The following is a 144,179-nucleotide window of genomic DNA, read 5'->3' as shown; positions in this document are numbered from 1 at the left end:
AACCAAGCCAAACTCAAAAACGAGCAGAAATTAACATGAGTAGGGCTCAAAACTCCTATGCCATCCCAAGGCCAGAACATAATTTGCACTTTACTGAAAAACATACAAATGAACATGCATTGTCAGACTAATATACATATACTGATATTTAGTAATCAAAATGTTAATATTATTTGATTTATTAAAGTTATAAATGTAAAATCATTTATGTTTTTTCAGTAAAGTGCAAATTATGTTCTGGCCTTGGGATGGCATAGGGGTTTGAGCCCTACTCATGTTAATTTCTGCTCGTTTTGAGTAGACTCGGTTATTTATTGTAATTAATTAAAAAAAAACTTCCCGAAAAATAAGTTTTTCAAAGAAAAGTAAAGGCCATTTTAAACTTTAGCTCAGGAGATACAAATACCTGTTAAAATTCAAACTCAAAACGACCAGTAATTACTATTAAAGAATAAATGAAACCCAAAACGAACAGAAATTAAATAAACAATCATAGCAAAAACGTACAACAAGTAATGATGCTATTTCCATTGATTACAACCCAAAATTCCAAGAAATAGAAAAATCACTCAAAGGACTATTTGCAATGGTTAAAAGCTTGGAAAGTAGGATTTTTTCATTGGAATCGAAAGTGGATGATTTTGAATAAGAAAAGATGTTGGATTGCTTAGTGATGAATGGAGTAAGGCAGAGGCCTGGAAATGATCTAAAGAAAGAAGTATCGGTTATCATTAAAGACAAGATGCTGGTCCCTGGTTTTGAAGTCACTAATATTGTAAATGTTTTTTGATTTAGTTTGAATGACTCTAACGATCAATCTAAAGTGTCTCCAGTGCTAATACGCTTCAAAAATGTGGAATTAGCTCGAGCTGTTTTAAAAGCAAAGACTAAACTAGCAAAGAGTGGAATATTTTTATCAGAATCGCTAACAAAAAAGCGTCGTGAAACTTTAAATGCGGCAAGAGATTGCTTTGGTAAATTTAATGTATGGACTGACCGCGGGCAAATTTTGGCCAAACCATCTGGTCAATCAATGATAAAAGATTCGATCATTCGCGGATTGTGCTTATATATATATATATATATATATATATATATATATATATATATATATATATATATATATATATATATATATATATATATATATATATATATATATATATATATATTTTTTTTTTTTTTTTTTTTTTTTTTTTTTTTTTTTTTTGTATGTGTGTGTGCATGTATATTTTATGATTTAATTCCATATCTAAAATCTGTTGTCTTTTTTTACTGGAAAATAAGAAACGCCCCCAGTTGTAGGACGACTTTTTGATCTTGAAAATAACCCGTTAGATGTTTTAAGCATTATCAATAATTCTATCGGACATGTCAACAGTGATTTGACCACAGTGAACCACGCAGTAATAAGTAAATATGTTTCTAGTCTGAGGAAGGCTGTCAAGCGGGATGGATATTTTTCAGTGCTCCAGTTGAATATTCAGGGTCTTTGATCTTCAATAGACCAACTAAAACAGATTGTTTCTGATGGGCTACCTGACGTTGTTGGTTTATGCGAGACTTTTTTAGATTCTAAAAATGATATGCTTTTGGATTTGCAAGGTTATAAAATGGAACGACTGAATCGACAAAAGATGGCCAAGGGTGGTCTTGCTTTGTATATTTCTAATAATCTCCCATATTCTCTTAGAATGGATTTATCCAGAAATATCGAACATGTCTTTGAGTCACTTTTCGTAGATATTAAATGTGGAGGTAAGGACTTAATTGTTGGTATTATTTATCGATCTCCTAGTGGCTCTATTCCATTGTTTCTACACACCCTTAATGATCTACTGGATACCATCCTAAAACAGTCGACTGAATTGATTATTATAGGAGATTTTAATATAAACTTGATGGATATAAAGTCTTCTGTATCTTTGGATTTTCTGTCGTCCATGCTTGCCGCAGGTACTTTACCTTCTGTATGTATCCCATCTCGAATAACAGAGAGTACGTCATCTCTGATAGACAATATTTTCTGTACGGCTACCTTGATCCAAAATTGTGTTTTAGTGAGCGACATTTCCGATCATTTCCCTGTTTACTCTAGATACTGTTTTGATAAACTGCCTATTGAGAGGACTTTTGAGTCTGGTAAGAGGCCTTTTAGGTTTGGTGAAGTGGAATTGATGCTTCTTAGGTCAAGATTGGCAGAAATTTCTTGGGTTGTTCTTGAGAGTGATTCTGACTTTTGTAATTTATTTGATACTTTTTATGACTCTATTAAAGATGCTGTTCTTGATATTTGTTCTGTTTCTCCTTCTAATCGTAAGTCTAAGAATACTTTTCCTCCAAATCCTTGGATGACCCCTGGTCTCCTTAGGAGTTGTAGGAGAAAAAATAATCTCTGGAGGGCCTTTAAGTCTGCTAGCCCTTCAATGAAAGCTATCTGCTTTCAGAGATTTAAAATTTATAGGAATATTTGTAATTCTGTTTGTCGAAAGGCCAAGTCCCAGTATTATTTTAATTGATTTTTCAGATTTTGGTAAAGATATACGAAAAACTTGGCAGGTTATAAATTCTGTGCTTAGGCCCTCTTTTCAGTCTCCATCAGCCCCTTCTTTTTTGGATCTTGATGGCAAAATCATCGAAGGTGAACTGAATATTCAAGATGCATTTACTTCATATTTTGCGAATATTGGTAAAAGGACCGCTTCGGCTGTTGGTTCTTCTCCGTCAGGATTCAACTTCAGGTCTTATCTTGGGCCACCTTGTATGAAGTCAATGTTTTTGGAACCAGCGACGGAGAAAGAAATTGCTAAAATTGTTATAGATTGAAAAATTGTTCGTTGTCTGGCCCTGATAATATTCCTACTAAATTAATTAATTTCATCCTTACTTCCATTATTTCTCACTTAACAAAACTTATTAAACTCTCTTTTCCGCCTGGTATTTTCCAGAGTATTCTCAAGCGTGCTCGAGTCATCATATTATATAAGGGGGGGGGGGCACGAAATGATCCAGCCAACTATCGGCCAATTTCTTTGTTGTCTGTACTTAGCAAAATATTTGAGAAGGCGATGCTTTCCCGTCTTAATAATTTTCTTACTTCTAAAGATTTTTTTTCACGATTTTCAATTTGGTTTTCGAGCAAATCATTTGACTGAGCATGTTTGGGCAGTTTTACTGAATTATCTTCACTCTGCCATAGACTCCCATTTGATTCCTGCTGCTTTGTTTCTGGATGTTCGTAAAGCCATTGATTCTTTAACCCACAGTGTTCTTCTATTTAAACTTTCTCATTTTGGCGTAAGAGGTAGTGCGTTCTATTGGTTCAAGTCTTTCTTGTCTGGTAGAATAATTTCTGTTGATCCATTTTTTCGCTCACCATCAAGTGTTGACCAGGGGGTTCCTCAAGGGTCAATTTTAGGGCCGGTACTGTTTTTTAATTTACATAAATGACCTAATTTTTGCAGTTAGAAATAAAAATCCTCTTTATTGCTGTCGTCAATGTCATCCAACAGTCTCCCTTACCCATAATTATAGTTTGCATACCTCGGATTCTCTTGTTACTTTTGCCGATGATACCACCCTTATTACTTCTGGGAGAACAGAGGATGAAGTTCTTACAAAGTTAGTGGACCTCTTTGAGAGAGTTATATCCCAGGCTAGTTATATCTCGTATATCCCAGGCTTGCCCTCAATTATCTGAAATTCATATATCCAAAGGCTTTATTAGTAGACCAAAGGATGGCCATGTCCGTTTCCTAGGTATCCTCCTAGATGAAAATTTATCTTTCAAACACCATATTGATTTGATTAAAATGAAGGTATGCAGAAACCTTGGTATTCTAAGAAAACTAAAGCATATCTTTCCAGGACCAATTCTAAGAATCCTATTTCATAGCTTAATTCATTCTTATGTTTCCTATTATTCAGTCATATGGATGTCTACTTTCCCTTCTTTTCTTAAACCGCTTTCGAATATTTGTGATAAAGCTATAAATCTTATCCAGGATGTAAATCGTTCGGCAACTAAACCGTTGCTTGATATTAAAAAACTTTATATTCTTTCCTGTGCGTCTTTCACTTTTCTTCAGTTCCATGGTGATATTCCTAGGTCCCTTAGATTTACGTCTTCTTTTGTATCTGATCGGTCAAATTATCAGCTCCGTAGTTCTCTAAATATCCAAATTCCGCATACACCAACAATAAGATCCGATTTTAATCCGTTTTGTTGCGTGTCATTTGACATAGAACAACCCTCCCGATTCAGCTCGAGAATGCCACTCGTTTGGCACCTTCAAAAGACTAGTAAAAAAATATTTGTTTTCATGTGATTAATTTTCTTTACTTTTACCTGCTGCCAATAGTTTTTTTTTTTTTTTTTTTAGATGTTGTTATTAACCGTATTTTTATAAAGTTTATTTATTTAAACGTCCTTGTTTTTTTTTTTTTTTTTTTTTTTTTATTAAGCAAAAGCTTCACATTTTTAAAGTTCAAATGCTTTTGTTTATTTGTTTAAATATTAATTTTTTGTTTATATTTTTTAAATATTAAGCGTTGAAATGTTTAATGTTTATTTGATATTTTCATAATCCCCCTCCTACAGGCCATGGAGTCTTTGTGGGGATTTGTAGATTGTTATGTAATTATTTTACTGATATATGGAAAATAAACCTATCTATCTAATAATATAAATGAATAAATAGATCTTAAAGCGAGTAATGCTTAGATTGAATATGAAAATCAAGCTTAAACGAAAACAAATATTTTGCTATTAAAGTATAAATGAAACTTAAAACGAACAAAAATCAAATAAACAATGAATGCGAACAAACATACAATATATATTAATGTAAATGAATAAGTTAATCTTAAAACGAGTGAAACTTAAATTGAATATGCAAATCAAGTTTGAATCGAATAAAAATAACTACAAACTAGAGTTTGGGTGAAAACAATTTTGAAAAGCTGAAAACAATTCTTTGAAATATATTCACTTTTGTAACTTTAAGAAATCAAAAATTAATTAAGATTTTACGGAATAAATATCAGCATATGTATATTAAATTGACAATGCACATTTTTTTTCCAGTAAACTCATTTGAATTTTTTTTCAGTAAAGTACAAATTATATTCTGGCTTTTAGAAAGCAAAGGGGTTTGAACCCTACTCATATAAATTTGTGCTGGTTTTGAGTTTGACTCTAATATTTATTTTAATTTTTGTTCGTTTTGGGTTTCATTTATTTATTGATACTGATTTGGGGTAGTTGAGTCTGGATGCTAGGTGTTGAAAATGTGAACCATACCACGACGGAATGGGGCTGCTACAAGAATTAGCCTACCCTCCACCCCCTAAATTGACCATGCGGATTCAAAAATACCAATGTCACTTGCTTTTGAGTGGTGTGACACTCCGAAGCTTGATATTTTATTATATTTTGAAGTTTCTTGCAAGAAAAAGCATATTCCACTAAGTTTGACGTTTCAGTCTTCGACTCAAATAGAAGTGCCTAGAAGCCATAGAATTTTTTAATAACAAGGTAACACGATTAGTTAGAAATTATGTCGGAGTTAAAAAAAAGGCAAAACTATATGAATCTTGAACAGTCTTGGAAAGTATAAACAAAATCAAATTGAATATTAGATATATAATGATATTAATTGTTGAAAGATCCATCAGTTCAAGATTTTTTTTTCACTGTAATTTTTATTTTCATTTTCAATGCTGTAAGAACTGGAATATAATAAATTTGTAATATACGAGTAATTCGTTTTAGTGAAGCACCAATGACGCAGAAGGCTTTAGGTTCTTACAGTTAAAGAAGGGGGCAGTATCCAAATTTTGCTTGTCGTGAAACTATATTTGTCTTGACCAATCTTGAAAAGAACTAAGAAATTAAACTGAATATTCGATGCATAATGATATTAATTGCTAAAAGCTCATCAGTTCAAAATTTTACTCTAATTATTTTTATTTATTTTCGATATTAAGTACAAAAGAAAACATTTGTAATATAATTCGTTTTCAGTAAAGCGCCAATGATAGATAGATAGATAGATTTATTTTCCATATACCAGTAAAATAATTACATAACAATCTACAAATCCCCACAAAGGCTCCATGTCCTGTAGGAGGGGTATTATGAAAATATCAAATAAACATTAAACATTTAAACGCTTAAGATTTAAACAATATAAACATAACATTAATATTTAAACATATAAACATAAGCATTTGAACTTTTAACATGTAAAGCATTTGCTTAATAATAAAAAAAAAGAAAAAAAAAGGAGAGTTCACTAAATAAGCTTTATCAAACTACAGTGAATCACAACATCTATAAAAAAAAGGAGAGTTCACTAAATAAGCTTTATCAAACTACAGTGAATCACAACATCTATATAAAAAAAATAGAAAAAAAAGAAATAAAAAAAAAGAATTAAATGAAAAAAACTATTGGCAGCAGGCAAAAGTAAAGAAAAATTAATCACATGAAAGCAAATATTTTTTTACTAGTCTTTTGAAGGTGCCAAACGAGTGGCATTCTCGAGCCGAATCGGGGAGGTTGTTCCATGTCAAATGACACGCAACAAGAGGATTAAAATCAGATCTTATTGTTGGTGTATGCGGAATTTGGATATTTAGAGAACTACAGAGTTGATAATTTGACCGATCAGATACAAAAGAAGACGTAAATCTAAGGGACCTAAGAATATCACCATTGAGCTGAAGAACAGCAAAAGACGAACAGTAAAAAATATAAAGTTTTTCAATATCAAGTAACAGTTTAGTTGCCGAACGATTTACATCCTGGATAAGATTTATAGCTTCATCTTAAGTATTCGAAAGTGGTTTGAGAAAAGAAGGGAAAGTAGACATCCATATGACTGGACAATAAGAAACATAAGAATGAATTTAGCTATGAAATAGACTTACTTGACTTAAGGCTCCTGCCGAGGGTTCGGCGTAGAGAGCGATGAGACTAGGCGCCTCCAGGTTGACCTATCGCTTGCCAGGATCGCAGCTTCTTCCACCGGGATTTGGGCTTTGGTGAGGAATTCATCGGCTTTGTCTTTCCACCTAGTGTGTGGGCGTGCTCTGGGTCGCTTCCATCTGTGTAAGAGGGGGTCGAAGTCTAATGCGACCCGTGCTGGGGCGTCGCGTGGCATGCGAAAGAGGTGGCCGTACCACCGAACAGTACGCTGGGCAAGCTGCGTTGAGAAAGGAGTTTGATCCGTACGTGATAGGAGAGTCTGGTTGCTAACGAGGTCAGTCCAGTGAAGTCTTTCGATTCTTCGGAGATGTTTCGTCTGAGCGACATCGACGGCGCTGAGGATAGATTTGGCAGCTGGTCACGTCTCCGCTCTATACAGCAGGACGGTGCTGACTGACGCATTGTAGATGCGCATTTTGGTAAATCGGCTTATGTTTGGCTTTCGCCAGATGCTGCTAAGCCTCCCAACAAGTGCTGAAGCCTTGGCAATTCGAGATGTTCTATTAGAAAGGGCACTATCCCTCGGAATTTCCAATCGAATGAGCCTTTTTTGAAGTTTCTACGACACCGCCTTCTATAAAAACCTTATATGCCCCCAGGGCATAGCTTAAAACCCTTGCCCTAAGGGTTGTGGGGGATTTTCCTCCTCAAAACCATATTTTCTATCTGGAAATCAACTATGCTGAGCATAATGGCTATCTCAAAATTTTGATTGGATGTGTTTGGGGGAATGATGGATGTGGGGGGGGGGGGGGCTAGTTGCCCTCCAATCACTTTTGACTATAAAAAAGGGCACTAGCCCTTTGAATTTCCAATTGAGTATGCCTTTTTTGAAGTTTTTACGACAAAGCCTTCTATAAAAACCTTATATGCCCCCAGGGCATAATTTAAAACTCTTGCCCTGAGGGTTGTGGGGAGTGTCCTCCTCAAAAAAATATTTTCTATCTGGAAAACAACTACACTGAACAAAATGGCTATCTCAAAAGTTTGATTGGATGTGTTTGGGGAAATGATGGGCGTTGGGGGGGGGGCTAGTTGCCCTCCCATCACTTTCGACTATTAAAAAGGGCACTAGCCCTTTAATTTCCAATCGAATGAGCCTGTTTTGAAGTTTTTACGACAACGCCTTCTATAAAAACCTTATATGCCCCCAGGGCATAACTTAAAACCCTTGCCCTGAGGGTTGTGGGGGAGTGTCCTCCTCAAAAATATATTTTCAATCTGAAAATCAACTAAGCTGAACAAAAATGGCTATCTCAAAATTTTTATTGGATGTGTTTGGGGGAATGATGGGCGTTGGGGGGGGGAGGGCTAGTAGCCGTCCAATCACTTTTGACTATTAAAAAGGGAACTATCCATTTGAATTTCCAGTCGACTGAGCCTTTTTTTACGTTTCTATGACGACGCCTTCTATAAAAACCTTAGATGCCCCCAGGGCATAACTTAAAACCCGTGCCCGGAGGATTGTGGGGGATTATCCTCCTCAAAAACATATTTTCTATCTGAAAATCAACTACACTGAACAAAAGGGCTATCTAAAAATTTTGATTGGATATGTTTTGGGGAATGATGGGCGTGGGGGGCTAGTTGCCCTCCAATTACTTTCGACTATTAAAAAGAGTACTATCCCCTTGAATTTCTAATCGAATGAGCTATTTTTGAAGTTTCTACGACAACGCCTTCTATAAAAACCTTCTATGCCCCCAGGGCATATTTTAAAACCCTTGCCCTGAAGGTTCTGGGGGAGTGTCCTCCTCAAAACATATTTTCTGTCTGGAAATCAACTATGCTGAACAAAATGGCTACCTGAAAATTTTGATTGGATGTGTTTGGGGAAATGATGGCCTTGGGGGGGGGGGGCCAAGTTGCACTCCAATCACTTTGGACTATTTAAAAGGGCACTATCCCTTTAATTTCCAATCGAATGAGCCTGTTTTGAAGTTTCTACAACAATGCCTTCTATAAAAACCTTATATGCCCCCAGGGCATAACTTAAAACCCTTGCCCTGAGGGTTGTGGGGGAGTGTCCTCCTCAAAAATATATTTTCTATCTTGAAATCAATTATGCTGAACAAAATGGCTATCTGAAAATTTTGATTGGATGTATTTGGGGAAATGATGGGCGTGCGGGGGGGGGGGGGGAGGGGGCTAGTTAAACTCCAAAAACTTTCGACTATTAAAAAGGGCACAAACCATTTAATTTCCAATCGAATGAGCATGTATTGAAGTTTTTCGGACAACGCCTTCTATAAAAACCTTATATGCCCCTAGGGTATAAATTAAAACCCTTGCCCTGAGGCTTGTGGGGGAGTATCCTCCTCAAAAATATATTTTCTATCTGGAAATCAACTATGCTGAACAAAATGGCTATCTCAAAATTTTGGTTGGATGTGTTCGGGGGAATGATGGGCATGGGGGGGGGCTGGTTGCCCTCCAATCACTTTCGACTATTAAAAAGGGCACTATCCCTTTAATTTCCAATCGAATGAGCCTGTTTTGAAGTTTCTACGACAACACCTTCTATAAAAACCTTATATGCCCCCAAGGCATAACTTAAAACCCTTGCCCTGAGGGTTGTGGGGGAGTGACCTCCTCAAAAATATTTATTCTATCGGGAAATCAACTATGCTGAACAAAATGGCTATCTGAAAATTTTGATTAGATGTGTTTGGGGAAATGATGGGGGTGGGGGGAGGGGGGCTAGTTACACTCCATGCACTTTCGACTATCAAAAAGGGCACTAGCTCTTTAATATCCAATCGAATGAGCCTGTTTTGAAGTTTCTACGACAACGCCTTCTATAAAAACCTTATATGCCCACTTGGCATAACTTAAAACCCTTGCCCTGAGGGTTGTGAGGGAGTGTCCTCCTCAAAAATATATTTTCTATCTGGAAATCACCTATCCTGACACAAAATTGCTATCTCAAAATTTTGATTGGATGTGTTTTGGGGAATGGTGGGCGTGGGGGGTGCTAGTTGCCCTCCAATCATTTTCGACTAATAAAAAGGGCACTAGAACTCTCGATTTCCAATCGAATGATCCCCCTTTGAAGTTTCTAAGACAACCCCTTCCTTATGAAGTGCCTCTGGGGAAAATAAATAAATAAATAGTAAAACATTGGAGCCTTATGGCCTTTTCTATAGGCAACGCTATAGCGTTGTCTCTGATTTCTGTTCGTTTTGGGTTTCATTTATTTATCGATGCTGATTTGTGGTAGTTTCACGCTTGGTAGATTATTTTATTTTCCTCATTTTTGGTTTAATTGAGTTCCTTACTATCCTACTACATTCTGTTTCTACATTAACCTACTACATATGCTAATTGTGTTATATCCTATATATAGAATGCATAAGTATATCCGATGCATTCTATTTTCTTGGCTTTGTGTTAGGTTCAAAGTTTTAGATCTGGTGCTACAATCAACATCAATGTTATCCTTATACAGACTATCATGTTCCATTTTTGTTTTAAATATTCTGCAGACCTTCTAACATCATTATTTAATAGATTTTTTCCAGTATTTGAAAAATTCACAGTTGAACAGACAATAACTTCATCAGAAATTTTTAGTACCAACAATAAGGTAGAATTTCCCCTGTAGAATTTCATGTGATAAGGCAGCGAACCTTCGTCAACGGCAGCAGTGATCACGTGGTTCTCGTGGCTCTTTCAGGTTTTAAGTAAAATGATGACTGAAAGATAATTACCAATAGCTCTTTATATTAGCTTGTTTTTACTGTTTATGTTTTCGAAACATTTTAGTATAGTATCTTAAATTCATAATTCAAAAGTTATTTAGAAAATAAGTAACAAGTTAGTTGTTACTAAGTGACTGTTTAAAGCATAAATTTTATATCAAAGGAAACTGCAATGTAGCCTATATTGATCCCACTATTATTACGGGTCCAAATATGCACCAATGAACGAGCAAATTATTCAAGTATTTTAATATTTTTATTTCTTTAACTAAATTCTATTAAAGTTTTCTTTATGAGTTTTGCTTTTTTAGCTTTGTCATTTTAAGAACTTAAAACTTTCTTTTTATAAATAAGCAAACTTATGTTCTTTCAATATGGATATTATAGCTGCCAATATATGAAGGTTTTAATGAAAGAGCCAAGTTGTGAAGCTATCAATGTCAGAAATCTCGCATTACTCGTTTTCTTTTCTTTTTTCATGCATTCTTTAATTTCAGATAGAGAAGCCTCATCTAGCTCAGATATTGAACCAGTTTTGACTGCAAATTCTACCTCACCATCCTCCCACAAACCTGTTCTTGTATCGATCCCTCCTGTTCAGTTTGAAGCTGTGAAAACGGAAACCTATAATCCTTGTGTATCTACCAATGGTTTACACGAAGAAAATTATAGAGACAAAGCTTCTACCATATTTGATTGTGACATATGTAAAGAACCTCACAATTCTTCAGTTGTGCTTGAGCTCCATAAAAAAACATTTTGCGGGAAACATTTGCCACTTTACTGTGACAAGTGTTACTACAGTTTTAAGGACTTTATTGATTATGTTCTCCATTATTTGGAGCATGAAGGAGGCAAGGAAAACACATGCCTGATTTGTCTGTGCAAGAACATTATTAATATAAAGGAGCATGTTATTTCGACTGGTCATCTTTCATTTTACTCCTCTGCTGATTTGAAGGAAAACGAAAAGCGTAACTCTATCCCTGGAAAATATCAACTGAGATCAAAGTCTCTCCAGGTTTGCGGCTCAGGCTCTTCTAAACGGAATTTGAAAGCAGAAGTCAAGAAAGGTATATTTATTGTTTTTTTTTTAATTCTGAATAAGAGAGGTGTACTTTTTAGTTTTTTATTCTTTTTTTGTAGTTACTTTATAATCAAATTTCCAATTTCCCTCTCTGGATAATTCAAAAGAACACTAACAAATTGCATTTCTATTTTATGATTTACTTGCAGGGTTCTTGCAGTAAATCAATATAAATAACCAGACTTTTGTTTCCCCATGTGCATATTGTGCATATTTCTCATTCATGCATTGTGCATATTTCTCCCTAAACTACAGAAATCAGTTGCAACTGATGTAAAAGATTAAATGGTGGAATATTATCAATTGTCACATCAAAGCTAGTAGTAAAATCCATATGCACCAATTCAATATGCACCATATTTGTGCATATTGTGCATATTTCTCCCTAAACTACAGAAATCAGTTGTAACTGATGTAAAAGATTGAATGGTGGAAAATTATCAATTGTCAAATCAAAGCCAGTAGCAAAATCAAACCTGAAATTTATATTTTTTTTTGTGTGATGTTCTATTGAAAATGGTTTGAATCAGAACCAATTTGAACCTGTTATAATAACAAATTCCATATATGCCAGGAACTAACCTTAATGTTGACAGTTTCCTGGTTATAAGATTTGAAAAGAATCTATTTCACATTTTTTTTATTCGAATAATATGTAGGTATTATCTAAAATAATTTTAGGTCATACAAGAGTTTATTCATCATATGAAAAAGAAAACTGACAGAAAAGCCATATGTTTTCTGTATATATATATATATATATATTTACAAACAAAGCCTAAATATATTAAAATAACAATAATAGATAGACGAGTCTTTCCTTGTTCTGTTGACCTTCATCCCCTAGACTATTGGGTCTGGGGTTTTATTAGACTATTGGGCTCGTGTTCGTCATCACAACTAACCTGGCCATCTGTTTTCTGTGTGTTGTTTGACTAACATGGAGTGTCTTAATTACCACAAGAAGATTTTGCTGAGAGGGTTGGAAATAAGAGGAGAAATCTAAATTGTATATAAAGGAAAACAGAGGAATCTCTCAACTAGTATTGTGATATGATCATAAATCTCATTTGCTAGTACTTCATAAATACATGATTGTTCGATTTTTCATTCTCTGACTAGACCTTTATTTAGGAAAATCTAACTTTAGAGTGGATATGCTGTTGAAATTTTGTCTTTAAAAATTGAACTATGAACATAAAAGTAATTGCAAGTATATATATATATTGAACAAAGGACTAAATGATAAAAAGATCTCTTGAACTCAAGGAAGAAAGGGGGCTCCCTTGTAACTGAGGGCTCCAGAGGACTTCCACCGATAAATATTGAGCTAAAGTGCATTTTCTGCATCCTGACCCATCATGCCCAGCTCCCATCTCAGTTGGGGCTGTGTGCACCAATGCTGATATTAGTAATTAACATGATTTGTTAAGTCTTGGAATTTGTCTGATTTTGATGCTCCCCTGCTTTTTCTATCTTAATATCTAGCTTTCTCTATTGTAATTTTGTTATTGTGGTATTTGCCAAGTCTGTCTTTATCTACATATTGCTGCTGTTTTATGCGTATTTACACCTTTTTTATGCACAAATTTTCCTACAAAGTTTGCAGTTTGGCTGTTTTTCGCGCACCACATGAAAATTAAAAAAAAAACTTTTATGATGGAGTTTTAAACTAAATGCTATGTGTCAAACACAAAGGGGAAAACTCAAGGAGGGAGGGGTATTATTAAGGGGAGGGTGGCAAAGCCAGTCCCAAAATATAAAAATTGAGCATATCTTCTACAGAGTTGCAAGTAGGGATACTATAGAAACTAAAAAAGATATGTTTTTTTAGACCAAATTCTATTTGATCCCCAAGTAGAATTCAAGCAATGGACTCCTAAACCCCTTTATAAAAATTAGACTTTGAGCCATTGTAAAGTAGATTTCGACCCATTCCTATTTCCATTGCTAAGTCTTCATTTTATTTTAATTTTCCCTTAACTTTCTGTACAGCCTGCCAAGCAATTTTTTCCTTTTCCTTCGGGCTTTGTTACAACAAAACTTGTGGGATATTTTTGTACATTGATGCGAAAAATTGGTAGTGAAATTGAATTTTGAGAAGAAAGTATGTGTTTTAAACTTTGATGTTTGATTATTTCTAGAGGGTTGAGCAAACTTACTTTAAATTCTTCTTTAACTCATCCCGCTAAATGGAATTAGGGAATAACATTTATTAAAAAATGCACATGTTACCAGTATGCTACAAGTGGTTGTAGCTTTTGGGGTATCAGTAGAATGTTTGCTGATGTCATCTGCTTTGATATACTGACAAATTAGATAGCTACGTTGCTCATATGGAAGTTATAAGTTTTGAAAAGTTCCATTGCATAAGCTCGACATAGTACTTTTTCATTTTTAGCTGACTGTCCTATGACGCCAACAAATTTGTCCACAAAGTTAATAAACAGGTTTCCTCATATGACTTGTCTACTTTTTCAAAAACAAAAGTAGTTGAACTATATTTAACTTTTCCATGACAGTCAGTTCAGTTTAACCATTAATCCAGAATGTTTTTATCAGTAACCATAATTAATTTACATAAAACCAAGAATAATGTTTTGAGTTTCAGATAGATTTATAAAAAAAAGAAAAAAAATAGAAGATGATACTCTGTATTAAAGTAAATTATTCAAGTTAGCTTATTTGTAACTCTACGTTGTTCAAATCATTTGCGTCAAAAATTGGCCATAGAGTTGTAATCTGTGAAACTCTTTTGCAAGCACGGCCGTCCCCAAGGAGGGGGGGGGTCAGGGGGTTTGAACCCCCCGAAATGTTTGTTTGACTCGTAACAACGTAACAAAAATGGATATAAACATTTTTTTTGTGTGTTTTTTTAGTTTTTTTTGTGTAACCCCCGAAAAAAACCTGGGTACGGCCTCGTTTGCAAGTGGGACACATTCTGCAGTATGCACTTTGTGAAACACTTTTATTGACTCTGGGGAAGCCCTGCGGTGGTCAAACAGTGTTTGTTTAAAACAAAACTATGCCTTTAGCCGCCGAGAGTAAGAATATCACTTTACATAAAAAATATCAGCGAAATAAAATGGTTTTAACTATAGAGACATTCTGAAAAAGCGCTTGTACTGTATGCTTTCATGATTAAGTTTTGAATGTGTTTGTTCTGGTGCTTTGATTTGGCTTAGAATCATGAAGAGATGTTTTATGTTCTCCATTTTATTTTATAGACATTTAAACTATTATTCTAAATATCAGAGAGTGAACATTTTTTGCATTAATAAATATAAAATCAGAATGGTTCTCCGATATGTTAATAAAATCAGTGCCACTTTATGAACTAAGTTCTAACTTCAATTAAAGGAATTATAATTCAGACTCCGTTGATAATTTAGGACTTCAGTTGTTGTTGTTGATGTTAGTGCTTCTATGCTATCTTGTTTTTGCACACGTGACGGAACTCAGGCTAAAATCTCACGATCCACTTATGCCTTAGTGGGGATTCAAAGGAAGAAAACTTTTCTAGCTTATTTATACTTCAGTCTCGGAGTATCAATTTTTTACCTCATATATCTGGCACAGTAATTTTTTTCCTCTTCTAGGTCCTGCTCGCAAAGTTCGTTCTCGAAGCAAAATTAATGAATATATTAGGTATAAGTGTGCCAATTTACCAGGTAGATCAGAAACTGTCTGGCTTAGTTGTCCATTGAACAAAACCAAACAACCTCAAAAAATTTCTTTAAGACACAAACTTACAGTTAAAAAACTAACGAAACAGATTATTGAAGAAACTTGTGTTGGCAAGTGGCGATGTGAAGTTTGTGGAAAGATTGAAAATTCTCATTATTTGTTGGAGCTGCATAGATCTACAGACTGTGAGACAGTTTTGTCGTTTAACTGCCAAAAATGTCATATACAAATTAAGAACTACCATGAATATGTTGCCCATTATATAGAACATGAAGCTGGTAAAGAAAAGAAATGCCCTATTTGTCTACAAAAAAATATTCGCAATATGAATAAGCATCTAATTGTAAAGGGTCACTTAGTGAAAAACATGACTGAAGCTGAACATCATGGTAACTTATCGAAGACGGAGGATGGACCCTCTACTTCCGAGATTTTCCAAAAAATTTCCAGCAGTGAACATTGCCAAGGTATTTATTCATTAGTTTAAAATATAGTATGCTATGGCTCCTAGTGCTTCAGATTGTATATTGATATCGATTTTTTTTTAAATGGTCTTTTAAGTGAAAAGAGCTGATGAAAGTAATAAGTAAAATAAAAGTTCACATTCTTGCACACCCCAAAGGGGTTGCATACCCCAAAGGGGTTGCGAAGGACTATGGAAAGAAGTAAAATTGGGGATTCTTTACACCTGGCATTGCTTGTCACTTTGTTAGTCGGGTCCTTTAGGGTAATGAAAAGACAAAAAATGCAGTTTTTTTGTAAAAAGTAATTCCATACTAAATTTTTTGGTTTTTTAATTAAAAAAGGCACTATAAATTTTAATTCCGTTCAAATGAGCCCTCTCACGGAATTCTAGAACCAATGGCTTGATACGATCACCCCTGGGAAAAAAAAGGCAAACAAACAAATAAACACGCATCTGTGATATTTCTTCTGGCAAAAAATACAAAATTCCACATTTTTGCAGATAGGTGTTTGAAACCTCTACTGTATGGTTCTCTGATACGCTGCATCTGATGGTGTGATTTTTATAAAGGTTCTATGACTTTTAGGGGGTGTTTCCCCCTTTTTTTTGAAAATAAGGCAAATTTTCTAAGGCTCGTAACTTTTGATGGGTAAGGTTAAACTTGGTGAAACTTATATATTTAAAATCAGCATAAAAATCTGATTCTTTTGATATATCTAATTTTGTTTATCAGAGTTTCGGTTACTATTGAGCCGGGTCGCTCTTACTATACAGTTCGTTACCACGAACTGTTTGACAAGTTTATCGCGTTGTGTATCCCAGCTGTGTCCTTGTATCCGCAAGCCCTGCTTGAACCACCAAATTGGACTGGAAAAAAGTAATAAACTCAGTTTTTTGTGGCTCGTGCACAAAATTCTGACTTCTCTTCTCTGAGGGGATCTTCCCCCAAAATTTGGGGAACTTCTCTGAGGGGGGCCTGAATTGAAAATAAGGTATTACGCATCTTTAGGCAACTGCTTTACGGGGAATGAGGTGATTTAGACTATTTTCGAGAAAAGGCACTTCCTTTTCTACGTGCAGGCATGTGTTTTTTTTTATAGCTATTTTATTATTTGAAGTATTAACAATGACACATATTCTCATATTTGTAGAGAGCAATATTGGAAGGCTCTTCCTAAGCGTTGATCAGAAGCCCCCTCCTTCTTATCAGGAATTCGCATATAAGCTCCTTCTCAGTAATATTCAAAAGATCAACTGCTGTGACTAAATCTTAGGAGGTACGAGTAGTGCGGCTTCATAGGAGAGAGGCTGCGTTACGTTAAATTTTGCAGACCAACCAGATAACAAATCTTTTATGAAAAACTGCATTTTCCATTTTGTAAAGTAAGAAGAGGAACTTGTAAGCGTATAAAAAGCCGAACGGGATAGAAAAAAAAGACTGAATCAGTCAATACAGCTTGCTCTTTTTGAGTGGGTTGCATACTGATCTAACTTTCAAACCGAGTTTTGAACCTATATAAGACTTATTTTTACCTCTCTTCTCCTTTGCTTTCTAAACGTAATTTGTTTGTAAAGTGACCTGGAAAATCCAATTCATATAAGTAGATAAATTTGTGTTTTAACTTAGGGATTAAGTATGTTGAGATCTCAGAGGTATAGAGTGCTTGGAGGTATGCTACATACTTGAAGGTATGGTGCTGAATTGGCTATCCATTCCTCGTGAATGAACTGGAAGCAGAAGACCAAAGAATTTTCAAGGTAGACTGGTCATATTAAAAAATACACTTGCGCCTTGCAGAAATGCCATGACCAACAAAGTTTTAAAAACTTCAATTTTAAAATTGGTTTTTACTTTTATTTTAGTTTGGGCGAATGCAAGACAGTCAGCCGTAATGTTTAATAGGCTCAGCCGCTGTTTTTAAGAGACGGGGCATTTGGCTGTGTCTGAAGTTAGGTTTATTAAGCTAGAGCTGAGATAGTCCACAATTTGTGCCTTTTATGCGTTTTTTTTTATTTTATCTTTTGTTCCCAGGGGTGATCGCATCGAATCATTTGTCCCATGAGATTGGGTCGGGAGAAGGGGAACGGAAATCAAAAGTTCTAGTGCCCTTTTAAGTGACCAAAAAGATTGTAGGACAACTAGCCCCCCTCTTGCGCCCCTTGTCCCCAAAGAGATCAGATCAAAAATTTAGATAACCATTCGATTCAGCATAGTCGAAAATTCCAATAAATATGCTTTTGGGGATGACAAGACCACATAGCCCCTGCGAAACTGGCTGTAAGTTACAAAAATTGGCCTTTTTTTCACATAAAGTATTTGTTTTTTGGAATGTGTTACATAAAATTTGAGGGGAATTTTCTTCGGGGGATGGGGGATTTTCCATGTGGATAAAATTTTTGGAAGAAATTTTACGGTAGAGGGATTTTCTGGTGTGATTTTAAAACGGTCAGAAATTAAATAAAAATAGCAAGTTTTTTCAACTGAAATTATGGAGTACCATTAAAACTTTGAACTAACAGATATTGTTACGTATATGATGGGGACTACTCTTTTCTTAACTCTCGGTCTTTACGCTAAAGCTTGAATTTTTGTCACAATTCTCGAAGAAAGACTGCTCAAACTCAAGGATCGTTGATTTTGAATGAGAATTGTTTTTAAAGAGCTTTGAGACTTTAGCATAAAGAGCGAGGGGTGAGGAAGGGGTACTCGTTCTCATATACGGAATAATTTGTGTTTGTTTTAAGTTTTAATCTTGCTCCTTCTTTTCAGTCGAAAAAACATGTTTTTGTTTTATTTAATTGGAAGTTGGACCTTCTTATGTCAAAAATTTTAATAGTATCTTGGATGCCCACAAGATCTTCATTTTTACTAACACATGCTCCAAAGGAACCTAAAGTACATTTTTCGGTTTTTCATTCTGGTGTAAAATTTTTGTTTATTTTTGTTGTGCAATATAACATTTTTGAACAGTCAAACTGTCCTAAGTATAAGGTGGCTTTCGTCCAGCTTAACACACTGCTTCTGACACTACAGTTTAATCTGTGCTTTAAAGGTAACAATTTACACGTTTAAACATGTTTTGTTTGTTATGATGCTTCAACAATGAATATTCTTGTTCAATGAATTTTCTTTAGAATGTAAATTTTTATGTAAAACTAAAGATTTCAAAATATTCAGTTCAAGTTTTAGAAAGACTGCATTCTAATAAGCTTTCAGCGGATGCAAAGTCAAACGTTAGGACAAACAGTTGGGTTACGTAGGCGGGGGGGTTCTTTCCTACTTAAGACTACTTAATTCCTGTTCGCTCTTGGTTCCCTTCTGAAAAGAAATAGTTTTAATGACTTCTCTTTGCTTTATACAAACATCCTGAAAAAGTTTATTTGTCAACAAGTTTTCGGTGGAAGGGGAGGGTGGGGGTTTTGACTGCCAAAAAAGCATTTTCAGATGACATTTTTATTTGATTAAGGGGATGAGAATTCTGGGAATGTGAACCTATTCTTTTATGTTAAGTCAAAATCGTTTTTCTCACTATAAAAGAAGATATGGCACCTCTTCAGCGTCTACATTGAACGATTAATTCCAAAGTATTCATTCAAGCGAGAGGAGGGTATGGTGTGAATCCCCCTTATATTTATTTGAAGGAATTAAAGTATAAACATCCTCCAGAACCATTGCTGGAGCAAACGGCGTCGAATTGACGTTTCCGTTGCTGGGTGTATTTTACAGGGACAGGTGGCAAGCTTGTCGCCCAACCTTGCTTCTGTGGGGGATCAAGCCTTGGGTCGATCTCCGTACTGTCAAGCAGAGCATCAATCCACTGTGCCACATCAATGCTGAAGGAATTACGTTCATATTAACATGGAGGTCTATAAATGCACCTTCTGAACTTTCCGCCATTCATTAGCCTCTAGAATAATTTATGGACCCCAACCTCCTATGCTTGTTAAGAAACACGCTATAATGTATGTGAATGAACTTTCAAATGTACGAACCACTGAGTCGAATAAGGCTTGCGAACAGGGGCTATCTTTCTTTAACCGCAAATGTCTAAAGTTGTATTCGCCACCGCACGGCAATTATGTCATCGGAAATTTGAGAATTTTAGGCGTACGTTTTTAGCACCTAGAAACTAGTCACATTTTAAAACTACTGTTTGATACTTTTTTCCTTTTTTGGCCAAAATTATCGTCCGTATAGAATGGTCGTGAACGACAATTTCTTATGACACAATGTTTATTTTCTCTATAGATTGAGTGAAGAGTTTTAAATATATAAATTATATATTTAGAATTAAACATTTCTGCTCAAAGAAGCCTGCCCCGTATAATCTATGACCAATACTTTGATATGATGACCCCTGAGCAAAAAAGACACTTCCTTGACTATCCTACCCTGAAAAAAAAAAATCATTTTTGTCACTAGGGGGAAGAAACCCGCCCTTATTGGTTTTGAGTTTTCCTTAATTTTACAGTGTAATTTTATCAATATAAAGCTAATAACATTAATTTAAGCTTAATATTTTTCACACTTTGGGCACCAAAATAAAAAGTTGATTCTTTTGATTCATAATTATTTTCAATTCTCCACTTTTCGAGTTTCTGAAGGGTCACCTCTTTTTAGTTACTGTTCGTTACCACGAAGGATGTGAATAAATAATAGTGGTGTTTTTTTTGCGTGGTTGGTTCCGTGGTTTAATCGTGTTTTGCCATTTTTGCGTTTTCGACAAAACACGTAACAGCATGTTTCAACAAAACTTCGTTTTTTTGCGAAACACGAAACATCATGTTGCCTGTTCGACTGTCTGTTTCCTCAAACTTGGAACTTGGTCTTTGTGCGTGTTGCGTGTTCGATTGGTCCCTATCCAGATAGAAAAAAGTTATCTGTAGATGACAAAAGAAAGGATAAGATGGAAGGGAAGAAAATGGACATAGATCCTGCTGAATATGTGTTTTTGAATAGAGGCCAAGATGAAACATAATTGTACAAGAAAACAGGCAAGTAAAAAGCTCAGAATTTTTCCACATGTTTCCGCAGTTTTGAATATTTTGCCACTTTTCCTAAAATGCGTTTTTAGACGTTCAACCAGGAACATGGACAGAGAACACGAAAGCGACAAAAACTGCGTTTTTGGGCTAGAACATGAAACTTGGAACATGAACCATGAAACACGGAACTTCGAAAAAAAACGCAGCTAATATCAGCATCTACTTTGCCTCTATCTTCTTCTAAACATTATGTTTTTTCTTATAACGTTTCTTTTTATTTTAGTTCTTGAAATATCCAATATTTCGTTTTTATTCTAGAAAGGGAAAGAAAGCTGCCAATTCAAACTACGAATTTAGAAGATATTGGGGCTTTAACTAATCCATTACCTATTTGTCAGTTACTCGAAAAATCGGATATCGAATTTGACTTTCCAATGTCACCAACTTGCAGCGAAAGTATGTTTCTTTTTTTTTCCTTTCTTGTTTATAATTTTCCACTCTGGGCTTAAATGTTAAGTAGATACGTGTTTCTTTGCCTTTGCCACTTGTCTAAGGTTAATTTTGAGTATTAAGTTAAGCTGTCTGGTAAAAGCGTTATAAAAATATCGAATAGAGAAGAATTTAAATCAAAATACCGAATAGAATAATCTATTAGCAGGTTTCCAATAATTCTTAAAATAGAATAAATAAAAAAATATTCTTATTTATTGTTCTCCTTTTGTAGCTTACAATAGCCCAAAAGGAAAATAAAGGCCATTTTCATGCTTCTCACATTACTTTAATAATCTCCTTTTCTTTAATTAAAACAAACTAAGGAAAAAAGTGTGTTTGAAACATTGTTAAAATTTTTATAAAGTTGTCATAATTTATATTCATTTTTGGATTTTGCACAGTTCATTTAGAATTCAATAAACTGGTTTTATTGTTCACAGGTTTTATTGTTTTTTATAATATTTGTAAATAAATGATGTTCACAATAATTCAAACAGTTCATTTTTAATCTTTGATGTTTTATATACACTAGTCTTACCAGTCGCTGAAATCTTTCAGTTTCAGAAAAGACAAAACTTAACTCCAAAACTGACAATGACCAGTGATTGGCTTAGATATGACAATAAAATTCTTTTCTAAATATTTTCTATATTATTCTGTAATTTCTATAATCTTTTTAACTATAATGACCGACAAAAAAGTGAATAACCTCTATAATAATTTCTTTAGATTCAACGTTGGTTAATTCCCTACAACTTATAGATTCTTGACTAAGACTTAACGTTAATTAGTCATATTTAAACATTAATAAATACAAAATTTCTGTTTTCGTCTAATCTAGAATTATTGATCTTAGATTATAGGGATGCTATCGGAGAATGTTAAACTATCGATAGTTACACATGCTTTTTGGTAAGTTACATGAGAGTTACACGTGATATTTGGGTGTAATAGTGTATTACAGTATGTTTCAAGGGGCACTTTGTCAGTGTGAAAAATTATCTAGATACTTTGGAAAAAAAAATTGAAAATTTTATTCTCTTCAAGGGTTTTACGGACCTTATATTATACACCTGTTCACCCTTTATTGTTGCAGTCTTTGAATTGTTGCGTTCCCTACGATAACGCAACCAATAGAAATATATAAGGGTGATACAGTTCGTCTTCATTACTAATAAGTAAAAAAAAACTCCAAAACACCAGAGTATGTTCGAGATGACTGTTAAAATATATTAATTAACCTCTACTGGGCCAAAGGATTGTATCCTTTTCGTGTACCAGTATATTTATGGTTAGAATTTCGTCTGTTTTTTGTTGTTGTTTTTTTTTTCAATTGGTTTATTACAAGGTTTTATTCCCATCCTATTGACCCACAGGATAATTTTAGTTTTTGTGTACCTGTAGCGGGGTTGAATTATTATGGCTTTTATATTGTGTATAGAGGAAGTATCGAATGCATTTGATAATAATCATAAGATACTACCTATCAGAACCCTCCCCCCCTCTCCTCCCTCCCTATAATTTTTACCTGGTTTTGCGTTTTTTCAAATTTTAGATATATGTTTTAATCAACTAGAGGACTCTTGATAGAAAACTATGACATGTATGCCTTCATTTTCAGTACAATCAAACGTACCGTAGCAATATACTTTAATTACACCCTGTACTTATTGTATATTATTTTAGAGATGGAATTCGAAGATCTAATAGAGAAACTAGACACTGAATCTGAACATATTGAAGATCTGGGATTGTCACACGAAACTCGCAGTGCCGCGATTCATCCTAAATTAGATTTAAAAATTGAGTCTGATGTCAAGTTTGAAAAACCTATGGTGGATACCGAACAATCTATGAAAACCGGACCTAAAGGTGTTGGTAAATTCTTTTTTCTAAGTTCCCTTTGCTGATATATTGTTGCTAAGTGTTCAAATTGGTTCAGAATGTCAAAACAGATTTTCCTGAATGTCAACCTGATTTAGTTAAACTTTTGCCACTTTTTTTTTACTCTAATGTCAATCCTATAGTCAATTGATTATAATATTAACTATAATACTCGTAGATAGACTTCAATGTTAATGTCCTTGAATGTTTTCTGACTTTGCTGTTACTGATGATATTGTCTAAAAAATTAAATAAGAAAAACAAATTTTGACTATAGAAAATTTACAATTTTTAATTTTAAGCATTCAATTTGACCTTATTTATAAATGTCATAAAACTAATAAAAAATAAATTTATGCTGAACCGAAATAATTATCTAGTTAATTTATTTAAACATGTTGACCGCTTATAGACATAAACAAACTCAAATTCTCTACAATACTCTACAATGCTCGACCAAATGATCAATGCATTGTAGATTAGCTCCAGCAGTGCATCCTTTTTCTATGTTCACCATATTTTTGTTTATTTCTAATAATTTTTGCATGTATTTGTATTTGAGTTATATACATCGTTAATTATTCAGAAAAACTTGACAAACGAACAATTTCAATACTAGTATATTATTATGATTGTAATAATAATTAGAGTTTCAGATATTATTATTTTTAGTCTTGAATTCGTTTATTCTGCTTACCGATGTTCAATTATTACTAATTACATTACTAATGCCAGTAATGCCACTTTTAGTCACTGATTAAAGTAATCGTACTTTCGTTTTAATTATTTTTATGAATTGTTTTCATGTTTTTGGTATCGACTTTTTTTGGTCTGGAGTCTGATTAGCCCCAGTATATGGTATATTTTTATAATGACTGTTATGACTAACGTAACTTTTTATTTGAGCAATGGCAGTAAATAGGTAATAATAGATCATTTTCTGCTTCTATATTCGTTTGAATACGCCTGGTAGCAACTGAAATTAGCCTTATTTAATTATAATTAGGCTAATTTAATTACAGTTAGACTAATTTAATTAGCCTAATTAAAGATATATAAAGTGGAGGGAATTAATTTATACTTTGTGGCAAGAAAAAAGGTGCGTTACGTTATATTTTTGAATGGAATGGCAATATAAATTAAAATGATGATGATAATTGACTTCAGAGATATACCCGTTGTAGCGGGTTGAGTCCTGATTTTTTAATGGTAATTATGCTACCGATCTCAAATCTAAGATATTGTCCAGCAGAAAATCAAAACATTTTATTAACATTTTGATTTGAAGTATTGTTTGAAAATGGTCGACTCGATAGTATCATTCATCGATAAAAAAGTTTGGTACAAGGTTTGTGAAGCCTTTAGTACCAATGTTTTGAGCATTCTATGACATACCCTTAAGGCTTAATAGGGGATGCTATCCAGGCATGTATGCAGGTGAAAATTGCCCCCCCCCCTAAAAAAAAAATCAGGATTGTTGTTGATTGTTCAATGATTTATAATATTTTCTAATTTGTTTATCTTTTTTGCTTTATGACGAAATAATACCCCCCTAAAATGAGTTACTGGGTTCGCGTCTATTTACCCGAAGAAAAATAGAAAAAACACGGGTCTGAATTGGCCTATTTTACAGGATCGAATTGCTTGGTGTTATCCATAATCCTGTGCATGCACAGAAATTTAATTTAAGGAAAGGCCAATCTGTAAAAAAAAAAACACACACAAAAAAACCCCTGCAAACTACAAGATAGTCAAAATATGGCTTTAAAAATTTTCGAAAGAACATGTTTTTTTTGTAGTTTTGGATTAGAAAAGTTTAGAAAAATTGTAGGTTTTATCTGAGTATCTTGGCTGTTCTTCGATGTATATTGCACAAATTTATGTAAGGTAGTTTTTATCCTTAAGATTTGTGTTTACTTAGAAATTTGTGTTCCAATGCTGGCTGGTCTCCTCAAACTCCTTAGAAGTTAGCCCCACTTGATGAATCTTTCTCACTTATTTATTTATTTATTTATTTATTTTTCAAGTGCGATATTGGATTTTATTTTGGGCATGACGGTGCATGGTGCTCAAGTCAAGACTTTTGTGTTTCTGTGAGAGAAATTAAAATCTACTAACTGACTTGTGAGTAGACTGTAAGAACACAAATGGAGAGCAATATTGTTTCTGATTAAAGAATGACTTGGATGATCATCATATCTAAATTAGAATCAAAATAAAATTATTGATTGTTGAATCACTAACAAGTCATAACTTGGATCAAGACCTTTCGTCTAATTCCTCATTAATAGTTTATATCTAAATTCTGTATGCTAAATTCGATCCTTAAGTAAAATCTTTTACAAGGATTTCATTTTCTTTACTTCAAGCCTTAACAGGTATAAAGTCGATATGATTGCCTCAAGGACTTTGCTTGGAGTCCCAAATGTTCACTTAGTTGCTCAAGCCAAGACTTTGTGTTTCTGTGAGAGAAATTAAAAGTTACTTACTGACTTGTGAGCAGACTTGTAAGAACGCAAATGAAGAGCAATATTGTTTATGAAAGAATCACTTGGATGATCATCATATCTAAATTAGAATTAAAATAAAATTATTGACTGTTGAATCACTAACAAGTCACAACTTGGATCAAGACCTTTCGTCGAATTCCACATTAATAGTTTATATCTAAATTCTGTATGCTAGATTTGATCCCTAAGTGAAATCTTTTGTAAGGATTTCATTTTCTTTATTTCAAGCCTTAATGGGTACAAAGTCGGTAGGATTACCTCATAGCTAAGTCATATCTTGACTTAGTTGCTCAAGTCATGACTTTATGTGTTTCTGCGAGAGAAATTAAAAGCTACTAACTAACTTTTGAGTAGACTGGTAAGAACACAAATGAAGAGCAATATTAACTCTGATTAAAGAATGACTTCGATGATCATCATATCTAAATTAGAATTAAAATAAAATTATTGATTGTTGAATCTCTAACAAGTTACAACTTGGATCAAGACCTTTCGTCTAATTCCACATATCTAAATTCTGTATGCTAAATTCTATCCTTAAGTGAAATCTTTTGTAAGGATTTCATTCTCTTTCCTTCAAACCTTAACGGGTATAAAGTCGGTATGATTACCTCAAGGACTTTGCTTGGAGTCCCAAATGTTGACTTAGTCACGGAGTTAAGCTTACGTTCAACTAACTCCACGTGCTTGGAAGGTATGATTTGTTGTTCTTTTGTAGTTGTGAGAGGTGGGAGTCCATTGTCAACTGAAACTCTAGCTAAAGGATTATTTGGATGGTCATCATATCTAAATTAGAAATAAAATAAAATTATTGACTGCTGAATCACTAACAAGTCACAACTTGGATCTGTAATTCCATATTATTAGCTTATATTTAAATTTTGTATGCTTAATTCAATCCTTAAGTGAAATCTTTTGTAAGGATTTCATTTTCTTTCCTTCAAGCCTTAACGGATATAAAGTCGGTATGATTACCTCAAGGACTATGCTTGGAGTTCCAAATGTTTACTTAGTCACGGGGTTAAGCCTATGTTCAACTAACTCCACGTGCTTGGACGGTATAATTTGTTGTTCTTTTTTAGTTGTGGGAGGTGGGAGTCCATTGTCAACTGAAACTCTACCATTTGAAGGTCAAGAAAATTCGGAATTGCAACAAGATCCCAAGAATGTCCTGGCACTTAATCCTATATGTGAACCAATGGAACCTGATATACGTTCAAAGATTCCCGTAGTGAGCACAAATGGTATAAGCTTAATGCTTTTTTCTTACTTTTAGGTAGTTTTTGTGGAGTCCTCCTGCTTTCTTAAAGTATTTTGTGTTTTTCCTGTATTTTTTTTTGTATTTGGTTTGTTGCTTTGCTCATGACTATATTAGTATTAGTAGATAGCTGTAGGCTGGATACCAATAGTTCTACATATTTTAAAGATCTATAATTCATATGAGTTCGCACATGGCCATCTGCTTTTCTAATATATTAGCTTAGAATAGATAAAACGATAAAATAAACCAAGGAAAAGAGAGATCTATAAAATAAACCAAGGAAAAGAGAAATAGAGAGATCACGTATCAACAATCTTGTGTCTCAAAAATTTGTCGTTCATTAACTGCTTTAAAATTTCACACCGACAATCCAATCAGGTTTTAAAAGCTTGGAGTATTTGAATTTTCAGGAATTACTTTTTTTTTCTCCTTCTATAGATTAATAAAGAACTCTGGCATTTAGTTACCCCTCTCATTTCATCACACATTCTAAGAATTCCTTACGGGTTTGAGTCGTGATGAGACGATGCCAAATTGTTTCTTGATTCAGAATCTAGCTTGATATCTTGATTTCGATACGATTATCGATTTCAACAATAGTTATTTTTTTATGGTATCTATTATAGTTAAATAATATTAGTTTGTCACTTCATCTAATTCATTTTGTAGATTATGAAATAAATATAATTGTATAATAATTGCCTGTTCGTATAAATGCTCGCAAAAGCCATTGAAACTGAAACTCATCACACCAGGGGGGGGGGGGGGCTTTCGCTTTTTTTGTTTTTTTTTTAAGGAATGGGCTTTTGGTTTTGGATGGCTGACTTGTCTACAACCATAAAGCTTGTGACTGAAGTTGAAGACAAAAAAAAACCTAATCCCTTCAATGCAAGTTCTATTGCGGGGTCTAAATATTTTTCTGTGGAACCTGATGCATACAACCTCTCCCAAGGGAGATGTATCCCTAGGTTATAAACCAAATTTTCAGAAGAGAAATATATGATAACAAAACTATAACTTTGTAATATGCAGAAGATTTCTATCAAGCATGTTTTCAGAGTTCTGCAGAAGGTGCTGCATTAACATAGACTACTGCTGCACCCCAGTTTCCAAGTGTCCTCCTTTCTGCAGGCAATCAAATATGTCCTTCCAGAGCTCAACTAGTGAGAAAATCTGATCATTTGACCACTTCTGAGGGTTTTTAGAAACTTCTTCCTGAGTCTTTTTTTTAATACAAATAAATAATTTCAATAATATTATATTAATATAATTTTATGATTATAACGTACTATTGTTATATTATTTCTATTAATACTATCACATTAATTTAAATATTATTACTCCTGGTCTAAAACTCGTTCATGCTGCTTACCAAGATGTAATCATTACTAATTACATCACTAACAGCTTTTAGCCACCCACCAAATTAATTACCCTTTTTTAAATTCTGTTTATGATTCACCATATTCCTTAGTGACCTCACTGGTATCGACTTTTTTTTTGTCTTTTTTGACCACATAACGAAGTTTTAGTTCCCTGAAATGAGTTTCAGCATTCACATCTGGTGTTACTGTAGTGTCTATCGTTTATCTAGACCGGAAGACAGGTCATGAAACGCCTGAATTTGAAATAGCTTGTTTTAGTGAATCGAGTGGTCAGTAGAACAAGTGTTCTCCTTCTTGTGGTATATGTGTAGAAATTTATTTAAGGAGGGGCTTATTTTAAAGAAAAGGCTGCTAACTGCAGCATAGCCAAAATACGGCTTCAAGGCTTTTCGAAAGGACATGTTTTCTTTGTATTTTTGGATCAGGAAATTGTAAAAGATTGCATGTTTTAACCGAATATCTTGGTTTTCCTTCAATGGATATTACAAAAAATTATGTAAGGTGTTTTTTACATTAAGATTTGTTTTACTTTAATAACTTGTGTTCGAATGCTGGACGTGTTCGGTCTCCTCTGACGTTAGGCTTGTATTAATATTATGTGACTATTAAATAAAGCCCCACTTGATGAAACTCTCTCACCCGCTCCATTTAGTTATTGAAAAGCAATTGTGAGATTGAACCTTTCATTCTGGGTACGACGGCGCATCGTGCTCAAGTCAAGTATTTTTGTATTTCTGTCAGAGAAATTGAAAGTTACAAACAGACTGGTGAATAGGCTGGTGAGAAGTCAAATTGAGAGTGATATTGTTTTTAATTAAACAACCCCTGGGATGATCATCATATCTAAATTAAAAATAAAAAAAATCAACTAGTTGGATCAAGATTTCTCGTCTTATACCACAATATTCGCTTATATTTAAATTGTGAAATCTTTTTGTGAGGATTTCACTTTTATTTCTTCAAGATTCAGCGGGTATAAATTTGTTATTATGACCTCAAGGACTATGCTTGAAGTCACAAATATTGACTTAGTAACGGAGTTAAGCTTCTTTTCATCTAACTCCACGTGCTTGGGAGGTATAATTTGTTTTTATTTGCAGTTGTGAGATGTGGTAGTCCATTGTCAACTGAACCTCTGCCAATTGAGGGTTGTGAAAATTCAAATTTGGCGAAAGGTCCCAAGGATGACATGACGCTTAATCCTATATGTGAACCAATGCAACTTGATATATGTTCCAAGATTCCCGTAATGAGCACAAATGGTATACGCCTAAAGCTTTTTTGTCATTCTTTTGGCAGTTTTTTGTGAAGTTTTACCGCCTTCTTAAAGTATTCTGCATTTTGTTTTGTAATTTATTTCATATTTGGTTTCTTGCCTTGCTCATGAGTGTAATAGTAGTAGTAAATAGCTTCAGACTAGATACCAAGAGATTTACCATATTTTCAAATTCATTAGGGTTAGCACAATCCATTCCGCTTTTCCGATATATTAAAGTAGAAAAGATAAAAATATTTAATAGGCTAAGAACATCTAGTATGCTAGAAAACGGGAAGTAGAGAGATCAAGCATCAACAATCTTGTGAGTCAACAATTTGTCGATTCTTTGACTGGTTTAAAATTTCACATGAACAATCCAATCAGGTTTTAGGAGTTGGGAGTATTTGAATTTCTAGACATTGCATTTTTTTTTTACTTATCCTAGATTAATAATGAACTCAGACAATTGGTTACCCCTCTCATTTAGTAATGAGACAATATTAATAAGTAGTAATGAGAAGATACCAGATTTTTTTTTGTGATTCAGATACCAACTCAGTATCTTGATTTGGATACGATTCTTGATTCCAATGATAGCTATTATATTTTAGGGTATCTATAAGAGTTAAAAGACATGAGTTTACTGCAACACCTGCTCAAGTTCGTCCTTGAAATCTTTTTGATGCACCAGTTATTCGTCAATAATTTGCTGTTTCCAAATTTCTGACTCAAGAGCCAATAATAAAAAATCAGTTGGAAGTTAGTTGGGAGCAAGGAATTTAAAGATTGTTGCCATCCACAGTATAGCGAGGAAGGCCACAAACCAATGGTAGTGGCCATCTGAAGTTTAGTAGTTTCGGATTTTCGTTCATTTAATTTGCTTGCTTCTTGTGTTGAGCTAGGGTGTGCCTCTCGGCTATGTTAATGTTTTTCATTTATTTTTATTTTTGTATTGGAAACTGTTACTGATTCCAAGTATAAATTAACTGTATTCTAAGTAGAAGCTGAAACGCAAGGAGCGGGGGAGGGGGGTCCCCTCGGAGTGGAAAAATTGTGAATGGTTCATAAATAGGTTCTATTCGGAACTTTTTTTTGTAAATCGCTGGTCTCTAGATATCTGTCATTGGCAAGTTTGACTGTAAATCCGAACTTTGGTGTATCTGCTACAGTTCTACATATTATGAAAGATCGGGAGGGCTGGTCCCACTTTCCTGTACCCTCCCCTTCTTGTGCATTACTGCTTTTACCTTTTGAAATTTTGTAGACCTTCGTCGTGTAAAGCTGTATGATATGGTCAAAGACACACGCCATCTTATCCGTCTGATTTAGCTAATTAAAATTCGGTGTTTCAGTAAGTACCCACTCAAACAAGGAAGTGTAAAAGTAAAACTCGCTGTTACAACCTTGGGGCTACAAAGATCTCCTGCTTGAAGTTATTTTTCATGCTTTGAGGCTTCATGGTATCAATTACAAATGTATTTTAAACAGTGATTTACTTAGTATAAGAGTGTTGGCAAAGAATTTTTTTATCCTATTCATAAAGAAATGTACCAACAAGGACTACACAACATTGGAAGGTTTAAGCTGCGGCCGAACTCAAATGTGTCGGTGAGGAGACTTATTTAAAAAAAAAAACGGTGATAATATTTGAAACATATTAGAGAGTTGTAAACCCTTTGAGATTTTATGGGACCCTGTTCTCTGCGTACGCCCAGTGTTAATAAAATTCAGGAAATATCCCTGAAAATCAGAGATATTGGGTTGACAGTATAATTTAATTTCTTAAAGATTCCACAATTTATTACTTTGTCCTGTAGCTGGCGTAATTAATATTAACTAATTTTGCATTTGGCTTATTAATAGATAATCAGGGATATAAGAATGAAGATGTGATGCTGAGGTAAGTTGCCCATAGAATATTAAAATTTCACAACTTTTTCTACAATATTTTATGTCTTCCTTATAATTTGCCTGTTTTCTAAGCTGTATCCCATCTAAGAAAAATCTTGCGTATGCGCCTGTATGTTGCTATGGTTTTATTTATTTTTTTAGTTTGTTTTATTTTATACTTTATTTATTTTTATTCTTTCTTATTTTATCTAATAAAATAAATTCAAAATGTCATCAGGATACGTCAGAAAAAAACGAATCTGCTCGTTAGACACGATGGCGAAGCAGAATTCAACAAATATATTGCCTTACTTTGTTCATTCCTTGATGAAAGGGCTCTTTCTTTACTAAGCAAAAGAAAAAAAAAACTTGCTGTAAATCTGGTTGCACTTAAGAGAATACATCGAACACTAAATACCAATGTTATAAATGAACTTTTATCGCTAAAATCGCAAGAAAAATTTTAAATCGCTAAAAAACAAGAAAATAACGAACAAGTACAGTCAAGCAATAGCAATGATTTTTTTTATCATGCTCATTGCAGTTTTGCTAATTTGCTATTATACTAATTGCGGGTGGTTAATTAACAGTCCTGTTGCAATAATTGTGGCGGAACCAGAGAAATGTAGGTGCAATATCTGTTATGTTGTGACGGGATATTGATTTCTGGGGTCCGTGAATGTCTAGAACGTCTTATAATTTCCTTGTCTGTATTAATCAAGGAAAAACTTGCGACAAAATAGTAATTTCTCAGCATTAAATTATGAACAAAAGCAGACAAAAAAGTTTTTGTTTTAATTAATTATAGGAAAAAAAAGAAGGCAAGCTCTCAACCGTTTCAAGTCTTGAAAAAGAACTTCTACCCCTTTTATTTTCATTCCGCCACAAAAATATTTAACGTTTTAATTACTATCATATATGTGACAAACAAAAACAAATAACTAATTATTATGACTTAAAAATGTGAAGCAGACCATAATTATATATATATATATATATATATATATATATATATATATATATATATTAAACTAAGAGCTGAAATACTTAGGCACAGGTACGGTCGTAGTTATTATGGGAGGCCTTCGAGCGCGTGCCCAGAAACTGAAGAACTTTTTCTGACGAAATTTCAGTCAATCATCAGTACAACTAAGAAAATTTAAAAAACTTTCAATCGAAAAATAAAAGTGCTTGTTTTTGAGAAATGTTTCATGTATTTATTTTGTTTTAGAGTTTGAAGAGAAGGATCCATCACTCAATGAATGTGCTAAGTTTCAAGACACAGAAGGTTTGGCTTTTTCGAATCGATCTCGAAGTAATTCAGTAGAATTCAACATGGACTTCAAAATTGATTCTGATAATGTAGACCATGAGGCTCGTTCAGAGCTACCTGTAACTGGTATGCCAAAACCTAATGGTAATCATTTTCTTGCTTTTTTGTTGTGTCTTTATACGAATATATTGGTGTATTTTAGGAGTTACAATTTTAAACCACTTAACACTAACGAATCATTTGAAAACTGATAACTGAGTACAATATATCGGAAAATAATATTTGTTAATTGAATGCTGAATATTCAGCACATATCAAGATGGGAATTAATGACGTAAAGACGTTTGCCCAAACCAATTTACCAGGATTTACGGAGGAGTTCTAACTTTGGGGTTTGAAAGCCATCATAATAATATCTATTAATAGATTTAAGACTGGGATCTGTCAACATTAATGCAAAGAACTTGTTTAAGTCTTAATGGGTTCGTTTGTAAGTAATTTCTTAAAACCTTAGTGTGATTCAAAATAATTGTCAGTAAAAAAAAAAAAAAAAAAAAATGATAAGGAAGAAACACAGGTCTTGTGTTCTTGTTCTTCTTGTCCAGGGTTAGCGTTGTCGTAAAAAAGAATTGCTCATTTAAGAATCGAAAAGCAGTTAGTCCGCGGTTGAGGTGGGAGAACATTGGAAGGAAAGATTTAATGGGTATGGGAGCTTCTTGGGAGTGTGTAAAGAGGGAGGCTTTGAATAGATTGAAACGGAGGAAGGGCGTGCATAGCTGTGTTGGCCTCAGGTAGCCTCATACTGCAGTAAGTTGTTAGTTGTAGTAGTAAAGAATTGCTTATTTAAGAATCGAAAAGCTTATTTAAGTCGTCCGCAGTTGAGGTGGGAGGATATCGGAAGGAAAGGTTTAATGGGTATGGGAGGGTGTAAAGAGGGAGGTTTTGAATAGATTGAAATGGAGGGAGGACGTGCATAGCTGTGTTGGCCTCAGGCAGCTTGGTGCTGCAGTAAGTTGTTAGTTGTAGCAGTATTTAAGGGTTTATGCTCTAAGATTTCAGACCAGTGCCTTCTAGCGTTAGCCTAATATAATGCCCTAAGTGAACGTACTTTTGGAGGAAACACATAGACTATTGTCCTTGTAGGGAAATAAGTTCTCTAGTACTTTTACTTAATATTAGACAGTCCTCAATAAGATTGCTTCGGACGGCAAGAACAAAAATTAGGGGTCGTCCGACGACGAACTCTTGATTAGTAGAAAGTCACATAGTATCTCGCAAGATGAGATACTGAAAATTCAGTCCTAAACAGGTATATGTCCAGAATTTTAAGGCTTCTTGGCTGCATTGAAATTCACCCAGAGTTAGGCTAAAAATAAAATAACTAACCTTTGAAAACGAGTAAAAAGAAAAGAAAGAAGCAGCATTTGTGGGTGACTTTGTGATTTCTGTTGTCAAAAGTGGTAGGGTTAATTTTCCATGAAGGTAAACTTGTAGTGAAAATGTTCATTTTCGTAATTAACTCAAAAACTTTTTTTTCTTTTAGGTAAGAGGTAAAGTGTGAGCCTTGGCAATGTTTCAATTTTTCTTCTTTTTCTCTGGTAGTAAGCATGATGAGGTCATTGGCAAGGGCCTTATTTACTTCTTCTCCTGTATAACTCTTGCTCTTGTTTTTGAATTTCTTACGCAAACCAATTGTTGTTTATGCTGAGGGTACTCCTACCAAATAGCAGTTGAAAAAGAAAATGCTATAGAGTTTTTTTTCAGGGTCTGCTTCCCCTAGAATCTCTTAATTTTGTAAGTGTTTCCAATGAACCAGGGACGTTTTTTCTGCATTTCTGGTTACTTCTTTTTAAGAATCCAAATTTTTATTATCATTACTTCAACCCCTACCAAAAAATGCGTACGAGCCTGTATCCAACAGTTTTTATTTTTCATGCCCTTATTTTTTAAAATTTAGTGGCCCGATTTTTCTTAAAAGTAAAGTAGTATGGACAGTCTGCACATTCGGAATTTCTTAGTGCATTTAATTTTACTTTGAATTTGACTTTCTTTTTTTGATTTTTTTTCTACTTGATTAATATTCTTCTTTTTAATTTTGTATTTTTTCATAGCTTTGCCTTTTTTAATTTACGTTTTTCTTGTCAAATTCCGCTATAAGCTTAAAATACTATAGTAGTCAGACAGCTCTATGCCAAGTGAAGTCTATTTTCTTTAAGGACAAGATAGACTGTGTGTGAACGTCCTCAACAGTAGTTCAGGTTTAAGCCTGAGCTGAACAGTGAGACAGTTAGACAAGCTCAACTTTTCTGCTCGCGAGCTCAAGCTCAAATCTTCTCTTGGTTTTCAGGTTAATTTCGGTATCATTTGAGGGCTATTTAACTAAAATATACAATGATATGTATAATTTCTTGTCGGAACAAAGAACTTAAAATTTAAGATGCGAACTCCATGTAATTGGCGGAAATGACTATATGTGAACGCTCTCAGTTGTAGTTGAGTCCAAAATGGAGCTCAACAGAGGTAAGGCAGTAAGATGAAGCTCATTTGTTCTGTCATGGTTAAATCTAAATTGCCCGGTGGTTTTTGGTTAGTTCCATCTTCATTTAGAACCTAGTGTTAATAATATAAGTTTTTCGACTCTTCTTTATGTACAAAATGTAATCCCTCCTCTATAAAGGCTAAGTCTGTCATATCTTCGCAGGGAAATTGGAGTGAAAAAATTTGTTCTAATGAAATGAAATGTAATTTTTGTGTTTAATGCACATAATAACGCCTATTAATATACTTGATAAACCGGGAGAATATTTTCTGCCTTCGGATTTCCACCAGTCATCTATAAAAGTATTGAAATCACAATGACGGCTCTGTACTATATAAAATGATAAGTGTTTATTCTTGAAAAGAATAATTCGTGTTGTATTTGTTTTTTATGTGCTTATTATCGTTTTCAGGTTTGGAAGTAAAAGATCCAATGTCCCATGAATGTACTACATTTCAAGATACTGAATGTTCTGTTGACTCACATCGGTCTCAATGCAATTCAAAAGACGCCAATATGGACTTCACGGTTGATCCTGATGATGTACGTCGGGAGTCGTGTTCAGACTTGTCTGTGACTGGTACGACAATAATTAAAATTTCCCTTTATTTTTTATATTATAGATTCAATATAGTTAATATATTTCCCGGAAATACCCCCGTACTTTCTAAAGACCAGAACATAATTTGCTGTTTACTGGAAACAAAATACATTTTAAGTGATTCTCTTTTTTAACTTTAGTGTTTAGTAAGTTTAGTGTTACCCATCAAAGGCGGAAACATCCCTCTGAAAAAGGGGGAAACATCCCCTAAAAGTCAATGGAGCTTAAAGAAAATCACACCACCAGATTCAGTGTAAGTTCTAGTGCCCTTTTTAAGTGACCAAAAAAGTTGGAGGGCAACTACCCCCCCCCCCTTTCACGCGCTCTTTTTCCGAAAAGTCGTCTGATCAAAATTATTAGATATCCATTTTGTTCAGTATAGTTAAAAGGTCTAATAACTATGTCTTTGGTGATGACGTGACCCCTCAGAACCACTGGAGGAAGGGTCGAAAGTTACGAAAATTGCCCATTGTTTACATATAGCATTTGTTATAGGGAAGTATACCAATATTTTTCAGGGAGGGGGGGGGGAGATTTTCTACGGGGAGAATTTTTCATTGGGATGGAAGTTTCTGGAGGCGAACTTTCGAGAGGAAATTTTGCACGAGGGGAATTTGCCAGAATTCATGTACCAAATTCGTTTGATTTGTCTTACTCTCTCGTTGGTGACCCCATTTTACGTGAGGAGATGCTTTCGGGAATTGCCCGGGGAAAGTTTCAGCGCAGTTGGAATTCTCTGGGGGAATTTACGTTGGAAGAGGGTTTCCAACAGGAGAAATTTTCCTCGGGGAAATTATGACCATGAGAAATTCTCCATGGGTGATTTTCTGTGAGAGAAACTTTCAATGGGGAGGGGCGGGTATTTCCGGGAAATATTTTCCACGCGGAGGTGATTCCTCCATGACATTAAAAAGGATAAGAAATTAGACAATAATAAGTCTTTCTTCAGATAAAAGTATTCTAAGGTGTATTTTTCAGGCGGAATCGTAAGCAAGAAATTTTATTGGGGGGGGGGGGATTCGAGTTTAGGATTGAATTTTCCGGAAATAATCTCCCGGTGGAACAATTTTATGCGGAAAAAATTTCTATGGTGGGTTTTTTCGTGGGGGGGGGGGGTGATTTTTCCACCGAGGAGGCGGATTTCTTGGGATTATTGAAAAACGATCAGAAATTAAATAAAAAATTATCATGCTGTGTAATTTGTAACATTTTATTGACCCATAACAAGTGCAGGTAGTGTGGGGTGGGATTCTGTGCCGTTCACAAAAATCAATAGGCTGGTACCGTATACGTGTTCCCACACTTTACTGTATTTTCATGTCATTTGGCCCCTTTTTTTCTTTTTTTTTTAGACAAATTTGAACGCTAAAATAGAAACAGTTGACTTAATCGTGACAAATTTGATAAACTGTCTATCCTGGAAGTTATAACTTATTAAATTGTCAATTCTATTCTGGAAATTATAACTTATTGAAAACGCTAGTTGTTTTGTACCAATTTCGTATTATGACTTTCCTTAACCAGCTCAATAATCATTTAGTATTGCTGCATTGTTTATAATTGGTAACGAAAATAAGCCATTTGGGATCCGGGTGGCTGAACAGGCCAGAATATAGGGTTTTAGATTGTTACTTTTCCTCTTTGGAACCAAGCCTATCACATTGCCTTCATTTTAGATTCAAGAAATGAAACTCCAATGGGAACCGAAAATGTAGAGTCTAAAGATGCTGAGAGCCTGACTTTAGGGCAAGGGACTGAGCCTAGCTGTATTTTGAACCCCTTAGAGCTGACCCAACGAAATGTATGCTTTCAAAGTCCTGCAGTGCAGCCTACGTTGACAAATGACTTCACAGGTAAATTTAATTTTTTTATTTTATTATATATTTTTAATATTGCGATTGAAACCACTTTCTTTTTTAATTCTAGTTTTACTTTACTACTTCCTTACTATTATTTTTCTTGTTTTCTGAAGTTAAATTTTGCTCTACATTTATTTCTAAAACTAGCTGGGTTGCTGGTGTACTGTTTGTCCATTTTCTGGTGTAGGGCTCTCTAATGGGTTGAATTCGGTAATGTAATTTTCATCAAGATCGTTTATTTTTCCGATTATTTTTAATTCGGGTTAATTTTCTGATGTTAATAACGTTTGATTGGTAAATCTAAACTTAAAATTTTTTACATATATTGGAGTCGGAGTAGGAGATTTGAGCGGGTATAAATAGTACGCTCTTTTGATGGATAGATCGAAAATCTGTTCAACTTTAATCTTCAAATAAAAACTGATTCCCCACCTTTTGCCATTTTATCATCCACTGAGTTTTGATCAAACCCTAGGTATTGGATCGATTTATTGATTTTATTATCTTAATGGAACATTATTTACAATAGTATGCATGGGTCCATTTGAATAATTGTAATCTAGAAATAAGACAATAGATGCTAGACACAAACAAAACGAGAAAACAGAACGAACAGAAAGCAGCAAAAGGAAAATCCAAAGTAGCAAGATTGGTGCTTCAAGATTGGCACATTTGGATTAAAAGAAATTCCAAGCTCTAAAATCACAGTTTTGCCCTCTCTATTGTCAAATGGATTGTTTTTTAAGAGAATCTTTATTCTTTATATTGCTTATAGTATTGCATTTCGTTTGTAAGTAACCTTGGTAGGGAGGAAGAATGCGAAGGTGTAAGCCAGACTCTAATTTTAGAGTATATGGGATATGTTTAGGGAAGACACCAGTGTTCGACTTTTGTTTTGAGACAAAACTGTAGTTTAAGATTCAAAAAGCTGCTAAAGAGCAATTAAAAAAGTATAAATGAAATTCTGATAAAAAACGAGCCATCAACAAGGAGCAGTTCGGTACTAACTACTTCTATTTCTACCATAATTTACTACATTTGTTCCGACCTCCGAAATTTTCAAGCAATTGTCTCCGCCTTCTTTTCTATTTTCATTCCTCCTACCTGCCATAGTAAACATATAGGAGGGGATACTTTGGATCTAGGGGACATTTAGTAGGGGATACTTTGGATCTAGGTGAGAGAAGAAAATTTTTGAGAAAGTTTAGGCTGGCGGCTGGCCCCTTTTTTGTGTGGATGTGTGAATTAGCATTTATTTTGTATCCGAGTGTGAAGAGATGTCTGAGTTGAGTACTGAATGTTTTGGAAGTGTTTGGGAGTGAATGCTGGTTAATTGAGTGGATGGCTGACAGGAACGCATGTGCTATTAAACAGTTGTATAAGTTTCTTCGTTTAAGGATTAAACATAAGGACTCATGTTTGAGGGGATAGCTTGTTATGGTTTTTAGGAATTGAATCGTACTATGATTGTTGGCTATTTAGACCTTGCTGTGTTTTTCTGTTGTTGTTGTTGTGTTTGGTATGTATTATTTAAAGGTGTATTTTTTTCCTCAAGCTTTGTTTGTAGACTATATTTTGTGTTGCTGTGGCCTGCAGGATTTTTGCAATCAAACTTATCTTATCTGTAGCTCACTGTATTCCGTAAGCATGGTAAGTGATAGCTACTGGGGGCGTATACTTAAAAACTGCAAAAAAACTTCAAACCATGTTTTCAATTTTAAAGCTTTTAAAAAGGTATGCTCGTTTTTCCTTCTAGTCTGTTCACGGGAACTAAAATCCATTGACTCAAAATTGAAAACCACTATAAGGCTTACCCCCGTGCAGTAAGTCGTGTTGTCTTTTGCCATGTCGACTAAAATTCTTCCGTTGAAAGTGTGTAATTACCCTCAAATCGAATGATGCTCAAGGAAAAAGCCTTCATAGAATGAGGCACAAGGGAAAACTTAGAATGAACAATGAGCTTGTTAAACATGCTGTGAGTCCATTCTGATTTTACCCACTATATCTCTTTGAAAGAGGCAACAATTTTAATATCTAAAAAGTTTAATATTGTAAGTTACGTAATAGCAATTAAAAAAGCATTAACTGGAATTCTCACCCAGAAGCTGCCCACCAAGTTAACTCGGCGGGGGGGGGGGGGGTGTAGGATGAGGCTCATGATAAGACTAATAATGGAAATAATTCAGGTATTTTCCAGAGAAATTGCTTAAGGATTGTTCTGGGTACCCGACTGACTGACCGTATTTCAAACAATAGGCTATACGAAAAATGTGGTTCAATACCGCTCTCTAGGGTTATAATGAAAGAAAGGTTGAGGTGGCTAGGGCAGGTTGTGTGGATGAAGGATGACAGATTGCCAAAGACTGTTTTTTTCGGCCAACGGTCTAGGGCTAAACAGAAAGCAGGTCGTCCCCGTCTGGTATGGGAGGACGTCATAAAGAAAGATTTAAAGGAAATTGGAACTTCGTGGGCGGGTGTAAAGAGGGAGGCTTTGAATAGATTGGAATGGAGGAGGAGCGTGCGTAGCTGTTTTGGTCTCAGGCAGCTTGGTGCTGCGGTGAGTTGTTAGTAGTAGTAGTAGTATTGAATAATTATTCTAATAATTAATTTATGATAATTTGTTGATAATCAATGATTGTTCACAATACATTATTATTTAAGAATTGAAGTATATAGTCATAGATTTTATTTTGGCTTGAGTTTTAGCTTTATGGTATAGAACTCGTTATAAATTTCAGCCAATTAGAGTATGCATAAGATTCTAAACTATCTACTAGGATGAGCTGAAATCCGTAAAGGAATTTAGGCCTAATAACGTGTGTGTCAGCTAGAATTATAGAAAACACTGCTCAAGGCGTAGCTTCTATATTGACAAGGCATTGTGGGTCTTCATATAATGGGAAAATGAGTTGTGAAAGTTCAGACGTAATTTTTTGACTCTGTATTTTTTTTTATTATTATTAATGTCATAGAAAGTTCCCGCAATTAAAATCTTAGAAAGGCCCCATAGGACATTTTCTGCTATGTTGTTAGCATCTAGTTAGTGTTTATACTATTGCGTCATGTACTATGCACTGCATTTTGTTGCGCGCTGCATTTTTGGATGGAGCTATTGGGGATTTGAGCTATATTCACAATTTAGAACTATTATGTTTAAATTTGCTTATTAAGTCTTTAATATTGTGTAATATGACCTTAAACTGCTTAGAGTCTGAAGACATCTGTGTTTTGCAGCTCTGATTATTTTATTATAGGTGTAATTACTTTCAAGACGAAACTGCCCTAAGAGGATAATTTTTACCCAAAATGTGTAGGTTTTTTATTCTTGATTTGCCAAAAGTTTAAAAGATATGAACAAAAATCTGATATCAAACAATATATTACTCTAATGATACCCAAAATGTCCTGGATGAGCCCTAATCATGTGTAGTAAATAAAAAGATATTGAGGCAAGTCTCTTACGCTTTCCATGGTACAATGTGACGTATAAAAAGTAGATTTGTTTTTTATTTAAAAAATCCAAAACTAAATAATTAAATTCTAGACTTAAAAATTTTAGTCTAGTCTAGGAAAAAATGAAATTCATAAAAACCTTGATAGAATGGTGAACCTAACAAAAGTCCATTTTTACTAGTCTATTTAATTGTATTGAGCTGAAATTTGGCGTGCTAAAACTTAGCTGTCAACTATTTTTCAGATATCTGCTCATTTACTATCACTATTGAATACGATGGTGCGTGAGAAAATTTAGTGAAGGACTCAAACTCTGTGACACAAAGTAAGATTTGCTTGACTTCTTTTTTTTCTTTCAACCATACAAAATTGTTCAAGCATTTTACTGTCAAAGATTGAACTTTAATTTGATTTCACAATTACGGGAAAAAGTTTTCAAAGAAGATTGATGATTCCATTTACCTAAAAGCCGTTACTTATTAAACTTTAGTAATTTTTCAGTTTTTCACCTATTTTCATTGAAAATGCTGGCGACGCAGAAGTGAGTAACTGAGGCCTTAGGTTTTTTCGTCGTTGCAGTTACAATCTGTGCTAATCAATTTGGATTTATAGAATCCAGTGGAGTAACTAGGGGGCACGGGGAGTGGGAAACGCCCTGAATGGCACTTTTCAGTGGACATCACGAAGAGAAGAAAAGATGAGGGGAGGGTCACTTCTTAAGTATATTACTTTCACAGAAGATAAAGCTTATATTTGTGAAAACGTCACAACAATCGTTAGAAACGTTAAGATAGAGTGTTATCTAGAACACCCATACAGGTGAAAGTGCTTGAATGTAAAATTTGAAAGGAACACATTTCTTAGAGCTAGTATATACTTTAACATTAGAAGCTGTTGCAGGACAAAACTACCCTCTATTTTTAATTCTTGAAAAATGTATCTAAATTCGAGATTTTAGAATGTTGGTTTGAACTATCCCAGTTGTTTTTTTTATCGTAGTTTTTCTAACATTATAAAAACTGAAAATATTAAAAATTTAGACTAAAATTTGGGTGCTTTTTTTACTCTGGGCTCCGGGGTAAAAAATCTCTTTCTTATCTCCTTCCCTTAAACAAGAAATATCTTAGTATTCAAAAAGAAAGTTAGTGTTCCAGAAGCCAAAAGTACCATCACTCAGCAAAGATGTATATATATATATATATATATATATATATATATATATATATATATATATATATATATATATATATATATATATATATATATATATATCTAAATGTATATGTATATATATAATGATTTCTTTAATTGATTCCTGTTGATATGTTCGATTTTCCTATTTTGTTTTAATTATATTATCAACACTTTTTCATCATTTTAGGTGTTAAATTTCTGAGTATTTTGTAATAACTTGTCTATGCAAAAAGTTCAACACTTCTTAATTTTAAATCTTCCGTAGATTATGTGAACGAGGAAGAAGATTCAGCTTGGCGTTCGGTGGTATTAAGTGAAACTAATTTACCTGAAATGCAAAATTGTCCAAATCTAACTTCGGCAGAATCCGAAGAAATTTCATAGAGATTTTGAACAATTTGACAAAAAATGAAAAAATAAATGTGAAATCAATGGACTATGCTGAAAAGATAACACTTCCCATAACCTCAAATTTAGATGGAAATCAAGTTTTACAGATTAAAGAAAAACCATGCTATTGTACTATATGCTTTACAAACTTTTCTACGGAGACTGCAATGACTAAACATACAAAGGGTCACAATGAAAAGAATCCTTGTCGATGCAAAATATGTAAGAAAATGTTCACTCAAATGGCTACGTTGACGATTCACATGAAGATATATACCAGTGTAAAAAGTGCAAGAAAACCTTCATTTATAGGTCAAGTTTGACTCTACACAATAGAAATAATAATGGGGAGAAGCCTTACATTTGTGATATGTGTGAAAAAAACAAACTAGCAAGTTTGCCTTGACAACCAACACAAGAACATGCAATGGCGAGAAACAATACCAGTGTAAAATATCCCGGTCAGCTTTCACTCAAAAGTTTACGTATACAGAACGCAAAAGTATACATAACGCATAGTAGAGACAGACCTTATATGTGTGATATATGTAAAAAACAATTCTCTTGCAAGTCTGACTTGATTGTACACGTGAAAACTTATACCGGCGAAAGGTCATATCGGTGTGAAGTATGCCAGAAAACTTTTTTAAAAAGCAGGTTATGACTAGGCATGTCCAAATGCATAATGGAGAGCAACTTTATGAATGTGCTATATGTAATATAAAGTTTCGTCGTAAGGTTATGTTGTCAAAACACAAGAGCACTCATACAGGTAAAAAAAGTGCTTGAATGTAAAATTTGAAAGAAACACATTTCATAGAGATAGTATATGCTTTGACCTTAGAAGCTATTTCAGGGCAAAACTGCTTTTTAACTGTCGAAGAAATATCGGTTAACGCCTTTCGCATTTCCACAGCGGATTTTTAAATATGCTTCAAATGCCGATTCTTTCTCACATGACAGTTTTTTGAGAAAAAGTTTTTGGATTTTGGTTACTATTGATTAGAAGTCATTATTTACTATGCAATTACTGGTAATACGGGGATGACAAGGAATGATGGTTACATAATAGGGTAATGACAATGACGAGGAGACAATGAGAGCATGCCAATGACAATGACAGTAAGGACATGGAATATAAGAGAATGACTGCTGAAAGTAGGAGTGGTGACAAACGAGATGAAAAACGAAAGAAATGACAAGTGGTGAATATGATTATGAAAGCAGACAAATGATGTTGATGATTGTTTTGATTGATTTTTTTGTTAATTTAGCGAAAAAATTCAGGTGAAAGAATCTAGATTTTTACCTCAACGAACTTGGCATTTACAAAATAAGAAAATAAAATCAATTCAAGAAGTGTATTACTAACAGTCTAAACCCAGTACAATAAGCACAAACGTAAGCACCTATGAAATAAATGTGAGTGCACAATGCGAGATCAGTTTGAACAATTCCAGTTGATTTTCGTTTTTTTTTTCGTAATTTTTTTTTTTTGACTTGATTAAAAACTGCAAATGTTCTAAATGTAGATTAAAATTTGGATACTTTTTTTTTTATCTAGGTTCCAGAGAGTATTAAAAATCTGTTTCCCCTCTCATGCCCTTAAATAAGCAATATCATAGTATATGAAAAGGAAGGTATATTGTTCTTCCAGAAGTTAAAAGTACCAACATTCAACTAGTCAAGCTAGTTCCTGAATGGAGTAACTCTTGGGGTGGCGTCTGTGTGAACATTATGAAATTTGAGGTGTTGGGGGGGGGGGCTAAAGAACATAAAGAAATATTCAAATCAGAAGTCTCTAATCTACAGCGTTTGAAATCCTTTAATTCAGCATGTTTCATTGAGGAAGTATCTGTTTACATCCGTTTTATAATAGTTTCAGGCCATTAAAATAGTGTTAATGTTTATTGGAAATGGCACCAATAGAACTTTGCCCTCCTGCCTCCATCAAAAGGACCTATATTTATTTATTTAATTATTTATTTATTGAAAACTCGTTCTAACAAAAAAAGAAAAAGAAAAGACGGAGCACTGATTCAAGAAAACAAAAGTAAACATAGCAAATAGAAACAATCAGTATCAAACGTATTCATTGCTAATTAAACCAAACTCAAATCCCTGCCTTAAATACACAAAAATCGCTTAAATGTTAAATGTATACATATAAGCCACTACACAATAAGTGGGCCTAAACCGTGACCAGCTTCTTTTTATTGTTTTTTGCAATAACCTAAGATTTAGCTAGTAAAGGTTATGTGGTTTCATATTTTGAATTATTTAGAGTTTTTCTGTGCTAGACTGGTAAGATAAGATATTTATTTCAGAAAGATCACTATCACAAACCCACAAAGGACCGAATTCGGACTTTGGAGTCGACAATATAAATGGTTGCACTAAAACTGGCAAAAATGCAAAGAATAACAACGAAATAGGAAAATCATAACGAACAATCATTTAAAAGTCAATAATTAAAACTGTAAAAAGCCAATCAAAAAATTAAAAAGATAAAAACTGGTCAAACTAAACTTAAACAAATACAAATCAGAAAAAGAATTAGAACGGGCTTAAAAAAAGGGGGGGGGGAATAAGCAAAAATACACAAAAAAAGAGCGAGACATAAATACATTTAAATTAAAAGGGATACTAAGAAAGTGTCAATAATTCCATTATAGCTAATCAATAAAAGAGTTAAAACAATAAAAACTGGTCAAGAAAGGTGGGGGGGGGGGACAAAAAAAAAAAAAAAAAAAATAAACCCCCGTAAAAAGAACAAAGAATAAAATATAAAAAAATACAGGGGGAACTAAAAAAAGAGGGGGGGGGGGGAAACAAATGAGTGCAAGAACCTGGGCAGTACCATCAGCTAATAAACAAAAAAGAGGGGGAAAAAAGAAACTATTGAGACATATTCATTTTTTCTGTAATGAAGGGGACAAAAGTTTTTTCGTATCTGGAAGTAACGCAGTGAATGGGGGACAAAGCAGGGATGGGCTCAGAAACAGCTCGAGGCGGCCGTAATCTGGATGGGGAGTGACGTTTGGGGAAAATACTTGCCGTCCAAGGGTTTGCTATGGCATTTTTTGCAAAACGGAGGCACAACGAAACTCTCCTTTGCTCCAGGGTTTTCAGACTAGCTTTTTTTAGGAGCAGAGAGTATGGCACCTTGCCTTGTTTGAAAATTATTCGTAAGGCCCTTTTTTGAATTGATTCGATTTTTTCCGATTCTTCGCGAGAGATACCCGGGTGCCAAACTCGACAAGCATATTCGACATGCGGGCAGGCAAGAGAAGTGTAAATCCTTAAGGAATGGGAAGGGGGGACGCTAAATTTGTTTAGTAGCTAAAGGAGGGCGATAGAAACATTAGCTCTATGGATGATGTCTCTAACGTGGATATCCCACTTTAAATTTGAAGAAGATGTGACGCCAAGTAGTTTAAATGAGGACACAGAAATTTCAGGAGGGATAGGATTAAGAAAATAGGGCGAGGATTTGAGGAAACAAATGGGCATTATCATGGACTTAGAAGGGTTTACTGTCATGTCTAAGTCTAAGGCCTCGTCTCCAATTTCATTCAGGATGCATGTTGCTTTGTAACGGATGGGGAGGTAGGTAATGAGGGGTAATTAATGAGGAAGGAATGGGGTCTAGTGCTGCCTAAAAAAAGGGGCTTTCCAGTGTTGAATCCTTGACTGGTAACAGCTGGGACTGCCCAAGTTTGTGCACTTGTTTTTTGCTTGCAGCTCGGTTTATTTCGTAAAAAGGAAGAGGGGACATAAATATGCAGGCTGTCACACCCGAAACAACACCCACTTGATGCTAACTTACATAAAGGAACGTGGTCAAAATTACACTTTGTTTTAGTACACTTGCCAGTGTGGTAAAAACGACATAAGTGCAATAACGAGCCCTTCTTTTGGTCGCACTTGTTATATAAAAATCGAGAACAAACTCTTGGACTAGCTTCATTTTGTTTTTTGAAGTAGCGGGTAACAGATCCATGATTATAGGGGTACTTTGGACCTAATTTACAATTTCCATGCTTAAAAAATTTGCAATTTTTTATAACACTATTATCAGGAATACTTTTTTCCTGCAGCTTGCTTGGAGAAAAATCATGTCCAAAATGACATTTATCACCTTATTTGCAAATACCTGCCAAAATTATATTAGCACATTTGCGATTATTTGCAGAGAAGTCCTTATTATTAGTCAGAATTACTTCAGTACTTTCAAAACAAATTCGGGCATATCGGATTGAGTTCTCAAAGTCAGGATTATAATTAGGTGGAATAGAGGTGATATTGGTGTCAGGTACAATTTCTGAACTTAGGTTTATGTCACTCGTTAAATTATAAAGTTGATGAACTTAATCCTCTGCTTCCTTCATTAATATTCATTGAGCTTGGGGACAATGCACTGTTTTGATGATGAGAATCTAAGGTGTTATTTACCTTGTTTGTGATGGAATAATTTGTAAGTTGACTTCTTGAATCATTTTCATAAATTGACAAAAAATCTCTAATTAGCATTAACATATCCGTTAGATTTTCTTTTAAAGTAAAAATTTTTGTAAAATCTGCTTGTGATGAGGGGGATGTCTTGACGCTGTCCGTTTGAACATATTTATCCATGCTGCATTCAGTGGTTTGGCATGATATATGCATTGGACCTTCGGGAAGAACTTGGCACTGGGGTGAGGCAAGGACAATTCTAGGACCAACTGAACTAACCTCCTGGGGCTTGTTTGATTTTTCTGTTGAAACAGAAAGCTGGGTATGTGGAGGGTCAGGATAAGGAGTAGGACTGTTTAGGTCACTTAGAATGCTAGGAATTCTTTTTTTTTCAACTGGGGTACGAGGCCTTCGAGGGAAGCCAGAACGGGGTACAGAAAGACCCGGAGAAGAAGTAAGGTTTACCTTGGATTTAGTGGAGCAGTCAAGGCACATCCAGGAGTTACTCCAATTAGTAATGTCTATCCTGGCACACTTTTCGGCCCCTGCGTCGAACCAAGAGTCACAATTTGCACATTTGATTGAGTTAGAAGTAACTCGTAGTCTGCATTCTGGACAGTATTGTTTTTGTTTTGCCATTTGGACAAAGGTCGCAATCACTGTAGCTTTGAACTTAGAGAGGTGTTGACAGGTTGAACTCTGACAAATGAGGTGACTCTGGAATGAGGCAATGTGTAAGATATGGTGGGGTAACTAGTGCATTGTAAAGACTAGCCTGCAGATTACGGATAAAGAGGAATAAATATGCAGAATGGAAATTTTGCAAGTAAATAGCATAAGAAGTAAGATCTTAGCACAATGATGAGCAAAAAAAGGCCTTATTGTTCTTAGATTGCTGATCGGAGCAAAATGATGAAAGATGTTTACAACAGAACAGTATGAGAAGTAAGATCGTAGTCCGAAGGTTTCCCTTAACAGAGTTCTTTGTCAAAAGATGTAAGATCTTGGCATAATGAAGAGTAAAAAAACAGACTTTATTTGACCTATTGTCATTTTGACAAAATAATATTTTGCCTTAACTTTCAATTTCTTTTTCTCTGGTTTTAGTCTTGAAAATGCTATTCCTGTTATTTGTGTAGAACTTTAAGCAATATCAATGAGTTTATTCTAAATATAGGAAATGTATTTGCAGATATTTGAAACTTCATAAATTGGGATTTAGCAAAGTTTAGAAACTGAAAATACTTTCCTCGTGGTTCATTTAAGTAGAAGATCTATTTTGCTAGGTTTCACTTTTACAACAGAAAGAGTTTTAAAGGTCATTTGTCATGATTAAGTTGAATAAAAAAAGAAAAATTAAAACAATTCTGCCATGTTTTCTTCATGTTCTGTTGGAGGCATCTTGAAAGCTGTTGTTGGACCTAAATGTCAAAAAAGGTAAAATTCTACTTTAGCTACTTTTAGCTATCTTGGAAAAGGGTTAGGTTAGGAAAATGAAACTTTCAGGGATGGATCTGCAGGCTAAAGTGTGTCCCGGGAGGGTATTTTGAACTACCTTCCTGACCATTTACAGGGTCTTGACCTTTGATGACCTTTAAAAATCTGTGTGTTATAGAAGTGAAGCCTTGCAAAATAGATCTTCTGCTTAAATGAAGTAGCCAACAACACAATTGTTTTCAGCTTCACAACTTTGCTCAATCTGAATTTGTAAGGTTTTTAAAGATACGCATATACATTTCCTAAATTTTGGAAAAAACAACATTGATAGGTCTATGACTTAAAATTTTACTCAAATAACAGGAATGGCATTTTCAGAACTAAAGCCTGAGAAAAAGAAACTGATAACTGAAAATTTAGGTAAAATGTTGTTTGGTCAAAATTTCAATAGGTATATGTCATGTAGGCAAATTTCAGGACCCTCTTGAGGGAGAAAGTGTGGAGGTAGGTACTTCAATATACCTACTTGGGACATACTTTAGCCTGTAGATCCATCCCTGAATGTTTCATTTTCCTAGAGCGGTGTTCACAAGCGTGTCTAGCTAGAATCCCATGTCTAGACATGTAGCCAGAATTCAATGTCTAGGCAACGACCGTTCACAACTATCTCTAGAGCTCAATGTCTAGGATTTTCGATTACAACCAATCAGAATGTGTGAAGTTCCACTATTTTCATCATTTATGTTTACATTTTTAAACTGAAATTTAATTTTGTTTTCTCATTATTTTTTTTTATCATTTTAGGAAAATATGCAACACCAGACATGATAGTGAAGCACACTAAGGCAATTGTTTCGCTTATTTCATCCATTGTCTTGTGACAGTAAAAATAGGGATTACAGTTTTGAAAGTTTTGCTCACATAAGCTCTCTTGATTGGCTAGAAATGACAATTAGAAACTAAATTTGCAGTTTTAGCTAAGCACCAACTTGTGAACGGTCGTTGTCTAAACAATGAATTCTGACTAGACACGTGTCTAGACATGGGATTCTAGCTAGACACGCTTGTGAACGTTGCTTAACCTAACCCCTTTCCAAGATGGCGAAAAGTACCTAAAGTAGGATTTTACCAGGTTTGTTAATAAAACTTTGAGGGATTTATCTACAGACTAAAGTATGGTACTTTTCGATGACATAGACCTTCGTTCATATAGATGCAACGCGGTAGTACATGGTTTGCATTTTTTTTTTTCATGTGATAGTTCGTCTCAAATATGATGGATAAGCGTGACTTGTGGCTGGAACCTGTGCTCGATTAAATATTTATTGACACAATCTTAGGTAGCTGATGAATATTATCTTTATAACTTTGATAATATGTGTGTTTCTGACACGAGACTAAATGGACATAACATCTTGACCTTTGAATTCTCGGCTGGGAAGGCGGTCTCTGTTTTAACTCGGGACCATTAGATGGATCTGGCATGGCAGGAATAGGTATCCTGTTTTCTGTAGCGATGAAAATTGTTTGTGGCTATGAAGAAAGTGTGGCCATAAAAGAAAAGGGCTAGTCTTAATTGGTAATAAATATTGACCGCGTCGAAGTTAATATTATGCTCAAAGGCCGTGAACTTACACCTTATAAGTTCTCCGATAGCGCCGCTTATAGCGCTAAGGATAGTGCCGACAGGCCTCGCGCCACAGCAATGGGGAGTGAAGTAACTTTATGACCGCGCCGCCCTCAATTATTGAGAGAAAATAAAATGTGTAGAAGTATAAATGTGACCTCTTTTCCTTGAGCTATCTGGAGATCAGATTCCCTGGGAAAGCCCTAGGAGATTTGCGAGCTAATTACCTGCTATTAGGCTGGATACAGACACATAAAACGAATTAAACACAGGTAAAAAAGCAATAGAATTATTGAAAATTACATATATGGGTGAACAGCAATAGGTCACTTCGGATAACAATAATGGTGACCGAGATACAACAATCAAAGAATTGCCAAGCTTGAATGGCGATATAATTCTATCTGAATGGTCCTGATTCTGATTTACGAATATTTTCAAAAAGTACTTTTACCCCACTATCAAACGTAGTTTTTTTGTCCTGCGCTGTAAGAACTGGCTCACAATTCGCTCAATTGGCCCAAGGATGCGAACCCTTCGTCCAATAAATTGTTTTAAATATTTCTGATGATTCAAACGTTCATACGGTTCTTATCATTTAAACTTCCTTAGAAATATTGTGCGTAGCACCTTTTTTATTGCTCACGCTCTTAGCGAAATCCAAAGCTTGGATAGCGCCGTTCTTTGTCTGAGGCTAACTGCGGTTTTTTTTCTTTGCTGATTAAGGACTTTTCATTTTTGAAACTAGATTTAACTTAATTATAGGAAGTCGGAATTATCTTTAGAAAGAAGGAACTTTATTTTGGTATTTTAAATACATCGCATTTTACTCACGGTACATATTACCCTTCCCATCAATTAACCCTTTGATGCCTGAAGGTTCCCTCAGGAACCACAAATTTCAGAATTTTTAATTATCAAAACTACACAAGCTAGCGCCTCGGGGTTGCTATCATTGTGAGATAGTCCACGAGCTTTATTCCCAGTATTTTTTACAGTTCATGATCGTCTGCCTTTGGGTGAAATAATCATGTTCGAAGTAAGTACTTTTTACCTCCTTAGATTTTCACAAAAGTGGGCATGTATTTTTGTAATTGACAACGTAGTGATTTGTTCTAGAGTTTTCATTTCCCTGACCTGACAGAGAGGAAGGTCTGACAGTTCAAATGAAGTGTCGTTTGCATCTATAGTGTGAAAATTAAGGGAAGGGAGGGGCCCTAAAATTTGTGGTTCCTAGAGGAACCATCGATCAGAAATTGGAACTTTTCAGGCGACTGAACGTATATAGAGTATGATATTCTAAGATATCCCATAACCACAGTTCTTATGCCACTATCTTATAATTTCTGATGATTCGACCATGCTAAATAGGATCTGTAGCTCCGAGGAGCTTGAGCTTGGGGTTGCCATTGTCAATAGTAAAATACTAAACTTTATGTAACTAAATTAAAAAACTTCCTATAGATACAACGAGTAAGATTGGCTAAGTTTCTCAACCAACATGTCTTTTTTATGGCTGGAATGAACAAATCTACACCTATTACACCACAAACACCGGAATATGATCACTCAAAAATTATGCCGAAACTACGTTCATGCCCAATTACGTTGGTAAAAGCTGTGAGTTTTCTACTTTGTCCAGAGAATACTTCTGACCTGGAAGACCTGCCAAGCGAAAATGAAGACCTATCTCATACACAGTATGTTCCTCCTGACGAAGTTTTAGAAGAACTGCTCCAAGCTGAAATAGAAACCAGCCGAATTGAGGCCAATGACTGTGACAGTCAGGATGAGTCTCAAGCTAATAGAGGTTAAGAAATCCGACCACAACAAGCCCCAAGTATTCCTACTTCCAAACCACTGACATGACGAGACATTACTTGGAGTAAAGTAGATTTTATCCTATCAGACAGTCTGTGGAAAGATCAGCTTTGAGCCGACCAAAAAATGAGCGCCAAGACCCCATTGAAATACGTGATGTTGTTTTTCGATAAAGAAGTAGTAAGTAACATACACGATCAGACGAATATATATGCAATTCAGAAAGAAGGCAAGCAGTTAGGCGTTTCTTCGAATGACATTGAGCTTTTCCTGGGAGTCCTTGCGTTTACAGGAATAGTGAAAATGCCCTCCTATCGCAGCTACTGGTCAAACGAAACTCGTTACTCCGTGATAGCCGATGCTATGTCACGTGACAGATTTGAACTGATAAAGAAGTATTTGCATTTCAATGACAATGTTTCGCACAAACCTCAGGGAGACCCTGGTTACGACAAGATTCATAAAACTCGTCCCTTGATAGAGAAGGTTCGAGCCAACTTCATGAAGATACACCCGGAAGAACACAAGGTCATTGATGAACAAATAGTTCCGGCGAAGCAGCGAATATCGCTGAAGCAGTACAATCTGAAAAAAACACATAAGTGGGGATACAAGTTCATCTCCAGAGCGGGAATAAATGGATTTGTGTATGATTTAGAAATGTACACTGGCAAGGGATCAGTTGATACAAGCGATTTGGCGGTTGGTGCTGATTTTGTCCTCCGACTTGCGAAGGGAATCCCACACCACATGAACTACAAGCTCTTTTACGACAACTGGTTTTCGTCACTAGACCTGGCACTAAATGACCAGGGTATACTTACACTAGTTACAGTCAGAGTAAACAGGTTTAAAGGCTGCGCTTTGGAACTAGATAGTAAAATGAAAGCGCAAGGAAGAAGCTTGTATGACTGGCAAGAAGAAACGCAGTCAAATGTTGTAGTGGTGAGGTGGTTCGATAATAGGCGGGTTCTCTTGATATCAGGCTATACATCAGTGGATCCTGAATATACTTGTGAGAGATAGGATAACAAGCAAAAATAGTACATAGAAATAAAGAGACCACACTGCGTGAAGATATGCACTCGCTTTATGGGTGGTATTTACCTTGCCGATATGCTCATAGAGCTGTACAGAATTGACTTCAAGTCCAGAAACAAGTGGTAAATGCGAATTTTCTTTTTCTTGTTTGACCTTTCCATTGTAAATGGGTGGATCCTATATCGCAGGTGTCTTCCTACTGGACAAAAACCTATGAACTTGCTGCAGTTCAAAACGGACGTTGCACGCGCCTTACTGTCTCGCGCATCCTCAGTGACACCTAAGAGAGGCAGACCACTCAACGAAGCTCTATCCCAAAAGAAAAGAAAGTATAGTTGCCGCCCACCAGACTCGACAAGGAGTCGACGGCCAGGAGCACTATTCAGCTTGGAAAGACAGCAAACAGAGGTGCCGAGCTTGTGTTCAAGCCCACTCCAAGGTGAAGTGTATTAAGTGCGAAGTGGCTTTGCGTTTCACGCCAAACAGAAACTGTTTCCTATCTTACCACACTAGCTAGGCGACGTGTGACTATGTGCTGTTACTGCCGGATGTTTTCTGTGGGAACCATTCTGTAGTTTCTTCACTTTCAACAATAAATTTTTTTCTTGACATTTTCGTCACGCACTAACCTTAAAAAAAGTACAGAAACAGGCGCAGAATTTTTTCCTCTCTTTTTTCAATATTCAGGAATCAAAGGGTTAATGACGTCCCGTCATTAGTACTTGCTTGCCTTTGGGCTTTTAAAATGTTCGCAATTTATTAACTATTTCTTCTACATAATTATTTTATATTTATGTTATGGCTTGATAAAGAGTGTTCCAAATTTTCTCTATTACTTTTCTTATTTAATTCTACGTCCCTGTCTAAAATTCATCTACCGGACTAAGATTATTCATGGTTCTAGGCTAGCTACTATACTAAAGGTTTTTTTTCTACATCTAACACTGATTACTTTAACATTTCCAACAAGGTTGGGGCTACTCCACCTTCACATAAGATTTTTTTTTTGAATTCACTTTTTACAAGGCTTTTTTTTGCTGTCTATATGGCACACTACTTTCTATCTACGCTACATTAAATGAATAGCTCGACAACGCAACATATAACTCTATCTGGACATCTAACACTACATACAAGAACGATTTAAAACACACAATATTGGGTTTACCATATTCACTGGTAACATTAAAACACTTTCACTGGGGATGTTTTGCTACGCAACGTTAATGATAGGATATTGGAATTGTCAACTGGGAAATGATGCTTCCAACTACAGGTGTGGGAATATGCTATCAGAGTTCATTCTCACCTGCTTTTCGATAGTTCATAGGGTGCCTTATCATCAAGGGGTCGAACACTGGGAGTGCGTTTATTTTCTTCTCAGCATATCATTTTTGGGATATTTTGAGGCACATAGAGAATGTATTCTCGCATAAAATTGTTCATTTGTGTCTCTTATAAAATTGTTAGCTCATGGGTTGCGTCTATGAACCTTTGCGGTAATTCCTAGGTTAATCATGGGGAAATTGAAGTTTGGGTTTGGAACAGGTTGACATCAAACTATAGTGACTCCTTCAACATATTGTTTTTAACTTGTGGGAGGGGTTTATTGTCACTGAGGGGTTGGTCACTGGGGTTAATTTTGGTTTCCAGGTCCATTGTTCAGAAATTATCTCGTAACATTTATGGGATAACAGAGATATGAATTTTCCACACAGGGAATAGGATGGATTTCGAGTGATGGTCGGAAGGGATTTAACGCGTGAGTCTTTGACACATAAATAGTTTTTGGGGTCATCAAGTATCATGACTTTACGGTCATATGGTATATGGGTCCATAATGATTATCAAAGGTGATATTTATGTACTTATATCTTGTACTGGTCGATGGGGTTCTCAGAATTTATGTGATTATATAGTTCGATAAAGCACTGGATACTGAGATTCAAATATAATGTTACCTGGTACGTAATATGGTTTGTGGTCGAAGAAACAATGATCAAAGGTAACTGTTGTTTTCGTAGACGAAGCTGGGATGAAAATTGCCTGGAGTGTATGGTGAGTACTCTGCGTTGGTTTAGGTATGGTGAAAGAAGATGCTTCTAAGTTGTATCTGCAGTTGACAACTCATTTTAATAATCGATATCTAGTTGTCAATCCAGTTCCTGTAATAAAAATAACAAGGCAGAGTCACACGTTCTTTAATGTAAATACTCACAGTACAAATAAGTCACGTATTGATTGAGTACATGAATTTTACGCTACGAGACAGAGTTAAAGAAAAACATTAATATTAGTACAGAAAACTAAATTTTTATCGTGTTGGTCATAAGAACACGGCATAATTCCCAATGGGAAAGTCAATACATAGAAGTTTCTTCTAAGTTGTTATAGCCTAACGACGATATAAAAGATTAATTCTTTAACTTTGAGTGTGGTCTGTTATTATGCTTTCTAATATATGCTACTACATACACTTTATTTTAACTTCTTTCAACACTTAGTTAATTTTACATTAGATTTAAAGTAATCATTTAAACAGAGTTTATGCTACATGGTTAATTTTTGAGGTCTAATTTTACAACATATTTCATTTCTGCATTGTTCACGCAAGTCCATGCTATTTAAGAAATGCATGTTGCAGCGTCATAGCCACACGGTTTTACGCAAACAACCTTACAATGAGGGAACAAGACATAGCAAGGACGACTGGAGACCTCTATACCCACTCGTTTTCTAATATCTTCCCTTTTTCTTGGCTTAGACGTTCTCATGGGGATCCGGGTTTAACCTCTGCATTTCAGTCGTTTCCCCAAGTTCTTCTCTTGGTTTTCGCCTTCTTAGTCTCAGGATTTTTCCGTAATTACAAGTCACTAGGGTTCTTATGGTCAGGAAAGGTGCGAATACGATACATATGGCCAAGAGTAGGTTCTACCAAAAATTAGTTGAGAATAATCCGTATCTATCATCCATATACGTTAATCTTTGGTCTTCATATGTAAATAGGGAAATCTGGGAATCTAATGCTTCTCTTATTTTTGTAAGCCTTATTGACCCTTTATTCTTTTCTATTTTTGACCATATCGAGGTTTTTATTTCCTCGTTTTTTTATACTGGGAATAGTGTACGACAGGTTAATTGCCTTGAAGTAAGTAATTTTGGGACTTATTATCTTTGTGCTCGTGGTAATTAACGGCTTTCGGACAGTTGACTTTTTAGTTACGAGTCGACACCCTTGTTTAATGATTATCGTACCCACTTCCTACAACAGTAATTCCGTTTTGTAGCTTCGATATATTCCTTCGGTATTATTGTAACAAAACAAGGTTCCAACAGTTTCTCTTGGAACAAAGATCATGATAACATTCACCAATACGAACAGGATCCACGGGAATGGAATTCATTATCCTTATGATCAGGTTCATATCCACGAACATGATCAGCTCATAATTAGACGCTTCTGTAATGGTAGTTTTTTATTTGATGACATCAATCTTTGTTAGGACCTGGGTCGATTTTTCATAGAAAATCCTAGGGGACCGCCAAAACCCAGTAAATTAAACGCCGTGTGGGCCTTGAGTTCCTCCCCAGGCTTCCCACAAAACATGGTCCAACGCCAGTTGTCGTCTTCAGTAGACCACTAGCTTCCTACCTTTGGTTGTTTTCTGTTCCCACTTTTCTCTCTAATCACCAATGTTTTGACATCACTCGTATTATTGTTATTTTTTTTTCATTAATATTGACTTGGTTAACTTTACTTGCACACTGTTAAATTTATTTTGGTGGATCACAAGTTGATTTTCATAAGGGATTTGAAATTTGTCTTTGCATTAATTAGGGATATTTCCATCTGTCAGGTTTTTTAACCGTTCTGCCTGACTGTGTCGTTATTTTCTCCTCTGTTTCTTGCAGTTTTTTCTTGGTTTTTCTAGCGAAATAAGGTCGAACTTTTTGTATTGTTTTTTTTTTTAAAAAATTCTTGCCCTTTTAATTTCGTTTGTTTCGCGTGTGCGGCTGCTGAAGTCGGTCTTGATTTTCCTATTTCTTTAACTACTATATGGTCTGATTCACCGTCAGACCCTTCGGAACTAGTTTCCGACGAATCCGGGTTAGAACTTTTAGAGGTGGCACTTTTTGAGGTATCACCTGCCCTTCCTTCGTAAATTTCTACTCCTTTGGAAGTAGAAGGTTTATTCTCTATGTCCTCGCTTTGTGTTTTTAACTCGGGAGATTTGAAACATTCTTGAGAGACTTGGGAGAAATCAAGAATTTTTGCGGGGTTCCTCCACTGTTTGAAAACCATGTCCTCAGGGGGATGGGACATATTTTGCACTAATATTTCTCTCCATGAACTCCACTATTTAGGTTTGACCTTGGACACAGTTATATCATGATATTTGCCTTGCTGGTCATCCCTGAGAGTTTGATTCTCGGGTAATGTTCTTTAACTTGTTCTTATAAGAAAATTTAATAAATCCATAGCCTCTCGCAGGTTTGTTTTAGTTGAATCTTCGGGGGAAGTTTTATGTATGGTAATACTGAGAGTTTCTACAGCTCTGTTCTATTCTTCCTGCAATGGCAAGGGCCTTTCTATTAGTGTTGCGGGGGAAACCATATCGTCTGGAAATATTTTGGGGGGACAAGGGGTCGAAATTCTATCGGGGAAAAATTGGGTTTTGGGAGATATTGTATAGTCTAATTCTCCCGCGCTCTCTGGTGATGAGCTTTTTGAGCTTTTTGGTGTTTTTATTCTCACTGGTATTCGGGATATTTTCATTGGAATAACTAGATTTTTCATAGCTAAAAATCCTTCTAAATTTTCCTTATCACTGTCATTCTTGACATAGTTTTGCTTGAAATTAAATGGTTTTAGTTCTGCCAATCTTGACTTATGGGGCTAATTTTCTGCATCTGAAGAATCAGTAGAGGAGGGATGTGATACCCATCTCTCTGAAAATTTGGCTCTTTTTATTCGGCTAACATGCGCCTTGTAAGTTCTTCCACTATAGGGGTTTTCCATTTTAAAAGTATATTCGTTATCGTGGTTTTTGACTATTCTGTACGGTCCAGAATATTTGTTGGAAAGTTTTTTGCCTTCCGTTTTTGCCTCGTTCTTTAGGTAGAAGCAGTCTCCTACTCTGAAATCTATACTCCCCTTGACTTTGGGTTGGTTTCTTAGCTCTTGTCTTATTTTACATTTTCCGAACTCTTGCCTAACTATTTTATAAGTTTTCCTCATCCTATTTATGAATTCTTGTTTGTATTTCTCCGAGGTATTATAATGCTTCCGAGATTCAATAATCTCATTATACGGGATTTTAAAATCACGACCAAAAAGTAAATAAAATGAATTGTCTTTGATTGTTTCTGAATAAGCAGTATTGATTACGTTAGTTAAATATGGTAAGAATTGATCCCAGTCGTTCCTATTGTCTTTTGTATAGATACTTAATAAGTTCGAAAATATTTTATTCCTATTTTCTATTTTACCATTATCTTGTGGGTGGTACGGGGTTGTCACCATTTTCTCTATATTCAGAAAACTCATTAAATCTTTTGTTACCTTTGAAACAAAATTGCTTCCGTTGTCACTCAAAACCTTATTTGGAACGCTAAACTGTAAGAATAATTTTGCTAACGCCTTAATTGTGGCGTAAGGTCTTTGATTTTTTAATGCTTTTGCAAAAGTAAATCCGGAAAAATGGTCTATAACTGAAAGAATACAAGTATGGCCTCTGCTGGAAACAGGCAAGGCTCCGCTCGTCCCGTATAAGTCAAATGAGATAATATCGAAGGGGTGCTTTGCTACAGGGACCCTTCCCATTGGAGGATTAGGATAAGCTAGGGGGATTGTTCTTAAGTTACACGCTTCGCATGTACTTACAAATTCTTTAAGTTTTGTCATTGCCGACGGCATGTAAAATATTGTTTTAATTTATGCAACGTTTTTGTTAGTCCTAAATGGCCATCTGCATCTGAAGGATAATATTCAAATAAAGGCACTATTAATTTTTGTAGTAATACGGGTATTATTGAAGTTTGGTCTCTTTTTGTCTCAGAAGTAACTATGCTACATATTACTTCTTCATTAAGATCATAGTAAAAATTATCTATCTCTTTTCCAAGAGTTTTGAATTTATCCGGTAACGCATTGTCATTCACAAAATAATTAATAAGCGCTTAACACATTTTGTCCCTTTTTTGCTTTCTTTTTATATTTTCTAAAGACAAGGGGCAATAGTTAACCTTATTTTCCTTTACTGTGTCTTTGACTTTACTTTTCTTACATTTATGTTTACTCTTAGCACTGATAGTGTCAACTTAATTGTTCTCAGCTTTCGACGAAATATTTTCTGCATATCTACTTAAAAAGCCGCAAGCTGCGCTTTCTTTACCTTTTAAATGTTCAAATTTATAATCTATGTCTTGGATTTTCATAATCAATATAGCTAGAATTCCTGTGGGGTTTTTAAATGTACGCAGTTACTGCAAGCTTTTATGGTCTGATCGTAGCATAAATTTTCTACATATTAAATAGCGTCTAAATTTGTACAAGTAGTGGATTAAAGAAACCAAGTCTAATTTCGTGGCGAAACAACTACTGTTGCACTTTGATAAAGTCCTACTCAAATAACAAGTAACTGTTTCTACTTGTTAATGCTTAGACGTTCTCACTAGAAGATTTTAGTTTTGCACCAGGATTATTTGCGAAAGAATTGTGCCAATCACTTTTAAGCTAGCGTCGGTCATGACCACAAATTTTTCGTTTTTGAAGTCAGGAAGTGATAATATTGGTTCTGAAGTGAGTGCTTTTTTGAGACGGTCTAGGGAAGTTTGTGCTTTCTGGGACCAGGTAATATTATGGGAGTTCCCCTTAGTTAATTCCGCGAGGGGTTTCGCAATTTGGGCGTAATTGCGCATGAATTTTCTAAAGTAGCTAGTAAGACCTAAAATTCCTCTTAACTCTTTCATAGTTCTGAGGGGTTTGAGGTTTTCAACACATTTTATTTTATCAGGGTCTAGGGATATCTCTCCTTGTGTTACTACTACCCCTAAAAATTTAATTTTAGGTTGAAATAAATTTAATTTCTCAGGCCGGCATTTTAAATTGACTTGTCTGAACTTCTCGAACACCTTAGCTATTGTTGCTAAGTGTTGTTCAGCGTTTTCTCCCACGCATATAACATCATCAACAAAATGAATGATATTCGTTAATCCTCTTAACAGGTGTAATAGAGGTCTACATCGCACGCTTGAACTTGTTTTAAGTCCAAAGGATACTCTTAGGTATTCGTACGAACCACATTCAGAGGTTGAAAATGCAGTTTTATGGACATCTTTTTCGGCTATTTTCACTTGGTGGTAGCCTTGGGTAAGGTCCAAAGAAGTAAAAATCTTGTTTTTGCTTGAAATTGAGTCAAGAATTTCATCTATTCTTGGTAGAGGAAATTTATCGCTAACTACTTGTTTTTTGAGGGCTCTATAATCTACTACAAGTCTAAGATCACCATTCTTTTTTGGTACTAAGATCATTGGTGCACTATACGGACTTGTACTGGGGTGTATAATTTCAATTTTTTCTAATTCATGGATTTTATTTTTTAACCACTTTTTGTGCTTATACGGCACACGATATGGCTGTTTCGCTACAGGATTACCAGTCGTTAAAATTGAGTGTCCATAAAACTGTATCAGTCCGATGTCACCTTCAGATGTGGAAAATGCGTCTTTAAAATTCCACAATAATACGCGTAATTTTTTCTTAAGTTACAAGTCCGTAATGGGCTTCATATTAAATTTTTTTTAAAATTGTGATTTAGTTAAGGGATACCTTTTATTTGAAGTTTTTTTGCCATTAACTAGGTTTCTTTTAGAATTTTCCCATGTATTTAAATCATTCTCTGATAAAACTTGGATTTGAACTAAACACGCCCCCTTTTTTATTGTAATTGTATCATTTTCGTGGTTATTAGTTACCCAAATAAAACCTTCTCCTTTGTCGTAAGATATAATCTGTTCCTTGCATAGCATATTTTCGGGAATTTCAGATGGGATCGCAAACCATATCTCGCATTTGCTAACCACTGGCTCAATCATCTGTGATATTTAAATTTTTTGCATCGTTTTGGGAGAGATTTTTGTTCTTTTTATCGTGAATCCGTAATATGTCTATTTGTTTTCATTATTTATTGGTTTTAGACTGATACTATGCTGCACCTTTTCTGCATTTTGCGGCGTCACGTTGGGTTTTACTATGTTTTTCCATAATTCCGCTATTTTCTTAATTTCGTTTGACCTGTACTTCCGCATATCTCCTATTTTTATTTTCGCAGATTCAATACCCTTATTTTTTAAATTTACTTCATCTCTGCAATGTCTTTCAGAATAATTGAACAAGTTTCTGATTATTCCTTTTCCTCCTTGCGAGACATGAGGTTCAAAAGATTGCAACATTATACCGCCAGAAATTTTATTTATTGTTACATTGTCTTCGTAACCTCTGTTATGATTTCTTAAAGTAGAAATTTCTTTCCCTACAATAGCCGGGTAGAAAAGCCTCTCGTTTGCTATGTCTAATAGCACTTTATTGGACCTTAAAAAAATTTGCTCCTATAATTGCTTCGCACGGAAAGTTACTGCATATTATAAAGTTTGTCGGAAAGATGCTATTGTCCCTTTTTACGTTTAGGCAAATTGAACCTCTTGCATCCAATTTATGCCCTGTCACACTAGTTAAATTGGGATTATTAGGGTTCCTTTGTTGCCTAATATGCAGAGGCAACATATTAAATACGCATGGGTTTATGATACTAATCGTTGGACCAGAGTCAATCAAAGCTATAAAGTAAACGTTTTCTACCCAAAAATCATTAAATATAGGTAACTTGTTATTATTATCTCTAAAAGACGGCACTACCATTGTTTTGGACCTATTAAATGTTCTGGGCACCCTCTGGGTCCAATTTATATTTCTGAGGTGCCTGAAACGTTTCCCTGAGGATTTATTTCATGTGTCGGTGCCTGTAATAGATATTCAGACGTATGAGTTTCCGTAGACATATCTAATTGATTTACGTCTGTCTGCCTTCGCCATGTATTATTATGGTAACGTGGATGTCCTGTGTCAGTGCCGCTTGCTGGCGCTGATTGCCGATGCCGTCGGCTTGCAAAATTTTCATTTCCCATCGGCAAATTTACGTGATTTCTATATAGCATTCTCGCATTATATTGGCTTCGGCAATTATTTGGGTTTTCAAATCGGTAATTAATTTGTCGATTGGGAGGAGGGGTATAAAAATTTTGATGGTACGCGTTGTAAGGTACTGATTGGCGCAATCTTCCCTGGCTATAGCCTAGTGCACCACCGGCGCTAAAATTTGTCCTTTTGAACAAATGATTGCCATAATTTTGACTACTGCCGACAGCAATTCTTGGCAAGTGGTTGGGGACACAATAACACTCTGTCGCGATGTGTCCAGGTCGAATGCAATTATAGCATCATATTATTGTATGGTTATTTTCATAATTGGATGGTTGGACAGGCTGAAAACGTACTTTTTTCAGCCTAGCGGGTTCTTGCGTTTTATTTCTTTGTGGCACTAGGGAGTTATCCCTTGAAGAGAAATTTGGGGACGCCTGATCATTTTTGAAATTTATGTTCGCATTTGAATTGCCTAGGCTATTTATTTTTGCTTTACTGTGATTTGCGACCATTGTGTCGACTTCGATCAATCGCTCTACCTTCTGAACTGCGAGATCCAACGTCTGAATATTTTTGGAATATATAGTTTTGGGGGTAGCCCTTGCAAAAAGGTATTTAGTATGACTTTTTCATACAGTTGCCCCGAACCACTTCCATATTTTGCCTCTACTGAAATGCGTATATTATCAAGATATTCTCTTATATTTTGTGAATAGTCAAAGCTCACCGTTCCGTGTTTTAATTTATTTATGGAACTGGTTTTGATAAATCTATCTTTAAATGCTTTCAACAATTTATCAACCGCATTTATTGGCAAGTTGGCGTTATTGCCTATGGTATGCTTAATCTATTTTAGACAAGTTAAGGATTTGCCTTCCAATCGTAGAGGAAGCATCTTGACTAACGCTTCTAGCTCTGTTTTTGTTAGTTGTACAAACTGGGCCAATTGGATATTGAATTCGTCAATATCTGATTGACCATTGTACTCCGGGATAGACTTTGCTATTTTTCGTGACCAACTTCTGCACCATGAATAAATCGTTAAGGTCGTCCGACATTCTTTTTTTTGCGTTTGAATCGACTCAAAATAATTATTTTTTCACTTGACCTATTTTGGGGGAGGCCATTATCTCCTAAAAGATGTTTTAAAGGGTTTCCTGTCGTAGCTTAGCGGTTATAAGCTTAATCACTTTACTTATATGTCTGTATCCCTCTAATAATTAAATTCAAATTACAAGGTTTATAGCGTTATTAGTTCGCAAGTTTTCCTCCAATTTCCGACCGTGCCATTTGTAGCGATGAAAATTTTTATGTGTGTGGCTATAAAAATGTGGCTATAAAAGAGAAGGACTGGGCTTCATTGGTAATAAATATTGACCGTGTCAAAGACATTATTATGCCCGAAGGTCGTGAGCTTACATCTTAGAAGTTCTCCAATAGTACCGCGTATAACACTAAAGATTTTGCCAACAAGCCACGCGCCACAGCTATGGGAATTAAAGTAACTATATGACCACATCACCCTAAATTGGTGACAGAAAATAAAACGTGTAGAAATATAAATGTGACCTCTTCTCCTTGAGCTATCTGGAGACCAGATTCCCTGGGAACGTCCTTGGAGATTTGCGAACTAATTACCTGTTATTACGCTGGCTACAGACATATAAAATGAAATAAACACAGGTAAAAAAAGCAATAGATTTATTGAAACTTACATATTTGGGTGAACAGCAATGGGTCACTTCGGCTGACAATAATGGTGACTGAGATACAACAATGAAAGAATTGCCAAGCTTGAATGGCGAAATAATTCTATCTGAATGGTCCTGATTCTGATTTACGAATACTTCCAAAAAGCACTTTTACCCCACTATCAAACGTAGTTCTTTTGTCCTGCGCTGTAAGAACTGGCTCACAATTGGCTCAAGTGGCCCAAGGATACGAACCCTTCGTCCAATAAATTGTTTTAAATATATCTGATGATTCAAACGATCACACGGTACTTATCATTTAAACTTCCTTAGAAATATTGTGCGTAGCACCTTTTTTATTGCTCACTGTCTTAGCGAAATCCAAAGCTCAGGTAGTGCTGTTCTTTCCCTGAGGCCAACTACAGTTTTTTTCTTTTCTGACTAAGGACTTTTCATTTTTGAAACTAGGTTTAACTTAATTATAGGGAGTCGGAATTATCTTTAGAAATTAGGAACTTTATTTTGGTATTTTAAATACATCGCGTTTTACTCACGGTACATGTTCCCCAAAGCAATCACTGGGCTCATCGAATATGAGCCTGTGTCTGAGAGAATCGTACGGGCAAGAATTAAAGGTCGCACGAACAATCTGACTATCCTTAGCGTTTACGCCCCAATAAGAGATGCCACTGAACAGCAAAAAGATCAGTTTTTCAGTGACCTGCAGAGAGTCATTGATAAGACTCTTCGGAAAGATATCCTCCTAATTGGAGGCGACTTCAATGCCAGAATCGGCAGAAGGCTGAATAACTTGGAACAGGCGATCGGCAAGCACGGCCTCGGAGACTGCTGCACAATGGAAACAAGCCTCTACTGTTCGCAATGCAGAACAATCTCGCTGTGGCTAACACCTGGTTTAGGCATAAGTCATGTCATGCGTATGCATGGAAATTTCGTAATGGAAGAGTAAAGGCCCAAATAGATTATCTCCTTGTATCCCGATGATGGAAATCCATGGTGTTGGACTCGAGAGTGCACAGAGGTGCTGACACGGAATCACAAAATGGATCTGACCACTTCTTGCTGAAGACAAGGCTAAAGTACACACTTAGCTCAAGGAAGACTACTATGCCGAACCAGAAAATAGACGTGTTGAAGGTGAAAGTTGATGAGTACCGAGTAGTGCTTGTCCTTGAACTCTCAAACTGATTCGTTATCCTTCAAGATGACACCGAGGAGGCAAGCCCGACTGATCAGTGCCCCAACTGCCCCAAGGTAAAGATTTAGAAGAAATGGAGCAAACTCAAGGACCACATCAATGAAGCTGCCTCAAACATACCTGGGTTTGTCAAGCGTGAAACCAAGAAATGGATCTCAGAAAAGACACTCAAACTCTGCCAAGAAAAAAGAAATGACCAACAAGAAATCCCCCACATACAAAGTGCTATGACAAGAATGTCACAAATCCGGAACAGCTGACAAAAAAGCCTACTGGTCTAATGTTCCCAGTGATATGGAAAGAGCGCCATAACGGAACGATACACGAAAACTCTATCAGATACTTGGAGAATGTACTGGGAAGAAAAAGCAAACTACCATCCTCTCGCTTAAGCTGAAGGATGGGAAAATACTCACAAGCAGCGAGGAGCGTATCGAAAGATGGCGTGCTCACTTCCAAGAGCAATCGAGACCAGAAGACAATAGTAATCGAAAGCAACCACTTACTGCACCGCAGAACTCCCCACACAATCAGGCTTATGAAATGTATGTACGGACCCACCCTCCAGGGATGAAGTAATTAAGGCGATCCAAGTTTTGAAAAACCATAAAAGCCCAGGAATAGCTCGTATTCTGGCCGAGCTACTGAAAGCTCTCCCTGAGGTGGTGATGGATAAACTTCATAGCGTGATAACTAAAGGCTGAGACAATGAATACATCCCAGATGACTGGAAGACCTCAATAATTGTCCCTATCTGCAAAAAAGGAGACCTAATGGACAGCAAAAACTACCAAGGTATTTCCCCTATCCCCATTGCTGCCAAGTTGTTCGCAGTGATACCTTTAAATAGATTCAGAGACACCCGAAACAGACGAACGGGACTCAACCAAGCAGGATTCAGGCCGGGCATGGGTTGCTGTGACCAGATTTTTAGCCTGTGACAACTCCTTGAACACCGGTTTAAACACCAGCAGGAACAATCCAAATCTTCATAGACTTCATTACCGCGCTTGATTCGCTCCATCGTGATGCAATATGGGAAGCAATGAGAAAGGACGGTGTGCCTGAGAAGATCATCAATCTGCTCAAGGTATACTATGCTGGAACAAAGGCCCGGGTAAGAGTCGATGGCCATCTTTCAGATCTAGTCCTGATCGAGGAAGGTGTACGTCAAGGCTGTGTCCTTTCACCATCTTTGTTCAACTTCGTTATCGATTGGATCCTCAGGGTCCTGGACAAGTATAAAGGCGTTGCAGTGAGCCCGTCCTCCTCCGTCACAGATCTTGACTATGCTGACGATGTGGACATGCTTGCTGAATCCGTTGCAGAAGCCCAGGCTATGGTAAATGACATGGCAGTCAAGGAACTCTCGACTGGTCTCCAAATAAGCATACCAACAACAAGAACCATGCGAACAGATGGGATGGATGAAACCCCCTGTTGCCCTAAATGGTAATCATATAGAGGACGTCCAGTCGTTCAAATACCTCGGATTGATGGTAAACCTTGCCGGCAGATCTTCAGAAGAAATCCAGAGCCGCATATCGTCAGACTGGAGTGTCTTCCTTCAACTACGGAAGCAAGGAAGAAGAGCGAAATATTGCCAAGCACAAAGCTCTGAGTGTATGAAGCTATGGTTTTCTGTCCTCCTCTATGGGTGTGAAACATGGTCACTTAAAGTAGCCGAAGCGTTGAGCTTGAATATATTCAACCACAAATGCCTGCGCTATGTCCTGGGTATCCGCCTCTCAGATGGAATCTCAAATGAAGAAGTAAGGAGAAGATGTGGGGATCGCCCAGTTGTTTCTGACATTGTTAAGCACGGGAGACTGAGATGGTTCGGCCATACAATGCGCAGACCGGATGACCATTTAAGCAAAATATGTCTCAAAAGTCTACCACTACCGGCATGGAAGAAGAGGGCAGGAGGCTTAAAGAAGACGTGGCTAGCAATAGTTAAGTCTGATCTCGAGCCAATTGGAGGATTCCGAAAATACGGCCGTCGCTGAGATCGCCAGTGGCTTGAAATGGTGGAGCCTGCCACTCTCGAGCGAAACCTATGGAAGGAGTAATGTCGTCATCTGCTGGGCACCACGATGAGTCTGGATAAGGCTTGAACGTGGAACAAGTACAAGTAAGCACAAAGTTGTTATTATACTGCTGTCATAGTAAGAAAGGAGTTTCGCAGAAAAGCTGTGTTGTGGCTCCTATTTTATTTATAGCTGCTAGCGAATATTTCTGTTTTATATTCTATATTTTCAGCTGCGATTTTTTGTCTAACACTTGTCACCAGTTTCTACCGAGTATAACTCAAGCGAATTTATTTCAATCGGCCTTGTCTTCTCACTATTTTAGTTCTCGGAAACGTCATTTTTTCTCCGGGCTAATTCTAAATGTTCAGAAAACGACAAGATAGAGAAGTTGTCAAATAATTTTAACCCCTTGACCAACCAGTTGACTGAGTGGTTAAGGAGATTGACGTATTTTGTTGAACTTTAAAACCATGTAGGTCAAAATAGACATTTGGTTGATACAGCCTTTTGGATCTTGTCGCACCAAAAGATCCATAATCGCTACCAAATATCAACGACTCGCATCTTTTTCGCATAACTTATGAAAATGCCGAAATGCAAATGAATCTCTATGATTGGTTCTTTACTTTTCGAATAAGATAGATAGCGGTATTGATAATCGATATAAAATTTCGCTCTGTTGACATTCTAATGACGATTTTTTTATGCCAGATCTTCAAATTGAACTAGTACTAAACTTAATTTATTGATAGCGGAAATACTTGCAGAACTTATGCAGGTATCAGATCGCGAGGTAGCGGAGCAAAGAAGGACGAATTTCACAGATTTTTTGGCACTTTTTTCACAGGCTTTGAAAATTCCTTGTGGCAACCTTGTATATTGGCTAGTTTTCTAGAGGGACACTAAAAGTGTCCATTTTCGGCTGATTTGGAGACTTTTGTCCTTAAAAGTTCTGGTAACCCTGCAATGAAGTCAGTACCTTTGTGGAATAAAGAAAAAAAGGTAAAAGTTTAGACAAGATACCAGGGCAAATGCCAAGTATATTTTTTCTTCAACAACATCTTTAGACAAGCACAAGGTACTTTTTGCTATCTTGGAAATTAGTTAGTTCTATGGGTATTTTTTTACTTTAGCTACCTTTGTTTATCTTGGAAAGGGGTTAGGTTTGGAAAATTAAACTTACAGGGATGGATCTACAGGCTGAAGTATGTCCCAGGTAGGTATTTTGAAGTACCTACGTCCACTCCTTCTCCCTCTAGAGGGTCCTGACCTTTGAAGACTTTTAAAAACTGTGTGTTAAAAAAGTGAAACCTTGCAAGATAGATCTTCTGCTTGAATGAAGTAGGCGTAGCCTACAACACAATTGGGTAAAGTTCTACAAAATCATATTATTGAGTTAGGAATAAAGTGAATACACCCTTCAATGCCTTTTTTATGCTGATTACGAATATAATAGGCTAAGCATTTCTATTGGAAATGAATTTCAGCCCCCCCTCCCCCCCTATATAGGTTATACCTAACCTAACCCTGAATTGGCCTATATAGGTGGGGAGGGGGGCTGAAATTCATTTTCAATAGAAATGCTTATTATATTTGTAATCAGCATAAAAAAGGCATCAAATGGTGTATCCACTTTAGTCCTAACTCAATAATATGATTTTGTAGAACTTTACCCACAATTGTTTTCAGCTTCATAATTTTGGTCAATCCCAATTTATAAGGGGTAAATATCTACCAAATCATAATATTGACTTATGCTTAAAGTGAATATACCACTCAATGCCTTTTTGGTAAAGTTCTACTAAATCATATTATTGAGTTAGGACAAAAGTGAATAAAACATTTGATGCCTTTTTTTATGCTGATTACAAATATAATAATCATTTCTATCGGAAATGAATTTCAGCCCTCCCCCCCCCCTATATATGCCAATTCAGGGGTAGGTTAGGTATATATATGGGGGGGGGGGATGAAATTCATTTCCAATAGAAATGATTATTATATTCACAATCTGCATAAAAAAAGGCATCGAATGGTGTATTCACTTTATTAGTAAGTCAATAATATGATTTGGTAGAACTTTACCGCTTTTTTTATGCTGATTACAAATATAATAATCTTTTCTATCAGAAATGAATTTCAGCCCCCCCCTATATATGCCAATTCAGGGTATATATTTCTACATTAGGGGGGGGGGGCAAATTTAATTCTGATGTAAATGGGAGGTAAGTTTAAACTTTACCCCCCCCCATGGGCGCCCATAAGCTGAATTCCAGGGGGGGGCAAACTTCGTCTAATTGCTACTTTTAATGCTATATAATAAAATCTCAGAACAAAAATATAAAAATAAGGCAGCATCATTCAGCCAGGGGGGGGGGGGCAAGAGCCCCCCTGCCCCCCCCCCTCCATATGGACCCCCATTCCCCCCCCCCCCCTAATGTAGAAATATATACCTTGAATTAGCATATACAGGGGGGGGGGCTGAAATTCATTTCCGATAGAAAGTATTGATATATTTGTAATCAGCATAAAAAAAAGCCATCAAATGGTATATTCACTTTATGCATAAGTCAGTAATATGATTTGGTATATATTTACCTTTATAAGGTTTTAAAGATATGAATATGTATCTTCTAAGTAGGCCTGTGGCTTCCAATTTTACTCAAATAACAGGAATTGCATTTTCAGAACTAATTGAGGTAAAATGTTGTTTGGTCAAAATTTCAATAGGTATACCTGGCATGTTGGCAAATTTCAGGACTCTCTAGAGGGAGAAAGAGTGGAGGTAGGTAGGGTTAAAAACCAGCATCCAATTGAGTAAAATTATGTAAAACTAAAACCCTCACACCTTGTTACCAAAGAGGAATTGAGAAGAATTGTATGTATCAGAGAAAAGCTAATAATCTAAGCTATATATTAATATAGTTTTTATTAAAATTATTTAAGATCAAACACTTGAAATTATTACAAGGTATGTTTTTTGAGTTAGCACTATTTTGCAACTCTGCTGCCACAGCACTACAGTGTGCATTCTGTACATGCACACTGGTTACCTACATCTCTGCATCTTGGCTGCACTAGAGGGTTGATAAGTCCAAAATGAGAAATAATCTTGTGATTTCTGTATCACCTTGGCAAATATAGCAGGAATTTACAGTACCGTAAAACCACCATACAAGGGACACTTTTTTTTGTGTTTTTTGTTAATTTTTCATCAACTATTCATTGTAGAATAATGAAACTTATGCCATTGGATACATCTGAATGAGAGGAAAACTAGAGCAGAATCTGCGATTTCTTTTATCATATCAATTTTTTTTATTTTTTTTAAGAGGTGTCCCTTGATTGGGCCCAGTTTCCAATCTAGGGACAGTAACTTGAATCACATTGTTAGACCTTGTTTTTGCTGTTCAAATTATCAAGGGACACTCAATATGTTAAAAAAAAAAGGTTTATTTTTATTTACAGGAGCAATATATGACACTTTTGCTTATAGACTAAACTTTTAGACCACAAGGTTCTTCCAAAACATCTTCAAGTTTCTTTCAAAACAACTTAAAAAAAAATAAGTTAAATGTGGTGAATCACATAAATTATTTTATGCACTTTAAATCACATAAATTATCTTTGGCACTGAGCTAGATAATTGGCATACTTCCAATGTCCTGGAACTTCAGAGCTCCTCTATGAGTCAATGCTGGGGGCTGGAGAAATTTTATAATGTCAGACTTTCTGAACATGGCGTTGTCCTCCTCGGCTGGGAATGCAAAGTAAGGTTAGGTGGTCTTCCTTACAAATTCGGCCGTGATTTTCCCATGCTCCACTTCACTTACTCTCCCAATGTAAAGCTTCTGGCTTTTGTTCTTCCGAGTGTCACTGGGGTCCTGGAAGCTCAATTTAAGCTAGGATCCAACAGTCAATTTGGCCTCTTTTTCTGGTTTTTCTCTGTCAACTTCTGGTTCTGTGCCAAAGTCAGGAGAACTTGGGCCTTGCAAGTTTTAATCCTCAAGATCAGCACTGGTGCTGCAGTCTTTGTTAAAATAGGTTACTAGGTCGTCATCATTTTCTTTGCTTGAATTGCTTGTCTTTATGACTTTGTTTCTGATTTGCGCCAAGCTTGTTTGGCTGATTTTCTGACCATACACACCAGTTTTCTTTTTTGTAGGATTAGCCATTTTCTTCTCTTTGGCAGAACGTGACTGTGTGTTAGGTGGGAGATCGACTGGTGTTTCTACTGGCATTGAGCACTCTGTATCTGATTCTTCAGATGTCTGTTCTCTAGGTATGCCAGTATCCCTTCCTCTGACACTCTGGCTGGCAGACACCATTAGCCTTTTTTTTCTGCCACAGCGTGCTTTGTTATTGTTTCCATCTGCCAAACCCAAGGACTCCTCAGGACCAAACCTGATTTCTCTGAGATAAGAAACAAGACTGTCTTGAAGTTCACTGCAGTTTTCGTCTGTTGGGTCACCTAGTGGCAGACGAGCAAGCACTATTTCTGGCTTAAACGGATAGATCCCGCACTTTTCAAAACCAGCTCTGAGGTTTACAGGAGCATTTGCTTCAATTGACCTGAGAAGAGTGTTCAACAGTTTTGTAAACTGAGTTTTTTTCAACGGCACTTAAATTTCTTCCTGGTCCCATCTTCCACTTGTCTAGAATTTCTCCCCACTTCAGTTTTAAAGGACCAAAAAATGCAACATCAAGTGGCTGTAGAAGATGAGTTGCGTTTGGTGCAAGGAACTTGAAAAGAATGTTGTTTTCCTCACATAATCTGACTACTTCTGGGGACAGGTGGGATGAGAGATTGTCACCAATAAGTACTTTTTTCCTGATAGCCGACGACAGTAGGGCAAAATAATCTTTTTGAAGTAATCTTCAAAAGTGACGCCATCAAACCAACCAGACTTTGTTCTGTTGTACCTTGCACCGGTTGGGCTGCTGATGGTCCAGGCATCATACAAATGGATTGCCCTGTAGCATACATAGGGAGGCAGCACTATACCACTTGCTGTATCTGTCATCATTAGCAAAACACTTGCTTTTGAGGAGTTCATAATCTTTTCTGGATGCTTTGTGCTGCGTTTCACAATCACTTTTTTCTTCCCTGGCTCATCAGTCAGATTTGTCTCATCATAGTTTATGATATTTTGAGGAGGAATTCCTTCTGTGTCTTTTGTATATTCCTGGAAAAAATCCCTAACCAAAGCATGATTCACTTTTGCTATAGGTCTTTTTATGTTTGAGGCCATTCTCTCTGACAGTTTGCCACTGTTTCTTTATAGAAATTTTTTCGCCCACCGCAGGCCAGGAATATTGTCCTTGAATCTGCCAGATGATCTTCCTTGGCGATCTAGGTGATACTTCACAAAACACCTCAAGTCAAAAGCTGTCATGGGATAGTCCATCTGTCCACAAGTCACCAAGCTTTTCACAAGATCTTCCTCTTGAAACTCGTCAATCTCGGGAGGTCTTCCCATCTTTAAGATTTTATGACCCTTTTTTCTTGCACTATGATGTCTATAGAGGACACTTTTTGGGATGTCAAATTTATCACCAGCTTCCCTATAAGAAATTCCGTCGTCAACAGCAGCTAGAGCACGTTCTAGGGCATCCTTGTCCACCTGCTTTCTTCTTACGCTCATGTCCCTTGATTGAGCACTTGACAACCTGAAAAAGACAGATTTTAGTAAAAAATAAATAAAAAATTGGAAACTTAACTTTTTCCTTTGAGAATTGGTGATAGTCATCCTTGAAAATGTAGCTTTTCATCTAACCAGCTCTGAGCTCCGATTGACTAGTCCATTTGTAGCACCAGACAACACTTCCAGGCTTAAAAAATAAATCAAAATTACCCACTCTTGCTTTTTACTTTTTTTTTAAACAAAAAAAATCACTAAATTAAACAAAATATGGCACAATTCTATGTAAAATGAATAGGCTTACTGACAGTAATTTTAGTTTGGCAGTATCCTTAAAACTTCTCCACATATTTTGGCCTAAGCAACTTTCCTGGGAAAATGTCCCTAGATTGGGCTGCGTCCCTTGTTAGGTGGTTTTACGGTATTTAAAATAGCAACTCCTTAGCTGAATACAATCTTTTCTTGCGCATTAGAGGCTGCAAACTGGAAAGAAAAAGAATTACATGAGAACAAAACTATTGTAAAGTTCACATAAACCTTGGCAGCTGCACCTCCCTCTATTAGGCAAAAGGTTACCATATGAGAATCAAATACACTGCAGAGCACTAGAAACCAATCATCCTAATTAAACTTCTTAATTCTATTGATGTGTTGTGGGAAGTGTGGGTACTTGAGTCACCTTTCCCCAGCAGTTTAAGACCTATAGGCTGGCTGATACCAATATGGCTAATCATGCTCACCCCCATTCTTTTCTGCACTCTCCAGAACAAATGATGAATAACCTCCTTCTTTTGAATGACTTCATTATGTATTCTTAAACACTAATCAATCAGACTCTTCTTTAAAATGTCAATAGATGCCTTGAAAATATTTCTATCCACGTGCCAAGGCAGGTTAGAATTCAGGATTGCAGTGTAGGTGTTTGGAATATTAGCCATATAGCAGAGGCGTTTAGGGGAAATAGTTTCCACACTCAGTGGCTGACAATCAAATAAGATGCTTGAAGGTTTCATCAGTTGAGAAGCAGACAAGTCATAGAGGGGAGTGATGTAACTTCTGATTAAATAACAAACTATTGAGAAGAAGGTCACCTGATTTCAGACAATGATATTGCACTGTGTGTAATCTAATATGAAAAGGAGATAAAGTCAACTTGCTGTGATTAACATTACATTGTTGCCTAATAATATCATGTTATAGGCAACAATATAATTTTCAGTCACTTTCTGGCATTTGACCTGTTAACACCTATGCAGGGTTAAATTTTTGAAACCTGTTTTTGGAAGTTATTTTAATCCAAATTTCTGTCATTGACCAGTTTCGAGCTATATTAACTGGATTTATTATTTCACTATTATGTCAATGCCCATGAAATTCACATGCCCTGAGTGCAGACTTCATGCCGCCAGTGGAACAGTGCAGTGCAGTTGGTGTCAACAGTGGTTTCATCCAAAATTTGCAGGCATTTCTATTGAGGAGAGAAAACAATGTGGTGAGTGGTTATGTTTTAACTGCCAGTCCCCCCGTTATTTGAATGAGGACCCTGAACGACCTTTAACACCACTTTCTCTACCACCTGGCTCTAAACCACTCTCTACAGCCAAGTCTGCCACAAAACCTACAACTCCAAAATCAGTTTAAAAAAATCAAGCTTCCCAAGTTCCCCCTTGTGTTGACTGTGTTAAACATTTCAAACTGCTGGCTGATCTCCGAGCTAAATACAATTCCCAGTTAGAGAAGAATTCAGAGCATGAAGTAGCCATAGAAGATTCGAAAAAACAAGTTGACATTTTTCTCAATGACCAAAAAATTGGTAACAATATACTCCATGAACGCGATCTTGAAATCAAAAAATTAAGTGAAAATATCAACTACCATAATTCCCACTGCCTCCTTATGGAAGATGAACTCTACAATCTAGAAAACAATCAAGTGACCCTTAAATCAAAAATCACCAAATTACAAGAGGACTTAAAAAACAACGAAGCAATTATTACTACACTAGGGGATCAATTATCAGAGTTCAGCAAATCCAGCATTAATTGCAAAGTATCCATGAGAGCATACAAATACTTATGTGTAGTATGACGACTGATGATACCCTTGAGTTCGTGAATAGTCCAGTGACTTCCGGTTTTTCACGTAAATTATCAGGTGATAATGAACTAAACAAAAGGATTAACAAAGTTATGGAGAAGTCATTACCAGACGATGACATTTTTATTATTTTTGAAAAAATTACGAAAGTGATGGATAAAAGTGAAATACATATAAAAATAAGCAGAAAGGAAAATGTGATCTGCAAGCATTTTGATAGTGGTTTCTGCAAGTTTTGCAAACAATGCAAGTTTCTACATATTTGTTGTCATTTTATTTTGGGAGTTTGTGTGTCTGATAAGTGTATTTTTGACCATGTTGATGTGTGTTCTGTTTTATTTTGTATTGATAAATCATGTACTTTTGCTCATGCATCTTCAGGATTGGAGCGCAGGTTTAAAACCCAACGTTTTTTAGAGCAATGCCGAAAGTATTCACGACCCCCCTCCCCTTGTTCGTGTTCCATTCGACTTTCAGTCTTATCCCCCTTCATACCCACTACAGAGCAGTATACCACAGGAATCCATCCCTCGAAACAATCCTCCACCCCAAGTACTTATACGTGCCCAGTCAGTCCAACCCCCACAACCACTTCACTCAATTCCGACCATCCCCAACCCCCCCCTCACTCATATTCCTCCCAAAAATCCACTTCCTTTTGACTCCTTTCTTCTCTGTGCATCCAAGAAGTTACCGACCGGTTCTGGACTCCACCCATTATTTGCTGAAACAAACCCAACCCCAACCCTCTCAGACACCCCCTACCGTACTTCCCTCCCACAGCATCATCTTAACCCCCCCCCCTTGTTTAAAGAACACTCCCAACTTGACTTATTCCCAGATCACCAGGAAACCTTTCTCCCTTCCCTTGCACTTTATCTCCCCTGGCTACCCTACCATTATGACTCAAGTTTAAGAGTAAGCAGGCAGAACAATCCACTTGTAACACCTCCATGCAGAGTTTTTAAAACTTCAAATAGTTACCGCTGTTAAGAGTCTCCGCTAGTACCTGCTCAATTAAATGCAATTGTATTTGAAAAAGATGGATTTTGATCCCCCTGTCCCTTGTTCTTACTATCCAAGTTTAGCCCCCGTCAAGAATTCCACTAGAACCCCTGAACCCATCTGTGATATAAAAAAGTAAAGTGTAAAAACAGTACCTTGACAAGTCACTTTTGATTACTCACACTTTTGTTGAGCAACGCTGAAAGCCATAATTTTGAAAAACTTAATGAATTAGAAACCTTTTCTAAAATATATAAATTAGATCTAATCGTTATTACTGAAATCCAAGCCTAAAATTTTCACATTTTAAAGATTAACATTTTTTCTCACTTTGTTAAACTCAGACAAGAAAACCACCCTTTGGGTAAGAAAGGTGATGGAATTCTGTTCTTTGTCCGTAATGATTTATACCCAAGTGAAATCCCAATTCCGTGTCTCACTCCCTTTGATGAAGTTATGTGGCTGTGTGTTCGACCTAAAGTCTTGCCGCGTCCTTTTAATTTAATTGTCCTGTGTTGTTTTTATTACTCCCCTAATCAGAAATCCGCTGACAAAATAAATTTTATTGAAAAATTACATGCAAGTGCTGACTTTGTACCATCAAAATACCCAAATGCAGGAATTTTCCTGATGGGTGATGCAAACAATATAAGACTTGACTCTACATGTAACGCTTTTAATTTAAAACAGGTCGTTACAGTCCCTATTACAAAAGGCAATACTGCTCTTGATTTAATTTGCACTAATCTTTCGAAGTTTTACAAACCTGTCTCCACTCTGCCCCCTCTAGGGAGTAGTTACCACTTTAGCCTTTGCCTATCTCTGCTGGCTAATGTTAAACATTCGTTTTCTATAACTGAAACCGCTTATAGACCTCTCACTGACTCAGGACTTTTCAATTTTGGCTCCTGGATTACTACTGAAAATTGGTCCACTGTGTATCAAACAAATGACATTGACTGCATGGCTTTGTTCCTCCTAAATCTACTGAGGAGTAGTTATGAATCTCACTTCCCTGAAAAAGAAATTAATACGTGTTGTACATATAAGCTCTATGTTATTGGGTCTCTTCAAAAACTTGTAATGAAAAAAATCAATTGTTTCAATGCATGTGGTATTAATAAGGCTAATGGTCTAAGGAAGCTCATAAAGAAAAAATTAAGAAAAACAGCTTCTAATTATTATAATAATAAAGTGAAAGATCTATGTTCTAACAAGCCCAAGCAATGGTACAGAAAAATTAAAGAAATATGCGGAAAAAGTCCTTCCGAAGTTGATTTTCATCTCCCTGAAGCCCCTAATAAGACTGCTAACAATTTGAACTTGTACCTTGCTTCCATCGTGCAAAGTCTCCCCCCTTTCACTGGCTCAAGTTCAACTATTCCTCCCAATGCTTCCTTCCCCTTTATTTCTCCCTCTGATGTTATAAATAAAATTCTTAAGCTTAGAAAATCAAGTATTTGTCCCTTGGACATCCCAGTTGACTTAATTAAAGCCTTTTCGGACAAAATTACTGAGCCTTTATCAAATATTTTCAACCACATCACAAAATTTGGTAAATTCCCAAGTTTCTGGAAACAAGGTTTTATAACACCTGTCCCTAAAAATGCACCAGTCTGACTTTCGCCAACATTCGCCCCATTACACTCACTTCTGTTTTTTCCAAACTTTATGAAGGTTTCCTCTGTGACTGGCTTAAAGATAAAATTTGTCCGCGTATTGACACATGGCTGTTTGGTAACTTAAAGAAAACTTCCACCACCCATTACCTTGTGCACTTAATGCATACTATCGTTAGTAATCTTGATAAACCAAATGTTTGGCTGAACCTTGTCTTAGTTGATTTCCCAAAAAGCTTTTGACTTGGTTGACCACTCCACCCTAATTCGTTCACTACTGGTTAACTTTAAACTTGATCCTCTGTTAGTAAATATTGTTATATCGTTTCTTTCAAATAGATCTCAAGTTGTTAAATACAACAATATTTTCTATAACCCCCTCCCTATATATTGTGGAACTCATCAAGGAACCTAATTGGGACCACTTTTATTTCTGGTCATGATTAACGATATTGGTAAGGACTTCCCCCAAAGGTGGAAATACGTGGATGACCTGTCGATCCTCAAAGTATGTCACAGGAATATTAAAAGTGACCCCCTTGAAATTCTAACCCACATTTCAGATGAAGCTAAGAACCTAAACATGAAAGTAAATTCCACTAAATCAAATATAATGACGATAAATTTCTTGAAAACTACTCCCGCCTTCCTTGACCCTATCCCCCCAGATATTTCTGGGTCTTCCTTTAAATTCCTTGGGGCTACAATTTCCTCTAATTTAAAGTGGGATAACTACGTGAAAGATATTGTCCGTAGAGCTAATGCGTCCATGTCTCTCCTTAAGCTCTTGAATAAATTTAACGTCCCCTCATCCCATTCTTTAAGGATTTATACTTCCTTTGTCCGCCCGCATCTTGAATATGCTTGTCCAGTTTGGCATCCCGGCATCTCCCGTGATGAATCAGATAAAATTGAATCTATTCAAAAAAGAGCCCTAAGAATAATTTTTAAAGAAACTTTGGTACCATATTCACTCCTTCTATAAAAGGCCAAGCTGGAAACTCTTGAGCACAGGAGAGGAACGTTGTGCCTCCGTTTTGCAAAAAATGCAATAATAAACCCTTACACAGAAAACATTTTCCACATTAGATACTCTCCATCCAGACACCGCCTGCCACGTACTGTTTCTGAACCCGTCCCTATCTTGTCCCCCATCCGTTGTTTAACCTCCAGATATGAAAAAACCTTTGTCCCCTACATTACTGATCAAATAAACCACTATTTTTTGTATTTTTTTTTGTATTGGTGATACCCATGCTTGTGTCCGTATGGTTCTTCCGTTCCCTCCCCTTTTTATATACTCTCTTTTAAACCTTTTTAACACTATTTTTTTTTGTTTTGTTTTAGTTTGTGCATTTTTAACTTTCTAACATTTGACACTTTGTTTTTTAGACTAATGAATGGCTTTGCCTTTCTGATATTGTTTTTTTTGGCATTGTTTAGCCAGTTTTTTAGTTGTTGTGCTATTTCTTGTTTTTTTTTTATTATATGACCCCAAAATGCAAATTCGGCCCTTTGGGGCTTGTGGTAGTCATTTTTTGAAATAAATATCTATCCATCTATCTATCTATCTATGTGAATTGAGGTCAGAGAGAGGACTTGGGATTAACAAAGAAGCCTTGGCTGGCAGTAAATCACTAGTGTTATTATATTTGATACCTTTATGGCTTGGAACATGTTTGAAATAAATCTGTTTGCCATTAGCCTGGAGGTTCAGAAGCTGTTTTCTAATGTTTAATAGGTCCTTATCATTTGCAATTCTATTAATTTTTTTGAGCAACAGTATTGCCGATTTGGAGTCAGAAAGGCAAAGAATATTCTCCTCTACAATGCTATAATTTATGAGAACATCTAGAGCCGAGCGAATGGCCCATAATTCAGCTGACAAAATGGAAGATTCCAAAGGAAGGGGTTAAAAAAGGTTAAGGTTAAGTGATGGAATACATGCTCCTGATATAGCTCTCACACCTTGAACAGATCCATCCAAATAGATTTTCCTGTGATTAGGGTACAACTTTGAAATCTGTTCAGCCAGAATTAGTCTGAATCTCATGATTGGGAACTTGGTTTTTATTTATTGTAATAAGTTCTGCTTAACAAATAGGTGGACTCATTTCCCACAGTGGAGTGTCAGTAAAGGGGTATTGATAGGGGGAAAACTGATTCCAATTTGGGACATCCAATTCTTCTTCTTCTTCTTCTATTTCACAGCAGGCGGGCTTCTCAATTGATACTATTTAGCCCTTTTCCTTTTGCTTCACTCTGAGGGCTACAGAGCTACTGGCTTGGTTGTCTCTTATTTATTAGATATTCCCAGATATCTTTCAGTAGATCTTTCGACTCAAGGATTTCAAACATAAGATGATTGATATCGATTTCTGTGCTCTGTGTGCAGGAATAGTCGGCTAGGCTCTTGGCTGATAGTGAGATTTTGTGGTGTTTGAAGCACTTTAACAGTTTACAATGCAAGCTATGCTGTGCAGACGTCAGCATATTATATTTAAATAGGCAGTGGTCAATTGTTTCATTATTCATAATACAAAACCCGCAATGAGTGGATAGGGGAACTGAACAACTTCAATTAGGAGGCCGATATAAAACTACAAGAAAGTCTAATTTATTTGTTCGAAAATGATTTTTAATATAAATTTTAGAAAAATACTTATTGGAACGTAGGGACGGAGTAAGAATTTTCTTACTAAACATAATAACAGACAGTCTCCATTATAAAATATCTCTAATGGATATTGGTCTCACACTTGGCTAGTCAATATTTATAGCATTTTTAGCTGTTTCATCAACCTGATGATTACTACTTATACCAGAGTGGCTAGGAATATACTGAAGATAAGTTCTTATGCCACTTGAAGCAAGATTATCTATAATACTAAGACAATGATAAGTGTCCAGCTTATACTGAGGAGCTGAAGACATCAACTCGGCTTGATAAAGAGTCAGAATAAACTATAATATTATTTGAATTAGCAATCAAGGGTTTATTTTCCATAAGGTGTTCTAATGCCATGATTATGGAATTTAACTCTGCAGACATTATAGATGCATTATCGTACAATTTCTCACCCATTACAATGTTCAGGTGAGGAAGGGAGGCACCACTTGCTACCTTCTCATTCATTTTAGACCCATCAACAAAGATTTGGAAATGGTTTTTATAAGTAATTGTATTAATTTCAGCAAATTATTTCTGGACAAAAGCAATGGGGGTTAAATCTTTAGTCCACTTTGAGAAATCAGTATTTATTATTGGGATTGACCAATTCCATGGAGGGGAATTGGGGAAAGTAGGTGCAATGGACTTTGCGGGTACAGGGAACTTCTTCTGAATATTGGCATACTAATCTGCAATGCCTCTATACATGGCTGGATTTCTTAACCAATTATGTAGGGTGTGTGAGCTATTTGATTCAATTTTTGTAAGATGTTTTATCAAGAGAAAGCTATGTCTCTCCCTTATTGTTGTTAATCCACTCTCCATAAGCAGAAACTTGGTGCTTGTGGGTTTCCTAAGACCAAATGTGAGAATTATTATATCGTTTTGTATTGTTTCAATTTTTTTGCATCTGGGTCTTTGCACATGCACCATAGACGGTGAGCCCATAGTCAATATAGAATCTTGTGTGAGATTGATAAAACTGGAGTACGGTTTTGTCCTTACATACCCATGGTGTGGACAGAAGTCTTTTTACTGTACTCGTTTTTTGGTGGAATTTTTATTGTGTTTGAAATATGGAGGTTGAAATTAAGTTTTTGGTCAAGCATGAGACCTAGGTAATTAATATGATTATCTTCTGGAATAGTTGTTCCATTTAGAGTTAGTCTTGCATTAACATGATTTCGTTTTCGGTGAAATTTGATTATTTTTGACTTGGTAGGTGCAATGGGTAAATCTGAATGTTGAGAGATTTTTTCAAATTGGAAAAGTGACTTTTGCAGCTTTGACTGTGCAATCTCAAAGGCTTTGCCAGATGACCATAGTACCAGATCATCAGCATATTGTAGATTCGTGTGGGGAAGGTTCATGTCCCAGAGATATAGGGCAAAGAGGAGGCAGCTGAGGACTGCTCCCTGAGTAAGGCCTTTGGTTATTGTCTTTTGGGGTGAAGAGGCTGAACCTACACAAACAATGAAACTTCGCAATTCTATGAAAGATTTTATAAAAGATACTAGCTTGGGGGGTAGTCCAAGGTTTTCAAGTTTGATTAAAAGGATTTGGTAGTTTACATTGTCATATGCCCCGTCAAAATCTAGGAAAGCTGTGAATAAGACATTATTTTTTTAGAATGATTCATTTATTGCATTTGTTAACAATATGAAAGCATCTGTTGCGGAATGGCGCTTCCTGAAGCCAGTTTGAGTGTGAGGGATCATATTATTTTTTTCAACAAACCAGAGGAGTCGGTAATATATCATTTTCTCCATTATTTTCCCCATCACAGGAGTAATCATTATGGGCCTATAAGGCTCAGGGTTATTTTTGGGTTTATTTTTCTTTAGGATTGGTAGGAGGGAAGAAAATTTCCAGATATTGGGGAACATAGATGAAGCCCAAGCATGATTATAACAATTTAGAAGTTCCTGTTTGTATGAAGGGGTGAGATTCTTTATCCATGTAGGGTGTATATTGTCATAGCTGCTGTTAGGCTTGTTCCTAATATGATGTATTACATTATTCATTTCTAGGATTGAAAATAGGTTGGTTAGATACTCAGATCCTGGGCGAGGTTGGTAACTTGGGTTCATAGGAATTGGGGGAATTTTGCTACAATTAGTTGATGTTAGCTTATTAACAAAAAGAGTGGCAAATATTTTAGCTTTTTCATTATCATTGTCATAATGGGTATTATTATGTATAAGCTCATACAGGAGTGGGTTGGGGGAAGTCTTTTTCCCACAGATGTGGCTTATAACATTATGTATAATAGGCTCATGTGTTTCTCTGGAGAGATTATTTGCAAAATTATTCCAGTAGTTATATTTAGCATTTATTATGGTCCTTTTTAGATTAGATTCCGCTTGCAATTTTTTCAAATGTGTAGTAGGTAATGGTTTTCTTATGAATGTTCTCCTAGCTGCCTGTTTTGTTCTCGATTTATTTTGGCACTCATTTGTTCCCCATGCTTTGGGAATATGTTTAGGGAAGGTTTCCTGGGAGTTGTCTTGGGGATAGTATGATTAGCTGCAATTATTAGTAAAGATGCCAAAATTTCAGCATGTGTGTCAGCTGTTGCGTTTGAAATACATGAATTTTTGGTGAAACTTGTAATTTCATCGTTTAGCTTATTTTGGAGCATAGGCCAATTTGCTTTACTGTTGATATATTTGAAGGTATGTGATAGAATTTCAGCAGGTTCGTTCAGGGAGCAAACTATGGCAAAGTGGTCAGTACATAGACTATCAATTTTATTTATATACATTTTATTCAAAATGTTCAAAGACACAATTTGTAGGTCAATTGTATAGAAACTGCAACTTTTGGGGTTGAAATGTATATTCAGGTTTGGAGTGGTAGCAACAGCTAATCCATTATTATTTGAAGTCATACGCTCAATGAACTTACCAGCTTTATTTGCTGGTTTATTCCCCCACAAAAGACTGTGGGAATTAAAGTCTCCACAAATAATGATATTTTTCAGCATATTAGAATTATTTATATATCTGAAAAAATCCATGGCATCTGTAGTTTGGCCATTAGGGTTATAAAAGCTTATTATGTAAGTTTTTGTATTATTCAGCCAAACACTGATATCAATTGCCTCAACATCATTTACAAAATCTGGAAAGTTGATGCCACAGAATTTTATATTATTTTTAACTATTAAAGCTACTCCACCTCCTTTTCTCTCTGATGATCTATCCTTTCTCAGGATAGTGTATCCCAGAAACTTAATTTGTTGATTTTGGGTTAAATGAGTTTCCTGGAGGCAAGCAATATTGATGGAATTATTATTCATAAAAGATATTAGTTCATTTAACTTATTTTCTGTAAGTGATCTTACGTTCCACTGGAGTATTGATATATGTTGTGTTGTTGATTTATTTTTCGTTTGACTGTGTATCAATGTTCAGCTTTGTTGATAGTAAAGCAATATATTTTTGTGCTTGAATAAGCACATGATTAGGGATGTAGATTGTTGCTAATTTAGCAATGATTTTTCTTTTCTGTTGTTGTTGTATATTCATGGCCTGAACTGCACTTCAGTTTGGAATGAATAAGTATATATTTGGGGGTTGCATGTTTGGTTGTGCATCCAGTTTTTCAGCTAAGGGACTAATTCCTTGTAGTGTTTCTGGTTTGTTTCTCGTTGGGAGGGGGTGCCAGGCCGACCTCATCTCACTAGGCAAGAAGGCTTGTTGGCCTGGTGATTCTTTCTGATATAGATGTGAGCTAGGGGGATTAAAGGATGGTGTTTCGCAAGGAGTACTTGATGCATTGGGAGTGTTTGATTTGAGAGTTTTATTTGATTTCAATATAGGTTTTATTTGGTGTGATTGGGCAGCATTTGCTTCCATTGCTGCAAAAGAGTATGGAATGGCCCTTTCTGTTGCTATTTGGAGTGTTAGTGCTCTTTTCTTATATACAGGGCATTGTGATTTATTGGTGGATTCATGTGGGCCTTTACAATTGATACATGTAGGCTGAGTGTTGTTGCAAGTTGTCAACTCTTTAGGATGGGAGCCTTTACAATTACTACAGGCTAGGAGAATTTCATTGCATTTATTTAGTGTGTGTCCCAGTTTCAGACACTTATGACACTGGATAGGCTTTGATTCGAATTGAATTCAAAGAGAATAGTTTATTTGCAAGTATATTAGTGAAAAAAAAATGAGTGGTGCCTTTACATTATTGGAGATTAATAATGGAACCGACAGCAGCAGCAGCAGCGATATACGAGTACCCAATGTAGCTTTGGAAATAACCGCTGACTGTAGACTATGTCTTGAATGGGACATTATGTATGCGAGATACGTGATATCATTAAGCAAATTTAAGCAGGAGGAGCAGCTGTGTTTTTCTGGAAAAGTAAATATTATTAACATAAATTAACTCCGGTCAGCGTTAGATATCCTATAGAAATATATTGATGAGAACAAAATGCTTCAGTGATTATTATTATTGTAATTATGTTCAAAAAAACTGTTTCTAAATCAATGGTTTTTTTTCTTTTTCTATAGTAGACAAGCGTATATTTTATGTATTAGAAAAAATAAATTATTATGTTTCATAATTTGGTTGCGATTTTTTTTTTAATAAAAAAAAAAAAAAATGGATAGATTAAAGAAATAGCAAATAATGAGGAAAATATTTATTATATAAGGACGGTTGAGTCTATATTATTATTTTATATAGTTTTATATTATATGGACGATATTTTCTCGAGGACTGCTTGTCGATATAATGAAAACTTATTTTTTATCATTAGACTATTGTATGAAGCTTCTACATCGTGGTCCAAATGCATTTACACAATTTATTGATATATTGATCACGACACGGCAAAATGATATTGTGGATATGCTTTTCAACATTAGTATAGAAATTTAGGACTTTTTTTCATGAGAAAGATGGTGCTCAAGGATGATTTACTCCTCTCTCTTTCTCAGACAATTTTTTTTTGTTGCTAGCTTAGTTTCATTGTGGCAGTGAGAGCATTAACACGTGAAAACATGTTCCATACATGTCCGTTATGTATGTACACACAGGGCAGCTGGTCATCATTTGATAATTGCACAATGATTGAGGAGTATGATGAAAAGTGTAGATTATGCAACCCGTGTAAATTGCATAGAGGATATGCTGTACAAATTAAAGGTTGTAATTCTTGTTTTGAAGAGGTGTGTGACTCTCATCCTAGAGGTCACCTATGCTCCAATTGTCATTATGATAAATGCAAGCAGTGGGAGTACATATCCCGGTATGATTGGAAAGAATCCTAAACGTGATTTTAGTTTATTGCTACGAGATTGGAATCGTCGTGATTTTAGATTGTTCTGGGAGGAGGAACCGGGTCAACGATTCAACTGTTGGAACAACAAAAGAATATGATTTCTACGTCATCGTTGTGAAGACACTGGGTGTTATGATTATAAGCCCACTGATTTTTATTTGGCTGTGACAGAATGTGATTCGACACTTGAGGACACTGTTTGTGAAATTGCTTCAAATAGGCAAATTGAAACATGTGAATTCTATAGAATGAATGCGAATAGTATCATTGACTATACAAAGAGATATTACAAGAGTGAATTCACACTCTACTGTAGAAAATGTGACACTGACATTGCAGTACATAATGATAAGTACACTGTGAATTCAGATAATATACCTGCCCTATTTTTTGTCGACAAATGCCTACTAGTTGAAGAGTTCTAAAGAGTAGAAAACCCGTTTTATCATGTATAGAAATTTTTATTAATAAACAATTTCACATAAATCTTTAGAACATTTAATTCTCAGGGCAATAAAATCAATATTAGATACACTTGTAAGTATATTCTCCACTAGAAAGTCGTTCAATCGAGGTAAGTCAACGTAGATGTCGAGAAACTGCTTGTAGGTAGACCCACGACATCTTAACATGAAAAAGAGTAGCTCAATAACGCCGTATGTCATAAGTTACTAAATTCTGTACTATTCGCAGATTTTTAATAATAGTATTTCCCAAGCTTTCAATACAGTTGCTGATGTATTATGCGTAAAATGTATACAATCGGCCAAGAGGATCAACAAATTCAATATTCTTTGCTGTTTGAAAGATGCCTAGCCACTGACCGGTCGTCAAAGTCGATGGACTGCTATTAACAATTATTACGGTATTGTTAACACTTGGAATTTTTTCAATGAAGTCCGAAGGTATGCAATAGGACTTGAACTGGGACATGTCAGGATCCATACTCAATGCATTGATTATTTGATTTGTGTTCAGGGTGCAAGATCTATTAGAACACTGCCGTCGGGCGGGATTTCCCAATAGGTTTCAAATTGACTCAGTGATATTAGCGTGATACTCTCAGTCAGAGCATCGGCAAATGTACACTCTAAGCGTAAATTCCCGGTTAGTACTATGGTTATATCCTGTGTGCCTGACAAGTCCAAAACAATAACCCCATGATTTTTTGAAAACATTGAATCGGTTATTCCAATTTCAAATAGTTGAGAGTCATGATCTAGGGATTGCATAGTCAACTCGTAAAAAGTTCAATGGGATTTTTTGTCAAATGATAAAGTGTATAGCGAAAAACTATTCACCTAACGCTCAAGATTGTATACACCGACAAAAATAAAATTGTTGAATGATTCAATCCAGGACCCAATCGAGCTGTTCTTTTTAACAAAGGCAAAAACCAATTTTGAAGAAATTGCTCCATTCATACATGATGAATCGCTATAGCTACAAGAGCCGGTGGCACTGTGACATTGATTGGTGATTGTATGGGGGACAAGACGTTTAATGTTGTTACCATTGGCTCTTAGCCTTTCCACTGCCAATGCAACAGAGCTCATAACTTGTTGTTTTCGAACGTGGAGAATTGCCGATGTGATAATGACATTTTCATCGGGTGCTGCAGGAAGTGTTTTTCTCAAAATGAAATTCGATGGTGCCATCTGTAAATTTATGTCAATCTTGACATTGTGAGGTAGCCATTGGGATATATTGAATATCTCATGATTTAATTTTCCAACTAGATGATACTCCTGGGTCACTGCAGTAGTCAACTCACCGTCAGTATCAACACCTGTTCGATATTCATAGCCCAGCGATTGTCCTCTCATCTCTTTGTACGCCTTTGGCGTCATCATCATAAATTGTATGTAGCTTGCATAGTTCGATAAATTATTGCTAGTGCTCACCAATGTTCCATTAATAAATACATTAATTTGTTTGAATAGATTGTATAGAATACATCTTTCATAGGAGAGACCATCACCGGTATTTGGAGTTGTATCATCTGACTTTTTCGTCAGCAAGAGATTTAAATCAATAAATTTTGATGACAAATGAATGAAATAATCTTCATTAGAAAATATTTGAAAGTGTATATTCCCCGAGAGGGGTTGTTGGGGATGAACTTGTTAATAGTAGCCATACTTGAAGCTGACATCAACATTTTCAGCATTGAATAAATTCAATGAGGAACTAATTGATGGATATGATTCCTTGTGGGGGAGATAAGTCATCTTAAGAGAAGAAATCCTTCTTTGATCTAACAATCTTTTCTTTTTCTTCTTCTTCTGCTGCTTATTGGTCTTCGTTGTTTTATTTCTCAAAGTCCTTGTTGATGTTCTTTGCTTCCTGCCTGGGTGGAGACTGATGAGTGAATGACGCGAATGCATTCTTTTCAATCCCTCCCCATTTTGTCGAGATTTTAATTGTTCACCAACAGCTCTTGCTGAAGACCTAATATTTTCCTTAACACCCTCCTTGATATTCTTGCCCCACCCCCAGTCCTGTAATGTTGAGGCAACAAAAGTCGAAGAAGCATTTACAAGATATTGTCTGGCTGGAGATAGTACAGACCAAAATAGCAATGCAGACTGAATACCAAGAGCAGAGCCAGACATTGTAATATGCCTCTTGCAATAGTTCAATCCATATCTTATTTGACATGGACTCAAAGCAAAAACATAACAGTCAATATCGGGGCGGACAAATGGAATTCTTCTATTGTTCATTTTTTAGGTGATTGTATCGTCGTCGTTGACAATGGGTCGAAAATGACATTTAATCACTGCTAAGCCTTTTGAAATTGCTAGAGAATCACCTAATTCGGTTCTTAGTGTTAACTGACAGAGTTCCAAATAGGAAGTGTTTACGGGAATATACTGAAAATGCTTTATATTGTAGTGGTGAACATGTTCTTGGTTGGTTTTTCGTTCAAGAACTCGTAGGAGGGGAACATTTGAATTACCAACCCGAGATGTTTCCACAAATAAAGCGTAGTGAAATATACAAGTGTCCGTGGAGAAGGCAGGTGGGTAGTCAGCAAAAATGAAATAAGTGTTTCCAGCACTTCTACCATAGATTATATTGAGCTTAAAGCCAAGAACGTCCTTTAAGTTATCATTGAGAATAATTTTTTCATTGGCAATAGGTGAACAAATTTAGATCTTACCCTCCTCCTTTGAATAGTTGAAATGAAAAGCTCCTTTTTTACGAGCAGAAATTCTTTTATTGATAGTACGACATAAATCATTCATGCAGGTGAGCTCCTCGTAGGGTAATTCAACATATGGATAATCCATCCAATTGATTTTTTGAATTTGTTCTTGATCACCTGGTGGTGGTGGCCAATCATAGGGTCTACGGATCTACGGATACGGATCTACGGATCTACGGATCAACGGATCGCGGTAGTGAATTTGTTAATCCCCATGTTGCAAAAGTACTAGAGAAATATAGTACACTGCTCTATCATAGTCACAGTCCTATAAAGGCTGCATTGGCCGAACGATTGATAAGAGCTATTCGACTTTTAATTTCAAGATATTGTACATTGAAAAATACATCGGCTTTTATTCATGATCTTGATAAAATCATGTTGATTTATAATCAACGAGCTCATCGATCATTGTCAAACTCTACGCCAACGGAAGTTCATCAGTTTGATCATGATACAATTGACACCTTTCTTAAACAGTATTCCAATGAATCGTCGTCAGTCAAGAAGATGAAAAATAAATTCAATGTTTGTGATACCGTTCGAATTAATAGAAAAACTAATGTTTTTGAAAAGGTGAATTACTTCTGGTCCACATAACTTTTTAAGGTGGCAAAAATCCTAGAGACTAGACCGAAAACTTATTGCCTGCATGATACCATAGATGAGGAGATTCTCGGCGGCATTTATGACTATCAACTACAAAAAGTTAAAAATGCCAGTGAAATCTATCAAATTGAAAAGATATTAAAGACTCATACTCGTTGGGGTAAGAAACAGTTACTTGTTTGGTGGTTAGCAGACAACTCTGATTTTGATTCTTGGATCGGTGTTGAAGATATTGGCAATGCCCAATGATTTTTACATAACTTTAATGTCCAAAGTTTCCGATCCTCTCTACAATGACTTGAATACGACAAGTGATTTTTGGACAAAACTCTCCCCCGCCGTCAAATTTGAAGGTGCATATGAAGTGGCTCTTGTCGATTGTAGTCTCAAATAGACCAACGACATCTTGAGAAATGATAGTAAAAAGGAAATAAAAATTATACCCTCGGATGGAAGGGCCCCCCTTGGTTATAAAGAGAACATTAAAACCCATAATATATCTTATGACCCATAAACTGAATTTCACACTAAAGAGCTCGCGTGTAACAATTGTTTATGTTGTAATCTAAACAAAAGAATCTCCGATCATAAAAAAGGAACTTTTCGTTTCAGCTCCTCCAAGGCGGAGGGTAAGATCTACATTGGTTCACCCATTGCCAATGAAAAGGTTATTCTCAATGATAACCTGAAGGACGTTCTTGGCTTTAAGCTCAATATAATCAATGATAGAAGTGCTGGAAACACTAATTTCATTTTTGCTGACTACCCACATGCCTTCTCCACGGACAATTGTATATTTTTCTACCCTTCATTTGTGGAAACATTTCGGGTTTGTAATTCAAATGTTCCCCTCCTACGAGTTCTTGAAAGAAAAACCAGCCAACAACATGTTCACCACTACAATATAAAGCATCTTCAGTATATTCACGTAAACACTTCCTATTTGGAACTCTGTCAGTTAACACTAAGAACCGAATTAGGTGATTCTCTAGCAATTTAAAAAGGCTTAGCAGTGATTGAATGTCATTTTCAACCCATTGTCAACGACGACGGTACAATCACCTAAAAAATGAACAATAGAAGAATTCCATTTGTCTGCCCCGATATTGAATGTTATGTTGGTGCTTTGAGTCCACGTCAAATAGGCAATGGATTAGGCTACTACAAGGGTCGTACTACAATGTCTGGCTATGGTCTTGGTAGCTGGTTTGCTAAGCTATTTTGCTTTGCGCTACCCCTTGCCAAAAAATATCTTGTGTCTGCTGCATCGAATTTTGCTGCCTCAGCACTACAGGACTGGGGGTCGGGCAAGAATTTCAAGGAGAGTGTTAAGGAAAATATTAGATCTTCAGCAAGAGCCGTTGGCGAACAATTAAAATCTCGACAAAATGGGGAGGGATTGAAAAGGATGCGTTCGCGTCATTCACTCATCAGTCTCCACCCAGGCAGGAAGCAAAGGACATCAACAAGGACTTTGAGAAATAAAACAACGAAGTCCAATAAGCAACAGAAGAAGAAAAAGAAAAAGATTGTTAGATCAAAGAAGGATTTCTTCTCATAAGATGACTTATCTCCCCCACAAGGAATCATATCCATCAATCAGGTCCTCATTGAATCTAATCAATGCTGAAAATGTAGATGTCAGCGTCAAGTATGGCTACTATGAACAATTTCATCCTCAACAACCCCTCTCGGACAATATACACTTTCAAATATTTTCAAATGATGACTATTTCATTGACTTATCATCATTATTTATTGATTTAAATGCCGTGGTGAAGAAAAAGTCAAAGAATACAACTTCACATGCTAGTGGTTGTCCCTCCTATGAAAAATGCCTTCTAACAAACCTCTCTAAGAAAATTAATGTGTTCATGGACGAAGGATTGGTAAGAACTAGCAGAGATCTTTAAAACTATGAAAGTTAAATAACATTTTGGAGGATGAAGCCAAAGGCGTAAAATGAGACGAGAGGGCAATCGCTGGGCTATGAATATCGAACAGGTGTTGATACTGACGGTGAGTTGACTACTGCAGTGACCCAGGAGTATCATCAAGTTGGAAAATTAAATCATGAGATATTCAATATATCCCAATGGCTACCTCCCAATGTCAATATTGATATAAAGCTACAGCTGGCCCCAGCAAATTTCATTATGAGAAAAACACGTCCTCCAGTACCCGATGCAAATGTTATTATCACATCGACAATTCTCCATGTTCAAAAAAAGATGGTTATGGGCTCTGTTGTATTGGCAGCGGAAAATTTAAAAGCCAATGATAACAACATTAAACTTCTTTTCCCCCATACAATCACCAATCAACGTCAAATTGCCACCGGTTCTCGTAGCTATAGCGATTCATCTTTTATCAATGGAGAAATCCCATCAAAATTGGTTGTGGCCTTTGTGAAGAGTGGCACTACCGTTGGATCCTGGACTGAATCCCCCCATGATTTTAAATTTTTCGGTCTATCTAGTCATGTGTGCAAAGTAAATGGTATTCCACTGTACACTCTATCATTTGACAAAAAATCCTATAGAACTCTGTACGAGTTGACCATGCAATCTCTAGATCATGACTCTCAACTATTTGAAAATGGAATAACCGATTCAATATTTTAAAAAAATCATGTGGTTATTGTTTTGGACTTGTCAGGCACTCAGGATATGACCATAGTACGAACAGGGAATGTACGTTTAGAGTGTACATTTGCCGATGCTCTGACTGAGAGTATCACGCTAATATCACTGAGTCAATTACCTTTTTTCCTGTGTTAATTGCTTATCGAAGATAGACATCCTGTTATTTAAAGTCCACTTTGCAAGAGACCCACTTAGAATTCAAATCGGATTAAAAAGCGATGGGTGATCTGATAAGTAGCGGATGCATGCAAATGGCTTAGCGCAAAAATACCAGTTTAAAAGTGCTTGTAAACTGTTAAGCATAAAATCGTTTTTTTTTTTTTTTTTTTTTCAAATAGTTAGTTTTTTTCTAAAATTAATATTGTAAATATTTATTTTTATTTCATCTATGTTATTAGTTATGTGGTAAGGTTTTTTTTTGTTATAGAAATGCATGGTAAGCACTCCTTTATATATATACCAGCTAATTTGGTAAATGAAAGAAAATGAAATAGTTCTTAGAAATAAATTTTAAGTTTTACTCATCAAAAGATACGCCCCTGAAAAAATTTATCTTATTTTTGAAAATATGGATAGAAAAAAAAATGATGTATATACTTACAAATTCTGACTGGGCTTCTATATCTGAACTCCTTGACAAAACTTGAGTGGGGTCAAGCCCACAATCTTCAGTAGGCTGAGCTGAGGTATTATATGAAGCAGTCCATCCCCTTTTCATGTTCCTTCCAGTTGGCATGGAGCTAACACTGGGGTCAGAGGACCCTGCCACTATAAGATTGGCTGCCATTGGCTGGTCCAGATCATGTGTAATTCTACCAGAGAATTTGATAATTTATGGTCTTGCAGATTGCATTAATATACATTCGCGATATCTTGCCTTATTTTAAGAAGGGGGGTTATTGCACGGGTCCACTTCCTTGAAAAAAAATAGTAAAATTTAGCATGAAAAAAAAAATGCATTTTGGGTTTGGAAAATAATTCAGTTTATTTTAGGCATTTAAAGTAGTGTAAAACATTTTTTTTTTCAATTAAATAAATATTTATATTTTCCTTTATTATCAAAATAAAATACTCATTGTTACAAATTTAGATTTTTTAGAATGATTTTCATCTCTTAAACTAAGGTAAGCAGCATATATTCTGAATTGTTTTGGTTCTTCTTCTAAAGACTAAAAGCATCATTAGGTGAGCCCTACTCCCTGTCTATGTACCCCATCCTTCCTGTCTGAGTATCTTGTAAAAGAACACTTAAACCAACCCTTTTGTGAATTAAAAACAAAAAATGCCAATTAGAATTTTTATCCACGCACTTATCGAAGATGAAAGAAGTCGTAATAGATTCTAAATTGTTTTGGTTCTTCTTCTTCTAAAGACTAAAAGAATCATTAGGCTACTATGATCTAAAAATATCACTGAAATACATTTTCCAGCAGTACATGGTAGCGAACTATAAGTAAGGAACAAACCGAAACTCTAAAAGGGAAGCTTTTGTAACAATTAATACATTAAATGAATTAACATTTTATTCTAACCCCAAATTACCGATCGAGAGCTAAGCACTTTTTCAAAAACATCCCTAAAAAGGTTAACTGATCATGATAAAAATCACATCGTAAATGCAGACTGGCCTGGAAGTATTTTCAAAAACATCCCTAAAAAAAAAAAAAAAAAAAAAAAAAAGCCACCGTAAGTTTCAACATATAAGAGAATTATTTAGTGTTTTCACCACCTAAAAACAATAGGATTAAAATTATATAAGTACCATTATTTATATTTTAAGGAAAGAATTTATTCCTTAACTTAATGACAAGACAATTTCTTTTTTATTATAATAATGAGAAAATGTCTACTCACCAGAAATTGCTTTGAATTATCCATTTTCTAAGTAAAAGTTTGCAAAAATGTCAGTTGTGCTATGTTCAATAAACTATTCAAAAGTGTTGGGGAATCTAATTTGAAATTTGAATATGTACAAAAAATAATTGTCAACTAAAAAGATACCCTGGTTTTTCCGACACGGATTTAACCTAAAAAAAAACTTGTATATCATGAAATAGAAATTCAGTTTATTGTGTCAAAAAAAACTTGAAGCAAAACAGATTATACCCAACCTGTTAGGTACAGGGGGCGTACGCAAAGTATATAGCTTCAAGCAAATTCCATATGATATTTCAAATTGCTATACCATCTATAGAAACGGTACCTCTTTGCAAATGACCCTGGTAACCCCAATTCGTTGAAAACCTACACACATATCCATGCCTCAAGCGTAGGTTTGCGTGTAGGTTTTCAACGAATTGGGCGCTTACTACTTAGGTACATGCCATTCGGACTAAAAGGGGCACCAGCAACATTCCAAAGGCTAGTAGATTATATTTTAAATTCCTTACCATATACAAGAGCCTACTTGGATGATATTATACTATTTTCGAACTAGTTCAATGAACATCTAATACACATGGAACAAGTATTGACCAGTCTGAGGAGAGCAGGACTAACTTTGAATGTAGAAAAATGTAAATTAGTACAGACACAGACAGAATACCTGGGACACAAAATAGGAAACGGTATAATAGCCCCATTAAGGGGGAAAAAAAATTAGAAAAGCTGCAGTTCCGACCACAAAGAAAAAAGTTCGGTAATTTTTAGGGTTGGCAGGATATTATAAAAAATTCATACCAAATTTTGCAACGATGGCTACACCTTTGACGGAGTTAAAAAGGAAGGGGGCCGTAGACCCCGTTAAATGGTCACAAATTGAACAAAAAGCATTTGATACACAGAAAGAGACTCTTTGTAGCGAGAGGATGCTCAAAAATCCAGATTTGTTCTTACCATGTGTGCAACAAACTGAGAGTTCAGATTACAGATTAGTGGCAGTTTTATCGCAAAATTTTTAAAATGCGGACTATCCAATCACATTTAAATCAAGGAAATTATCAAAAGCAAAATTAAATTGTAGTAAAAATGGAAAAGAATAGCTTGTGATAACTTATGCGGTAAAAAAACTGGACTAATATGTATATGGACGAAAATTTACAATAGTGACAGATCACAACCCCTTAAAATGGCTTAATATACTGAAGCCAGTAACTGAAGATTAGCATGATAGGCCATTTGCCCACAGGAATTTTAGTAATAAATAAAATCAAGAACAGTGGCATATACCTGGTGCTCTTAATTCTTGTACATAGTGGACGAAAGATAGATGTAAGGAAGAGGGGAAAAATAAAATGTTGAATTGGCTGTGCCTTGAAAACATAGACACTAAGGGGGAAAAAGAGGACAAAGACCCAGAGGCACTAAAAGAAGATGGCTACAAAATAGAGCTTGGCCCTTGGCTCTATTTTGAGCCAAAATAGAGGGGGCAACTTGGCCCCCTCCCACACTCATTGTTTTTCCAAAGTCATCCAATCAAAATTTTAAGATATCCATTTTTTTCAAAATTGTCGAAAATCTAATAAATATGTATTTGAGGATGACTTAATCCCCCACAGTTCCCGGGGGAAGGGCTGCAAGTTTTGGACTACTGACCATTGTTTATATATAGTATTGGTTAATGGGAAGTATACAGACGTTTTAGGAGGGATTTTTTTCTGGTGGTGGGGGTGGGGGGGGGGGTCGGGGCAGGTTCTTTCCATGAAAGATGCTTCCGTGGGGGAAGGGACATTTTTATGAAGGGGCGCCGGATTTCCCAGCATTATTTAAAAAAGATCAGAAATTAGATAAAAAAAACAAGCAAAATTATAATTTAAAAAAAACAGAAATTATTACGTATATGGAGGGGTTCGCCCCCTAGTCAATACCTCGCCCTTTACGCTAAAGTTTTTTTTTAGTACTTTCAATAGAGCTATCTGTTCTAATTAACCGGCCTTTGTGATTCAGGGGTTTGTGATTCGAACACAATTCGAACTTTAGCGTAAAGAGTGAGGTATTGCCTAGGGGTAAACTCCCTAATATACGTTATGAAAACATACAAATATAGAAGTTCGTTACGTAAATTAATTCGTAAGTTACGTCATAAAAAAATTTCGAGAAAACCATTTAGCCAAAACAATAAAATTAATATGCCAATTTCAATCTAATTATTTATGTACGGTGAGCCAAAATCAAAGCTGCATTAATTCAAAAACGTTCAGAAATTACATAAGAGAAACAAGTTTTTTAACTGAAAGTAAGGAACGACGTTAAAACAAGTTGAAATGCTATTTGAAAAAAGAGTAAAATGTACGTGTTATTCTATTGCTACAATTTTTGGAAAATTAAAATGTTTCTTAGATCATGAAAGTTTTTTCTGGATAGAATTTTTATTTGATTATCACTTGTGTACTCCTCACCCGTTTCTCTGGAGAACCAACAGGTGATCTCCTTAAGAAAGTACTCGGTGGAGCAGATTTTTTTTTTCGTATGCAGTGTGAGAGTCAATTTACACGAATGAAGTCAACAGACAAATAATCATACAAAATCTTGTTACTTTGGAGAAATGGTTGACTCTAATCATGAGTTTCAAAGGTTGTCAGTGCGGAAGAAAGGTTGTCAGTCATGAAATAGGGCTCTTTATTCTTGAGCTATTGTATGAGACTTTAGTGTCCTGCTCCCAAAGCGTTTACTTATTTTATTGATGTGCTAATCGAGATAGAAAAAACAGCATTATACATTTGCGTGAACATTACCTGGACTTTTAATTAGCCCCCCCCCCTCTCTCTCTAAGGAACCGATAGGTGATCATCTTCAGCGGGCACTCGATGTAAAATGATATTTTTTCTTGTTGCGCAAGTTAGTTTGTTATGTACAGTGTGAGAGTCAATAGTGAAAAAAAAATTTCTGCACATATCCACTATTTTGCAGATGGAAATGATGAAAAGTGTATTTTCTGCAATCCGTGTAGACTACACAAAGGATATGCAGTTTAAATAAAGAATTGTTATTCCTTTGTTTAAGAAGTTTAGGACTCTCATACTATGAGATTTCTATGCTACAAGTCTCATTGTTATAAGTATGGTCCGTGGGACAATATCTCTCCTGATATAATTAGAAAAACCATAAACGAACTTTTATTTTATTTTTAAGAGAATGGCTTCGTCTTGGTTTGAAATTGTTTTGGAAGGAAGAAGCTGGTCTGGACTTTAATTTCTGGAACAACAAGAGAGCATGGTTTCTACGTCATCGTTGTGAAGACAATAGCTTATTATTATTACAAGCCTACCGATTTCTCTTTGACAGTTACAGAGAGCGACTCTCCATTTGAGAACTTAAAGGTTCCTTCACATTGAAAACGTAAGACTTTACGTTACGTTTAGTCCTAAGGCTGTTACGTTTCATCTTACGGGTCTTACGTTTATGTTCCTTCACATCGAAAGTCTTCCCTTCACACTGCAACGTCAATTTTTAGCGCTACCCATGCAAAAAAGTGGTTTCCCTTGTTGTGTAAGGAAGGGGGCTGTGATTTCCTTTTTCTAGGTTTTTGACCATACTGACTCCATCAGTATACTTTTCATTTTGATCTGATGCCATTTTAGAGGGGCTTCAGGCTTTTTTTTTAACCTCTTGAAGTGAACACTGGCAAAGGGAAAGGACACTGCATGGCAGTTTCCAAATTTCTCTAAATCTGTTTATTTTTTTCTTTAGTTTCAGTTTCATGGCAGGCATGTCTTCTTACACATTTTTAATGGCTTTATGTTAAAAAGCGTCTCTTTACATTGTTTTTCACCATATCCCATTGAATTAAAACACCTAATTATAGCTATTAGATTTTTTTTCAAAGAAATCTAGAACCAGTTACTACATTTCAAAACAAAGCCATAGAAATGTCAAAAGTATTTTTTTATATCATGTTTTTACTCTGGTACTAGTGTTATTATTATTAATTATTCATATTGCTGGAATATTTATTTTTTTTAGACCTACTAGACATTTTTTTCATATAATTTAATGCTTACCTTAAATAGAGAAAAAAAGCTTTATTAAGTTCGTCTATAAACTAAAAATACACTGAATGATTAAAGTATTTTTTAACTGCCTTCATGATCTCCATCTGCAACTCTAATTTTGAGTCATCCGGTTCTTTATTCAGATGAGATAACAGTGATTGTAGAAAGTACCACTGCAGATCATGCTGTTCATTGCTTCTTTTTTTTTCAATTGCTTGCTGTTCCTTCAGGTCTGTTTGATCTCTAGACCCTGTCTTTGTTCTATTATGAGTTTTATTTTGGCTTGTTGATGCATAGATTTGTTGCCTACTAGAAGCTTGGGAACTTTGGATATCTGTTTGATTGTTAATGAGAATTTCTTCACTAAGGGTAATAAAATCAGCATCATTCACTTCAGCATAGTTATATTGTGGGCACCCCTGCACACTCTGAATAAATGTCCACTGATATATTCTCATCTTGAACAGTGTTCCCTTTTGTCTTATGGTTCCTTTCAATTATATGTTCAGAAAGTAAGTTCATTCTTTTTACAAAATTTTGGTTTTCTGGCCTTAAGCTTATAATAGCACCAGATCCACTTGTAGATCTCCCTTTTTTTCTTTAGGTAGACATAGTGGTCTCTCAGGTTGTCAAGCTCCCTTCTTTCCATAAGCTCATTAACTAGAAAAAAACACAATGATTACTAAATTTTTCAATTTTTAAACTTTAAACATACTAATTTTATAGCCCAATTTTTATTGCAGCTTTTACATAAAATATATTGTGGAGATTTAGTTAATTTTTCTCCTCAATAGCACGAACTCCATAGATAATTAATTCTATGGAGCAACAAAAAAAGAATTTTTGAACCACAGAAAGTCAAGGGTCACTTAGAAAAGAAATAAAATTTACTGTGCCTTAAATCAAATTTATTGAAACAAGTACTTTGCCTACACCCAATTATACAACATTTGTTAGGGTAATAACTGAATTAATATCATTTCTTTACTACTATAATACCTCGATTCACAAATACTCAATAGACTCTACTGTATTTCCATTTGCTTATCAAAGTTGAGTGTCACTTAAAACATGTTGGTGATGGGCCAAAATACCATGCATATTCAGTGTCCTGATTTGAAGCTTTTAAATACAATACAATTTGTTGTGTTTGTATCAAATTTTAAGGTTTCTTTGGGTCCAACTAAAGTTAGTCAAAATCAACTTTTACTTGAAGACCTTCCACACACAGGTGTTTGGGGAAATGATGACATTGTATTTACTATTCTCTTTTTTTTCTTTATTTCAAAGTTCATGTTTTTCTATGACATTTTCCTTCCTTTCTGACAAAGTTCTTAAAGATTACACATTACATGGATATAATTACCAAATATTATTTCAAACTATGTCACTCAAATCTTTTTACTAAATGGTTTTATCCTTCATTTAAATTCTTAGCAATGTTTGGTAGTTGATATATCTATCAGTGTCAATAAATCCATACAAATATATTTCAACACCACTGTAAATATTGCTGTAGCCTACTGTGAATATGCTGTCTGTTGTGAATTCCATAAATATAATTTTCACATGTTGGAAGTGTAAATAAAGTGTTGGTGTAAAAAAATAATTTAAAATATATAACCTATTGCCTATGTTATAAACAAAAGTTTGCAAATCATTGATGCTTGTAATATTTTTGTACTTATTCCAATCAAAACTTAGGTAATATTGTAGTTTTATCATTTTGAGAAAAAACAAATAGCCTTAAATAGACCATAGTGAACCCAATCATGGGGAATGGCAGTTTAATGCAAGGTAGCATTACAGATCAGCAGCTTTGTAGGAGAAAATGGCTTAATAAGCTTAAAAATATACCATTAGATTCCTTGTTTTATGCTCTTTTCCTGTATCACATGTGCTTCTGACAGTGTACCTTATCTTCCCTAATGGTCCTAAGATAGCCTATATAAAACTTTTAAATTGCCAAAGAAATTAACTTACTCTTATTTTTTCTCAATGATCCTAAATCTTTTTCATTATAGAGGATGTTGAGAAGCTAGATCAAACTATCCATTTAAATGTACCAAAGTAGGTTAGATCCTAATCTAAATTTATTCTTGCTTCAACCTCATAAAGAATATTTTAAATCCTGAGTTAAGTTACAAAACTAATGTCCTAAATATCATTTTAAATGATTAATTGTACCACAAAAGGTTTTATTTTAACCTCAAACCCAAAAAGAATTAAAAAAAAAACTAGCAATATTTATCAAAGTATAGCCTATCCTAGGCCCACAAATCAAGACAGTCTATACTTACTACTTTCTTTCCTGCTGATGAAAAACTTGGCTCAGACTTTCCAAAGAATTTAGTTTAAATTGCTTGTCCTTGAAAACAGGGTACTTTGAGCTATATAACCTTTTCCAGCTTCTGCGAACTCAAATATTTTCTCATCTAAGTTACATTTTGCTCCAACGTAAATGTAAGAAGTTGAAATACTTTCAACTTCTTCCGTCAGACCTCTAGCATTGCGTTTTGACTTATGGTTACGTTAACGTAAGGTCTTACGGAGGGTTATGAGTCTTACGGAAGGCTTACGGAGTTCAGTGTGAAGGGGAGAACGGAAAGCCGAAATTCAATGTGAAGGAACCTTAATATGAGATATTGTATTAAGTAAGTAAATTGAAAGATGCGAATTTTACAATATGAATGAAAAAAGTATCATTGATTTCTCAAAGAGATACAATAAAAGTGAAGTTACGTTGTATTGTAGGAAATCTGATCCCAACTTTTTGCTACAAAATCAATGCAAAGTGAGTCCGAATGATCTACCGTTGTTGATGACAACAATAACGAGCATCTCTCTATAGAAAAAGAAATCTAAAGAAAATCTATTCAAGAAAATGAAAAAGTCTTCTTTTGTGCATATATTTTTATTAATAAACAAACTTAAAAACATTATTACATTATTTTTTTTCTTAGGGTTCTGAAATCAATATCATACAGGTAGAAAAGTGTATTTTCTATCATGGAATCATTTGGTCGAATTATCTACGGAAATGCTGAAAAATAAGGTCTTGATATGAGGAGTGTAGAATGTGTAGGTTGGCCAAGAGGATTGAAAAATTCTATCCATCTTGTTTTTTGTAAGATGCATAACCATCCTTATGTTCGATGGACTACTATTAACAATGATAATGCTATTCTTATCAGTTTCAATTGTTCGAGGAAATCCGAGGCTACACAAATTTGTTTTTGTTTCAGCATAGATGCGTCCAACATGAATACGTTGATTATTTTATTTGTGTTCATGGAGCCAAGTCTAGTAGAACACGACCGTCGGGGGTGATTTCCAAGTAGGTTACAAATTGATTTAATGAAGTTAACGCACCGTTCTCCGTCAATGGTTCAGCAAAGGTGCGCTCTAGACGTACAGTGCCTATTCGTACAATACTCACATCGTGAGCGATACAATGAGATTTTCAATCAGTTATTCTGTTTTGGAATAGTGGTCAATCTCGGTCTAGAGGATTGCAATGTCAATTCGTAAATGGTTCTATAAGATTTATCAAAGGATAGAATTGGGATAGAAGGATAGAATTCCGTTTAATTTACACTCCAGATTGGAAAGTCCAAGCATTTCCAATTTGTGTGCGAGCTTTTAGATAATCCTATGTGTTCTTGAGAATACCATCGGCGAGGACAGCTTCATATTTCTTCTCGAATTGATGGTCGGAAAAAGTTTAGTCTATAAGTCACTTGTTTAATTTAAATCATTATACAGAGGGTCGGAGACATTGGATATAAATGTTACATAGAAATCATTAAGCGTTTTGTCTGTGTTAAACTGCTACCCAAGGATCAAAATCAGAGTTGCATTCTAGCTAACGAACTAGTAACTGTCTCTTGCCCCTGTGAGTGCAACTCTTTAATATCTTCTCAGTCTGATTGATTCCACTGTTGGTTTTGACCCTTTGAAGTTCTTAGTCATAAAACCTGCCGATAATCTCGTTATATTTGGTATCTCATAGACGATGCGTCACAGGTTTAATGTGTAGGACTTTTGACACTCTAAAAAGCTCAATGGACCATAAGTAGCTCCCCTTTTCAAAACCGTCAGTGATTCGATTGATTTAAACTGTATCACCGACAGATTATTTCTTTTATTCCACTTTCATTGGAATATTGTTTAAGAAAAGTGTCAAGTGTACTGTCATCGTTGCCTTGATGAACTTCAATTGGATAGAGAGCAACGGGGATGTTAATTGTAAATTTGCATGATTTTTTTTCAGATCATTAATAAAACCAACAGTGTTTTTCAATGTACAATATCTCGGGATGAGAAGGGAATAGTTCTGAGATCTTTTTACCGATGCAGCCTTGTTTGGACTATGACTATCAAGGAACTTAGTGCTATATTCCGGCAATACCTTCTTTACATGCGGATTGAAAAATTCACTACCACGATCTGTTTGATTGTTTCTATAATAATCCTGCTCAAGAATGCCTTCTAGAGCTTAACCAACTTCGTCACCTCTCACCTCTTCGTCACCTTACAGGAGGTAAATCACCAAGAATTACACTTGTATTTTCATCGTTTGAAGATCTGTTTAATTTTTACTGTAACAGTCTTGCCAAAGAATAATTTCTAGAGCTTTACCAACTTCGTCATTTCTCACCTCTTCGTCACCTTACAAGAGGTAAATCAATAATTGGCTCCATGATCAAGTCCATTCGACTCTCAGTAAAAATTACAGATGTTGTCCTATATTCAACCTACCTGGCCAGTTTTACTAATAAGGAAACTTTAAGAGCCTTCTAAGACCACGAGAAAGGATATACATGTATCTATGTGCAAAGACGGGGAATCCCTGCATGTAAAACCCTAAGAAAACCTCTTATTTAAACTTTCTAAATAAACCTTTGAAACAAACTCAGACAGGGAATCCTTGCTGGTACCTCTAGGGCTTTTACAAAGGCAGGGTGCCATAGTAGCTGGAATCGTTCATTCAAGATTGGACAATGATAATCAATATTCGATCGGTAGTATTTCCATAAACACTGGCATCCATGGATACACAACAAAGGGACTTCAAATTTCCTTAAACCTGGCACATCTGTTACATAGTAACAACTGCCGGAAATGTCCCTGCCGATTAAACTGTTAAAGAAATAGGTTAGTGGATATGGCCCCATTTCAGAGTAATCATGGCCTCACTACTTATATGTTTATTTCCCTCTATGTTGATTTGTATTTTTACCAGTGTATGGTTTTATTTTTATTTTATCTATTTTATCTTATATTTTATTTTGTCAATTTATCTATTATATTTTATTTTATCTATACTGTCGAACTTTTTAGAACTTTAAAGTTTGTGAATTTATTTTAATACGGTGGTATTTTGATTTTGTTTGTTTTTTTCTTATAGAAAATGGCAACGATAATGTTTTCTATATAAACAGAGAAAACAATAAGTTGCAACTTAAAGAAGGATACCGTTTTTATTTGTACATTAACACTTCTCCATGTGGTGATGCCAGGTATGTCGCTCAAAGCTGATGTATATTTACGGAATTTAATGCAGAGGGTGGGTTGGGAGTTCAGACGTATTTATTGCTATTGAAGGCAAGTCCTGAGCCAGATTTCTTTTATAATTCTTTCAATTTAATAATATTTTAATGTCATTAAATTGGATTATTTTTCTTGAAAATAAAATGGACCACAGTTCTAAATCATTCGATTAAGCTTCAATTGATAACGGCCCTTGCACATTTGCTCAATTAATTAGTTTAATTGTATAATCAACAATTTAAAATAAAGACAACAAAGAAAATTCAGATTATTTTTCATAGTAAAAAGTCTTTAATTTGTTTTTATACTATTTATATTGACATTACAAGGTATAATTAAATATCTGATTTGCCGCTAGTCTTTTATCGAGTTTTCTATATGACTAATTAATCTCTTTTTGAAAGAGTCAACAGGGAAACTTTTGGGGATAACTTTTCCGTGGAAGATCATTCCAGATCGAAGTGCAACGGCAGATAAATCTGTTATCCAAGTGTCTTGTTCTTGGCTGATAAAAAGTTCTAAATCCCTTTTTAACTGTCAAACTGGATCGGAGGGCAACTAGCCCCTCCTCAGATTCTCGTTTCCACCAAAGGATTGGATTAAAATTTTGGGATAGACATTTGTCCTCTTCTTCATGCTCTTTTTTCCCCAAATCTGCTTGATCAAAATTTTGAAATAGTCGATTTGCTCAAAATTTTCATCGGTCAATTAAGTGCAACTTCGGGTCTGCCGAAAATTCATTGCCCGCGGAGTAAAGGCTGTCACAAATGCAAGTCGCCCATTGTTAACATATATGGTTTTTATGGAAGGGGTGGTCGTATATAATTTTGGAGGGGGCTCATTCTATTGGAAACCAAAACTTTTAGTTCCATTTCCAAGTGTCAAAAGTAATCAGAGGAGAGCTTACCCCCCTCTCCACCTTTGTCCCCGTTGCATATAATAAAGATTTAGAGAAAGACATTTTGTTGAAAATGGTTCAAAGGCCAAATAACTTGCCCCATAGGCCTGCCCTGCCAGCCTCTCGGCCAAGGCCTGTAAATTATGCAAGCTGCCCACGGTTATCCTATTAGGATTTTTATGGGACAGGAGGACAAGTCTGATCCTGGGTCTCCAAAAGGGCTTAGAGTGTTAAAGTAAAAATTTGAGGAAATGTGGAGGAAAAGACCCTATTTGCTTATTGGTTGTGAAATAGGAATATCAGCAATATCTAAATAATGACTGAGGGTATCACGTGAAATAATAATAATAAGATAATAAGATATGAAAAATGAGATAAAAAAGTAAAATAATCTAAAAACAAATAAAATCCAAAACCGAAGAAATAAAACAACCAAATCAATATCTACAATTGTTGTAGCTGATCTACATAGGTCACTGAAGTGAATAGTTTTTTTTTGGCAAAAACACTAAAGTAACTAGATAAAAATAAATAAAAAGAACAAAAATTAATTATTCTGTTGCGAAATAATCCTATTGTTTACCACTATTGCTGCAATTCTCTTAGGTCTTTATTTGATGTCGTCCCCTTTTGATTTGATAAAACCTTATTAACCCCAATAACTACTGATTCACTTTTAAGAAGAATGTTATAAATCGGGTCAATATTTAAATTAACTGTATTTCTATTTATTAATTTAAAAAAAAATTCAAAAAAGAAGTTTTTCAAAGAAAAGTAAAGGCCATTTTAAGCTTAAGATCATCAGATACAAATACTTGTTAAAATTCAAACTAAAAACGAGCAGGAATTAAATAAACAATCATTGCAAAAAAATACAACAAGACAAGTAATAACAAATGAATATATAGATCTTAAAGCGAGTAATGCTTAAATTAAATATGCAAATCAAGCTTAAAACAAAAAAAAGAAATATTTTGCTATTGAAGTATAAATCAAACCCAAAGCAAACAGAAATTAAATAGACAATCAATGAAAACTAACATACAATAGATACTAATGTAAATGAATAAATAAATCTTAAAACGAGTGAAACTTAAATTGAATATGCGAATCAAGCTTGAAACGAACAAAAATGACTACATACAAGAGTTTGTATATTGCCTCCTTCTCTCACTGTAAAAATCTAAAAACTACTGTGTCATTGGCGCTTTACTGAAAACGAATTGTATTACAAATATTTTCTTTTGTTCTTAATATTGAAAATAAACATCAAAAATACAGTAAAATTTTGAAGTGATGAGCTTTCAGCAATTAATATAATTATATATCAAATGTTCAGTTTAATTTATTATTTTTTTCCAAAATTGTTCAAGAACCCTAAAATTGTCCCCTTCCTTAACTGTAAAAACCAAGAACCTACTGCGTCATTGGCGCTTCACTGAAAACGAATTATATTACAAATATCTTCTTTTCCAGTTCTTAAAGCAATGAATATGAAAATAAAATTGCAGTGATATAAAATCTTTAAGTTAAGGATGTTTAAAAAATCAAGATAATTATATATCAAATATTCAATTGGATTTTGTTTACACTTTCTAAGATTGTTCAAGACGCGTATAGTTTTCAGTAAAGCGCCAATGACGCAGTTTGATTGTTTATTAGTGTTTGTGTTTTTTGGCTCTATTGTAATTTCTGTTCCTTTTAAGTTTCATTTATGTTTCAATAGCAAAATTTTTTTTTTTCGTTTTAAGCTTGATTTTCATATTCAATCTAAGCATTACTCGCTTTAAGATCTATTTATTCATTTATTTTATTACTTGTATTTTTTTTGCTATGATTGTTTATTTAATTTCTGCTCGTTTTGGGTTTCATTTACTCTTTAATAGTAATTTCTGGTTATTTTGAGTTTGGATTTTAACAGGTATTTGTATCTGCTGATCTTAAAGTTTAAAATGGCCTTTACTCTTCTTTGAAAATTTTTTTTCGGTGTTTTTTTCTTAATTATTTTTTGTTCGTTTTTATTGCTAAAAGTTTCAAGTTTTTATAAATACCTTCAAAATCAAAGTTTTTTTCAAAATCAAAGTTTTTTTCAAAATCAAATGTTCATCAAAGTATCAAAGTAACAATTTCAAAGTAAAAAAAAAAATGGGTTTGTGTCCACCTCGGAGTTTTTATTATCTGATGTTTGAACTATTTTTAACAAAATGTCCATCTCAAAATTTTTATTGGCTGTTTCTGGGAAAAACGGCTTGGAGGGGGGGTTCTAATTGCCCTTCGATCTCTTTTAACGCTTTAAGAGTGAACTAGAACTTTCTGTTTTCAATCAAATGAGCGCTCTCTGAACTTTATAAGAGCATCCCTTCTATAAGAACCATATATACACCCAGGGCATAGCTTACAATGCCTGTCCCCGGGGACTGGGGGGGGGGTGTCGACCCCAGAGTTTTAATATCTCATGTTTGAAACTATTTTTAACAAAATGGCCGCCTCGAAATTTTTATCGGATGGGTTAGGGGAAGAAAATGGCGGGGAGGGGGGAAGGGCTAGTTGCCCTCCAATCTCTTTTGAATCTGAGAAAGTGAACGAGAAATTTCAATTTCCAATCAAATGAGCCCTCTCTGAAGTTTACACGAGCATCCCTTTCATAAGACCCATATACGGCCCCAGGACATAACTTAAAACGCCTGCCCCCTGGGCTCTGGGGGGCTTTATCGACACCGTAGTTTTGTTATCTGACATTTGAACTATTTAAAAAAAAATGGCTATCAAAATTTGTATCCGATGGGTTTGCGGAAAAAAGGGCGAGGGGCTGGGCTAGTTGCCCTCCGATCTCTTTTGACTCTTATAAAAAAAAACTAGAACTTTCAATTTCCTTTTAAATGAGCCCTTTCTGAAGTTTATACGAGCATCCTTTTCATAAGAACCATATATGCCCCAGGGTATAACTTACTACGCCTGTTCCTGGGCTCTAGGGTGTTGTGTCGACACCTGAGTTTTTGCTTTCTGACTTTTCAACAATTTTAAACTCGATGGATTTCTCAAAAATTTTTATCGGATGCATTCGGGAAAAAAGGGGCGTGGGGGGGGGGGGCTAGTCCCCCTCCGATCTCTTTTTACTCTTAAAAACTGGACTAGAAAATTCTATTTCCAATCAAATGAACCTTCTCTGAAGTTTTTACGAACATCCATTCTATAATAACCACAAATTCCCCCAGGGCATAATTTACAACGCCCGCCCTCGGTCCCTTGGGAGCTGCGTCGACCCCAGAGTTTTTGTTCTATGGTCTTATAACTATTTAAAAAAAATGGCTATCTCAAAGTTGTTAGAAACTTAAAGAGTTTCTTAGTTCTTAGAGTTTGAGAAAAAAGGGCATGGAGAGGGAGGGGGAGATGCCCTCCAATCTTTTTTTTACTCTTAAAAAGTAAACTAGAACTTTCACTTTCCAATCAAATGAGCCCTCTTTGAAGTTAATGCGAGCATCTTTTCCGTAAGAACCATATATGCCCCCAGGGCATAACTTACAACGCAGGTTCCTGGGCCGTGGGGGTTTGTGTCAACACCTGAGTTTTGTTAAATGACCTTGGAATTATTTTTAACAGAATAGCTGTCTCAAAATTTTTATCGAATGCATTTGGGAAAAAACGGCGTGGGCGGGGGAGGCTGGTTACCCTCTAATATTTTTTGACGCTTAAAAAGTGAAATAGAACTTTCAATTTCCAATCAAATGAGCCCTCTCGGAAGTTTATACGAGCATTCCTTCCATAAGAACCATACATGCCTCCAGGACATAACTTATAACCCTTGCTCTAAAGACTGTGGGGGGAGTGTCCAGCTCGAAGATATAATTTCCAGAGTTTTCAACTAAGTTGAACACAATGGCTGTCTAAAAATTTATATTGGATGTGTTTGGGGAAATGGTGGGCTTGGAAGGGGTTTTAGTTGCCTTCTGATCACTTTCGACTTTTAAAAAAGACACTAGCCATTTAAATTTCCAATCGAATGAGCTCTTTTTGAAGATTCTACGACAACACTTTCTATAAAAAACCTTTTATGCTCCCAGGGCAAAACTTACAACCCTTGCCCTGAGAGCTGTGGGGGGGTTTGTCATCCTCAAAGTCTTAATTTTCAGAGGTTTCAACTACGTTGAACAAAATGGCTATCTCAAAATTTTGATTGGATGTGTTTGGGGAAAAGGTGGGCGTGAGGAGGGTTAGTTGCCCTCCGATCACTTTCGACTGTTAAAAAGGGCACTAGGCCTTTGAATTTCCAATCAAATGAGCCCTTTTTTGAAGTTTCCACGACGAAGATTTCTATAAAAAGCTTATATGCCCCAGGGCATTACTTACAGCCCTTGCCCTGAGGGCTGTGGGGGAGTGTTCTCCTGGAAATCAACTACGTAGAACAAAATGGTTATCGCAAAATTTTGATTGGATGTGTTTGGGGAAATGGTGGGCGTGTTAGTTGCCTTCCAGTTACTTTTGACCCTTGAAAACGGCACTAGAACTCTCGATTTCCAATCGAATGAGCCCCCTATGAAGTTTATGCGTTGACCCCTTCTATATGAAGTGCCTCTGAAAAAAAAAGAGGAAAAATAATCAAACATTGGAGTCGTATGCCCTTTACTATAGGCAACGCTATAGCGTTGCCTCTGATATCTGAAAAGAATTAAAGAAACAACCCAATAGTTCTTCCCTTTGTATTATCAGTACCATTGGTATTGTTATTCTCTGTTTTTGTGCTTTTGTTGCCTTTCTGATTCTCTCACTAATTTACTGGTGCTATTGATTTTAGGATTTTGATATATTACAATTAATAAATATTGTGTTCCTATGTGCTATGATCCTTTTTTCTCTTTTGAGTATAGGATATTGAAATTCATTAATTATTCATATTCGGAATATTTCTAGTTGCCTGGAGCCTTAAGGAGAATCCGACTATGCAATCTACTCAGTTGGTGAAATAAGGGCACTTCCAACCTCTTTGGTATCACTTTAGTTATGCAAGGTAAATGGTAATATGGTTTATTGAGCCAATTTGCTGCTTGTTCGGGCTACTTTAAAAAAAAAATAGGATGATTGTTACAATTACCCAATCCTTTCTGCTACTTGTATGTTAAAAAAAATATGTTAAAGCATAAAAATTATGTCTTATTTTGAATGAATCTTTTTCTAATCATGGACTTTTCTTACCTTTTAAGATTGATTAATTAAAAAAAAAACTCCGAAAAATAAGTTTTTCAAAAAAAGGTATAGGCCATTTTAAACTTAAGCTCAGCAGATACAAATAACTTTTAAGCTCAGTTGATACGAATACCTGTTAAAATCCAAAGTCAAAACGACCAGAAATTACTATTAAAGAATAAATGAAACCCGAAACGAACAGAAATTAAATACACAATCATAGCAAAAAACATACAACAAGTAATAATGTAAATGAATAAATAGATCTTAAAGCGAGTAATGGTTAGATTGAATATGAAACTCAAGCTTCAAACGAAAAAAATATTTTGTTATTGAAATATATATGAAACTTAAAACGAACAGAAATTAGATAAACAATCAATGCAAACAAACATACAATAAATATTAATGTAAATGAATAAATAAATCTTAAAACAAGTGAAACTTAAATTGAATATACAAATCATGCTTGAAACGAACAAAAATCACTACAAACAAGAGTTTGGTATCGCCTCCTCTCACTGTAGGAGTCTAAAACCTACTTCGTCATTGGCGCTTTACTGAAAACCAAATTTATTACAAATATTTTCTTTTGTACTTAATATTGGTAATAAACATTAAAATTATAGTAAAGTTTTGTACTGGTGAGCTTTCAGCAATTAATATTATTATACATCAAATATTCAGTTTAGTTTATTAGTTCCTTCTAAGGTTGTTCAGGACGAATATAGTTACACTACAAACAAGAGTTTGGATTCTGCCCCCTTCCTTAACTGTAAATAAAAACCAAAAGCCTACTGCGTCATTGCCGCTTCACAGAAAATGAATTATATTATAAATATTTTATTTTCCAATTCTTACAGCATTTAAAATAAAAATAAAATTGCTGTGAAATAAATTATTTAACTGATGGATGTTTCAACAATTAACATCATTATGTATCAAATATTTAATTTGATGTTGTTTATACTTTCCATGACTGTTTAAGGCGCATATAGTTTTCAGTAAGGTGCCAGTGACGCAGTAGGTTTTATACTTTCGCGGTGAGAGAAGGAGGCAATATCCAAACTCTTGTTTGTAGTGGTTTTTGGTTCGTTTCAAGTTGGATTTGCATATTCGATCTAAGTTTCAATCGCTTTAGGATTTATTCATTCCTTAACATTAATATCTATTGTATGTTTGTTTGTATTGATAGTTTATTTAATTTCTGTTCGTTTCAAGTTTTATTTAAGTTTAAGTAGCAAAATATTTTTTTCGTTTTTAGCTTGATTTTCATATTCAATCTAAGCATTACTCGCTTTAAGATCTATTTACTCATTTATATTAATACTTGTTGTATGGTTTTTGCTATGATTGTTTATTTAATTTCTGTTCGTTTCGGGTTTCATTTATTCTTTAATAGTAATTTCTGGTCTTTTTGACTTTGAATTTTAACAGGTCTTTGTATCTGCTGAGCCTAAGTTTGAAATTGCCTTTGCTTTTCTTTAAAAAACTTATGTTTCGGAAAGTTTTTTTAATTAATAATAATAAAACATTGGAGCCGTATGGCCTCTACTATAGGCTTTTTATGCTACTTTTACTTTACTATAGTTGCCTCTGATAAATGACTGACTGATAAATGAATCAATCATCAGTTTTAATAACATCACTTTAAGATATTTCTAAGGGAGGTTGACAGGATATTTCTAAGGCTGATTGAATATCCTCGTTTCCCTTGATAAGAAAATGAATTGAACTTCCACATAAAAGTAAAACAACCTAATATTTGGAAGGCGAAATACAAATTCTCTTACCCTTGTTTTCTTCTATCCGATTAGGGTGATTAACTCTGTTTTAAATTAATCAGCTAAGACTGATCATTTAACTCACTGCCTTTGCTTTTTGATGACTAAAATATAGAAAATTGTGTCTTCCAGCTAGTTTACCATGTATAGTTAGATTCTGTCATTGTGTGATTAGAGAGTATCTATACTTGGGATGCTCCATGCTTGGGACAGGCCTAAACAGACATCCACGCCATCTAGGGAAGTATCCCAAAAAATTACACAACGACTTCTTTACACTAGTTGACATTTGCAGAAGTTTAAAATCCAAAGTCACTTTTTGTCTTAAGGGAGAAGGATCCTAAATGTCACGTACACTCTCAAAAATATTTTGTGAAGTTTTGTGAACTGTTTAGGATTGTATAAGTTTTGAAGTGATCGTTTACTTTCTTATTTATTAGTTCCTTGTAAAATAGAATTGGTGGGTCTAAACATTATTTTATTTTTATTTTTTTTACCAATTTAGAACAAAGTTCAATTATTTCAGTGACAGTGTTTGGTTCCATACCTGAGACTATCGTAATTATTGGTACTTGGCACATGTTTTATGTATGACAACTATAAACAGATATGAAATAGCCAGGGTTATTTTGCTTTGACCTGTTAAGATAGCCTAATGGCAAATCTAAAAAATCAACAAATTTCTGCATATAGGTTAGAACTATATGTGGCTTGATTGGTAGGTGGGCTGACAAGAAAAGTCGGGATGACAAGAAAAGAGCTGGTAAGAAATGGCATTATGGATTTATTTCACAAAATCTAGGCCTTTCACTCAAAACACCTGAAGTAATTAGCCCCTAGGGCAACCAGTTTCAAACGCTACAATTTTAGCATCTTCTTCTCCAAGCTGCGTATTGTTATGACCAGCTATGCTTTCTCTCCACAGAGTATATGGAATATGGACAAGAGTGCCTTGACCACTGTACAAAAATATACCGTTTTTGCCTGTGTTTCAGCATCTGGAAACTTTTTTCCACCAATAATGGTCTTCCCAAGGAATAAGACAACAGTAAGGATGACCTTAGGCCTCCACCTGGTGCTTTTACCTGTGTTAGTAACAGTGGTTGGACTACGGCTTCCGTGTTCATCAAGTTTCTAGGTCACTGCATCTTCACTGTATAGCCAAGCGAAGAAAAGTTCCAGCTACTTATTATAGATAATTAAGAATCTCACTTATCAGTTAAAACCATCCAGGTAGAAAAGGATAACTATTTGATCATGTTGACCTTGCCTCCACACACATCACACCAAATGCAACGACTTGATCTTGGGGTCTTCCACTCTCTGAAATCACATTATAACAAAGCTATTTCAAGATGGATGGTGAATAATCCAGGCATTCTAATTACTTTGTATGAAACCCCCTAGTCTTGTTGCGTTTCTAATACCCTTTCATTCACCTCATTGATGATCACTGCAGGGTTTCAAGCAAAAGTTATTTGCCCATTTAATGACCACATTTTTTTCAGTGACGATATTGCCATCAGCTCTTCCCGACTGACCATGGAGAGGTGTAGGGTATCCGAACGCATAAGTCCCCTGCACTTCAATCCAGACAGTTTCACCTATCTTGATAATGCCATATCCAAAAGCTAGTTCGAGGAAAGCCACATCAAAAGGTTGACCGAATTAGTGTGCAGAATACTGACGGATACTCCAGGGAGCAAAAGATTGAGAAGCGGATTACTCATCAAAAAGGCTAAGAAATTTGAAGAGGCTCTCGCAATCCCTCGTCATTTATCCCAAAAACATTTGAAATAACTCTTATTTAAAAGTAAAAGCAGCTCGAAGAGGTTTCAGACTTGGAAGGTGTTTCAGAATCCATGGAAATAGATCCAAAGAAAGGACGGTACTTGTGCATTTTATGGTACACAACGCTATATACTATACAAGGAACTACTAATGAAAACCCGTCAAACGGGTGTTAGCAAGAGATAAATGGATGGCCAAGCGTGGTTTGTCTTTGCGTTTATAATATTTTAACTGTTGTATTTTGGGAGTTAGGGGGAAAAAGGTACCTATGTTAAGTTTCATTTTTAATATATGTTATGATTTATCCCCCACCCCCATGGGCGCCCATAAGCTGAATTCCAGGGGGGGGGCAAACTTCGTCTAATTGCTACTTTTAATGCTATATAATAGAAATCTCAGAACAAAAATATAAAAATAAGGCAGAATCATTCAGCCAGGGGGGGCGACAGTGCGGCCCCCCCTGCCCCCCATATGGGTGCCCATGCCCCCTCCCCCCACTAATCTGCAAATATATAGCCCAAATTTGTTTCTAAACTATTGTATATTCATTCTATTTTATTATATTTCATTAGCATTAACCAAACTTGACTTCTTTCGTGTGTACCATATAATGCACAAGTACTGAAAGGACCTTCAGTTCAGAGGAGCCCTCCTTTTTCTACTTTAAATGCTAGTGACTTTGTTTTGGTTCTTGAAAAAGAAACAATTAATGGAAATACCACAGTGTTGATGAATTCATTTCAGAACTCACAGAGGAACAACACCAAAAATTTTCCCAGGTATGAAGACTCCTCCGTGCTGTTGGTTAGCCCTATATTTCTATGGCATGCTAAAAAATTACCCAAGCCGCTACCTTTAGGGAAAAAAAAAATAAAATAAAGCGTTCCCAGATGGGAACGTTGGGCGCTAATGGACAGAAAATGTCCCGTTTTGGTGTCTTATTGAATTTTATGACGACGTCGTCAAGACTGATTTTATAAAGCACGTTGATTTAATTTTTATTTCCAAATGAGCTCTTAAACAGCTCTCTATGATGTTCTAGTTCTCTGCTAGTTGCGGGGAAATAGGGAAGAAAGAACAAAAAAAAATACCGTACGTGTTTTTAGTTGTTTTTTTTACAATTATCAAAACAAGTTTTATTTGAAAAATTGAAAAAAAATAATGTGATATTCTATATGTTGTAGAAGTAACACTCATTTTTTAGGAACGCTTTCATGTGATTTCTGTTCTAATTTTCGTAGAACCGGAAGTTACAGATGGTAAAGATAATTTTGAAAGTACATATCCTGAACTGGAGTCGAAAATTGTTGGGACAGGGGCAGGTTTGCCATCCTTAATGATTTAACATTATTTCTAGTGATTTTTCATGTTGCCTAGGGATTTTCTTCTGGCTAGTGATTTATAGTGGTTTTTTTTCTAAAATTAGTGATTTTTTCCTAAATCTAGTGATTTCTCAAAATATAGCACGTAGATTCATGATTCAATCGGATAAATTATGCAGGAAGCTAATTAATAAAAAAAAGCAAAATAGTGATTCACTATTGTTCCTAATATGTTCCAGATTAGTATTTATGCAAATATACCGCCTTTGAAACTTCCGATTTCCCACCATATATCGATATCAGATATAGACCTCAGAGCGTTATCATCAAGGTAATAGACGAACCTAATTAATCGCAAAATTGCAAAAATTTTCTATACTTCCAATTTCACAACGTTTGCTCAGGTTGAAATTTTTGTCTTCATATTAATTGTTATCTATCTCAATAATCTATCAGTTCTAAATTAGATTTTCTTCTGTTAAAACCTTTGAAAGTGGAGTGAATGGCGGATATGAATACACCCTCTACATCTGCAAATATAACAGAAATAGAGTAATTAAAAAATAAGAAGGTAGGTATAGATTAAGCATAATTTTCTAAATAAAAAAAATAAATCATCGGAAAAGAAAATACGACTTAGTCCTTTTTATAATAGGATTTGTAGTATAACTAGATAGATTAAATCGATAATAGGTTGATGATTGAAGTCGTTTGGGAGTAAGGGGGTGGGGGTTGTATCTACTCTGGAAATTGTCTCATGGTTAAACTTAGTTTTACCCATAAAAGGCTAAGAAACGACAAAAATTTGCCTGAAAGAGGGAGAAAACACCCACTAAAAGTCAAAGAACTTCAATTGAAGTCAAACAATTAGATTCGACGTATGAGAGAACCATGCCATAGAGGTTTCATTCCCCTATCTGCAAAAGCGTTGAATTTTGTATTATTTTCCAGAAGAAAAATTACGGATGCGTGACAATTTGTATGTTTATTTGGTACTCTTTCGAAATACCTACTCTTTTATATAATGCTAGTTTGGTTAATGCTCAATGAAATATAATAAAATAGGATGAATATATAATAGTTTAGAAACAAATTTGGGCTGTATATGGGCAGATTAGGGGGGGGGGGGGGCAAAGCAAAGCTAATATTAAATATGTACCCAGACCTAGGTACCTGCCCCCCCCCAAAAAAAAAAACAACACTTTAAATATCTTATACGCAATTAAAACCTCACTATACATTGTATTTCTCTACAGCGGTGTCTTGAATCATCCCGTAAAACCGAGTTTTTCGTCGCGTCTACAGAGACATATATAAAAGGGTAAGTATTTCGAAGGAGTACCGTTTATTTTTCCCAAGGGCCATCGTATCGAACCAACAGTCCTAGTACATCGGGAGAGAGCTTATTTGAACGGAAATTAAAATTTCTAGTGTCCCTTTTATTTGAACAAAAAGATCGAACGGTTACTAGCCCCCCTTCCACCTCCCTTTTTTCCCAAAAAATTGTTCGATTGGAAGTTTGAGATAGCCATTGGGTTTAGCATAGTTGAAAGGTTCCAAAACTATACCTTTAAATTTAGTATGACCCACATAGGCCCTGAGGATAAGTCTGGGGATGAAAGTATGCTAAGGTTAATAAGGATATACAGTTTCATAGCCACAAAGACAAATAACGGGTGGCCGAATGCATTGGACTAGTATAACTTGGGCTACATATTTGCACATTAGGGGGTAGGGGTAAGGTTAGGTTACTTTATCCCCAAACCCCCTAATTTGCAAACATATAGCCCAAATTATTTTAATATAATATAATGTAATTATAATACAATTATATTATTAAATATAAACTAAAGTATTAAATTTTCATCATATTACTTCTGTGTTCAATTTCTTTCATTATCGAAGAACTCATCCTAGGAGGAAAACCTTTCAAAAGTGACATACATGTGAATTCCTTCTCCGAAAAATCCCGCCTATCTGATCATGCAAGAACTCGTACTGGAGTAAAAACCTTTGAAAGGTGAAATATGTGAGAAAGCATTCAGCTAAAAATACATGATTTAGCGATTTAGTTTTAGTGAGTTTTACATCATTTTAGTTGTCCCAGTTGTATGTCATCAAAGAACTCGTATCGGAGAAAAACCTGTTGAATGTGAAATGTGCTTAATTTATGTTTCCGTTTGTTTCGTCATAAAAAAAAAACTCATACTGGAGAAAAATCTTTCAAGTGTGATATATGCAAGAAAACATTCTATTAAATTGTTAGATGTTTTCTCGCATATATCACATTCGAAATGTAAAAGATCTTATCTTTGAGCGCCAAAGAACTCATTCTGGAGAAAAGTCTTTCAAATGTGAAATGTATTTACTTCAAGTATCCGTTTATTTTCTCATCAAACAACTTCTGGAGAAAATCTTTTATAGTGATAAGAAAATATTTTAATTAAATTGTCACATATACAATCTTATGATCAAAGAACTCATACTGGAGAGAAAAACTTTCAAATGTGATATAGGTGATAAAATATTGCCCAAAAATTTTGACCTATCTGATCACCAGTTAACACATACCAAAGGAAAACCTTTCGAACGTTACATATTTGTGAAAACCTTCAACTAAAATCTCATTTATCCGATCATCAAAGATATCCTGCTCCAGAGAAACCTTTTGAATTTGATATATGTAAGAAACAGTTTACTTAAAGCCCCAATTTGTATCTTCATCAAAGAACTCAAACCAGATAATAACTCTGTAACTGCGATATAAAGAAAAAAATCCCTCTCAAATTGACGGATGTAATAAGCTTTTTACTTGAAGTGACAGTTCATTGCATTATCAAAAATGCCATACTGGAGAAACACCTTTCAAATGTTATATATACGAGAAAGCATTCTGCTACAAATCCCATCTTTCTGATCATCAAAGAACTTATTGGAGAAAAATGTTTCGAAGTATTTTATTTCAAGTGACAGTTCGTCGCATCGTTAAAGAGATCATACTGGAGAAAAACCTATCAAGTTTCATATTTATCAGAAAATACTGCAAAAAATCCAACTGTTGTGCCCATCAAAGTACTCTTACTGGAGAAAGCCTTTCAAATTTGATTGACGTGAAAAACAATTGCGCCCAAAATTCCACCTTTCTAATCAGCAAGTAGCTCACACCGGGAATTTTTTTTTTAATATGACATATGTAAGAAACTTTCAACTTCAAATGACAATTTATCTCATCATCAAAGAACTAGTACTGGAAAAAGGCTATTCAAAGGTCGTATACACGAGAAAACATTGTAAAAAAAAAATCCTTCTTATCTCAGCATCTAAGAACTCATACAGGAGAATAAACATAGTTGCTTTTTTTTTAACTGTAAAACGCCAAAATTTTACAGTTCAAACCGTTTCAAAAACCATCCAAATCCGAAATGATTGGTAAAACATTTTACGAAAATCCCGCTTGTCTTATTGTCAAAGAACTCAAACTAAAGAAAAACCTTTCGTAAGTTATTTATGTAAGAAACGTTTAACTTCAGGTGACACCTAATCTCATAATTAAACATAGTCGGGAAAAACCTTTCGGACGTGATATATGTAAAAAATATTTTTTTTCGTTTCAATTCACCTCATCATCAAATGGAGCAATATTAAAACTGAAAACGGACAGAAGTTATTCTATATAAGGGGGTTTGTCCCTCCTCATTTCCTTGCTCATAAGGCCAAACTTTTACAGTTCGAACTTTCTGAAAAAGCCTTCAAATTGGAAATAATTGATATAACATTTCATCAAAATCTCACTTGTCTTATCATCAAAGAACTCATACTAGAGAAAAACTTCGTATGTTATATGAATAAGAAACTTCTCGCTTCAAGTGAAAATTTATCTCATCATAAAAAAATCACACTTGAGAAAAACCTTTCGAATGCGATACATATAAAAATTACTATACTTAAAGTTTCAGTTTATCTCATAATAAAAAAAACTCATACTGAAGTAAACACTTTCAAATATGAGATATGTGAGAAAATGTTCTAAAGAAATCCCACCTTCATGATCATTAAAGCAAATACTTGAGAAAAACCTTTCAAATATGAGGTTTAGAAATATTTACTTTCATTTAAAATTTTTCTCAGTATTAAAAAATTCTGCCTGATCACGGAAGAACTCATACAGGAGTAAAACTTTTTAAGTGTGAAATATGTGAGGAATCATTCCGCCAAAACATAAGACGGCAATTTTAACTTCCCCTAATGTGTGTCATCAAGGAGCTCGTATCGGAGAAAAAAATTTTAAATGTGAAATGTATTTACTTCACGTTCTCTTCGATTTCGTCAGCCAAGAACTCGTACTACCTTTCAAGTGTGAAATGTGCGAGAAAACATTCTATTGCTTTGTTACATGTTTTCTCGCATGTATCACATTTGAAATGTAAAGCAATATCGTCTATAATAATCAAATAACTCATAGTGGAGAAAACCTATCGAATGTGGTATTATTACAAATGTAGAACTTCAAGTTCCAACTTTTCCAAGCATCGAAGCTGTAGCCACTATTGCTGCAGGAAATCATTTGAAGTGTGTCATATGCAAACAGAAATTCTACAAAAATTTTTACCTCTGTTCATCAAAGGAATCATACTGGAGAAAAACCCTTAAACTGATATATTGATAAACGTTTCACTTCAGTTGATAGTTTTTGTGTCTTCAAAGAACTCTTGAATAAAAACCTTCATTATGTAATATATGCGATTAAACATTCTACAAAATATCCGATCTGTCTGGTTGCTAAAGAACACATTTTAGAGTAGGACTTAGAAATATCGCATGTCAGAGAAACCACTTTATTGTAGGAAATGGGATATTGACTTCACTGCATGATCAATATAAAGTTAATCCGGATTACCCGCCAATACTGGTTATTCTCGATGATGATGAGCGTACACATGTAGAAGAAGAATTATAAATCTAAAGAAGTTCTATTCTAGAAAACGAAAGACTTCTTAGTTGTACATATGATTTTATTAATCAAAAAATTTACAAACATTATAATTAGAACACTTTAATCATAGGGCCCTCATATCAATATTATAGAGATACGAGAGGGCATTTATTACTATGAATTCATTCAGACGAGGGTTGTTCGCCTAAATACTGAGATACTCCTTGTAAGTATTAATTTTAAAAACTTTTTCCCCAAAATAAGTTTTTCAAAGAAAAGCAAAGAACTCCATTAAACTAAAAATGAGCAAAAATAAAATCAAATAATCTACCAAGCGTGAAACTATGGTACCACAAATCACCATCGATAAATAGATGAAACCCAAAACGAACATAAATTACAATAAATAACCGAGTCAAACTCAAAACGAGCAGAAATTAACATGCGTTGGATGCAAAACCCCTATGCATTCCCAACACCAGAACAAAATTTGCACTTTACTGAAAAAATAAGATTGAATGTGCACTGTCAGTTTAACATATACTGATATTTAGTGATCAAAATGTTAAAATTATTTGATTTATTAAAGTTATAAAAGTAAAAACATTTATATTTTTTTCAGTTAAGTGCAAATTTTGTTCTGGCCTTTGGGAAGGCTTAGGGGTTTTGCGCCCAACTTATGTTAATTTCTGCTCGTTTTGAGTTTGACTCGGTTATTGATTGTAATTTCTGTTCGTTTTGGGTTTCATTTATTTATCGATGCTGATTTGTGGTACCATAGTTTCACACTTGGTAAATTATTTAACTTCATTTTTGCTCATTTTTGTTTAATGGAGTTCTTTACTTTTCTTTGAAAAACTTATTTTGTGGAAAAACTTTTTTAGATTAATTTCTGTTCGTTTTATATTGCCATATTCTTTTAAGGGAAAAAAAAAATAATAATTTAAATCTTTTCGTTTTTAAAGAATGTATAGTTTGGCCAGCTATTTGTATACTGGAGAAAATTTCTCAGCAATTTTTAACAACATACACCCTTTTAAAAATCTGGACACAAATAGAACTGTTTAACTTAGTTTCATACCTCCTCTAGTTGACGTGAAATGGAAAATTTGATACCATTCGCAAAAAAAATCTGTTTACTTTCTTTGATAGCTTGGATACACTTACGCTATTTTGATTTGGTTAAATTTTAAGAGCAGAAATAGGAGGGTGGGCGTGGGAGGGCGAGAGTGGAAGAGGGATTAGTTGCCCTCAAATCACTTTCGAAGCTCCCACGACAACTCCTTCGATGCGAAGTGCCCTGGTCTAAACAACAACAACAACAAAAAATAATACATTCTACCCACTTCGATCTTTACTATAAAAATGTCAAGCCTTCCAATCACTTTCGACTATTAAAAAGGGCACTAGGCCTTTCGATTTCCAATCGAATGAGCCCTTTTGGAAACGACAACGCTTTCTATAAAACACCTTATATGCCCCCAGGGCATAAATTACAACCCTAAGGTCTGTTAGGGTGGCTGTCATCCTCTAAGACTGAATTTCCAGAAGTTTCAACTACGTTAAATAACATGGCTATCTCAAAATTTTGATTGGATGTGTTTGGGGAAATGGTGGGCATGAGAGGGGTGTTAATCGCCTTCCAATCACTTTCGAATATTAAAAAGGGCACAAGCCGCTCCAATTTCCAATTGAATGAGCGCTTTTCGAAGTTTCTACGACTACTTCTTCGATACGTACCCTGCTTTAAAGGAAAAAAATAAATAAATAATACATTGTGCCAATATTGGTCTTATATGCCCCCAGAGCATAACTTAAAACCCTTGCCATGAGGGTTGTGGGGTAGTGTCCTCCTCTTTACTTAGTCCCCGTTTCTTGTCTCGTTCTTGAGTGTCCCCATCCATTACTTAGGCAGCGCGATCGTGCTGCCTATGATTTATACAACAACTTTCTATATAAACCTTCTATGCCCCCAGGGCATAACTTACAACCCTTGCACTTAGGGCTCTGAAGGGGTTATCATCCTAAAAGACCTAATTTCCAGAACTTTCAACTACGTTGAACAAAATGGATGTCTCAAAATTTTGATTGGATGTGTTTTGGAAAATGGCGGGTGTGAGAGGGGCATTAGTCGCTTTTCAATCACTTTCGACTATTAAAAAAGGCACTAGCCCTTTCAATTTCCAATTAAATGAGCCCTTTTGAAGTTTCTACGACAACGCTTTCAATAAAAACTTTATATGCCCCAGGGCATAAATTACAACCCTTGCCCAGAGGGCGGTGTGGGGAGGGGTTGTCATCCTTAAAGACCTAATTTCGAAAACTTTCAACTACGTTGAATAAAATGGCTATCTAAAAATTTTGATTGGATGCGTTTGGGGAAAAGGTGGGCGTGAGAGGGGGATTAGTTGCCCTCAAATAACTTTTGACTATTAAAAAGGGTACTAGCTTTTTGAATTTCCAATCGAATGAGCCCTTTTTCAAGTTTCTACGACAAAGATTTCAATAAAAACCTTGTATGCCTCCAGGGCATAACTTATAGTCCTTGCCCTGAGGGTTGTGGGCGAGTGTCCTCCTTAAAAATAAATTTTCTATCTGGAAATCAACTACGCTGAACAAAATGGCTATCTCAAAATTTTTATTGGATGTGTTTGGGGGAATGATGGGCGTGAGGGGGGGGGGGGGGCAATTTTCCCTCCAATCACTTTTGACTATTAAAAAGGGCATTAGCCCTTTAAATTTCCAATCGAATGAGCTTTTTTTGAAGTTTCTACGACAACGCCTTCTTTAAAAACCTTATATGCCCCCAGGGCACAACTTAAAACCCTTGCCCTGAGGGCTGTGGTTGTCATCCTTAAAGACCGAATTTCCAGAAGTTTCAACTACGTTAAACAACATGGCTATCTCAAAATTTTGACTGGATGTGTTTGGGGAAATGGTGGGCGTGAGAGTGGTGTTAGTCACCTTCCAATCACTTTCGACTATTAAAAAGAGCACAAGCCACTCCAATTTCCAATTGAATGAGCGCTTTTCGAAGTTTCTACGACAACTTCTTCGATACGAAGTGCCCCGCTCTAAAGGAAAAAATTAATAAATAATACGTTGTGTCAACATCGTTCGTATAACCATTGCCTTAAAATCTTAATATAACCCATAACTTAAAACCCTTGCCCTGAGGGTTGTGGGGGAGTGTCCTCCTCTTTACTTAGTCCCCGTTTCTTGTCTCGTTCTCGAGTGTCCCCATCTTTTACTTAGGCAGCGCGATCGTGCTGCCTATGATTTATACAACAACTTTCTAAATAAACCTTATCTGCCCCCAGGGCAGAGTGTCGGCAGGGCAGGTTGTGGGGGAGTGTCGTTCTCAAAAATATATTTTCTATCGGGAAATCAACTACGCTGAACAAAATTTTTATTGAATGTGTTTGGGGGAATGATGGGCGTGGGGAGGCTAGTTGCCCTCCAATCACTTTCGACTATTACAAAAGGCACTAGCCCTTTGAATTTCCCATCGAACGAGCTTTTTTAGAAGTTTCTGCAACAGCACCTTCATTAAAAACCTTATATGCATCCAGGGTATAACATAAAAGCCTTGCCCTGAGGGATTTGAGGTAGTGTCCTCAAAAGCATTTTCTATCTAGAACTCAACTACGCTGAATAAAATGGCTATCTCAAAATTTTGATTGGATGTGTTTGGGGAAATAATGGGGGGGGGGGGCTAGTTAACTTCCAGTCACTTTAGACTATTGAAAAGGGCAATAGCCCTTCGAATTTCCAATCGAATGTTTTGAAGCTTCTATGACAACGCCTTCTATAAAAACCTTATATGCCCCCAGGGCATAACTTAAAACCCTTGCCCTGAGGGTTGTGGGGGAGTGTCCTCCACAAAAACCTATTTTCTATCTGGAAATCAACTACGCTGAAAAAAACGGCTATCTCAAAATTTTTATTGGATGTGTTTTGGCGAATGATGGTCGTGGGGGGGGGGGGGTGCTAGTTGCCCTCCAATCAGTTTTGACTATTAAAAAGGGCACTAGTACTCTCAATTTTCAATCGAATGAGCCCCTTTTGAAGTTTCTATGACGACCCCTTCCATATGAAGTGCCCAGCTCTAAACAAAAAGAAATAATAAATAGCACATTGTGCCAACATCGTTCTTATATGCCCTCAGGACGTAACTTAAAACCCTTGTTCCGAGGGTTGTGAGGGAGTGTCCTCCTCAAAAACATATTTTCTATCTGAAAATCAACTAAGCTGAACAAAATGGCTATCTCAAATTTTGATTGGATGTGCTTGGAGGAATGGTGGACGTGGGGGGGGGGTTTGTTGCCTTCCAATTACTTTTGACTATTAAAAAGGGTACTAGCCCTTCGAATTTCCAATCGAATGAGCCTGTTTTGAAGTTTCTACGACAACGCCTTCTATAAAAACCTTATATGCCCCCAGGGCATAACTTAAACCCTTGCCCTGAGGGTTGTGGGGGAGTGTCCTCCTCAAAAATATATTTTATATCTGGAAATCAACTATGATAAACAGAACGGCAATTTAAAAAATTTTATTGGATGTGTTTGGGGGAATAGTGGTCGTGGGGGGAGAGGGCTAGTTGTTCTCCAATCACTTCGACTATTAAAAAGGGCACTAGAACTCTCAATTTCCAATCGAATGAGCCCCTTTTGAAGTTTCTACGACGACCCCTTCCATATGAACTGCCCGGTTCTAAACGGAAAAAATAACAAATAGTACATTGTGCCAACATAATTCTTATATGCCCTCAGGGCATAATTTAAAACCCTTGTCCCGAGGGTTGTGGGGGAGTGTCCTCCTCAAAAATATATTTTCTATCTGGAAATCAACTACGCTGAACAGAATGGATATCTAAAAATGTTGATTAGATGTGTTTGGGAAAATGATGGGTGTTGGGGGGAGGGGGGAAGGGCTAGTTGTTCTCCAATCACTTCGACTATTAAAAAGGGCACTAGAACTCTCAATTTCTAATCGAATGAGCCCCTTTGAAAGTTTCTACGACGACCCCTTCCATATGAAGTGCCCAGTTCTAAACGGAAAAAATAATAAATAGTACATTGTGCCAACATCGTTCTTATATGCCCTCAGAGCATAACTTAAAACCCTTGTCCCGAGGGTTTTGGAGGAGTCTCCTGCTCAAAAAGATGTTTTCTATCTGGAAATCAACTACGCTGAGCAATATGGCTATCTCAAAATTTTGATTGGATTTGTTTGGGGAAATGATGGGCGTGGGGGGGGGGGCTAGTTGCCCTAAAATCACTTTCGACTATCAAAAAGTGCACTAGCCCTTTGAATTTTGAATCGAATGAGCCTTTTTTGAAGTTTCTACGACAACGCCTATATGCCTAAAAAACTTTATATGCCCAAGGCATAACTTAAAACCCTTGCCCTGAGTGTTGTGGGGGAGTATCCTCCTCAAAAACATATTTTCTATATGGAAATCAACTACGCTGAACAAAATGGCTATCTCAAAATTTTGATTGGATGTGTTTGGCGGAATGATGGGTTTGGCGGTGGGGGGGCTAGTTGCCCTCCAATCACTATTGATTATTAAATAGGTTACTAGCCCTTCTAGTTTCCAATCGAATGAGCTTGTTTTGAAGTTTCTACGACAACTCCTTCTATAAAAAACCTTATATAGCCCCAGGGCATAACTTAAAACCCTTGCCCTGAGGGTTGTGGGGGAATGATCTCCTCAAAACATATTTTCTATCTGGAAATCAACTACCCTGAACAAAATGGCCATCTCAAAATTTTGATTCAATGTGTTTGGGGAAATAATGGGTCGGGGGCTAGTTGCCTTCCAATCACTTTAGACTATTAAAAAGTGCATTAGCCCTTTGAATTTTGAATCGAATGAGCCTTTTTTGAAGTTTCTACGATAACGCCTTCTATAAAAACCTTTTATGCCCCCAGGGCATAACCCTTGCCCTGAAGGTTTTGAGGGAGTGTCAGTAGTGATAGGGTAATTAAAGAGAGAAGACAAATAGGAAATATAACAGTCTCAAGGGGGTTGTATCCACATATAGCTATAACAGTTAAGAGCGCACAGTCCCCCCATATAGCTATAACAGTTAAGAGTGCACAGTCCACCTATATAGTTATAACAGTTTCAAGCGGATAGCACTCCCGCCATACAAGCAGACAATACAATGATTCAGCCTACCATGAAACTTCGTGCTGTTCACGAAACCATAGTTTTGGAGTTAAATATCATGTTTGTGTTAACAGTCGTGAGTGTTTTCATGGTATGGTGATTCGTTCCCTGGTATAATGTTATGAAATTATGTCTGTAAATTAATTTGTTAGGCGTGGCTGTTTAACTCTGCCGATGAGTTATTTTCTTAGTTCAAAATTGTCATTTGAAATACAAGCATGCATTCTAACAAAAGGAATATTGATGAAAGATACACGCAAGAAGTAAGTTATTCATTTATATTCTTAGTGGATAAAGAAATTAATTCTAATATAATTTATCGGGTGGTTTATACAGTCCTCATTATAGTTAACGAATTGTTAAATATTTTTGAATCTGGATCTTCAGAGGTTGGTAAAGAGCAATATGAAAACAAAAAAAATATGTAAACACTGCATTTAAATGACTTGCGGGCCTAGTACATGAGGTATATCATACTTACTATGATTCTGGCCCTAAGTTCCCCACCCCCCACAATGCCACAATCCCCCCATTCCTCCAACCCCCCCCTCCCTCAACTTTTTTTTACATCTCTTAGAATGTCATGAAACACACTTAAAACAAGAAATTCACATTTAATATTTTCCAACTTCAAAATGAGAATGATATAGATATGTGTGTTGCGACTTTTACTATTAGAATAATAATATTTTTAGTGACCAATTTTTTTTTTTTGACTTTTTTACTTTTATTTCAACTTTTTTTTATACATCTCTAAATCATGTCAGAAAAATAGAATGACACGTTTATTTAAATTTTAAAAACTTATTCTTGTGCATACTATTGATGAGTTTATAAAAATATAAGGCTGGGAAGGGGGCAATGTATCAATTATAATACCTTCGTTGTAAGGTGAAAAACAAACTATTTCTTCGCATGAAAAGTAAGGGGGCGGGGGGATTCTTTGTGCAGACACGTATACCCTTTGACAAGAAAACTAATGTGCTCATTCAGACACGCAACACTGAAGTTTAGTGTTTGGCTAGCTTTTACTTATATTAATTAAAAAAAACTTTTCGAAAAACAAGTTTTTCAAAGAAAAGTAAAGGCCATTTTAAACTTAAGCTCAGTTGATAAGAATACCTGTTAAAATTCAAACTCAAAACGACCAGAAATTACTATTAAAGAATAAATGAAACCCAAAACGAATAGAAAATAAATAAACAATCATAGCAAAAACATACAACAAGTAATAATATAAATGAATAAATAGAACTTAAAGCGAGCAATGCTGAGATCGACTATCAAAATCAAGCTTAAAACGAAAACAAATGTTTTGCTATTAAAGTATAAATGAAACTTAAAACGAACAGAAATTAAATAAACAATCAATGCGAACAAACATACAATATATATTAATATAAATGAATAAATAAATCTTAAAACGAGTGAAACTTAAAAAGAATATGCAAATCAAGTTTGAATCGAATAAAAATAACTACAAACAAGAGTTTGGGTATCGCTTCACTGCAGACGCCTAAAACCTGCCGCGTCATTGGCGCTTTACTGAAAACAATTCTTTGATATGTTTTCACTTTTGTAACTTTAAGAAATCAAAAATTAATTAAGATTTTTGGGAATAAATATCAACATATGTATATTAAATTGACAATGCACATTTTTTTTCAGTTAACTCATTTGAATTTTTTTCAGTAAAGTACAAATTATATTCTGGCTTTTAGAAAGCATAGGGGTTTTGAACTCTACTCATATTAATTTATACTCGTTTTGATTTTGACTCTAATATTTATCTTAATTTTTGTTCGTTTTGGGTTTCATTTATTTATTGATACTGATTTGGGGTAGTTTTATGCTTGGTAGATTATATGATAGTCCGGACGCCAGGTGTTAAAAATGTGAATCATACCACGACAGAGTGGGGCTGCTATGAGAATTAGCCTACCCCCCCCCCCTCCCACCCCTAAATTGAACTTGTGGATTCAAAAATACCAATGGCACTTTCTTGCGAGTGATGGAACACTCCGAAACTTGACATTTTATTATATTTTGGTGTTTCATGCAAGAAAATGCGTGTTCCACAAAGTTTGAGGTGTAGTTTTCCACTGAAATAGAAATGCCTAGAAGCCATAGAATGTTTTCATAACAAACTAACACGATTAGTTAGAAAAAATGGCAAAACTATATGAGTCCTGAACAGTCTTGGAAAGTATAAACAAAATCAAATTGAATATTACATATATGATGATAATAATTGTTGAAAGATTCATCAGTTCAAGATTTTTTTTTCATTGTAATTTTTATTTTCATTTTCAATGCTGTAAGAACTAGAAAATAATAAATTTGTAATATACGAGTAATTCGTTTTCAGTGAAGCACCAATGACGCAGAAGGCTGTAGGTTTTTACAGTTAAAGAAGGGGCCAGTATCCAAATTTTGTTGTAGTGAAACTATATTTGCCTTGACCAATCTTGAAAAGAACTAACAAATTAAACTGAATATTTGATGCATAATGATATTAATTGCTAAAAGCTCATCAGTTCAAAATTTTACTGTAATTTTAATATTTATTTTCAATATTAAGTACAAAAGAAAATATTTGTAATATAATTCTTTTTCAGTAAAGCGCCAATGACGCAGTAGGTTTTAGGCTTCTGCAGTGACGCAATACCCAAAATCTTGTTTGTAGTTATTTTTATTCGATTCAAACTTGATTTGCATATTCTTTTTAAGTTTCACTCGTTTTAAGATTTATTTATTCATTTACCTTAATATATATTGTATGTTTGTTCGCATTGATTGTTTATTTAATTTCTGGTCGTTTTAATTTTCAATTATAATTTAAAAGCAAAAAAATTTTTTTCGTTTTAAGATTGATTTTATTATTAAAAATAATCAATAATCGCTTTAATATATATTTATTAATTTATATTATTACTTGTTGTATGGTTTTTGCTCTGATTGTTTATTCAATTTCTGTTGGTTTTGGGTTTCATTTATTCTTTAATAGTAATTTCTGGTCATTTTGAGTTTGAATTTTAACATGTATTCGTATAAACTGAGCTTAAGTTTAAAATTATCTTTACTTTTACTTGAAAAACTTATTTTTTGGAAAGTTTTTTTTAATTAATTTTTGTTCGTTTTTAAGTGCAAAAAGTTTCAAGTTTCTATGGCATGGAGGGGGGGGTGTACTTACTGTCCAACTATTCTTAACGTTAAAAAACACATCTAGAACTTTAAATTTAAATCGATTGAGGATTTTATCAAAATCTATAAGATTATCTCTTTGATAAAAACATTATGTATGAACAATAGACAGCTTGCATAACTTGTGGACAGCGATTGACAACAATGAAGTGATTGAAAAAATAGCTCCAATAAGGGGGTTTAGACCATTTCACTTGCTGACACAAAGGGATCACGACTGTTTTGAATTGACCTTAATAGGATTTTGTGTGCCAAAGCAATTTTGCATCTATCACAGAGTATGTATTTTAACCTTATAGTTGGATAATTATAATAGATTTCCTATGTGTTCTTCCCATACAAAACCACGTCCCATAAGTTATGAGCCCCCCTTAATAAGTTTATGCCCCAGGATATAACTTAGAACGCCTAGCCCCGGGCCCTGGTGGGCTGTGTTGACACTGGAGTTTTTTGTTATCAGAATTTTGAACAATTTTAACAAAATGTCAATCTCAAAACTTTTATCTGGTGCATTTAGGGCGGGGAGGAGGGGGGGGGCTAGTTACCCTCCAATCTCTTTTGTCTCTTAAAAAGTGAACAAGAAATTTCAATTTTCAGTCAAATGCCTTCTCTAAAGTTTATACGAGCATCCCTTCCATAAGAAATAATGGGAAGGATTCGAAGAATCCTTAAATTACAACCCTTGCCCTGAGGGCTTTGCGGGGAGTTGCCATCCTCAAAGACCTAATTTCCAGAACTTAAAACTATGTTTAATTAAATGGCTGTCTCAAAAATTTTGATTGGATGTGTTTGGGAAAAAGGTGGGCGTGAGAGGGGGGTTAGTTGCCCTCAAATCACTTTCGACTATTAAAAAGGGCACTAGCCCTTTGAATTTCCAATCGGCCTTTTTTGAAGTTTCTACGACACCGCCTTCTATAAAAACCTTATATGTCCCCAGGGTATAACTTAAAACCCTTGCCTTGAGGATTGTGGGGGAGTGTCCCCTCCCATGGATCCGCCACTTCCTTATACTCTCTGTTTCTTTCCTTGTTAGGGAGGAGAGCAGATGCCTAATATGTGTGTGTGTTAATACCAAAATATTTTAACTCTCATTCGACCTTCAGGTATAAACAGAATTAGTTCAAAGAAAGGGGTGGGGAAAAAGGGTGTGTGGGGGGGGGGGGGGTTATTTGCCCTTCGATCAATTTTGACCCTTAAGAGCTGGACTAGAACTTCCAATTTCCAATAAAATGAGCCCTCTCTGAAGTTTATACGAGAATCCCTTCATGCCCCCGGGCCCTGGGGGGTTTTGTTGACGCCAGAGATTTGTTACTTAACCTTACAACTATTTTTAACAAAATGGTATTTTTAAGGGATTTTCCTGGGGAAATTGTCCGACTGGTAGGGGAAACGTCTGGGAGCGGGGGAGTCTAAAGATCTCTGTTACTGCTAAATAAAGTAAACATTTTCACTATTTTCGCTTCATTTTCTTAAATTCTGATTTTTTATTCTTATTGACTTCTTGGGACTAATTTACGTCGTATTTGACTACGATTTGACGTTTCAACTATTTTTAACAAAATGGTATTTTTAACCCTTTCATATAAAGCAGCTCTGGGGGGAAAGTAATATAAATATTGAAGCTATATAAGATTTATTCATTTATTTATGTTTGCACCGGTTATCTTTACGTTTGTAAGATAGTTAATTTTAATTTCTGTTCGTTCGGGGTTTTGTTTATTCTTTAACAGTAATTTCTGGTCTTTTTAAGTTTTAAATATAATAGGAATTAATTTTTGCTGGTCCTGAGTTCAATATGGCTCTTTACTTTTCTTAAAAAACTTGTTTTTATGCAAGGTTTTTTTTTTTAAATTAATAATAATAAAACATTGAAGCCTTATGGCTTTTGCTATGCACAGCTTAATTAACATGCCTCTGAAAAATCAAACCTGATTTTTTCACGCAACAATGAATGGATCTTGCTAGGTTATTCCATTTGTTGATGCAGAAAGAACAGCATCATTTTGATTAGACCATTTTTTGGATTTTTTATGCCACAATAATTTAGCATTTATCGCAAAGTATGTATTTTAACCTTATTTTAAGTATGGCTGTAATTTTTTGTATTTTACAATAGATTTAATATGTATTCTTCCCGTACAAAACTTTTCCTTATTAAAGTCTTTGGAGAGGGGGTAGCGTAGTTGGCATAAAGAAGAAAACTTTTGGATGTGTTTGGGGGAATGATGGGAGTGGGGGGGGGGGGAGTTGCCCTCCAATCTTTTTTGATTATTACAAAGGGCAATAGCCCTCTAATTTCCAAACGAATGATTCGGTTGGTAATTTTCTACGACAACTCCTACTATAAAAATCTTATATGCCCCTAGGGCATAGCTTAAGATCCTTGACCTGAGGGTGGTGAGGGAGTGTCCTCCTCAAAAATATATTTTCTATCTGGAAATCAACTACACTGAACAAAATTGCTATCTCAAAATTTTGATTGGAATGTTTTTGGGGGAATGATTGACGTGGGGGGGGGGAGGGGGGCTAGTTACACTCCAATCACTTTTGACTATTAAAAAGGGCACTAGCTCTTTAATTTGCAATCGAATGAGCCTTTTTTGAAGTTTCTATGACAACGCCTTCTATAAAAACCTTATATGCCCCCAGGGCATAACTTAAAACCCTTGCCCTGAGGGTGGTGGGGGAGTGTCCTCCTCAAAATATATTTCCTATCTGGAAATCAACTACGCTGAACAAAATGGCCATCTCAAAATTTTGATTGGATGTGTTTGGGGGAATGATGAGAGTGGGGGGAGTTGCCCTCCAATAATTTTCGACTATTAAAAAGGGCACTAGCTCTTTAATTTACAATCGAATGAGCCTGTTTTGAATATTCTACAACAACGCCTTCTATAAAAACCTTATATGCCCCCAGGGCATAACTTAAAAACCTTGCCCTGACGGTTGTGGGGGAGTGTCCTCCTCAAAAATATATTTTCTATCTGGAAATCAACTACGCTGAACAAAAAGGCTATCTTAAAATTTTGATTGGATGTTTTTGGGGAAATGATGGGCGTGGGGGGGGCAAGTTACACTCCAATTTCAACTATTAAAAAGGGCACTAGCTCTTTAATTTCCAATCGAATGAACCTGTTTTGAAGTTTCTACGACAACACCCTCTATAAAAACCTTATATGCCCCCTGGGCATAATTTAAAACCCTTGCCCTGAGGGTTGTGTGGGGATTCTCCTCGAAAATAATTTTCTATCTGGAAATCAACTACGCTGAACAAAATGGCTATCTCAAAATTTTGATTGGATGTGTTTGGGGGAATGATTGGCGTCGGGGGGGGGAGGCTAGTTGCCCTCCAATCATTTTCGACTTAAAAAGGGCACTAGAACTCTTGATTTCCAATCGAATGAGCCTGTTTTGAAGTTTCTACGACTACGCCTATAAAAATCTTATTTGCCCCCAGGGCATAACTTAAAACCCTTGCCCTGAGGGTTGTGGGGGAGTGTCCTCCTCAAAAATATATTTTCTTTTGGAAATCAACTACGCTGATCAAAATGGCTATCTCAAAATTTTGATTGGATGTGTTTGGGGGAATAACGGGTGGGGGGGGGGGCTAGTTGCCCTACAATCACTTTCGACTATAAAAAAGGGCACTAGCTTTTTGAATTTCCAATAGAATGAGCCTTTTCTGAAGTTTCTACGACAAAGTCTTCTATAAAACCCTTATATGCCCCCAGGGTATAACTTAAAACCCTTGCCCTGAGGGTTGTGGGGGAGTGTTTTCCTCAAAAATATATTTTCTATATGGAAATCAACTACGCTGAACAAAATGGCTATCTCAAAATTTTGATTGGATGTGTTTGGGGAAATGATGGGCGGGGGGGGGGGGCGGGGGCTAGTTACACTCCAATCACTTTCGATTATTAAAAAGGGCACTTTAATTTACAATCGAATGAGCTTGTTTTGAAGTTTCTACGACAACGCGTTCTATAAAAACTTTACCGACCCCCAGGGCGAGACATAAAACCGTGACCTGTTTGGCTGTGGGGGAGTGCAGTCATAAATATCCTATAGTTGATGTACGAAACAACGGCTCTTAACTAAGGTTCTATATACACATTTGGAGTGGGGGTGTTAAATAAACTGATTGGCGTGGGGGAGGCTATTTTCCTTCTGATCACTACCAAGTATTGAAAGGGGCCGTAGAAATCTCAATTTCCAATCGAATGATCCCCCTTTGAAGTTTCGAGGACAACCCCTTCCATATGACGTGCCTCTGGGAAAAATAATAATAATAAAACATTGGAGCCGTATGGCCTTTACTATAGGCAACTCTACAGCGTTGCCTCTGATATCATATTTATAGCCTATATTTCTAGATCTATATTTTAAATCATTGCATTGGATTTGATGCAGCGGGAGTACTTATTTTTTCTTCAGTAAAAAGGGAATCATTATTCCTTACTAAATTTTTTCTTTTATGGACAATTATGAGCATTGCTCCCCTCATGAAAAGAGGGCTACGGGCACCGACCCGACCCCCGTGCAGCGTTTGGAGATAGCTGACACATCCTGGAACGTTCAATACCAGTCCCATGTCCCTTTTCAAATCACCGCGCCCTCTATGAAATCTCTCCCTTGGACATTCAAGGTTGCAGTAGAAGTACCAAGGGGACATCGAATAGCCCTAGAATGGAATGCATATGCTCGTGATCTATTAAATGACATTGAGAATAAGAAGGAGATCCGTATATCACCAAGGAAATTAAATACATTGTGTTATAGATTTCAGAAATAAAGTTTCATATATTTATATGAAAGAATTTTAAGAGACTATTTTCTCTATTTTAATATATTTATATAGATGACTACTGACTCAATACGGGATACAACCTGATAACCAAATTCAATATTTTGAAACTTCTTCAGAATGTAACAGTGATAAGGTAAACCACGACGAAACACTACTGAAATATTCCAACTCTTACATTTCAGCGAAAAATCTTAAATGAATTTGAAACATCTTCAGAATGTCACACACAAACACACACACGCACAAAGACACACACAAACAAACAATGCACAAACACACAAACTAACACACAAACAAACACACACAAACACACACACACATACACACACACACACAAACACACACACAAACAAACACACAAACACACACACACACAAACACACAAACAAAAACACAAAAAAAAACAAAAAAAAAAACACACAAAAAAACACACACAAACAAAAACAAACAAAAACACAAACAAACAAACACACACAAACACAAACAGATACACTACTACATACACAAACACACACACACACCTCCGCAGAAACAAAGACAAACATACACAGACACAAAAACATACACATACAAACAAAAAAAAAAATAAACACAAAAAACATAACACACACACAAAAACAAACACAAACACACACACACAACACACACACACAAACACACACACTTCAGAATGTAACAATGATAAGGTAAACCACGACGAAACACTACTGAAATATTCCAACTCTTACATTTCAAAGAAAAAAAAATCCAAATTCAGCTCTGAACATCAAGAGCTTACATTTAAAATACAAAAAAAAATCCTAAATGAACTTCGATATATTTTCAGAATGTAACAGTGACAAGGTAATCCACGACAAAACACTACTGAAATATTCCAACTCTTACATTTCAACGTAAAAAATCCAAAATGAACTTTGAAACATCAAGAGAGTTTAGCAGTGACAAGGTAAACCATGACAGAACACTACTGAAATATTCCAACTCTTACATTTAAATGAAAAACATCCAAAATGAACTTTGAAACATCTTAAGAATGAAACAAAAACAAGGTAAACCATGACAAAACACTATTGAAATATTCCAACTCTTGCATTTCAACGAAAAAAAATCCAAAAGGAATTTTGAAATATCTTCAGAATGTAACAGTGACAAGGTAAACCACGACAAAATACTATTGAAATATTCCAACTCTTAGATTTCAACGAATAAAAGTCCAAAAGGAACATTGAAACATTTTAAGATTGTAATAGTGAGACGTTAAACCATGACAAAACACTACTGAAATGTTACAAATCTTAAATTTGAACGAAAAAAAAATCCTAAGTGAACATTGAAACATCTTCAGAATGTAACAGTGACAAGGTAAACCACGACAAAACACTACTGAAATAATGCAACTTTTAAACTTAAACGAAAAAAAAATCAAAAATGAACTTTGAAACATCAAGAGAATGTAACAGTGACAAGGTAAACAACGACAAAACACTACTGAAATATTCCAACTCTTACATTTCAACGAAAAAAAAAATCAAAAAATGAACTTTGAAAAAACAAGAGAATGTAACAGTGACAAGGTAAACCACGACAAAACAGTACTGAAATATTCCAACTCTTACATTTCAAAGAAAAAAAAATATAAAATGAAACATCTTCAGAATGTCACACACAAACACACACACACACACACACACACAAACACAAACACAAACACAAACACACACACACACACACACAAGCACACACACAAATACATACACAGAAACACACACACACAAACACACTCACGAACACATACACACAAACACAAACATATACACAAACACACACACACAAACACACAAACACGAACATACAACTGAAATAATCCAACTCTTACACTTCAACAAAAAAAAAATCTAAAATGAAATTAGAAACATATTCAGAATGTCACACACAAACACACACACACAAATACACACACACACAAACACGCACACACACACACACTCACACTCACAAACACACTCACTGTGTGTGTGTGTGTTTGTTTGTCTGTGTGTGTGTGTTTGTCTGTTTGTGTATGTGTGTTTTTTGTTAGTGTGTTTGTGTGTGTGTGTGTGTTTGTGTTTGTGTGTTTGTGTTTTTGTGTGTTTGTGGGTTTGTTTTTGTTTTTTTTTTTTTGTTTGTGTGTGTGTGTTTTTTTTTGTTTAGTTGTGTGTGTTTTTGTTTTTTTTGTGTGTTTGTGTGTTTGTGTGAGTGTGATTGTGTTTGTGTGTGACATTCTGAAGATGTATCAAAGGTCATTTTAGATTTTTCGTTGAAATGTAAGAGTTGTAATATTTCAGTTGTGTTTCGTCGTGGTTTACCTTATCACTGTTACATTCTGAAGATGTTTCAAAATATTGAATTTGGTTATCAAGTTGTATCCCGTATTGAGTCAGTAGTCATCTGAATAAATATATTAAAATAGAGAAAATAGTCTCTTAAAATTCTCAAACCTCGACCCTTAAGCCTAAGAAAATAATAATAATAAATATATGAAACTTTATTTCTGAAATCTATAACACAATGTCTTTAATTTCCTTGGTGATATTAGGGATCTCCTTCTTATTCTCAATGTCATTTAATAGATCACGAGCATATTCATTCCATTCTAGGGCTATTCGATGTCCCCTTGGTACTTCTACTGCAACCTTGAATGTCCAAGAGAGAGATTTCATAGAGGGCGCGGTGATTTGAAAAGGGACATTGGACTGGCATTGAACGCTCCAGGATGTGTCAGCTATCTCCAAACGCTGCACGGGGGTCGGGTCGGTGCCCGTAGCCCTCTTTTCATGAGGGGAGCAATGCTCATAATTGTCCTTAAAAGAAGAAAAAATTTAGTAAGGAATAATGATTTTCTTTTTACTGAAGAAAAAATTAGTACCCTCGCTGTATCATGGTGGGGCATAGTGGCATTGGGGGGGGGGGGAACATAGGGCCAGAATCATAATAAGTATGATATACCTCATGTACTGGGCCCGCAATTCATTTAAATGCAGTGTTTACATATTTTTTTGTTTTGATATTGCTCTTTACCAATCTCTGATGATCCAGGTTCAAAAATATTTAACAATTCGTTAACTATAATGGGGTCTGTATAAACTAGCCGATAAATTATATTATAATTAATTTCTTTGCCCACTAAGAATATAAATAAATAACTTACTTCTTGCGTGTATCCTTCATCAATATTCCTTTTGTTAGAATGCATGCTTGTATTTCAAATGCCAATTTTGAACTGAGAAAATAACTCATTGTCAGAGTTAAACAACCACGCCTTAACAGAAACATGATATTTAACTCCAAAACCATGGTGTCGAGAACAGCACGAATTTTCATGGTAGGCTGAATCATTGTACTGTCTGCTTGTATGGCGGGAGTACTGTCCGCTTGAAACTGTTATAACTATATAGGTGGACTGTGCGCTCTTAACTGTTATAGCTATATGGGGGGACTGTGCGCTCTTAACTGTTATAGCTATATGGGGAGACTCTCCGCTTGAAACTGTTATATTTCCTATCTGTCTTCTCTCTTTAATTGACCTATCACTACTAGTGTCCTCCTCAAAAAAATTTTTTCTATCTGGAAATCAACTAAGCTGAACAAAATGGCTATCTCAAAATTTTGATTGGATGTGTTTGGGGGAATGATGGGCGTGGGGGGGGGCTTGTTGCCTTCCAATCACTTTTGACTATTAAAAAGGGTACTAGCCCTTCGAATTTCCAATCGAATTAGCCTCTTTTGAAGTTTCTACGACAACGCCTTCTATAAAAATCTTATATGCCCCCAGGGCATAACCCAAAACCCTTGCCTTGAGGGTTGTGGGGGAGTGTCCTCCTCAAAAACATATTTTCTATCTGGAAGTCAACTATGCTAAACAAAACGGCTATCTGAAAATTTTTATTGGATGCTTTTGGGGGAATGATGGTGGTGGGGGGGGGGGAGTTGCCCTCCAATCACTTTCGACTATTAAAATGGGCACTAGAACTCTCAATTTCCAATCGAATGAGCCCTTTTTGAAGTGTCTATGACGACCTCTTCCATGTGAAGTGCCCTGCTCTAAAGGAAAAAAAATAAATAGTACATTGTGCCAACATCGTTCTTATATGCCCTCAGGACATAACTTAAAACCCTTGTCCCGAGGGTTGTGGGGGAGTGTTTTCCTCAAAAACATATTTTCTATTTGGAAATCAACTGCGCTGAATAAAATGGCTATCTCAATATTTTGATCTGATGTGTTTGGAGAAATGATGGGCGGGGGGGGGGGGGGGGCAAGTTGCCCACCAATCACCTTTGACTATTAAAAAGTGCACTAACCCTTTGAATTTTGAATCGAATGAGCCTTTTTTGAAGTTTCTACTACAACCCCTTCTATAAAAACCTTATATGCCCCCACGGCATAACTTAAAACCGTTGCCCTGAGGGTTTTGGAGGAGTGTCCTCCTCATAAATATATTTTCTACTTGGAAATCAACTACACTGAACAAAATGGTTATCTAAAAATTTTGATTGGTTGTGTTTGGGGGAATGATGGACGTGGGGGGGGGCTAGTTGCCCTCCAATCACTTTCGACTATTAAAAAGGGAACTAGCCCTTGGAATTTCCAATCGAATGAGCCTGTTTTGAAGTTTCTACGACAACGTCTTCTATAAAAACCATATATGCCCCCAGGGCATAATTAAAAACCTTTGCCCTGAGGGTTGTGGGGGAATGATCTCCTCAAAACATTTTTTCTATCTGAACAAAATGGCTATCTCAAAATTTAGATTGGATGCGTGTCGGGGAACGATGGGTGTTGGGGGGGGGCTAGATGCCCTCCAATCACTTTTGACTATTAAAAAGGACACTAGCCACTCCAATTTCCAATCGAATGAGTCCCTTTTGAAGTTTCTACGACAACTCCTTCGATACGAAGTTCCCGACTGAAGAAGAGGGAAAAAAACACATTGTGCCCACATCGTTCTTTACTTAGGCAGCGCTAGCGCGCTGCCTATGATAGCTACGACATCGGAAAATAAAATACTATAGTGCATGAAAGCAAAGTTTTTGGTTATCAATTCTTGTACTCTATTATGGTCTTAAACAATAGATTTACCCTTAATTTCAATAAAGGTCTTCATATGGGGAGTGTAAAATGTATATGGCAAACCAAGAGGACCGAAAAATTCAATTGAATCTCCTAGTTTGAAAGAATAATAGCCTGTGACCTATTTTTTTATGTTTGACGGGCTGCTGTTAACAATTGTATTGGTATGGTTATCACCTTGAATGTGTTCAAGGAAATCCGAGAGTACCCAATATGATTTGTGGTTGGACATAAATAGATTCATAATCGGATAATGCATCGATGATCCGTTTTAGGTGATCTGCCAGTATGTTTCAAATTCAATTTGTGATAGTAACGTAATGCTTTCGGTCAAGGTATTGGTGAATTTGCACTCTATGTTTATGTTTCCAATTCTAACATCACTCATGACTTGAGTACCCGACAAGTCCAAAACAATTATGCCGTGAGTTTTGGACAAGAGTGAATTAGTTATTCCATTTTGAAATAATTATGAGTCATGGTCCTGCGATTGCATTTTCAATTCATACAGAGTTCTGTAGGTTTGTAATCAAATGATAAATTGTACTGGGAAATCGTATGCACATTACACTCAAGACTGGATAAGCCGAAAAACTGAAAATCGCGGGGACAGCTGGTCCAAGATCTAATAGCACTAGCACTCTCCACAAAGACACAGGTGAGTTTTGAGGGGATTTCTCCATTGGTAAATGATGAATCAGTATAATTACAAGAACTTGTGGCGATATGACGTTGATTGGTGATCAAATAGAGAACAAGAAATTTTTATATTGTCGCCGTTGGCTCTCAGTGTTTTCACTGCCAAAGCAACAGAGTTCATAACCCATTGTTTTTGACATGAAGTATTGCTGAAGTGAGATTGACAGTTGCATCGGGTGCTGCAGCATTTGCTGTTTGCAAAATGAAATTACTTGAGGCGAGTGTTAAATTTATGCCAATTTTAACGTTGGGAGGCATCCGTTGGGATATATTAAATGTTTCATGATTTAATTTACTAACGAGATGATACTCTTTGGTCAATGCCTCATTTAGCTCACCATTAGCTTTCTTATCCGATCTATATTCATATCCCATTGCCAGACCTCTCAATTCCTTATTTGACTTTGGCGTCATCAACATAAATTGTATGTAGCTTGCATAGTTCGATAAATTGTTGCTAGCTCTCACCAATGTTACATTAATATACACATTAATTTGTTTGAATATATTGTGTAGAAAAGAATTTTCATTGAATAGACCTTTGGCAGTGGTGGGGGTCTGATTGTGGACTTCTTCTTCACCATAAGATTTAAATCAATAAAAGCTAATGATGAATCAATGAAACATTTTTCATTGGAAAATATTTGAAAGTTTATTTTTTCTGACAAGGGTTGTTGAAGATGAAATTGTTCATAGTAGCCGTGGTTGAAACTGACATTGAAAATTCCAGTGTTCAATAGATTTAATGCTGTAATGATCGATGTATGTGATTCTCTGTGCTCGAGATAAGTAATCTTATGGGAAGAAATCTTTCTTCAGTCTAACAATCTTTTCTTCCTATTGATCTTCTTTTTTCTTGCTAATTTTTGCAGATTCGTCGATGTTGAAGATGATGTCTTTCGCTTCTCACCTGGGTTGAGACTGATGAGTGAATTATATTTTTCTGACATTTTAATTGTTTTTCAACAACTCTGGCTGAAGATCTAATATTTTCCCTAAGTATCTCCTTGAAAGTTTCCCCCGAGCCCCAGTCCTGTAGTGTTGAGGCAGCATAATTTGTTGCAGCTGGGTTTAAAATGTTTCCTAGCGAAGGGTGGTACAGGACGAAAAAGCCCAGCAAACCAGCTACCAAGATCATACATTGTAGTATGCCCTTTTAATAGCCCAATCCATTACCTATCTAATAGGGATTCAGAGCAGCAACATCAAAAAACAATGCCGGGGCAGACAAAGGGAACTCTTCTACTAATCATCTTGAACGGGTCGAAAATGTGATTTAATGACAGAGACCCTATTTTTTCCAGCTATAAGATCTCTAACACTCAGTTAAGTTCTGAGTGTTAACCGAAATTTCCAAATATGAAGAGTTTACAGGAACATTGTTTCAGGTATTTTCAAACAGAGTTTGAAGGTATTTTCAAACTCTAGAAGCAACTGGCTTTCCCCCAATTGATATCCGTGGTGAGAATAGAGGCCTAGAGATTTTATTCTAATGCAGTGTTAATTATAGCTTCTAATAAATTTTATGGGGTTAATTACTAAACAAAGATTTCCAAAAAAATGAAATAATGACAGAACATGAACTTCTAATTGAATTTTCATCCACTACGGTTTGATAAAATACTTTGGTTTGTTCCATGAACTTAAAATTGAATTGCGATCCATTACGGTTATATACATTGCTTTAGTTCGTTCCAATGCAAGTGCCAAGATTATTTTGTTCAAAGTGGCCTAAAAGTACTGTAATCCCTAGTATGATGAGTGAATGACAGTAAGGGAATCAATTGTCGGAACTAGGAATAGTATGATGAATAGTAAGTACGAGGGATCGTATGCCTCTAACTACTTTCCAGAACTTTGTAGACTGAAAAATGTCGGTAACATGACAGGTTTCCTTATAACTTCATTTTTTTTCAAGTATTACATAATTCTTTTTTGTTAGTGATTTTTTTTTGCAATTTAAATTTATAAACTTTTCTCAATAATCATTCTTCTTTCATTTCCTTTCTTCTATATAGACAGTGAACGAATATAAGCAAATGTAAAATATATATTTCCTTTATTCTAGGGCAATACAGATCCATTATCCCCACAGAAAAGATCAAGGAGTACAAATGATAGAAACTTTGGAATTGCCACAATTGGGTGGAGAGTCGATGATCTACATGATTTATATCTTGGACTTCTACCCTGCGATAACCTCAACTCTAATGTGCATTGTTTGTGATGAAACTTTGCATCAGACGAATCGATCTATTGAAATGTTGACTAGCTCTTCTATTGAAAACTTAAAAAAAATTGAATTTGTCCTCTTCCCTAGATTATATTCATATATCGAGGGATTAAATAGACATTTAATATCTGACTTTTTTTAATAAAATTGTTTTTTTTACCTCCTTGATAAACCTATATCCAGTTATAGTAGGATAGATTAATTCACTGCTTAACAATATATTGGAAGATCAAAGTTTGAAATCCACCATGATCATTTTTTTAATGAAAGATTATCTAGGCATTTCAATTTAAGATGATTCATCGCAGTATCTAAAGAACTCATAAATGTGTGGATAGAACAAAACTGTAGGGAAAAGCTACCACCCTCCATATTCACTAGGTTTAAGACAAAACTCTTAGCTACTTACCTGTTCAATAGATGCTCCATAAGTCATATAAGTATTCCATTTATTAGACATAATTGTGTCCTTGTCAAGCACTGTTGAACTAATAATATCAAGATAACCTTTTGAGACCTTTTTTGTAAATTCCCAAGGTCAAAGAAATCTGTTACGCAACTAGTAAACAAGCCATGTAACAGTCCATTGACCCAAACCAAGTACATTGGTGAATAGGTGCATTGATTCATTGTGTTAATTCATTATGCAGATGGCTTCCCAATTGTGTGACCTTTGCTCAAGGTCAAAGAAACATGTTACGCAACTTATATACGAGCAAATTAAGAGCCTATTGACCCCAAAAGAGGGCAATGGGGATGACCTTGGTGCATAGAGACCTCTGAAGTATAACCCATACACTATTAACATTTCTATAAAAAAAAAACACCCATCATAGAACTCATTATCATCATAGAACTCGTCCTGGAGAAAAGTCTTTCGACTTTGATATGTAAGAAACGTTTTACTTCAATCTCTAATTTATATCATCATCGAATAATACGAACTAGAGGAAAACGTCCCGAATGTAATATATACGTGATCAAGCCTTCTACAAAGAAACATATATCGAACTGATCGTTAAAACCTCATACTGGAGAAAAACCTTTAGAATGTGATATATATATATATGTAACGCCAAATCCTAATTTATATCATAATGAGAGAACTCGTTCTTGAGAAAAATCTTGAAAATTTAGTGGCTTAAACTGGAGATTAAATATGAAAAAACTGGTTTGTTTGGTTTAAACTTTTGGTTTTTTCTCAACCGCTTCCTCAAAGTCAAAGTTTTTTAGTGCTTTAAAAACAGTTATTATAGTTCACTAGCTATTGTCTTTCAACAGTCGTTCTCAAACAATTGGGAGGAAAAGTCAATTTTTTCGAAAATTACGAGAGGTTGTGAAAAGGTTAGCCGATTCGCGTAAAAACGATTTTCTGTTAATTTTAAATTTTAATGTCGCTTATTTCTTTCAGTTTAAAAAAATTTTAACAACTTTTTTTAAGTAAAATCTCTAGTTGTTTTTCAAATCTTGCCGAGACCTAGCAAAGATATTGTATGAGGCACCGCCCCTCAATTTTTCATGGATGGAAATTCTGTATGACTGGATCTTCAATGGGACTGAAGCAATCGCGACCTCTACGCCAAAATACTCTGATCTTTCAATGCTGTACATTGTATATATATAATTTAAAAATATTGACACATTTTGTTTACGGTGGAGAAATGTTACTATTTAAATTTGCTGAAAGTGAAACTCCTGGTAGGACTTGCCAAACCTCCTCCTCCCGAGAAATCTTCTAGTTAGACACATGTTTTCCCAGCATACCCTTTTACTGCATGTGTGCTGATAGGCAGGTAAATTGAAAATTTAATGCTGCATAGAGAAAGATTTTCGCAATGGGAGGGGTATATTCCCCTCCCTCCGAGTAGCATTAATAAGGACGTAGACCTAAAACGTTACAGGGAAACAAGATGGACTATATATTCATTTCTACCAGTTTAAATAAATAAAATTCTAAGATAAATTCAAAACCGTTTTTCCGAAAGATTGCCGACTTTTCGCCACCTGCTATACATCTCGAAACGCCACATGTGCCACATAGTTCAACCATGCTTAGCACGGGTTTATCACGTTTGGCATATCACCACCACTCTTGTTACTGTTCCGCCACACTTGGCACAGTACGTCTATGCTCGGCACAGTCCTGCCAGTCTTTGCACGCTTCTCCAGGTCCCTAGGTTACTTCTCAGGCTATATGTAACATTTGGCTAAATTTCAACTCGTTAAACTTAGTTCTTTGGATTTTTTATTCGTTGTCGGAAGCTTAGGTAACCAGACAATTTTGTTTAGTGTTACGTCATTATCTGGGTTGTTATTACCCTAAGACCCGGA

The 144,179-nt window shown here is 35.5% G+C and overlaps 2 protein-coding genes, 1 long non-coding RNA gene and 1 pseudogene across 6 annotated transcripts in view; all 4 read left to right on the top strand.

Annotated features, from left to right (window-relative positions):
• Positions 1–44,612, top strand: part of LOC148952925 (uncharacterized) — a 74,577-nt gene extending 29,965 nt beyond the window's left edge. The window contains exons 3-13 of one of the 3 annotated variants that reach the window (XM_089088175.1): positions 11,190–11,765; positions 15,379–15,933; positions 21,237–21,374; positions 23,097–23,282; positions 26,887–27,048; positions 29,551–29,712; positions 32,830–33,015; positions 35,823–35,990; positions 37,688–37,864; positions 41,568–41,648; positions 42,783–42,922. In XM_089088175.1, the coding sequence (XP_088944301.1) occupies positions 11,190–11,765; positions 15,379–15,933; positions 21,237–21,374; positions 23,097–23,282; positions 26,887–27,048; positions 29,551–29,712; positions 32,830–33,015; positions 35,823–35,990; positions 37,688–37,864; positions 41,568–41,611 (2,354 nt within the window). In that variant the 3' untranslated portion in view covers positions 41,612–41,648; positions 42,783–42,922. Of the gene's footprint in view, positions 1–11,189; positions 11,766–15,378; positions 15,934–21,236; positions 21,375–23,096; positions 23,283–26,886; positions 27,049–29,550; positions 29,713–32,829; positions 33,016–35,822; positions 35,991–37,687; positions 37,865–41,567; positions 41,649–42,782 lie in introns of all 3 variants that reach the window. The other 2 variants (XM_089088174.1, XM_089088173.1) reach the window with 2 other exon arrangements.
• Positions 44,613–67,025: 22,413 nt separating this feature from the next.
• On the top strand, positions 67,026–67,409 carry LOC148952924 (uncharacterized). Its single transcript, XM_089087828.1, has one exon. It carries the CDS (start codon positions 67,026–67,028, stop codon positions 67,407–67,409), a length of 384 nt encoding a protein of 127 aa, XP_088943954.1.
• Positions 67,410–68,428: 1,019 nt separating this feature from the next.
• On the top strand, positions 68,429–142,007 carry LOC148952922 (uncharacterized). 2 transcript variants are annotated; one of them, XR_016141685.1, is made up of 4 exons: positions 68,429–68,511; positions 97,299–97,505; positions 109,518–109,614; positions 141,684–142,007. It is a non-coding gene; the product is annotated as an uncharacterized LOC148952922 (long non-coding RNA). The 2 variants fall into 2 exon arrangements; XR_016141684.1 differs by lacking the exon at positions 97,299–97,505.
• LOC148952923 (uncharacterized) lies at positions 76,484–82,546 on the top strand (annotated as a pseudogene).
• Positions 142,008–144,179: the final 2,172 nt, after the last annotated feature.

This window comes from Artemia sp. Qi Xiang Cuo, chromosome 4 (genome assembly GCF_049724085.1).
Source record: "Artemia sp. Qi Xiang Cuo chromosome 4, ASM4972408v1, whole genome shotgun sequence".
NCBI lineage: Eukaryota > Metazoa > Arthropoda > Branchiopoda > Anostraca > Artemiidae > Artemia > Artemia sp. Qi Xiang Cuo.
The sequence above is the reverse complement of the archived record's forward strand: the minus strand, read 5'-3'. Positions and strand labels throughout refer to the sequence as shown.

What these genes read in the sequence shown, in the direction of transcription:
- LOC148952924 (XM_089087828.1), top strand. Translation starts at nt 67,026, where the DNA reads ATGAAGCTATGGTTTTCTGTCCTCCTCTATGGGTGTGAAACATGGTCA.